The sequence below is a fragment of the Ornithorhynchus anatinus genome, chromosome 1 (genome assembly GCF_004115215.2).
Source record: "Ornithorhynchus anatinus isolate Pmale09 chromosome 1, mOrnAna1.pri.v4, whole genome shotgun sequence".
In the NCBI taxonomy this organism is placed as follows: domain Eukaryota; kingdom Metazoa; phylum Chordata; class Mammalia; order Monotremata; family Ornithorhynchidae; genus Ornithorhynchus; species Ornithorhynchus anatinus.
The window spans coordinates 92536600-92680778 of record NC_041728.1 but is presented as its reverse complement, the minus strand read 5'-3'; positions in this window follow the sequence as shown (position 1 = coordinate 92680778).

The window sequence follows — 144179 nt, the reverse complement described above, 5'->3', positions numbered from 1 at the left end:
TTCCCCTCAGTATTGCACTAAAAATATTTCCAAGCTGCAGTTTCTAGGTGTGTCATGTGGTGTTACCATTCAACTTTCTTGATCAGTTAGGAAAAGGAAACATGTATCCTTGTACTGGATTTGATTAGTAGTGGAGCAGAAGGATAACCAAAACAAATTACGGGCATGCCGAAATACTTTGCAAAGTCATTTGAGGAATAGCCTCTTCTCATTATATTAGCATAGCAGGATCTTGATCTGTCAAGCCAAAAATGTTATACCTGAATGGGTTGGCAGAAATCTCCTTGCTGGAACTACTGTGAGGAATTTGTTAAAAGATTAGTAGTCTGGTGCATGCCTTGGTAATTTACCTGGAAACAGCCTGGCTTGGAGAACATGATCTTTGTTTTGATAACTGGGCGTCTTCTGAAATACAATAATGAAGAGACATTCTGGACTGACTCGCTGAGATGTATAACCCAAAGTTCTGCCAGTGCTGTATTACTAAACTTGTCTTTAGTCACGAACTAAAATCCTCCAGTGTAGCCTTAAATGACCCCTGAATAGAACCTTCATTAATATTTAAGGTTTTCCAGATTGTTTTTCCAGATTGTAAAATGCTGCTTAAAGGGTGAATAAAATATCTTTTTTATGTTATTTGTTAAGCACTTACTGTGTGCCAAATGCTGTTCTAAGTGCTGGGCTAGATACAAGCTAATCAGGTTGGACAGAATCTGTCCCACAGCCTTAATCCCCTTTTATAGATGAGGTAACTGAGGCACAGAGAAGTGAAGTGACTTGTCCAAGATCACACAGCAGTCCAGTGGTGGAGCTGAGTTAAGAACCTAGGTCCTAGGTCCTTCTGATTCCTGGCCTATGCTCTATCCTTAAGGCTATACTTCTTACATTTAATTCTAATTAACAGAATTTGTCACTGGACTGGAAATCAGTCAATTAATGGGTATTTATTGAGCACTTTCTGCTTGCAGAGCACTGTACTGCACACTTGGGAGAGTACAATATAATCGTGTTGAGGAAAAAAAAAACAGACAAGGTTTAAATTTGGCACCCAATCTAGGACAGTGTGATCCTTTACAGCAGTGTCACAAGAGGAGAATCCCCATCTCCTCTTAAATCTATCACATGCACATCATCCCTCCATTACTATAAACACTTGCCCACTCCCTTCTCCCCTTCCTGACCATCATTTTCAACTACACACACAATCTAAATAGGAGGGAGAACATGTATTTCATCCCCATTTTGTAGTTGAGGAAACTAAGGCACGGATAAGTTAAGTGACCTGCCCAAGTTCACACACAGACAAATGGTGGAGCCAGGATTAGAACCCAGGTCTTTTGACTCCTAGACCCATGCTGCTATCCATGTGTTTTTCCCCCTATTTCTCTGGTGGTTCCCTTTCTGGTGGTTCCCTTTCTATCTCCTTCTCCCTAACTGTGGAATCTCTCAGGGGTCAGTTCTGGGGCCCCTCTAATCTCCATCCATACCTTACTTCCTTGGAAAACTTATTCACTCACATGCCCATGTCTCCCTCATCCTAAAAAAGCCGTCTCTTGAGCCCAGTTCCCCTTCCAGTTATTGTCCTATCTCCATCCTGCCCTTCCTTTCCAAAGTCCTACAATGAGTCATCTACACTTGCTGCCTTGAATTCCTCATCTCCAGCTCTCTCTTGGACCCCCTCCAATCTGGCTTCCGTCCCCTCCACTCCACCGAAACTGCCCTCTCAAAGGTCACCAATGACCTCCTTCTTGCCAAATCCAATGGCTCCTACTCTATCCTAATCCTCCTCGACCCCTCAGCTGCCTTTGACACCGTTGACCATCCGCTTCTCCTCCACACTTTATCTCACCTTGGCTTCACAGACTCCGTCCTCTTCTGGTTCTCCTCTTCTCTTTCTGGCCATTCATTCTCAGTCTCCTTCACAGGCTCCTACTCCCCCTCCCATCCTCTAACTTTAGGGGTTCCTCAAGGGGTCAGTTCTTGGCCCTCTTCTGTTCTCCATCTTTACTCACTCCCTTGGTGAACTCATTTACTCCCTCAGCTTCAACTATCATCTCTACGCAGATGACACCCAAATATACATCTCCTTCTCTGTTCTCTCCCCCTCCCTCCAGGCTCATATCTCCTCCTGTCTTCAGGACATCTCCACCTGATGTCTGCCTGCCTCTTAAAACTCAACATATCCAAGACTGAGCTCCTTATCCTCCCTCCCAAACCCTGTCCTCTCCCTGACTTCCCTGTCACTGTGCATGACACTACCATCCTTCCCGTCTCACTGGCCCACAACTTTGTTTTCATCCTTGACTCTGCTCTTTCATTCACCCCACACATCCAATCTGTCACCAAAACCTGCCGGTCTCACCTTTACAATATCGCCAAGATCTGCCCTTTCCTCTCCATCCAAACTGCTACCATGCTGGTTCAAACTCTCATAATATCTCAACCGGATTATTGTGTTCTCTCTGATCTCCCATCCTGTTGTCTCTCCCCACACCAGTCTATTCTTCATTCTGCTGCCCAGATTATCTTTCTACAGAAACTCTCTGGGCATGTCACTGCCCTCCTCAAAAACCTCCAGTGGTTGCCCATTAACCTTCACATGAAACAAAAACTCCTCACTCTTGACTTCAAAGCTCTTCATCACCTTGCCCCTTCCTACCTCACCTTCCTTCTCTCCTTCTACAGCCCACCCTGTACACTCAAGTTATTCTGCCGCTCACCTCCTCACGGTCCCTCACTCGTGCCTGTCCTGCCATCGACCCCTGGCCACCATCCTACCACTGACCTGGAATGCCCTCCCTCCTCACATCCACCAAACTAACTCTCTTCCCCTCTTCAAAGCCCTACTGAGAGCTCACCTTCTCCAGGAGGCCTTCCCAGTCTGAGCCCTCCCCTTCCCTCTGCTCCTCCTCCCCTCTCCATTCCCCCTGCTCCCTCCCTCTTCTCTTTCCCCTTCCCCTCCCCACAGCATTTGTGCATATTTGTATATATTATTTATTACTCTATTTTATTAATGATATATATCTATGATTCTATTTATCTTGATGGTATTGATGCCTGACTACTTGTTTTTTTTGTCTGTCTCCCCCCGTTTAGCTTGTGAGCCCATTGTTGGGCAGGGATTGTCTCTATCTGTTGCCGAATTGTACATTCCAAGCACTTAGGACAGTGCTCTACACATGGTAAGCGCTCAATAAATACGATTGAATGAATGAATGAATGTCTTCACTAGTATCCCAATGCAAATTATTCCCAAATCTATATTTCCAGCTACCACCTCTTTCCTTCTCTGCAGTTTCACATTTCATCCTGCCTTCAGAATATCTCTACTTGGATATCCCATGAGTACCTCAATCTTAACATGTTCGAAACGGAACTCATCCTCTCACCTAGATACTGTACTCCACCAGACTTACACAGAACTGTAGACAAACAACTACCCTCCCTGTCTCACGAGCTTGTAACGTTGGTATTAGCTCATCTTTCTCATTTTACCCACGTTTACTCTCTATCCAAGCTGCTACCTTGCTGATCCCACCTTGATTATTACATCCTTGCGGACCTCCCTGCTTCCTGTCTCTCCCCTCTCCAGTGAATACTTCATTCTGCTGCCCAGATCATTTTTCAGCCAATCAATCATATTAATTGAACACTTATTGTATGCAAAGCACTTTACTAAGCACTTAGAAGAGTACAGTATAACAGAGTTGTTAGACACATTCGCTGCCTGCAATGTGCTTATGGTCTAGAAGGGGAGGCAGACACTAATATGAATAAATTACAGATAAGTACATAAGTGTTATGGGGCTGAGAGAAGCATGAATAAAGGGTGGAATTCCGTGTGTTTTGCTAAAACACCGTTCGGATCCACTTTTCCCCTCTTGTCCAAAACTTCCAGTGGCTGCCCATCCATCTCCACATAAAGCAGAAACTCCTTACTATTGACTTTAAGGTACTAAATCAGCTCTCACATTCCAACGTTACCTCATTGATCTCCTACTATTTCCCAACTTGCACTTTGCTCCTCTAATACCAACATACTCAGTGTATCTTAATTTTACCTTTCTTGCCTCCAACCCCTTGCCCACGTAAGCACTTAGTACAATGCTTTGCCCACACTAAGCGCTCAATAAATACAACTGAATGAATCCTCCTTCTGGCCTGGTACTCCCTCCCCAATCATATAATTCGTTCAAACAATTAATAAATTATGGTATTTCTTAAGTGCATACTGTGTGCCAAGCACTCTACCAAGTGCTAGGTAGATGCAAGATTGGTATAGGATGGACACAGTCCCTACCCTACATAGGGCTCACAGTCTAAATAGGAGGGAGTAGGATTTAATCTCTATTTTACAGGTGAGGAAATTGAGGCACAGAGAAATTAAGCAAGTTGCCCAAGATCACAAAGCAACAAGTGGAAGACCTGGGATTAGAACCAAGTTTCTTCGACTCCCAGGACCGTGCTCTTTCCTCTAGGCCACTCTGCTTCATATTCAACAGAACACCACTCCCCCATCTTCAAAACCCTTCTTAAATCTCATTTCCTCCAAGTGGCCTTCTCTGACTAAGCCCTCACTTCTCTTATTTGCCTTTGCTTTCTGTGCACTTTGCTCTGTAACCTTTAAGCATTGTGTTTTTTTACTCCACTCACACAGCATTTGTGTACAATATCCCTCTGTAATATATTTTAATATCTGGCTCCCCCTTAAGTCTGTAACCTCCTCACGGACAGGGATTGTATTATGATAGTGTAGTAGTAATAGTATTTATTAGATGCTTACTGTGTGCAGAGCACTGTATTAAGCATGTGTAACGAGCACACAGTTGGGAATTAGATATGGACCCTGTCTCTCGAAGGGCTCACACCTTTGAATATAGAAGCTCAGGGAGGCCTGGAGACAGACACATCAGGAACAAAAACTCCTCACCATTGATTTTAGAGCACTCAATCACCTTGCCTCCTCCTATCTCACCTCACTACTCTCTTACTACAACCCAGCCCACACACTTCTATAATGCTAAATTTCTCACTTTGCTCAATCTTGCCTGTCTTGCCACCAACCCCTTGCCTATGTCCTCCCTCTGGCCTTGAATGCCCTCCCTCCTCAGATCAACAATTACTCTGCCCCTTTCAAAGCCTTAATGAAGGCACACCTCCTCCAAGAGGGCTTCCCTGTCTAAGTCCCCCTTTCCTCTTCTCCCACTCCCTTCTGCGTCACCCTGACTTGCTCCCTTTATTCATCCTCCCTCCCAGCCCCACAGCACTTATGTACATATTTGTAATTTATTCATATTATTCATTCATTCGATTGTATTTATTGAGCACTAACTTTATACAGAGCACTGTACTAAGTGCTTATACTAATTGTCTCTTCCTCTAGACTGTAAGCTTTTTGTGAGCAGGGAATGTCTGTTTATGGTTATATTGTACTCTCCCAGGTGCTTAGTACAGTGCTCTGCACACAGTAAGCACTTAGTAAATATGACTAAATGAATGAATGAGCAATAAAACACTAGAACATTAAAACAACTTAAAGGACAAAGACAAATATGTAGTAGCCAAACTGAAAACAAAAGATGTTGCAGATGGCTGAGGAAGTCTCGTGTAAAGGAGGACTTGGAGACTCTGGGCCTAAACACAATAATTGTTTCCTGGGGTCCCTGTTGTTTTAACGCTGGGCCCACATGGATGACCCTGTGTTGCCCAAACCAACCAATGTCTCACGTTTCCAACCTCAATTGATTGGGGCAGCCTGCTGCACCTGTCCCCAATTTGTTCCATGTTCTGCCTTTTATACTGTGTTTGCCTGTCCCTGGATGACACAGCATCTCTAACCCTCCCTTTCTCCACTGCCAGGAGCAGTCCCGACTCCCTCTTTTTTTTCTCCTGTATCATTTGTTTGTTTGTTTGCTTTACTGTACTTGTTCAGTGTTTGCCATGTGTCAAACATTGTTCTAAATGCTGGAGTAGGCAGAAGTTATCTTGGTCAGACACAACGTCTGTCCCACATGGTGCTCTCAGTCTATGTAGGAGGAAGAAGAGTTAGACCCCTTTTTACAGTTGAGGGAACTGAGGCACAGAGAAGTTAATTGACTTGCCCAAGGTCATGCAGCATGCAACTGGCAGAGCTGGGGTTAGAAACCAGGTCCTCTGACTCCTAGCCCCATGCTCTTTCCACTGGGTCACATTTTTTCTCAGGTAGAAACAGAGGACTGTACCAGGCTCCTGGAAGAGTACAACAGAATTCATAGATGTGACCCCTGTTCTCAAGTTAATAAAAATATATACATAAGTGCAACAGAGAAAGGTAGAGGCATGTGTACAAGGTCCTTAAGTAGGGCAGATGTGCTGAAGTGGTAGTTGTGAAGATGCATGCTGGGGAAATGAAAAATTAATCGGGGAAAACCTCCTGGAGGTGATGTGATTTCAACCTTAATTTAGAAGGGCTTTTCAAATGGGGAAGCAGTGTTCTGTCAAATATAATTGAGGGGGAGCTCTAATAATTATAATGATTGTGGTATTTAAGTATTGCTATGTGACAAGCACTATATGAAACACTGTGGGAGATACAAGATTATGCGGCTCAGTGAAAAAAAAGAGCCCAGGCTTGGAAGTCAGAGGTTATGGGTTCCAATCCTGGCTCCGCCGCTTGTCAGCTGTGTGACTTTAGGCAAGTCACTTCACTTCTCTGTGCCTCAGTTACTTCATCTGTAAAAGGGCAAGGGCACCATCAAAGGGCAGGGACTGTCTCTGTTACCGATTTGTACATTCCAAGCGCTTAGTACAGTGTTGTGCACATAGTAAGCGCTCAATAAATACTATTGAATGAATGAATGAATCAGACAATGATAGCTCCAGAGCTCCTGGTCTTAAAGGGGCCCTGGTCTTCGATCAGAGGAGGAAGACCTCTCCAGAAGAAGGCATTGCCTATATTTCTTCCCTTGAGCCATCCTTCATATGGAGTCTTATTTTTTGCTCAGTCTGATTTCACTCCCTAGCTGGGTAGCAAATGTATGACTTGCATAACGTAGTTCTACTTACATAAGCGTTTAGTACAGTGCTATGCACAAGGTAAGTGCTCAATAAATAAGATTGAATGAAATATGATTGAATGAATAATCAATCAATCATATTTATTGAGCACTGACTATTTGTAAAACACTGTACTAAGTGCTTGGGAGAGTACAATTCAACAAAAAAGTACCCTGCCTATAATGAGTTTACGATCTAGAGGTGGTCGACAATGTGAATAAATAAGTGATTTATAATATATAATTCAAAGATATGTACATAAATGCTGTGGGGTTGGGATAGGGAGTATAGCATGTGTCCAAAGGTCACAGAATGAAGTGCATAGACGATGTAGAAAGGAAAGTGAATTGGGGAAAACAGGGCTTAATTGGAGAAGGCCTCTTGGAGATGTGACCTTAGTAATGCTTTGAAGTTGAAAAGAGTGGTGGTTCGGTGTATATGGTGGGGGGAAGAAGTTCCAGGCTAAGGGGAGGACATGCAAAAGGGGTAAGTGGCAAGATAGACAAGATCGGGACATAGTAAGTAAGCTGGCGCTAGAGGAGCAGAGTGTGCAGAGTGGACTGTAGTAGGAGACTAGTGAGGTGAGGTAGGGTGGGTTGAGTTGATTGCTTTAAAGCCAATGGAAAGGAGTTTCTGTTTGAAGCAGTGGTGGATGGGCAGGCATTGGAGGTTGATGAGGAGTAGGAAGACATGAACTGAACATTTTTGTTGATCAGTGATTCGTGCAGCAGAGCAAAGTATGGATTGGAGTGGGGTGAGACAGGAGGCAGGGAGGTCAGCGAGGAAGCAGATGTAGTAATCAAGGCAAGATAGGGTAAGTAGGCAAAACTGTAAGCTCTTTGTGGGCAGGGAATGTGTCTACATATTATATTGCACTCTCCCAAATGCTTGGTAAAGTGCCCTGCACACTGTAAGTACTCATTAAATACAATTGAATGAATAAATAAGTGCTTGGATCAGCATGGTAGCAATTTGGATGGAGCAGAAAAGGTGGATCTTAGCAATGTTTTGAATGTAGAAGTGAAAGGATTTGGTGACAGTTTGAATATGTGGGTAGAATGAGAGAGATAGGTCAAGAAGGACCTAATAATAATGATAGTGGTATTTATTTAGTGCTTATTATAGGTTATTCAAAGGACTATGTATGTGTGCCTGTTTAAATTCATTTTAGATTGGCTCATGTGTTCGTCGTTTAGCTTGTTGCCTAGGGCTTTTCTTGTCTCTCTGAAGCCCACCTATCAGAAAGGTCAAGGCCCCAGCTTGGATTGCCCCAGAGACCTGAATTTTATTGAACAAGTGGGTACAGATCTTCCCATTAGAGTCAGGAATCCTTAAGAAGCCAATTGTCCCCACAAACCTCTGGGCCCCATGTTCCTTACCTTACTTTTGGTTAGAGCAGCAGAATTCTTCCTTGTCATTCATTCATTCAGTCAGTCAGTCATATTTATTGAGCGCTTGGAAGAGTACAATATAACAATAAACAGACACATTCCCTGCCTACGACGAGCTTACAGTCTAGAGGATTGAGAGTCCACTGCAATGGCTACGCAGTGACTAGCCTTTCCAAGGTTATATGAGGTCTCATGCTGCAGATGGTCTTCTCATTCCTGCTGGGGATAATAATTAATAATGACTATGGTGTTTGTTTAGCACTTATTATGTGCCAGGGACTGTACGAAGCGCTGGGGTGGATACAAGCAAATCAGGTTGGCCCCCCTGTCCCAAGTGAGCCTCACACTCTCAACCCCCATTTTACAGATGAGGTGACTGAGATACAGAAAAATGAAGTGATTTGCCTAAGGTCTCACAGAGGACAAGTTTGAGATCTGGATTAGAACCCAAGACCTTGTGACCCTTAGGTCCATGCTCTATCTACTACACCTTGCTGTTTCTAACATAGGAAGAGTTGTGGTCACCCCATAGGTGCATTTGGGGAGCTAATGTCTATTGACCATGGGTGACAGGAAAGGAATCACTGAGAGAGGGGTTAAGAGCATGCTGGGAGGTGAGGCGGCAAATCTCAGATTCATTCATTCATTCATTCATTCATTCATTCAATCATATTTATTTAGTGCTTACTGTGTGCAGAGCACTGTACTAAGCACTTGGGAAGTACAATTCAGCAACAAAGACAATCTCTGCCCACAAAGGGCTCACAATCTAGAGGGGAGGAGACAGACATCAAAACTAATAGGCATCAGGCTACTGCATTATTATAAATAATAGAATTATAGATATATATACACATTAATAAAAACTAAAAGAATTGTAATTATAAATATGTACATATATACACAAGTGCGGTGGGGCGGGGATGGGGGTAGAGCAAAGGGAGCAAGTCGGGGTGATGAGGAGGGAAGGGGGAGCAGAAGAAAAGGGAGACTTAGTCCGGGAAGGCCTCTAGAGGAGGTGAGCTTTCAGTGGGGCTTTGAAGGGGGGACGTATGCTAGGTTGGTGGATTTGAGGAGGGACGGCATTCCAGACCAGAGGTAGGATGTGGGCCAGGGTTCAGGTGTTCCCTTGGGTTCTGGAGGTGAAGTAGGTGTCACCTACTTTGTGGTATTATATTCCTCCAGATTCTTAGTGCAGTGTTCTGCACATTGTAAGCTCTCAATAAATTCCACTGATGATTCGATTGATTGGTCCTGAAATACTATGCAAGTAGTTAAAAACTTCCTTTTTTCTTCAGTGGTATTTGTTAAGCATTTACTATGTGCCAGGCACTGTATTAAACTCTGGGGTAGATACAAGCTAATAGATTGCACACAGTTCATATCCCACGTGGAGCTCATAGTCTTAATCCCCATTTTACAGATGAGGTAACTAGGGCACAGAGAAGTCAGTCATATTTACTGAGCGCTTACCCCGTGCAGATCACTGTACTATGTGTTTGGGAGAGTACAATATAATACACATATTCCTTGAAGTGAATTGCCCAAAGTTGCCCAGCAGTTGTGGCAGAACTAGGATTTGAACCCAGATCCTTCTGATTCCCAGGCCTGGGCTCTATCCACTAGACTTTTGTGTGTCAGCTGAAATCTGGGTGATCTTTTTCTAAATTTTTTTAAATTGTTACTGAAAGACATTCCAAGCTTAAATATTTAGGGGGAAATGGCTTGCTGCTATCATTTTGGTGTCATTCTGTCTCTTTAGGACAATTATTTTGACCTAAATCAGCTCTAAAGACCTCCACACATGGGGAAAAGCTGGCATTTTAATTCACATATTTGTAATATGTCATAATGACACCAAAAGTCCCTACCTACTCGGTTGCTGTCCACACAGATTATTGAGACTTTAGTCATACATGACAGGTTGAAGCTAATCACTTGACAATTAACTGAAATTTCTCTTAAGCTAAGGAAAATTCTTGGGTTTCTGAGGTGCCAGAGAAGCAGCGTGGCCTAATGGAAAAATCCCTGCCTGTGAGTTAAAGAATCTCCCTGGGTTCTAATCTTTGCTCTGCTCTTTGCCTGCTGTGTGACCTTGACAAGTCAAAATTTCTCAGTGTCTGTTTCCTCATCTGTAAAATGAGGATGCAGCACCTATTCTTCTTCTCAGTTACCTCACATTCCCTTTAAAGAACTCTATCACCTTGTCTCATCCTCCCTCACCTCCCCTATTTCCTACTATTCCTATTCCATACACTTGGTTCCTCTAATATCAACCTACTTACTTTAACTCCATCTTGTCTACACCCTAGAGTAAGAATATTAACAGTCAGATAAAGTACCCATGCCCTTCCCCTTCATATCTGATATACAAACACTTACCCAACTTTCTAGTCTTATTAAAATCACATCTTCAAAAGGCCTTCCCCTTGCTTTTGAGTACTTACTATTCACCCTACCCTCAGCCACACAGCACTTGTATATATTTCCATAATTCACCTAAATATCTTTCCCTCTTTTTATTCTGTAAGGTTGTTGTAGGCAGGGAATCTTTCTCTGTTGTATTCTCCCAAGCCCTTATTACAGTGTTCTGCATACAGTAAATACCAAATAAATACAACTGATTTATTGATTAATAATAATAATGTTGGTATTTGTTAAGCGCTTACTATGTGCAGAGCACTGTTCTAAGCGCTGGGATAAACACAGGGGAATCAGGTTGTCCCACGTGGGGCTCACAGTCTTAATCCCCATTTTACAGATGAGGGAACTGAGGCACAGAGAAGTTAAGTGACTTGCCCACAGTCACACAGCTGACAAGTGGCAGAGCTGGGATTCGAACTCATGAGCCCTGACTCCAAAGCCCGTGCTCTTTCCACTGCGCCACGGTTGATTGGACTGTGAGCCCCATGTGGAACAGGGACTGTGTCCAATCTGATTATGTTGTATATACCCCAGGATTTAGTACAGAGGTTGGCCTATAGTAAGCACTCAACAAATACCACTATTATTATTATTTTAAAATATTCTTATTAGCCATTTTTTTTTCATTTATCAATCTTTTAAATTAAGGAATTTAATTTTTGTAGCTTTTGAATTTTATTCTCTTTTAAGTAGGGATGTTCTTTGGGTAAAATAATTGTGATTAGTACCAAAATATATTATTACAAGTGGAAAGAGCATGAGCTTGGGAGTCAGAGGATGTGAGTTCTAATCCCAGCTCCTCCATTTGTGTGCTGTGTGTCCTTGGGTAAGCCACTTAACTTCTCTTTGCCTACTTACCTCACCAGTAAAATGGGGATTAAGACTGTGAGCCCCACATGGGGCAACTTGATGACCTGTGCTTAGAACAGTGCTTGGCACATAGAAAATACCATAATTATTATTATACAAATGCCTTAAAGTCCACATTATTTGAACTTCAATTGAGCTACTGAATCCAAGTGCAATTTCAGAATGCATTTCTCTTGGAAAAATGACAAATCTTTTGAGTTGCGCCAAATAGTCTTCAAGAGGAATTATTTGTGCAAATGTAATTATATATTGAAATCATAAATAGTGAGTCTATATGATTGTTAATATTCTCAGTCTCTGTCTTTCAATTGTCTCTTCCATATCACCGTTTCTTTACCATTGGAATACTGACATCCTGGAAATATGTAAATATTTTACTATGACCTTCAATTTATACAATAATTGGTGCTATATTTCAATAGTTATCAAATATTTGGCAGTAGTATATCAATTCCATTTATACATTCAGTATTCTCATTTTCTGTATTAGTGATTCAATGAAAATCAATTTTAATTGAATTGTGATTACATATTCAGGGTACAGTTTAAAAAAACTAATTATTGCCCAATTCATATAGAATGATTCTGATATGGTTAAGTACTCCAAGAAAGTTATTTACTTTTAATTGCATTTTCATGGTTATAATGAGCATTTCTCCTTACACTGGAAAAGTTTAAGTGATAGTGGAAAACTGCATTTGTTAAAACTCTATATAGGAAGTTTTTCTTCTTACTCAATTTAAAAATGAAAGATTCATTGCATTTTCAAATTGAAATTTGAACATATTATTAGAATATAGGGACCCTTCAGTCTTCTAATAATAGTTCCTCACCAGTTAATTTTAGTAAGCAAAGATTTCTTTTGGCTCAGGGAAAACTATTATATAATTGACAATAATTGAGGCTAACTGACATTACAAAAATATGAAGCAGAAATTACAATAATGAGTCCCAGTTCAGTTGGTGAATAATTGAAATGGAGTTAGCAAATTGTATACGGAAAGGTTTAACCCAAAAAGAAACAAAATCGTATTTATTTTATTGAATATCTCTGTTATTACAACATCTAATGCACCTTAGATTTGAGTCTTAAATTTTAGTTCATTAAATTGTAGAGGAAAATTATATTTTCCATATTTTGATAAGGAAAATGTGAAGGGATTTCTGGGTTTTCATAAACAATAATTTGGTGTTATGTAATCCTTCTCTAAGGAACTTCAAGTGCATGAGTCCATAACTTTGTAAGTCAAAACTGAGTTATATGTTTCTAGATAATTTCCCTTGCCATCTTATATATAATCAGAGGAATCTGAAAATAGTAGATTACTACACGTGTGCATCAAAATGTAATATCAGTATTGAATAACTTTTGTTCACCTACTTTTTTTTTCCTGGTCCAGGGTGCATTCTCTTGACTGCCATGGGCTATTTATCAAAACTGTGGATTATCAAGTCTTTTAGTCATAACTCTTTTCCCTTTTCCTGTATGCTTTTGATCACTTTTTGGACACAAAATGGAGGGAAGGGGAAAGGGAGAGGAGAAGCAGAGAGGCCTAGTAGAACACAGACCTGGGAGTGAGAAGGACCTGGGATCTGATCCCAGTTCCTGCACTTTTCTGCTGTATGACATTGGACAAGTCACTTAACTTCTCGCTGCCTAAGTTACCTCATCTGTAAAAAGGGGATGTTCTAAGAGCTGGGGGAGATACAAGGTAATCAGGTTGTCCCATATGGGGCTCAAAGTCTTAATCCCCATTTTACAAATGAGGTAACTGAGGCCCAGATAAATTGCGTGACTTGCCCAAAGTCACACAGCTTTCACATAGTGATGGAACTGGGATTAGAACCCACAGCCTCTGACTCCCGAGCCTAAGCTCTTTCCACTAAGCCATGCCGCATGTCTCCCCAAAGAGGTCTTCCCCAACTAGCCCCTCAAATCCTCTTCTCCATTTTCTCATCTTCTGCATCACAGTTGCACTTGCATTTCTACTCTTTATTCAGCTCTCTCAGTCCTACAGCCCTTATATGCATATCTATATTTATATTAATGTCTGTCCTCCCCTTTAGATTGTGAGCTCACTGTGGGCAGGGAACATTTCTACCAACTCTTTGGTATTGTGCTCTCTCAAGAGCTTAGTACAGTGTTCTGCCCACAGTAATTGCTCAATAATTATGATTAATTTACTGATCAATATGCATAACACAAAAGCCACAAAGCACCCCACTCACCCGCTCAATTCATTCATTTAATAACTATATAAAAAGAGACTAAGGGCTTACAAAGAGAGTTTTGTGCCTTTGGCACAAATTTATTATAATAATGGTATTTGTTAAGTGCTTACTATGTGCCAAGCACTGTTCTAAACACTGGGGTAGTTACAAGGTAACTAGGGCTCACAGTCTTAATCCCCATTTCACCAATGAGGTAACTAAGACTCAGAGAAGTGAAGTGACTTGCCCAAGGTCACATAGCAGACTTGTGGCAGAGCTGGGATTAGAACCCATGTCCTCAGCCTCCCAGGCCCATGCTTTTTGCAGGAGCCCACGCTGCTTCTCAGGTTCTATGTAGGGTCTGTCATTCCCCACCCTAAAATCTATTCAGTGGCAAGTGGAGACATCTCTCCAGGGAGAACAAAGAGTAAGAAGAACTGAGGCTTGAGAGGGTCTTCTCCCCAACAAGTTATTCAGATGTTAACTCTCTGCTGCTTTTTCTTTCCTATCTCTTTGTTCCCTCAGATAACCAGAGTTCATAGCAGTGTTTTGAAGGGTAGGTAACGACGGTCTCTGTTGCCTTGAAAATGTTACTCACTAGACCGAATTCCCAACCAACCCTTTCTGAGACAGCGAAAGGAATTGGAGTATTGGGTGAGCCAAGTTTTATTGCCAAACAGAGTCCACCAGCAGACTCATTTAATAATTATGATAATCGTGGTATTTCTTAGGCGCTTACTATGTGTCTAGCACTGCTCTAAGTGCTGGGTAAAATACAGGTTAATCAAGCCAGATGAACCCCTGTCCCACATGGGTCTCACAGTCAGAGTAGGTGGATGAACACATTTGAATCCTCATTTTGCAGTTGAGGGAACTGAGGCACAGAGAAGCTAAGTGACTTGCCCAGGGTCACACAGCAGACAAGTGGCAGGGCTGGGATTAGTACCCAGGTTCTCTGACCTCCAGGCCCAGGCTCTTCCCACAGGCACTTATCCTAAGGGACATGCCTTACAGACACACAATACCAAAGTTTCAGATCCTCCCTCACCCCTCCATCTACTTCTTGGCCCCATCTGGTCTGATTATCATCAGTAGTATTTTCTGAGTGCTTACTATGTGCAGAGCTCTATACTATGCACTTGGGAGACTACAGCACTCCACCTCCATCATTCCATCTGCTCTTCTTTCATCCCTCCTCTGGACTTCCCTTGGATGGTTCACACATTAGTCCACGTTCTCTGTCTTGTCAGGGCTATGACTTGTGGGTGGAGGAATGAGTGACCCTTGTCCTATTTTTTTCCACTGTGCTTCTGCTAATTCTCATATCTTCCCCTTGATACGCATGTGCTTGCTGTATGTTCCCACTGTATTCTGTCTCTGCCTTCACTTGTACCTTCACAGCCTAGCCTAACTCCTTTATCTGGTTTTGTGGACATAAATCTGTCACATCCTCTTCTCCACAGACTCTGCTTCCCTTCATCAGTGTTAACCCTTTTGTTCCCCAAAACATCTGATTCATCCCACTTAGTTCATGCTCTGCCAATATCCCCCTTAAGATTTAGGAATGAATCTATCAGTGTACTCTATCCATTCATTCAATTATTTATTTCCTTCTCTATCCTTCCTTAATTCTACTATCCCAGTCGTATCTCTATCTTTCCTCCTTCCACTCAAACTCACTTGAAACATTCATTCATTCATCCATTCTGTCATATTTATTGAGCCCTTACTGTGTGCGGAGCACTGTACTAAGTGTTTTGAAAATACAACACAACAATGAACAGTAACACTCCCAACCCGCAATGAGTTTATAATCTAATGGGAGGGAGACAGACATCAATACAAATAAATAAAATTACAGATGTACTGTACATAAGTGCAGTGGGGCTGGGAGGGGGCAAGAGCAAAGGGAGCAAGTCAGGGTGTCACAGAAGGGAGTGGGAGATGAGGTTAAAGTTAGTGCAGAAGTTTAGAGTATATTTTGATGATAGTTGAGTCAACTCTCTGTATGTCCATGATTAAATATTTGCTGATTAGAGGTGTAATGCCTAAGCATTAGTTGTTGGTTATCTATCATTCTTCCTACTTCTGTCCTGGAAAACCCTCCCTCCTCATATCCCATAGACAATTACTGTCCCCTCCTTCAAAGCATTACTGAAGGGACATCTCCTCCAAGAAGCCTCCCTATGTCTTCTTTTCCTTTTCTTCAACTGCCTTGCACATTGCCCTGATTTGCTCCCTTTATTCACCTCCCCATGAAGCCGCACAGCACTTACGTACATATCTGTGATTTATTTATATTACTGTCTGTCTCCTCTAAACTGTAAGCTCGTTGTGGGTGGGGATTGTTTCTGTTATATGGTTGTATTGTATTCTCCCAAGCGCCTAGTACATTGCTTTGCACACAGTAAGTGTTCAGTAAATATGACTGACTGGCTGACTAATAATAATAATAATGTTGGTATTTCTTAAGCGCTTACTATGTGCAGAGCACTGTTCTAAGCGCTGGGGTAGACACAGGGGAATCAGGTTGTCCCACGTGGGGCTCACAGTCTTAATCCCCATTTTACAGATGAGGTAACTGAGGCCCAGAGAAGTGAAATGACTTGCCCACAGTCACACAGCTGACAAGCGGCAGAGCTGGGATTTGAACTCATGACCTTTGACTCCAAAGCCTGTGCTCTTCCCACTGAGCCATGCTGCTTCTTATATACCATCAATGTTATTTATTGAGTGCTGATTCTCTGCAGAGCCCTGCACTACACTCTGGGAAAATTAAGCAGAGCAAGCAGACATAATCCCTGACTTCAAGGTGCTTACAGTCTATAGGAGGAGACAGTAAAATAAATTACAGATAAGGGAAACAAGTTCAAAATCTGTACCTAACTGTTGTGGGGGTGTGGGATGGAGTGAGTATTTAAGTACATACTCATGTACACTGCAAAGCAGACATGCTTTCGAGGTGCTTGAATATTTTTAAAGATAAGTATGACTCCTGAGTGGATTTCTTCATATTGAAACAGCCTTTGCGTAGGCCATTCTATCCCTGAACTTTCCCCCTTTCCACATCTTTAGATGACACATTGCCAACTCAAAAAACAGTGGACAACCTTCCCTTATGCCTTGTTTTCTGATCACAACTCATAATGTCATTATATAAACCTTCCAAGCCAGAACCCTGGAGTAAGTTCCAGTGATGAATTCCAATTCATCATTGCCTTTAAGTTTGCACAGCAAAGCTTTGAACTTATCTTGTCTTTTCCCTAGGCAATTCATATATCTGGCCTTAAAGTTGCAGTGTTAGGCCAGACTCTTTTCAATTTTGTATGAGGTACTAAATTCTCCTCTACACTGGATTCTCCATCTCACTCTTCTCCAGTCATGCAGAGAGGCCACATGGCCTAGTGGAAAGAGCATGGGTCTGGGAGTCAGAGTACGTGGATTTTAATCCTGGTTCTACCAATTGCTCTCTGTTTGACCTTGGGCAAATCACTTAACTTCTCTGTGCCTCAATTCCCTCAACTGTAAAGTGCAGGACAGGAAGTGTGTCCAACCAAATTAACTTGTACCTACCCCAGTACATAGAACAGTGTTTGACACATAGTAAGTGCTTAACAAATACCATAAAAAAAAAAATCACTCCTCCTCCAAAGAGGGAAATTCCAGTCTATGGTAGTATGAAATAAATGCAGGGAATAAATTTTGCATTCAATTCATTACTAAAGTCCAGAATGTACTATTAGAATAGTTTTTGATTATGATATGAAAGATGGTAATGGCATATTGGAATGTAAGCTCCTTTAAACCAAGTTCTTAGATATTAAAATTAGAGACTATATCTTATTTTCTCCTCCATAATTCCTTCACAGTGTATAAATACATTACTTTGCTCATTGTAGATGTCCACCATAGTGTAGACATATATATATATATATATATAATCTGCTATACAATGAGTTAGAGATTTGCCCTTATGGAAGGAAACTTGGTTGCCTGATCCCTTGTGGGTAATATAGCAGGACCACTCTTCCCCTGAAAATTTACATGGAAATAAAATGATAAAATTCAATACATTCATAAAAAAAATCATTTTTCTGTTTTACCTGAGCATCCATATTTAAATGCCTTAGACCAATAGCACAATACATGATGACCTTCTATAATTGAATCTGAATTTTAAAGTAGAGTTTGGACTGAATGCTAGTTTGATCAATCAATAAAGATTAAAAATGGATTTGAATAAATACAGTCGAGCTTTCAGATGTGCTAATGTTGATCAGGAAGCAAAGATGTGATGCAGTCTTCTTATTCTTGGATTATCTGGGGCTAGGACAAAAATAGCCATCAATATAATAGGTCCAGATTAATATTTAAAGTGTTTGTGAATGTGTGGGCTTTTGCAGATACATGTAAAGGACAAGTAGGAGAGATTCATTTGATTGATTTAGCACCCCTAATTTATTTAAGACTATGCTTCAATGATCAGAAAGGGAACCAGATGCTGCTAAATCTAACATAATCACTCCCTACATTTAATATTCCTGTAGGCACCTGGTAGAATAGGAGTCATAGACCTTTGATGCTTTATTTTATTTAATAAAGTGAACGAGGATAACAACTTCGGGCTGATCTACATGAGGCAAAGAACAATTTACAAAAGACAAGCTCAGTTTTCCGTACTAAACTTAATATTTGAGAGAATTGCAATTCAAGGATAAAAAGAATGTTTTAAGAACCACATATCAAAACACCTCCCTGCTTGGGAAATCCCTCATACTGTATGGGCCCTGGAATTCAGGCTTGTCTACCCTTTTCCCATGTTAAGCCCCTAACTTCACTGCCACCCTGAATAATAACGATAATAATAATAATGTTATTATTAACATTAGTATTCATTAAGCCCTTACTGTGTACAGAGCATTGTTCTAAGCATTTGGTAGAGCACAATAATATAATGAAGAATGACATTACCTGCCCTCAACGAGCTCACAGCCTAGGGGGCAGGAGAGACAGTCATCAATACAAATAAATAAAATTACAGATATATACATAAATGCTGTGGAGCGGGGGATTTGGGAGAAAGAGCAAAGGGAGCAAGTCAGTGTGATGCAGAAGGGAGTAGCAGAGAAAAGAGGGGCTTAGTTTGGGAAGGCCTCTTGGAGAAGATGTGCCTTCAATAAGGCTTTGAAGTTGGGGAGATAAATTGTCTGGCAGATTTGAGGAGGGAGGGCGTTCCAGGCCAGAAGCAGAACATGGGCCAGGGGTTGGCGGCGAGATTGAGGCACAGTGAGAAGGTTAGCACCAGAGGAGCAAAGAGTGAGGGCTTGGTTGTAGAGGGAGAGAAGTGAGGTGAGGCAGGAGGGGCCAAGGTGATGGAATACTTTAAAGCCAATGGTGAGAAGTTTTTGTTTGATACGGAAGTGGATAGGCAGCTACTGGAGATTTTTGAGGAGAGTAGTGACATGTCCTGAATGTTTTTATAGAAAGATGATTAGGGCAGCTGTGTGAAGTATGGACTGGAGTGGGGAAAGACAGGAGGTTGGGAGGTCAGCAAGGAGGTTGATGCAGTAATCTAGGTGGGATAGGATGAGGGATTGCACTGACATGGTAGCAGTTTAGATGGAGAGGAAAGGGCAGATTTTATTGATGTTGTGAAGGTAGGACCGACCGTATTTGGTGACTCATTGAATATGTGGATTGAGTGAAAGATAAGAGTTAAGGATAATGCCAAGGTTATGGGCTTGTGAGACGGGAAGGATGGTGGTTCCATCTACTGTGATGCAAAAGTCAGGGAGAGGACAGGGTTTGGGAGGGAAGATAAGGAACTCTTTTGTATCATTATTATCATTGTAACAATAATAATAGTAGTAGAGGTACTTGTTAAGTGCCTGTTATTGGCCATGCAGCTTGATTTAGTGGAAAGAGCCCTGGCTTGGGAGTCAGAGGTCATGGGTTTGAATCCCAGCTCTGCCACTTGTCAGCTGTGTGACTGTGGGCAAGTCACTTAACTTCTCTGTGCCTCAGTTACCTCATCTGTAAAATTGGGATTAACTGTGAGCCTCGCATGGGACAACCTGATTACCCTGTGTCTACCCCAGCGCTTAGAACAGTGCTCTGCACATAGTAAGCGCTTAACAAATACCAATATTATCATTATTATTATTATTATTATTACTAAGTGCTGGGGTAGATACAAGATAATCAGGTTGAACACAGTCTTTGTCTCACTTGATTCTCATGATCTAAATAGGATATAATCCCCATTTAACAGATGAGGGAACTGAGGCAGAGATCAGTTAAGTGACTTGACCAAAGTTAATAATAATAATAAGGTTGGTATTTGTTAAGCACTTAAGTGCTCTGCACTGTTCTAAGTGTTGAGGTAGATACAAGGTAATCAGGTTGTCCCACGTGAGGCTCACAATTAATCCCCATTTTACAGATGAGGTAACTGAGGCACAGAGAAGTTAAGTGACTTCCCCACAGTCACACAGCTGACAAGGGGCAAAGTTAGCAGGCAAGTGGCTGAACCGGCATTAGAAACCAGGTTCTCAGACTCCTGGCCCTGTGTTCTTTCCACTAGGCCATAATGCTTTTTAATTGCCTCCACTAGCGCCCAGAGGAGACATAGGGTGGATGGAGGTAAGACTCACTCCGGGCCACCATGATCAAGAGTGTTCAGGCAGTCTTCTAGGCTGTAAACTCATTGTGTACGGGGAATATGCCTGCCAACTCTGTTAATAATGTTGGTATTTGTTAAGCGCTTACTATGTGCCGAGCACTGTTCTAAGCGCTGGGGTAGACACAGGGAATCAGGTTGTCCCACTTGGGGCTCACAGTCTTAATCCCCATTTTACAGATGAGGTAACTGAGGCACTGAGAAGTTAAGTGACTTGCCCAAAGTCACACAGCTGACAAATGGCTGAGCCAGGATTTGAACCCATGACCTCTGACTCCAAAGCTCGCGCTCTTTCCACTGAGCCACGCTGCTTCTGTTGTACTCTATCTTGTAAGCATTTACAATGGGGATGAAGACTATAAGCCCTACGTGGGACAATTTGATTAACCTGTATCTACCCCAGTGCTTAGAACAGTGCTCTGCACATAATAAGCGCTTAACAAATACCAACATTATTATTTAGTATAGTGCTGTGCCCACAACAGATGCTCAATATATGAATACCATTAATTGATTGATAGGTGTAGTGCTATAAGAAGCAACGTAGGCTAGTAGATAGAGCACAGGTCTGGCAATCTGAAGGACCTGGGTTCTAATCCCAGCTCTGCCATTTGTCTGCTGTGTGTACTTGGATAAATCACTTCACTTCTCTGTGCCTTAATTACCTCATTTGTAAAGTGAGGATTAAGAATGTGAGCTCCATCTGGGACAGGGACTGTATCCATCTCATTTGCTAGTATCCACCCCAACACTAGTGCTTGGCACTTGGCCCAGGCCCATTGACAGACTATTCAGAACCAGAGCTGCTGAGGATGTAGAGAGCAGAGGGGTGGAGCACATGGTAAGCACTTAACAAATACCATAGTCATTATTAGGACTGGCATCAGGAGATACCACTGCTATTGGTTTGAACTTTTCCTATGGTGGGAAAAATAAGCCCCAATACCTGGTATACTAAATTACATGAATGCAAGATGACACTGGATTTTTCACAAATACACTGTTTTCTTGATGGCCCTGAGGATAACCCACATATTGGCCAGTTAATGTTAAGGAGATGTGCCACTACTGTTGTTCTCTATGTCACAATTCAGCTCAGAAAGGCTAAAAAGAGAGTGAGTTTGTATAGACTGGAAATTTTTCCATAAGATCACATACCTGAATGTGCCACCTAAGTTTTGTTAACTCAAGCTGCCTACCACAGGTCTTTGCACTCAATAGAGACTCAATGAAGTACTTTGTGCACAATAAGCACTCAATAAATGTCGTCGATTGAATAAAGAACATTGTTGATCATAATGCCCTGGGAGAAGAGGGAAGGATGGGCTGGCAGTGTTACATGTCTTTTGCAGCCTCTGCACCACTATTGTACTTTTCTCTTATAATAGAGATGATATTGCAAAACAAAACATTTGTACTGTTTTTTCTCCACTTAGAATGTAATGGTTCTGTTGCTTTAAGACCCAGAGATGTCCATCATTGGCACTGAAGCACTAAACAGTTCTCTTCCCACTGGTATTTATTCTTAATAGCATTAATAGTAATAATAATGATAGTAGTGGTGTTTCTTCAGCACTTATTTGGTGCTAGGCATTGTACTAAGTGTCAGGGCAGATGCAAGGGTGTCAATTTGGACACAGTCCCTGTCCCACGTGGGGCTCAAAGGGTCATGGGGGATAGGGACTGTGTTCAACCTTACTGACTTGTATCTACCCCAACACTTAGAAGAGTGCTTGGCATGTAGAAAGCATTTAAGTACCATGAGTATTATTATTATGATTATTTATCCCCATTTTAAAGATGAGGTAACTGAGGCACAGACAGGTTAAGTGACTTGCCCAAGGTCACACAGCAGACCCATCTCAGAGTCAGGATTAGAACACAGGTCCTCTGACTTCCAAGCCCCTGCTCTTTCAATTAGGCCATACTACTGCTCATTCATTCTTTCAGTCATATTTATTGAGCGCTTACTGTGTGCAGAGCACTGTACCAAGGTCTTGGAAAAGTACAATAAAACAATAAACAGTGACATTCCCTTCCCACAACGAGCTTACCGTCTAGAGACTCATTTATCTCTCATTCATTTGCAAAAAGATTGCAAGCTCCTTATGGGCAAGGAATTGTGTCTACTAACTCAACTGTAGTGTACTCTCTCAAACACTTAATAATGAGCTACAAACCCAGTAAACACTCAATAAATACCACTGAAAGGCACTTTCATGGTCTCCCCAATTTCAGGATCCTTTCAACCCTCAGCCCTCTTTCCATGCTTGGACCCTTTTACAACCTTCTCTATTGCCCCACCACCCTGGCAGCTTCTGAAGTCCTGATTGCATTTCCCCCCTTCCTACACCTAAGCTCTGTGCAGCTGCGTTTACTTCTTCCCAAAGGGCTTGAGGCAGTCCTCAGCACAGTAGATGTTTATTCAAGATGGCAGAATTAAAGCAGCAGCAACATTTATTGAGCACACACTTGGTGAGTGTTCTGTATTAGGTGCTTGGTAAGCACAGAACAATGAAGGGGCAGCTTTCTGGCTCGTAAGGAATTTACACTCTAGCAGCGGAGACAAACATAAAATATTTATAACACTGTGGATATAAATAAATTGAGTAGATATACATTCATGAGTACTAAGGAGGGTATACATAATTTCAAGAGAGCAGCGTGGCCTAGTGGATAGAACACAGACCTGTGAGACTGGACCTGGGTTCTAATCCCAGCTCCACCACTTATCTGCTGGGTGACCTAGAGGAAGACACAGCAGCGTGGTTCAGTGGAATGAGCCCGGGCTTGGGATTCAGAGGTCATGGGTTCTACTTCCGGCTCCACCACTTGTCAGCAGTATGACTTTGGGCAATTCACTTGACTTCTCTGTGCCTCAGTTACCTCATCTGTAAAATGGGGATGAAAACTGTGAACCCCCTCTGGGACAACCTGATGTTGTATCCTCTCCAGCACTTAGAACAGTGCTTTGCACATAGTAAGCACTTAACAAATGCCATCATTATTATTCTCTGTGCCTCAGTTTCCTCATCTGTAAAATCGGGGTTAAATTCTACTCCCTCCCTCCTAGACTGTGAGCCCCATGCTACTTCAGTGCTATGCACATAATAAGTGCTCAATAAATACTATTGAATTAATGTTCATGGACTGTGTCCAACCTGATTACCTACTTTTACCTACTCCAGTGTTTACTACAATGCCTGGACATAGTAACTGCTTAACAAATATCATAAAAAAGAAAGTTCATAGGAGCTAAAGGTGGTCAAGAACATAATATATGGCTCAGGGTGCTGGAAAATTAATCAAGGAAAGCTTGTTGGAGAAAGTGGGATTTTAGGATAAATGGGACATTGCCATCCTTCATAAGTGTCTAGTGTGTGGCAGGCTGCCTTATCCCTTTAGGCAAAGAGCAGCAGCAGTAGCTTCAGTAACCTGCCCCTGAACTCTCCCGCATGAAGACAGTCAGAAATCAGTCTTCCTCTCCACATCCTTACATTATGCCTGCCTGGGCTCTAGGGACAATCAGTGATCACTGGAGCAGCTGTGGGGTAGGAGACCAGGGCTGAGAGTGAAAGCCTGGAATTCATTCATTGACTCATTTTTTGAGCAGCACACTACACTAAGCACTTGAGAAAGAATACAATAATAGTGACATTCTGTGCCCACAATGGTGGAATCATTTCTCTTCTTCTGACAGGCAAAATGCTGTTGGGATTCCCAGTCAATCAATCAATGGTAATTATTAGTGCTTACTGGGATTCCCAGTCAATCAATCAATGGTATTTATTAGTGCTTACTGTATGCAAAGGACTTTACTAAGTACTTAGATCTTGTCTTAGGCTGAGTTACCCATAGAGACTCCAAGGACACATCTCTCTCAGAATGCCCCACTCTCCATCTGCAATTGTTCTGGTAGTGTATCCATAGAGTTTTCTTGGTAAAAATACAGAAATGGTTTACCTTCTTCTACAGAGTCCACTTGAATCTCCGCCTCTCTCCCGTGCTGCTGCTGCCCAGCACAGGTGAGTTTTGACTTGTGACAGATTGCCTTCCACTCGTTAACTGCCCGAGGAAGAATGGAATGGGTAGGTCTCTGCTTGACTTTCTCTCCCATAGCCAAGACTAGTAGGGTACTGGAGACTCCCCAGGTGTCATCCTAAGAGGGGAAAGGACTTGGGAGAGTACAATATAACAGAGTTGGTAGACATGTTCCATAGCCACAACGAGACTGTAACCTAGAGGATTTAGAGTTTAGATCCCAAAGCAAGCTCTTTGGGATAAGGTTCCACAAAAGGCTAGAGGATCTACAGTTTAGATCCTAAAGCAAGCTTTTTGGGATAAAGTTCCAAAAATTGGTTTCACGTGGCCTAGCTCTTTGCCTGCTGTGTGACCTGGGGTAAGTCCCTTAACTTTTCTGTGCTTCAGTTTTTTCAGCTATAAAATGAGGATTAAATTCTTGTTGTCTGGCTTCCTTAGCTGTGAGCCTTTTGTAGGAAAGGGACTGTGACAGATACTATTCGATTGAGTCCACACCAGGGTGTGTCTGTCACTCTCTCAGTACAGTGAACTGCACACAGCAAGTGCTCAAGAAACACCATTGATTGATTGCTTTACAGCAGATTTTAGTGCATAGTAAGGACAAAACAAATAACTACAATTATTATGAGATAGTTCCTGCTAACATTAGCTGGTGTTTAAATTTGACTTGTCCTATGTGGATATAGTGGCAAGTTCCTTTCACATATCATGTTTGTCCTATATAGCCTCAGCCTCTATGTCCTCTTATGTAGAATTAAGGAGGCTCTGAATGATAGTCTGAAGTAGCTCACAGGAACAGCCTTGCCTTATATTTATTGTGAAGAACATGGGTGTTTATTACCAAACTGAATGGCCATCATTATTTCCCCATTTCAGGACAACTGTTGCCAAATGGGTTGGAATACCTGCCTGCAGATTTTTCATGCCTAAATGCTTTTCTTCAATACACATGACTGTGGAAGACACAGGAGTCAGGAAATCTGGTGAGTTTTGCTAATTGCTGCATATTTGAACTTACGATGTTGGGAAGGAATCAGAATTTTCTTCTTTACTTGGGTCCATGAAATCAGTGAAATGACAACAGACTGACATTCTGTCGACTGACTGACGGAGGGACTCTGATCTATCAGGTCTAGCCCTCAGATAACAGGTATCTCATTGTTAAAGCTATTCTGTTTCAATTTTAGAAAACAAAGTACTTTGCATGTTCACAGTCTGATTCCAGGCCTCTCTGTCATGTGTGGAAAAATAAAACTGTTTATATCCAAGACGCTTTTTCGATAGTTTTATTTTGAATAGAGTAAAATTTCCAGGTCTCTCCATCGTAAGAAATAAAACTGTTTATATCTAAGAGGCTTTTTCAAAGGTTTTATATTGAATAGAGTGAAATTTTAGCTGAATATACCAAAAAGAAAGACAAAAGTGATAGGGGACAATGAAGGAAGTAAAGAATTGGTTTGGGAAGTTCGCTTTAGCAATGCAAAGATCAGATTAAAGCTTGTGTCTCTTTATTCTATCATCCAAACTAAGTTCTACCCTCTGTCGTCGGTCTGATTTTTAACATTTACCTCCAAGAACATTTATTTCCTAGGCTTGTATCTATGGCAACTGAAATGAATGCGTTCTGACTCATAAATGTGATCATCCTAGAAAGTTATGGGACTTACATTAGGGAAAATTTGCATATTAAGGATTTTTCCTGCCCTCTACACTGATAAAATTAACTGTGGCTTCAGTTGGGAATCAATGACTGCTCTCAGTCATTTGTATTTATTTCCTGCTGTATTCACCCTCACCACCCAATGGTGGTTGAAGTGCAGCAATATTTCCTTTCCCTGATCTAAGCTACATTCAACCACCTCAAAGCCCTGTTCTGATATTAAGATGAAATTCTGTTATAGGATACACTGTGAACTAAATCACCTTTCTTTAAATGCACTAGTTTGGTGGGTGCTTGTGATTGTTATTAACTGGATTATAGTCAATTATTATTAGCTTACATTATGGTAACTGACCACGCTTGAAGGAAACCTGCAGAACGTTTTTTTCAGCAAATCGGAACTGGGCTATTGTGTTATATAAGAGTGTTTTGAACGCCCCCTGCTGGTCAGTCTTCAGAGTCAATGAACTGTATTCGAAGCCCTGCTGTTCAATCACTGACTGCCAATTGTTTGTGTGTTTGTCGTCCCCTCTCTTAAATGTGAGTTCTATAAAGGAAGAGGCAAGAGTATCTGCTGGGCATTGAAAGGGTCAAGCATCTGAGAACACATTATAAAAAAACACATTAAACATGCAAGACCCACAAGAAATACCATTTTACAAGCCACCGACTGTACTTTCCCCTGTACTGTTATTATTTCTACTATTTGGAATGCGCACTGTATTAGGCTCTGGGACAGTTATGACAAAATCAATTAAACACTGCTCCTGGCATATAAGGAGCTCACGATATAATAATAATAATGTTGGTATTTGTTAAGTGCTTACTATGTGCAGAGCACTCTTCTAAGCGTTGGGGTAGACACAGGGGAATCAGGTTGTCCCACGTGGGGCTCACAGTCTTAATCCCCATTTTACAGATGAGGTAACTGAGGCACAGAGAAGTTAAGTGACTTGTCCACAGTCACTCAGCTGACAAGTGGCAGAGACGGAATTCGAACCCACGACCTCTGACTCCAAAGCCTATGCTCTTTCCACTGAGCCATGCTACTTCTCTAACTGGATATAACTGGATCTAACTGGAGGAGGAATTATTACAAAAGAATATCATGCAAGCACAGTGAAAGTAAGGCAACATAGAACAATAAAAATACCTGTAGTAGAGCTCAGGAAAGGAAATCTTCAGTCTCCTCACTATTCCAGGCATGAAGTACTTGCCTTTTGGACTACCACAATAATAATGATTCATTCATTCAATAGTATTTATTGAGTGCTTACTATGTGCAGAGCACTGTATTAAGCACTTGGAATTTACAATTTGGCAACAGATAGAGACAATCCCTGCCCAATGACGGGCTCACAGTCTAATCGGGCCAGACACTTATACAAAACACTGGGTTGGATACAAGCTAATAGGGTTCCTGTCCCACATGGGACTCAGGTTCTCAATCCCCATTTTACAGATGAGGTAACTGAAGCACAGAGAAATGAGGTGATTTGCCCGTGGTCACATAGCAAAGTGGAAGAGCTGGAATTAGAACTCTTGGCCTTCTGACTCTCAGGCCCGCCAATATTTGAAAACTGTACAGGGGTTTTTCCACACCAGATGGTCAGGAGTCAATGACTTTCCAGGATTGGTGGTTGAGAAGGGGGAATGGTTTCACCTGCCATCAGGTGGTTCCTTGTGGATCCTGAGGTGCTGACGGTGCCCCTGTCTGCCCCCATATCTGGGCCAGATGGTCCTATTGGAAAAAAGACCTCATATTTCCCAAGAGAAAAAATGAAGCAAAATAAGTCAAAGTTTCAGCGGGGAATTAGAATATCAATATGTAAAATCAAATTCAAATGATCAATCCCTGTTATTTCTTTTCCAAAACAATCAAACTAAACTCCAAATGTAAATATTTGAATTATTTGGTTAATATCTTGTTGAGCTACTGAGAAGGAAATTATTTGGTGAATGACTTGTTTGTACTACTAAGAAACAGCACAGGCATAGCCTGGGAGTCAGAAGGACCTAGGTTCTAATCCCAGCTCTGCCGTTTGTCTGCTATTTGACTTTGAGCAGGTCACTTAACTTCTCTGAGCTTCAGTTCCCCTATCTGTAAGATGGAAATTACTACTGTGAGCCCCATGTAGGACACAGACTTTGTCCAATCTGATTAGCTGGTGTCTAGCCCAGGGCTTAGTACAGTACCTGGCACAGAGTAAGCACTTAACAGATACAGTTAAAAACAAAAAGGTTGTTCTGGTTTTCTTTTGCTTTTTTTTTTTTTTGACGAGTGCTGTGCTTATCTGTAAAACTATGATAAAATATTATAAAATTGTCAGTTAGTATTAAATGTTTATTCCATTCAGAGCACTATACTGAGCACTTGTCAGAATACAATAGATGTGGTAGATTGAATCCCTGTAGGAGAGACATGTGTTGAAATTAATTATAGTACTTGAGAAGCAACAAAGTCTAGGCTAAGTACATAACTAAAATAAGCATATGAGTACTTGGGCGATACAGAATTGCAGGAGTGAAAATAGAACCGGGGGAAATATGTTTGGGGGATCAGAGATTAATCAAGGATGGCCTCCTGGAGGAGATGCCATTTTATAAGGCCTATGAAGACATTAAGAACAGCGATCTGTCAGATATGAAGGCAGAGGAAGATACAAGTAAGAATAATAATAATGTTGGTATTTGTTAAGCACTTACTATGTGCAGAGTAGTGTTCTAAGCACTGGGGGAGATATAGGGTAATCAGGTTGTCTCACGTGGGGCTCACAGTTAATCCCCATTTTACATATGAGGTGACTGAGGCACAGAGAAGTTAAGTGAGTTGCCCACAGTCACACAGCTGACAAGTGGCAGAGCCGGGTTTCGAACCCATTACCTCTGACTCCCAAGCCCGGGCTCTTTCCACTGAGCCATGCCAAGGGTCAAATCTTGGCACCCTTGTGTTCTAATTCTGGCTCTGCCACATACCTGCTATGTGACCTTGGGCAAGTCATCTAAATTCTCTGTGCCTCAGTTCCCTCATCTGAAAAATGGGGACTCAATACTTGTTCTCCCTCCTGCTTAGATTTTGAGCCCTGTGTGGAACTTTATCCTGCATCTACCTACCTCAGCACTTAGTACAGTGCTTGGTACACAGTAAGCCATTAAATGTAGTAATAATAATAATAATTAAAAATAATATAACAATAAATGAGTACTTTAATGTAGTTTCCCAAATTGAATCATCTAGAAAATGGCTTTGAAAGGTTAAATGAAGATTTTTCAAATCTGAGTTGTAAGTTGTAGAAACAAATTGAAGTGCAGCTAATGAATCCCATGGCAACGTGAAAGTTACATTCTGTCTGATATGGTTCGAACAAAAAATGTAAGTTGTCCAGAGGGAATGTTGTCCTCTGATATGAGGAAAAGCCTGCGCACACAATGTAATGATATTGCAAAGTCTCTGAAAATTCTTCATCCTATACAGCAAAGAAGAGCACCAAAGAAGAGGGAAAGTCATCCTTGAAAGAGTTGAACATGTTGCGAAAGGATTCCAAAACTTAAGAGCCCTTTTTCCTGCTAAGAATTATCTCTTCCTTTCAGTTAGCATAGTTCCTCATTTTCCATTTATTTCAAGATTCCATCTTCTATAGTCCTCTTTCTTCTTTTTCTCCTTTGACTTTCTATTCAAATTAAATATAATTTTAATACCTTGCCCCCGCAATCACCTTACCTTCTCCTGCTAAACTTCACTCCTCTAAAGCCAACCTACTCACTGCACCTCAATCTTGTCTGTCTCGCCACTGACCTATCACTCATGTCCTGCCTTGGGCTTGGAATGTCCTCCCTCTTCATTTGGGAGACGATTACTGTCCCTCTTTGGATAATGCATCTTACTCTAGGTAGGAACTTCTTAACATCACTAGAATTCACCCCTTTCCTTCCACACAAACTGATATAAAGCTGATCAAAACTGCATTATCCTCCTTGCTGACCTCCCTGCCTCATGTCTCCCCTCGCCAGTCTATACTTCACTCTGCTGCCCTGATCATTTTTCTAAAAACTTGCTCAATTCACATTTTCCTTTCCCTCTCCTCAAGAGCCTCCAATGGTTACCCATCCACCTTCACTTCAAACCTAAACTCCTTAACACTGGCTTGGAGCCACTCATTTGGCTCTCTGTTCTATCTTACACTGCTGATCTCCTACTTCGACCCAACCAGCATACTTCTCACTTCTAACACCAACCTTCTTGGTGTACCTAGAGTTCATCTTTCTCGCCACCAATCTCCTGCCCACATTCTCTCCATCTTCAAAGTCCTACTATAAATCATATCTCCTCCCTCCAACTAAAGCCCTCACTTCCCGGTCTAAACCCTCCCTACTGTATTGCCTATGCACTTGGGTCTGTTCCCCTTAAGAATGTTGACATTTGCTTTTCCCGTAGGCGCACAGCACTTATGTATATATCTAGCTGTGATTCGTGTTAATATCAGTCTTCCCTACTAGTCCGTAAACTCATCTACACCTACTCCCAATCATAACATCTTACCTGATGACCTTGTATCTGCCTCAGTGCTTAGTACAGTGCTTGGCACTTGTAACCATCTAAGAAACACCACAATTATTCCAAGCACTTAGTACAGTGCTCTGCACATAGTAAATGCTCAATAAATACTATTGAATGAATGAATGATAATGTGTACTCTCCTAAGAAGTGCCTCCAGGACTATTTTTAGAATGGGACCATGAGCGACACTGAACTGTGGGGTGTTAGTGCTGGTGGCAGAGTTGTTGTTGTTATTGACAGTAGTGTTGACAATTGCTGCCATACCTTTTCTCCAGCTCCTCTAGTCTATAAGCTTGTTATAGGCAGGGAATGTGTCTTTTCATTATTATATTGTACACTTCCTAGTGCTTTGTATAGTGCTCTGCACACAGTCAATACTATAAATAAGATTGAGTGCATGTCACCCCGTTCCTCAAAAGAATCCATCCACCTCTGCATCAACCAAAAACTCCTTACCATTGGCTTTAAAGCATCCACCACCTTACCACCTCCTACCTCATCTTGCTACTCTCCTTCTACCACTTGTCAGCTGTGTGACTTTGGGCAAGTCACTTAACTTCTCTGTGCCTCAGTTACCTCATCTGTAAAATGGGGATTAAGACTGTGAGCCCCACGTGGGACAACCTGATTCCCCTGTGTCTACCCCAGCGCTTAGAACAGTGCTCGGCCCATAGTAAGCGCTTAACAAATACCAACATTATTATTATTCTACAACCCAGTCTGCACACTTCACTCCTCTAGTGCTTTCTCACTGTGTCCTGGTCTTACCTGTCTCACCGCCGACTCCTGGCCCACATCCTGCCTCTGGCCTGGAACGCTTTCCCTCCTCAAGTCTGACAGACAATTACTTTTCCCTGCTTCAAAGCTGCATTGAGGCACATCTCCTCCAAGAAGGCTTCCCAGACTAACACCCCCCTTTCCTCTTCTCCCACTCCCTTCTGTGTCTCCCTCACTTGCTCCCTTTGTTCATTCATTCATTCATTCAATAGTATTTATTGAGCGCTTACTATGTGCAGAGCACTGTATTAAGCGCTTGGGATGAACAAGTCGGCAACAGTTAGAGACAGTCCCTGCCGTTTGACGGGCTTACAGTCTAATCGGGGGAGATGGACAGACAAGAACAATGGCAATAAATAGAGTCAAGAGGAAGAACATCTCGTAAAAACAATGGCAACTAAATAGAATCAAGGTGATGTACAATTCATTAACAAAATAAATAGGGTAATGAAAATATATACAGTTGAGCGGACGAGTACAGTGCTATGGGGATGGGAAGGGAGAGGTGGAGGAGCAGAGGGAAAAGGGGAAAAAGAGGGTTTAGCTGCGGAGAGGTAAAGGGGGGGTGGCAGAGGGAGTAGAGGGAGAAGAGGAGCTCAGTCTGGGAAGGCCTCTTGGAGGAGGTGAGTTTTAAGTAGGGTTTTGAAGAGGGAAAGAGAATCAGTTTGGCGGAGGTGAGGAGGGAGGGCGTTCCAGGACCGCGGGAGGACGTGGCCCAGGGGTCGACAGCGGGACAGGCCCACAGCACTTATAATAACAATGTTGGTTTTTGTTAAGCACTTACTATGTGCCAAGCACTGTTCTAAGAACTGGGGTAGATACAAGATAATCAGGTCATCCCACGTAGGGCACACAGTCTTAATCCCCATTTTACAGGTGAGGTAACTGAGGCACAGAGAAGTTGTGATTTGCCCAAGGTCACATAGCTGACAAGTGGCGGAGCCGGGATTGGAACCCATGACCTCTGACTCCCAAGCCCGTGTTCTTTCCACTGAGCCACGCTGCTTATGTACATGTCTGTAATTTATTTATTTATATTGATGTCTGTTTTCCACCTTCAGACCTTGAGCTCATTGTGGGCAGGGAATGTGTCCATTGGTTGTAGTTTCCCAAGTGCTTAGTACACTGCTCTGCACACAGTAAGCGCTCACTAAATATGATTGAATGAATGAACGATTGACTGACTGACTCCCTCCCCACAGGTCCAGGCCCTCTTCCTAAAGATGCTCATTTAATATTACTGGAATCAAAGGAGAGAGGATTATCCTCAAAAATATTTTGGAATGGCAAAGGAATATGTTTTTCCATTTTGTAAATTTGATCATTTTAGTCTTACTATTGCATTCTCCTATGTATGAGTCACTGCATTTTCACATTTGAATAGTAATGAATTGAAGTGGCCTGTGAGGAGATGATTTGTCCTTTTGAAGTTTGAAACAGTCTTTGAGTTTGCTATTGGGTTGGTAAGTGATGGATTTGGAAGTTGAGCCCTTTTGTTAGTCCCATATTGGCTATGGATTAGCCCATGATTAAAGGCTCTTTCTCTTATGCAGAATGGGCTAGCGAAAATAGCACAGACATGACTAAGCTCTCCTTTCCTCTTCTCCCACTCCCTTCTGTGCCACCTAGACTTGCTCCATTTATTCATCCCCCGCTCCCAGCCCCACAGTGCTTATATTCAAATCTGTAATTGTATTTATTTATATTCATGTCTGTCCCACCCTCTAAACTATTAGCTTGTAGCAGCATGGCCTAGTGGCAAGAGCACAGGTTTAGGAGTCAGAGGTCATGGGTTCTAATCCCAGCTCTGCTACTTGTCTGCTATGTGACCTTGGGCAAATCACTTAGCTTCAATGTTACTTGGTTACTTCACCTTTAAAATGGGGATTGAGACTGTGAGCCCCATGTAGGACAGGGACTGTATCCAACCTGATTACCTTGTATCTACCCTAGTGCTTAGAGCAGTGCTTGGCATATAGTAAGAAGCAGCAGAGAAGCAGCGTGGCTCAGTGAAAAGAGCACGGGCTTGGGAGTCAGAGGTCATGGGTTTGAATCCAGGCTCTGCCACTTGACACCTGTATGACTGTGGGCGTCACTTAATAATAATATTGGTATTTGTTAGGCGCTTACTATGTGCAGAGCAATTAGGTAATCAGGTTGTCCCACATGAGGTTCACAGTCTTAATCCCCATTTTACAGATGAGGGAAGTGAGGCACAGAGAAGTTAAGTGACTTGCCCACAGTCACACAGCAGACAAGTTGCAGAGCCAGGATTTGAACTCATGACCTCTGACTCCCAAGACCGTGCTCTTTCCACTGAGCAACGCTGCTTCTCTAAACTCCTCTTCACTTAACTTCTCTGTGCCTCAGTTAGCTCATCTCTAAAATGGGGATTAAGACTGTGAGCCTCACGTGGGACAACCTGATTACCCTGTATCTACCCAAGTGCTCAGAACAGTGCTCTGCACATAGTAAGTCCTTAACAAATAACAACAACATTATTATTATTATTATTATTACTACTTAACAAGTACCATCATTATTATTATTGTTGTGGGTAGGAAATGTGCCTGTTATACTGTGTTATTGTACTCTCCCAAGCACTTAGTACTGTGCTCTGCAGTCAGTAAGCACTCAATAAATACAGTTGACTGACTGAGTCAGAAGACTCAGATTCTAATCCCACCTCCCTCATTTGCCAGCTGTGTGACCTTGGGCAATTATTTACCTTCTCTGTGCTTCACTTTCCTCATCTGTACAAAAGGGATTGAATACCTGTTCTCCCTTCTACTTAGACTGTGGATCCCATGTGAGACAGGGATTGTTTCTAAAGTGATTATCTTTTATCTACTCCAGTGCTTGATGCCGGGCTTGGCACATTATGTGCACTGAGCAAGTATTCTGATGTCCTTATTGCCTTTAAGCTATTAGCCCTTCTGTGGCCAGGTTCTCCTTCTATTAAGATTGGAGGAAACAGGTTCTGCCCTCTACTGACCTCAAAAGAATTAGATCTATAAAGGGAACTTGAGGCTCTTGAAGTGAAACAAAATATGGATACTGTTTTTATTCTTAATCCTGATGAATAGAATGGACTCATTCCTTTTCCCCCTTGAATAACAGCAACTTCGGATCACATATGCCCTCTCTGTCCTTTTCATTTCAAAACCAGTTTTCCTTCATCCCATAACAGCCTTAGTTCTATCTACCCAGTTCTGGAGGATTAATTCCAAAGCTAATCGGTAATGGAAGAAAGTCCTTAAAGTTCATAGTTTTCTCCTCCTCCTTCTTTCAGGTAATATTAATGCAATCCTAGGGTTGTAATACATCTTGTGTCTTCAGACAAGAGTGTTTCCAGTGGAGGAGCTGGCAAGAATACTGTTCATATATCAGTGCCAAGACTTTGGTCCTTGAAATTGATATTGCTAAACCCTGGTTTTCTGAAATGAATTCATGTACTGTTGTTCTAGCTGAGTGTTGGCTAGGCTCAGCCAATCCAGGCAGTGAAATTGCTAACCCAACTATATTAGCTTTAGAAATGACCAGCACTGCATTGTCGTAATTGCAATGTAAAGGAAATGATTCTGCTTTATCACTTTTTTCTTGCCTTCTCTGAACTGTAAAGATTTAATTACACTTCCATATTCATTGCAGCTTGCCATGAAAATTCCTGCCTCCTGCATTGATTCCTAAAGTATTATTGGAGTCTCGAAAAAATTCATTCCAGTGATCTGTAACAATGAGTATTTTTCTAGACTCTGCAGTGTTTCTGCCTCACACTATAAGTAGTCCCTAAAAAATTCCAGAATTCATGGTTTTGATTCAAGTTTTGGATTTCACTGCATTTTGATGACTGAAGTTATCCTTCACTGTTTTTCTCTCTTTAGGAAGAAAAGAACCCTGGCAATGAGAGTGATTAGCCACAATTATTACTGTCATTATAATCCTGGCATTACAGTAGAACTGGATGTACCTAGGTAGGATAGTGGAACTTGTTCTTCCTAGGTATCCTACTCAGGCAAAACCAGTTCTTGTTGAATGCCAGGATAATAATGACAGTAATGATGGTCATATTTGTTAAGCGCTTACTATGTGACAAATATTGTACTAAATTCTGGGGGGGAAGCAAGATAGTCAAATCAATAGTACAGTCTCTGTTTCATATGGAACTCACAATCTAGGCAGGGAGGAAGAACAGGTATTGCATCCCAGTTTTACAAATAAGGACGCTGAGGTACAGAGAGAGGTTAGTTTGATTTGACCAAAGTCACACAGCCAGCAAGTGGCAGAGTTGTTATTAGAACTCAGATCCCTTGACCCCCGGTGACCTTTTCATTTGTCCATGCTGTTTCCCACATTCTTTAATTAGAGAAAACCCATGCTGTAGTACTCACCCATCCTGACACAGAAGTAGTTTGAATACGACACACCCCATTGGATTTATGTTGTCAAAATGACAATCTCTATTTCCCTAATTGCATCCCAGCCAAAATGCATATTGAAAAGACATGCTGTGGCAGAACTGAGTACACAGCAATCCTGTATCACATTTCAAATGGTTACGCTATAATGCAGAGCTCTTTATTGAATTTAGACCTTTTCAGAGGTTTGGGAGGAGAAATTAGCAAATGCCCTTGGTGATCCTCATCTGCTATCTAATCTTCCTACTACTACATGAGAGGCAGCATGGCCTAGTGGAAAGAACATGGCCCTGGGTTCTAATCTTGGCTTTGCCAGTTGCCTGCTGAGTCATCTTGGGCAAGTCACTTTGCTTCTCTGGGCCACAATTGCCTCATCTGTAAAATGAAGATTCAATGCTTATTATCTTCCCTTACTTACTGTGAGCACCATGTGAGATAGGGACTGTGTCCAACCTGATTATCTTGTTTCTATCCCAGAACTTAGTAGAGTGTTTGGCATATAGTAAGCACTTAACAAATACCATAATTATTATTATGAGGGGTAAAATTTGCTTGAATGCAAAGAGCTGATAGCTGATAGTGGGGTCTGGTTCATTCTAGTTCCTATGTGATTTTTTAAAATGGTATTTAAGCACTTAATATGTGCCAGGCACTGTACTAAGTGCTGGGATAGATACAAGATGATCAGGTTGGGCACAGTCCATGTCCCACAAGTAGCTCACATTCTTAATCCTCATTTTACAGATGAGTTAACTGAGGCATGGAGAAGTGAAGTGGTCACACAGAAGATGAGTGGCAGAGCCAGGATTACAATCCATGACCTTCTGTCCACAAGTCCATGATGCTTATCAGTGTGATGCAGTGAGAAATGACTGAAGTCCCATGCCTGCTGTGCAACCTTGGCCAAGTCACTTAACTTCTCTGTGCCTCAGTTAACTCATCTGTAAAATGGGGATTAAATCCTACTCCCTCCTACTTAGATTGTGTCCAACCTGATTAACACATATATACTCCAGTGGTTAGAATAATACTTGACACATAGTAAGCACTTAACTAGGAAGTGCATGAGAAGCAGCATGGCCTAGTTGAAAGAGCAAAGGCCCAGGAGTCAGAGGACCTGGGTTCTAATCCTGATCCACCACTTGTCTGCTGTGTGAATTTGGGCAAGTCACTTAACTTCTCTGTGCCTCAGTTACCTCATCTGTAAAATGGGGTTTAAATCCTATTTTATCCTATTTTGACTGTGTTCAACCTGATTACCTTTTATCTAATCCCATGCTTAGAACAGTGCTTGCCACATAGCAAGTGCTTAACAAGAGAAGCATAAGAGAAGCAGTGTGGCCTAGTGGATTGAGGCTGGGCCTGGAAGTCAGAGGACCTGGATTCTAATCATGGCTCTGCCACATCTGCTGTTTGATCTTGGGCAAGTCCCTTAGTTTCTCTTTGAGTTAGTTTCCTTATCTGTAAAATGAGGGTTAAATACTACTTCCCCCTACTTAGACTATTTGGCCCATCTGGGACAGTGACTGTGTCCAACCTGATTTTTTAAAAATCTACCCCAGGGCATAATAAAGTACTTGGCAGATAGTAAGGGATTAACAAATACATTAATGATAATGATAATAACGTAAACAAGTAGTATTATTAATAATATACAATAATACAACACTATAATATGATATATTTAATATATTTGATTCTATTAAATAATAATAATAATAAAGTCCTGGTTAAAGTAAGATATGCTACTGCTGCCAATGTAATTCTGATTTGAATCAAGGGATTTGTTTCAATGAATACTTGGACTCCACTTGAATTCTGCCTTGGGGAATCTCCTGTCCAAAGTCAGTTTGCACAGTCACAATAGATTTTAAAATAACTGAATTTGTGGAATCCTACTTGCTTTGAGTTGAACCTGCCGTTGTGATTACCCATTGAATTCCATCTGTAAAGGCCTGGTCTGGCCACACTCTGAGGATTCCTGTTTAAGCTTGCTTCGACGTACTCCCACACTAAGCTTAAACTCCTAGTTGATCAGCAATTATGCCAACAGGCTTTTAGTATAGACCTGTATGTGTCAATAGTTTTTGAGCTATCTGCCTCCACATGAGAGACTCTGCATCCTGATGGTGGCATGTTAATTATGATAATAATTGTGCAATTTATTTGTTTTTTTTTAATGGAATTTATTTCATGCTTACTATGTTGCAGGAACTGTATTAAACACTGGGGTACATACAAGATAATTGGATGGAGCACAGTCCCTGCCCCACTTAAGGCTCATAGTCTTAATCCCCATTTTACAGATAAGCTTAACTGAGGCACAGAAGAGTTTGTTGTTCTTTTTTTTAATGGTGCTTTTTAAGTCTTTAAGTGCTTACTTAAAGTAATAATAATAATGTTGATATTTGTTAAGCGCTTACTATGTGCTGAGCACTGTTCTAAGCGCTGGGATAGACACAGGGAATCAGGTTGTCCCACATGGGGCTCACAGTCTTAATCCCCATTTTACAGATGAGGTAACTGAGGCACCGAGAAGTTAAGTGACTTTAAGTGCATTGTATTAGAACAGTACAATACCAGGTATTGTTGTAAAGCACTGTAGTAGGTACAAGGTAATCAGATGGGATACAGTCCATGTCCCACATGGAGCGCTCAGTATTCAAAGATGGGGTAACTAAGGCACAGAGAAGTGAAGGAATTTGCCCAAGGTCACACAGATGCAGAAATAGGATTCGAACCCAGGTCCTCTGACTATCAGGCCATGCTGCTTCTCTGCCAAGCACTATGCTAAGCAGAATGGCCTAGTACAGTGCATGGTACATAGAAGATGCTTAACAAATACCACTGGAATAAAAGTACTAGAGTAGATAAACTACAATAGCATCAGATGCAGTTCCTGTTCCATGAGAGCCCTCACCGTCTAAGGGGAAGATGGAACAGGTATTTTTTTTCCATTTTCCATATGAGGAAACTGAGGCACAAAGAAGTGGTGACTTGCACCAGTTCACATAGCAAGGAAGTGGCAGAGCTAGAATTTGAACCTAGGCCTCTGTCTCCCTGCCCATAACCCCTTACTATATGCCAAGCCCTCCACTAAGCTTGTTGTAAAGTATAAGATAATCAGAACAGACACAGTTCCTGTGCCACATGGGGTTCATTGTTTTAATGGGAAAAGTCAAGTACAAAGAACATGGTGAATTACATAAAGCAAGTCTAAAATGTAATGTGAAAATAACTAAGACCGGATACTTGAAAGGATCAGTGGTCAGAATCTTACCACTCTGTTTGATGGTACTTGTCTCTAAAGCTGATGGCCAGTCACCTCTTCAGAACAAGTGATACCCCTGGGATGTTTTCTTTCCTACCTTCCAGTCCACACTGTCAGACTAAGTGGCCTCAGGCAATTGTCAAAGACAAGACAGGTTTTCTGTATTTAAACATGCAAATAGGAAATACAATAAGTTTCGAACAATTCAAATTAATCATTTATCAGGTTTTCATTTCTTTCAGAGTGATGACTTTTTTTCTCATTCTCAAATTTTAGATAATACAGTTAAATAATGCATTTTCATTCCCTCTAGACTGCACGCTCCTGCAGAGAACTGTACTAAGCACTTGGGAGAGGACAATTCAACAGAGTTGGTAGGTATGTTCCCTGCCTCCATTGAGCTTACAGTCTAGAGGGGGAGACAGACATTAATGGAAATTAATAAATTAAGGCTGTGTACACAAGTGCCTGGCACATAATAAGCATTTAACAAATACCATCATCATTATTATTAAGTGTGGTGGGTCAAGGGTGGAGAATGCCAAGTACCCAAAGGGTAGAGAACCTACTGGAGAGGATATGAGTTCAGAAGGGCCTTGAAGATTGGGAGGGCAGTGGTCTGAAGGATGTGAAGGAGGAAGGGGTTCCAAGCAGAAGGGAGAAAATGAATAAGAGGTTGGCAATATGAGACAAGAATGAGGCACAGTGAGTAGGTTTGCTTGAGAGGAGCCAAGTGGGCAGTCTGGGTTGTAGTGGGAGAGGAATGAGGTTAAGTAGGAGAGAGAGAGCAGGCAAATGCAACCAGTTCAAAGAATTTGGACAGAAATGATAGAAAGAGATGGGGTAATAACTGGTGGGAACAGTGGGGTCAAGAGAGGTTTTTATTTAAAATAGGGGAGACATGGGTGTGTTTGGAAGTGGAGAGGAAGCAACCATCAGATTACTCATTCAATCCTACTTATTGAGAGCTTACAGTGTCCAGAGCACTGTAGTAACCACTTGGGAGAGTACAATACAACATTAAACAGACACATTCCCTGCCCACAACAAACTTACAGTCTAGAAGTCTGCAGTCGAAGATGGTGTTCAGCGACGGAAGTTTCTGTTATTAGTCAATTGGTTAGCTTATTATCCCATCCTCACTATTCCTCTAATGCTAACCTCTTCGCTGCATCTCAGTTTCGTCTATCTCTCTGCTGTCCTCTTGTCCATATCCTATCTCTGGCCTGGAACACCCTTCCTCCCCGAATCTGACAATTACTCTCTCCACCTTCAAAGCCATATTGAAAACACGTCTCCTTCAAGAAGTCTTCCCTGGCTAAGCCCTCCTCTCCTCTTTTCCCACTGCCTTCTGTGCCGCTCTTTCTTGCTCTTTCATTCATGCTCCCTCCCATCCCCACAAACCATATGTATATATCCGTAATCTATGCATTTATTTATCTTAATGTCTGTCTCCCCCTCTAGATTGTGAACTCGTTGTGGCCAGGAATGTGTCTGTTTATTGTTATATTGTACTCTCCCAAGCGCTTAATACAGTCCTTTGAACATAGTAAGCACTCAGTAATAAGATTAAATGAATGAATGAAGGGGATGGGTTCCTGGGTTTGTAAAACTTTCTATTTGAAGAACGAGTCACTTTATTGGATTCCTTTGTGTTCTGACTGGTCTTTCCATTGGTCCTTTTAGTGGATGGGTAAGTGATGTAAAAGGGACAAAACCTATTGGCTATAGATGTTAGAAGTATTGCAGAGGCTAAAACCCAGAGTTTCTGCCCTCCAAAATCTATTTTTTAGAACAGAATGATTATCTGGAGACTTACCTGTTATTGCCTGCCTAGTTTACACCAACTGTAGAATGCTGTCCTGAGTTAAAAATAATCCTTATATTCCAACCTACTGATGAGGTTAAGCATTTTATGCAGTTAATCCAGTTAAGCATTTTGGAGAATAACATTGGTCAGGTGAAAATCCATACAGCATATTTTAAGAAAGCATTTTGGATGGACCTCTTTTTCATTTAAAATTAACAGATAAATATCCTCCTGTATGGAATTTATATTAAATAACATTCTACATTATCAATCCTCCCCAAATATCAAGGATTTAAATGTTTGAATGGTCACGTAAAGTGTGAAATGCCCCTTGCATTGTAAAGACGCAACAAGAGCAGAAATAGAGTTAATAAATATTCAGGTTCACCCAGTACTGACCATTTTATCTACTCTGTTGGATAGTTACAAGATCATAGGAACCTCATAAAATCCACAAACGATTTAATCTTCTGGTATCATGGAGGAAACAGGCAGTAAATTTAGTAGTCATAATCATCTGTCTGTACCTTTGGATAATAATAATTACTTATTGTTATGGCATTCATTAGGCACTTACATGCTAGGTGCTGGGGTAGGTACAAGGTAATCATATGAGTCAGACACACTCTCTGCTCCATAAAAGACTCACACGTAAGCTTACAGTGATGCTGATACTTTAATCCAGCTATATTAGTCATCAACTGTAGTTTATAAAATTACTTCCTGAATCCCTTAGAAATATTTCAAATATTTAATAAAGAGCATGGGCCTGTGGGAGTCAGAAGGCCTGGGTTCTAATCCTAGACCCACCTTTTTAACCAATCAATGGTATTTACGGAGGGCTTGCTTTGTGCAGGGCACTGCAATGAGTGATTGAGAGAGTACAACACAAAATCGTTGGTAGACAAGTTCCCTGCCCACACCGAGCTTACAATCTAGAGGGGGAGACAGACATTAATATAAATCAATGATTTGCAGTTATGCACCTAATTGCTGTGGGCTGAGGATGAGGTCAATACCAAATGTCCAAAGGGAATATCTCTGACTCAGAAGGGAGAGGGAGAGAGGGAAAAGAAGGCTGTCAGGGAAGCTTCTAAAAGTAGATGTGACCTTAATAAGGTTTTAGAGGGGAAGAGAAGGGTGGTCTGGCATGTACAGAGAGGGAGGGAGATCCAGGCCTGAGGGAGTATATGGAAAAGGGGCTGGTGGTGAGGTAAGTGAGCAAGCTGGTGATAGAGGAGCAAAGAGTGTGGCTGGGCTAAAATAGGAGATCAATGAGGTAAGCTAGGATGGGTGATTGAGTGCTTTAAAGCCACTAGTAATGAGTTTCTGTTTGACATGGAGGTGGAAGAGCAACAACCACTGGAGGCTCTTGAGGAATGGGGAAACATGGACTGAACAGTTTTATATCCAAAATCCAAAAATGATCCAAGCAGCAGAATGAAGTATGGATTGGAAGGGAGAAGACAGGAGGTAGGGAGATCAGTGAGGAGGCAGATGCAGTAGTTAAGATGGGCTAGAATAAGGGCTTGGATCAGCAGAGTAGCAGTTTGGATGGAGATGAAAGGTTGGAATTTTAGTGTAGTTGTGAAGGTAGAACTGCTGCAATATGACTTTGGGAAAATCATGTACCCGGTGACTTAATTACCATATATGTAAAATGCGGATTAAATTCTTCTCCTTCCAACTTAGACTGTGAGCCTCATGTGGGACAGGGACTGTCTCCAATCTCTTTATTTTGTATCTACCCCTGCACTTGAAGAAGCATCATGGCGTAGTGGATAGAGCATGGCCTGGGAGTCAGAAGGTTATGGGTTCTAATTCTGATCCACCACTTGTCTGCTGTGTGGCCTTGGGCAAGTCATTTCACTTCTCTTTGCCTCCGTTACCTGATCTGTAAAATGGGGATTAAGACTGTGAGTCCCATGTGGGACGGGGACTGTTCAACCTAATTTGCTTGTACCCACCACAGTGCTTCATACAGTGCCTGGAACATACCACAATTATTATCATTATTATAGTACCTGGCACAAACTAGGCACTTTACAAGTACCATTAGAAAAAAAAAAATCATGTAACAAAGTTTCCAAGCAGATAACGCATTGGTGGGTACTATTTCTATTCTTAAGTGGTTTACTTTTATGAAGTCCAGAGATTTGGTTAGCAATAAGAAAGTGGTGTATTTCAGTAAGGCAAATATTCCGGATAGCCAGTAGATGAATGCAAGAATGCAACAATTCTGATTAAATATAAAAAAAACCAAAAACCACTTCTTTTCATTTAAGAACACTTTTTCCATGAGAAATAGAAAATTAAATATTTTAATTATCCATCCTATCTGCCCTCCCATTTTATATCAACTATGCACTTAATCACTTTCATACTTCTCCCAGCCCCACAGTACTTATGTGATTAGCCATATATGCTACTATTTCCCCTATCTATAATCTATTTTAATGTCTGCCTCCCACTGTAAACTGAAAGCTCCTTATGGGCAGGGATGGTGTCTGCCCACTGTTGAATTGTATTTTTCCAAGCACTTAATAGAGTACTCCGTTCATAGTTCTCAGTGCATTCACTGATTGAGTGAATGTAATGATTTTACATTTCTTCTTACAGTACAGTAAGATTAGTTAGCTATTAGCTTTGCTGAAATAGTGAGGAATGAAAATGATTTAATGTGACTATAACTGTCCAGAATACTTAAAAACCTGAGAAATATTATTAATGGCAATGACTTCTACTGCATTGCAGAACCTAAGTAACTACTTTATGAGAAACAATAGGCTACTAGGGACAGTACAAAGACAAGCAGAGACCCAGTATTTTCCAACGTTCTGTAAATTAGATTTTGAAAAGGGCTTGACTCTCTGCTTCTACAAAAAAACCTCATAATGGTGCATTGAATTCTATTTTTAGTTTTTCAAGCATGATCACTACCATAAAAAGTAAAGAAAATGCTGGAAAAAAAAATAAGACTGATGACATAATTGCTGAAATTGTAATAAAATGTAGGTAGAGATAGTATGGAAAGCCTCAAGCTGAAACAAATCTTTGACAGCTCCATAGATCAAACTAGAATTGGCAGAGAGATTATTTGAAAATAACACTTTAGAAGTTTTGAAAATACTTGTTGTCTCAAAACAAAAAATGCCTTTATTTCTCAAAGAAAATAGTTTCATAAGAACAATTATGTTCTGATGATTTCTGAGAACCTGCAGTATGTAATTTATTTCAAGTGAGTAATTTATCTGCATTAAATTTTAATTTAATATATTTAATAGACTAATAGCATTTCTCAATATTTTCCAATATAAAAGGAGGAAAATGCATTTTAATACTTGTAAAAATTAAATACCATGGAATATAATATCCTCATATCAATGGACACCTACCTTTAAAAATTGCTTATATTTGTTACCTTGGGTGAAACAAGAAAGTATTACTGTGGCTACAGCAACCAAATAATCAATTAAGGAAACATAGTATTTACTCTTGGGTGGTTTATGATAATCTTGCATGAAAATAACTTCTAGGTAGTTTATGATATGCTTGCATGAAAATATTATCTAACATCCTCCTGGAACTATTATCTAACCTTGGCTTCACTGACACTGTCCTCTCCTGGTTCTCCTTCTATTTCTGGTTGCTCCTTCTTAATCTCTTTCACAGGCTCCTCTTCTGCTTCTGACCCTCTAATTGTGGGAGTCCCTCAAGGCTCAGTTCTGGGTCCCCTTCTAGTCTTCATCTGCACCCACTTCTTTGGAGAACTCATTCACCCTTGGCTTCCAATATCATCTTTATGTGGGCGATTCCCAAATTGACTTCTCCAGTCCTGATCTCCCCAATTATCTGCAGTCCCGCATTTCCTCCTGCCTTCAGGACATTTTGACTTAGATGTCCTACTGATACCTCAAACCTAACATGTTCAAAACAGAATTTAGTGAGAGTGGAACAGAAAGAGATGGAGCCAAGAGAAAATTTGTTTTACCCAATCCTCTGACTAGCCAATCAATCGATTAATCCTATTTACTGAGCACTTACCATGTGCAGAGCATTTTACTACGCACTTGGGAAAGTACAATATAATAGAGATGGTAGACATGATCTCTGCCCCAAAAGAGCTACAGTCTACTGGGGGAGATTTACAATTAAATTACAGATAGGAGAAGGAGTAGAGAATATAAAGATATGTGCTCAAGCTCTCATAATATCCCGACTGGATTATTGTGTCAGCCTTCTCTCTCATCTCCCTTCCTCCTGTCTCTCTCCGCTCCAGTCTATTCTTCATTCCGCTGCCCGGCTCATCTTCCTGCAGAAACTCTCTGGGCATGTCACTCCCCTCCTTAAAATCCTCCAGTGGTTGCCTATCAACCTCCACAGGAAAAAAAAAAATCTCACTTTGGGCTTCAAGGCTCTCCATCCCCTTGCCCCCTCCTACCTCACCTCCCTTTTCTCTTTCTACTGCCCTCCCCCACGCTCCACTCCTCTGCCGCTCACCTCCTCACTGTCCCCCATTCTCACCTATCCCACCATCGGTCTCTGGCCCATGTCCTACCGTTGCCTTGGAATGCCCTCCCTCCACATGTCTGCCAAACTAACCCTCTTCCTCTCTTCAAAGTTCTACTGAGAGCTCACCTCCTCCAAGAGGCCTTCCCAGACTGAGCTTCTCCTTTTCCCTCTGCTCCCTCTGCTGCCTCTCTATCCCCCCCTTCACCTCCCCTCAGCTAAGCCCCCTTTCCCCCCTTTCCCTCTGCTCCTCCCCTTCTCCCTTACCCTCCCCTCAGCATTGTGCTCATTTATATATATTTTTATTGCCGTACTTATTTTGTTAATGAGGTGTATGTCCCCTTGATTCTATTTATCATGATTATCTTGTTTTTGTCCGTCTGTCTCCCCCGATTAGACTGTAAGCCCATCAGTGGGCAGGTATTGTCTCTCTCTGTTGCCCAATTGTACATTCCAAATGCTTAGTACAGTGCTCTGCACTTAGTAAGCGCTCAATAAATACTATTGACTGAATGAATGCTGCCTGTGATCCCCCTGTCTTTCCCATCATCTCAAAATCATCCTTGACTCACCTCTTTCATTCACCCGACACATTCAGTCTGTCACAAAATCATGTTGGTTCTACCTTCCACCCTGTCTTCTTTATCTAAACTGCTACCACACTGATCCAAACCCCTACGTATCCCACCTTGACTACTGCTTCAACCTCATCCCTGACCTCTGTTCCTCTTGTCTCTCCCCTTTCCAGTCCATACTTCACTCTGCTGTCCAGATGATTTTTTTCTAAAGCATATGTTCAGTCCATATGAATCTCCCCATTCTTCAAATACTTCCAAGCGTCGCCCATCCACCTCCATATCAAAGAGAATCCCTTTACCTTTGGCTTTAATAATAATGTCGGTATTTGTTAAGTGCTTACTACATGCCGAGCACTGTTCTAAGCACTGGGGTAGATACAGGGTAATCAGATTGTCCCATGTAAGGCTCACAGTTAATCCCCATTTTACAAATGAGGTAACTGAGGCACAGAGAAGTTAAGTGACTTGCCCACAGTCACACAGCTGACAAGTGGCAGAGCTGGGAGTCGAACCCATGACCTCTGACTCCGAAGCCCAGGCTCTTTCCACTAAGCCATGCTTTAAAGCACTCAATCAGCTCTCTCTCTTCTACCTAACCTAACTGATGTCCTGTTATGACCCAACCCTCACACTCCACTCCTCTAACACCTACTTACTCTGTGTACCTTGATCTTATCTATCCTACTGCCTACCCCTTGCCCACACCTTCCACCTTCTCTTGGGCCTGGAACTCCCCTCCCTTTCATATCCAATAGTCCAACACTCTGCCCATCTTCAAAGTCCTCCTAAAAATACAACTCTCCAAGAGGCCTTCCTTCCCTGACTAAGCCATCGTTTCCACTCTCTGCGCTCTCCCCCTGCAACTGTTGACTATGGACTTGGCTGTGTGCCCCTTAAGCACAATGATAGTCAACCCATCCCCACAGGGCCATATACATATCTTTATACTTTCTACTCCTTCCCCTATCTGTAATTTATTTTAATGTAAATCTCCCTCAGTAGACTGTAGCTCTTTTGGGGCAGAGGTCATGTCTACCATCTCTATTATATTGTACTTTCCCAAGCGTATAGTAAAATGCTCTGCACATGGTAAGTGTTCAGTAAATAGGATTAATTGATTGACTAGTCAGAGGATTGGGTAAAACAAATTTTCTCTTAGTCCCATTTCTGTTCCATTCTCACTAATTTTCCTGCCTCCCTGAACTTGGTCACTATTCCGTACTGCTGCCCAGATCAGCTTTCTTCAGTGTCATTTAACACGTCTCCAATCTCTAAAATCTTCCAGTGGCTTCCCATCACTCTCCTTATCAAACCCAAATGCCTTATCTCTGTGATAAAATCTGCCAACTCTCATTTCTCCCCATTTTAAAAACACCCCATAATCTTACCTCCTTCAGGAAGCACTCCCTGGTTAATCAATCAATCGTACTTACTGAGTGCTTACTATATGCAGAACACTATACTAAGTGCTTGTAAGAGTACAACACAACAATATGAAAGGCACACTCCCTTCCTACAATGAGCTTACAGTGTAGAAGGGGAAACAGGCTTTAATATAAATGAATGAATTATGGATATATATAGAAATGCTGTGGGATTGGGGTGGCAGTTTTGAGTAACGGGGCAAGTCAGGACAATGCAGAAGTGAGTAAGAAAAGAGGAAAGAAGGGCTTAGTGAGGGAAGGCCTCTTGGAGAAGATGTACCTTTAATAAGGCTTTGATGGTGAGAAGAATAATTGTTTATCAAATATGAAAATGGAGGGTGTTCCGGGCCATAGGCAGGACGTGGGCTTAAGGTTGGTGGGGAAATAGATGAGACTGAGGTACAGTAAGTAGGTTGGTATTAGAGAAGTGAAGTGTGTGGGCTGTGTTGTAGTAGGAGAGTAGCGAGGTAAGGTCGGAGGGGGCGAGGTGACTGAATAAGCCGATGGTAAGGAGTTTCTGTTTGATGCGAAGGTGGATGGAAAACCACTGGAGTTTCTTGAGGAGTGGGTAAATATAGACTGAATATTTTTGTAGAAAAATGATCTGGGAAGAAGACAGAAATATGGACTAGAGTGGGGAGAGACAAGGTAGGCAGGTCAGCAAGGAGTCTGATACAGTAATCAAGGTGGGATAAGATAAGTGCTTGGATTAATGTGATAGCAGTTTGGATGGAAGGAATATAAGATTTTAGTGATATTGTGAAGGTGGAACTCACAGGATTTAGTGATAGATTGAATATTGGGGCTGAATGAGAGAGAGATGTCAAGGATAACAGCAAGTTTATTGGCTTATGAGACAGGAAGGATGGTGATGCTGTCTACAGTGATGGAAACGTCAGGGGGAGGACAGGGTTTGGGGTGACAAGATAAGGGGTTCTAATTTAGGCATGTTAAGTTTTAGGTGATGACGGGACATCCAAGTGGAGATGTTTTGAAGGCAGAAGGAAATATGAGCCTGCAGAGCGGGAAAGAGATCAGGGCTGAAGACATAGATTTCAGAATCATCCACATAGAGATGGTAGTTGAAGCCATGTGAGCGAATGAGTTCTCCAAGGGAATGGGAATAGATGGAGCATAGAAGGAGACTCAGACCTGAACCTTGAGGGACATCCACAGTTAGTGGGTGGGAGGCAGAGGAGGAGCCCACAGAATGAGCAGCCAGAGAGATAGGAGGAGAACCAGGAGAGGACAGTGTCAGTGAAGCTGAAATTGGATAATGGAAGTGGGTGGTTCTGCAGTGTTGAAGGCAGTTGAGAGGTCGGGGAGTAGAGTAGGATGGAGTAGGAGAGAATAGGATGGAGTAGAAGCCTTTGGATTGGCAAGAAAGGAGATCATAGTCCTAAAGCCATTCCTTTAGGAATGGCAGTATGCAGATGACCTCGCCTCAGAGGCACACATCCAAGAAGACATGCAAATGATTATGTAATGCTTCACCAAATCAACCAGGTATTAAGGGCTGACAACAAGTCCACAGAAACCCGAGGTGATGGACAAACCATACATAAATCCAAAAATTTATATTAGCTCAGAAGAGAACCTTGGGCAGCACTAGGAACCACAATGTGGTAATAGAAAAGGAAGTAGAAAACTGAATCTAGAAGGCCAGCATATCCTTGGGGAGATTGTTCTGTAGACTGTGGGAGGCGCATGGCTTTGGATTTGCCCCAAAGTTTAATGTATTTGAAGTCTTACCATGCTCCGATAGCTAATTCAGAGAGTGGCTAATTTTTTTTGCCACATGCTCCCGACCAGGTTAGAGATTTACAGAGCTGTTGTTCTGCCCAGACTTCTTCTCGGCTGTAAAACCAAGACCTCACCCAGTTATCATATCCAGCTTATTGAGCAGTTCCAGCAGGATCACCTAAGACCCATAGTGAATGGGAATGGCAATACAGGATCACAAACAATGAAGTTCTGGAACAAAATCAGTCTCCTAACCCTGGAGATGCAGCAAGTCCTAGTGGAAAGAGGCTAGGAGACAGAAGACCTGGTTTCTAATCCCCACTCTGCTACTTGTCTGCTGTGTGACCTTGGGCAAGTCACTTAAACTTCTCTCTATCTCAGTTACCTCGTCTGTAAAATGGAGATTAAGACTGTGAGCCTTGTGTGAGATAGGGACTGTGACCGACCCAATTATCTTGTTTCTATCCCAGCACTCAATTCAGCTCCTGGCACATAGAAAGTGCTTAACAAAAACCTCAACAGAACTACATGGGAGGGACACTTGAATAGCAGGATACTTGGCCAGTAGCTGAAAGGAAAGTTGAATCTGGGAAAGTGAAAGTAAGGAGGGCAGAGATAATGAAGTATATGCAAAACAAAGCTTCAGCAAAGGTGCATCCCAGATTAAAACTCAGAGACAGTTGCCAAGGGCAGACTAGCACGGCATACTGCTATCAAGAAAGAATTGGCTATTTTTGATCAAAGCATCTTTAGGAACGAGAGGCAGGGAGGAAAAACAGAAAATAAGACAAGGTGCTGCAAAAATCAAATACAACTGCACTCTTCAGACTTTTCTGCGTGAATTATATGGCCTGGGCTGTGAGTCCCATATTGGTCTTTCCAGCCTCACGCATACTGAAAGGTGAATTTTGAACAATAATAATAATAATGGTGATGATATTAAGTGCTTAGTATGTGCCAAGCACTGTATTAAGGGCTGCGGTGGATACGAGCAAATCAGGTTGGACACAGTCTCTGTCCCACATGGGGCTCACAGTCTCAATCCCCATTTTAAAGATGGGGTAACTGAGGCATAGAGAAGCAAAGTGACTTGCCCAAAGTTACACAGCGGACAAGTGGCATAGCTCGGATACCAGTGTCTATTTTATATACTCATGCATATTAGAGACACACACTCACACACAAACAAGCAGCGTGGCTCAGTGGAAAGAGCACGGGCTTGGAAGTCAGAGGTCATGGGTTCAAATGCCAGCTCTGCCACTTGTCAGCTGTGTGACTGTGGGCAAGTCACTTAACTTCTCTGTGCCTCAGTTACCTCATCTGTAAAATGGGGATTAAGACTGTGAGCCTCACGTAGGACAACCTGATGGCCCTCTATCTCCCCCAGCACTTAGAACAGTGCTCTGCACATAGTAAGCGCTTAACAAATACCAACATTATTATTATTATTATTATTAAAATGAGCATTATAAACCTCCATGAAAATTCATTATTTCCACAGTGGCAAAGAGTAATATTTGCAAAATCTTTTTCATCTTAAATTGCTATGAGGTAGATTAATGACCAACATAAGGTTGTATTTTATTACATTTTGTCCCTAACATCTTGGCCAACATATAAATATTGTATTGTTTGATCTTGCCTGGATATGAAATGTAGCTGGGGGTTTTTTGTTGTTGTTGGTTTTTCTACCCAGTAAGGAAAAGTCTTCAAATTGCTACAGCAAAGTACATTCCTGATTCATCCAGGTTCATTGGACTTAATTAGGGGACTCTTACAGATTTTTGATTCCATTATCTATGTTTAATAGATTTGGAAAGAAAGGACAGCAATTTGGCATCGGAGTTCTAATTATTAAATGCTTCTTACTCTTTTATGATGTGCATTTAAAAGTCTCACTGAGGTGCTCCATTTCTTATCTATTGTTGGGACAGCAGTTGTTGGTAACACTATTCAAAAAGGAAGTGAAAAATGTAAATACTCTTAGTTTTTTGTTCGTTTTCTTTTTTATGGTATTTCTTAATCACTTACTATGTGCCAGAGATTGCATTAAATGCTGGGGTAGATAAAAGATATTAGGATGGACACAGTCCCTGCCCCTCATAAGGTTCATATTACTAATGAACTTTACAGATGAGGTAAGTGAGGCACAAACAAGTAAAGTGATTTGCCCAAGGTTACACAACAGACAAGTTGTTTTGATGTCTGTCTTCCCCCTTCTAGATGTAAACCCAGTGTGGGCAGGGATTGTCTCTATTGCTGCCTTGTACTTTCCAAGTGCTTAGAACAGTGCTCTGCACACCATAAGTGCTCAATAAATATGACTCAGTGAAAGAATGAATGAAAATTGTGGAGTAGGAATTAGTACCCAGGTCCTCTGGCTCCCAGGCCCATGCTCTTTTCAGAAGAACACACTGTTTCCCCTATACTAGATATGTTAGCAATCATCTTCTTTAATAATATGCAAATAGTCATAGTAGCCATAGTAATCAGCTGCAACCAGAGATAGTCTGGAGCAAATGAAGAACTCAGAATAAACGACTTTCCATGTGAGGTGATTTAACTGTTTGGAACAGCAGGTTATTTTTACCGATTCCCTTTTCTAAAGCACTAAATGAGGTCCAACTTGGTTGAGTAGTTTACGTTGATGCATGTATTATGAACAAGTATAAAATATGCTCTTCACCGACCATGTTTTTCATCCTAATATTTTGATGTAAAATCTAATTGTATAATCAGTCAAGGTAGGGGAGACTTTCAATTCTGAATGTCAGCAAAATATCACTCTATGTGCTTGATCTCATCTCCATCCCTGTTGTCACCATCAATTATTATTTATTGACTGCCTTCTAGATGCACAATTCAAGTGCAAGTGATCTGCCTCATAAACAAAATGTTGGCCCTATTGGCAATTCTTCTCCCCACTGGAGACATTTGAAGGCTTAATGATTAAATGATACCAGACCAGGTATAGACAGTGAGAGCTTGGTGTTACTAGTCTTTATTTATGACAATAGTTTAATCCGGGAAAGGTACTTTTTTAAAAATATTTTCTCCTCTATGAAAATGTGGGAGAAAATCATCACAGGTCAGAATTATATTAATTTGACAATCTATATCAGTCATTTGCATATATTTCAGGGAAGCATTTTATAGCTATTGGATGGGTAACACACCGAGGTTATTTAAAGGGCCCAAGAACAAAGGCTGCAGAACTGGGATTGTTAAATTAGAAAGGAGAAACAGGAAGAATGATGTAATGGTTTCCAAATATGTTACCAGCTATCCTGAAAGATGGCAAATCCCCTAATGATGCAACAAATGTAAATTGATTTGAGGCAGAACACTTGGGATTAAGGTTGACATTAAAGAAGAATTTGACTTACCATCAGTGGTATTTATTAAGTACCGTCTTTGTACCTATACAATACCAAGCAATTGGAAGACCACAATATGGACTTATGTCCATATCTGTAATTTATTTATTTGTTTTCATGCCTGTCTTCCCCTCAAGACTGTAAACTCATTGTGGTCAGGGCATATTGTACTCTCCCAAGTGTTAAGCACAGTGATCCACACACAGTAAGCACTCAATAACTGTGAATGAATACAATACAGTTGGTAGACATAATTCCTGTCCAGAAGCATCTTACATTCTAAGGTAGGAGACAGACGCTAAGATAAATAACAGGTACGGGAAGAAATGGAGTATAAAGATGTATACATAATGCTGTGGAGGTAAGAATGTGGTGACTACTTAGTGCTTAGTGGGAGGGACAGAGTGTATGAGTGAGACAGTAGAGAGGGAAATAGGATTGAGGGGATAAGACTTTAGTCAGGGAAGACTTTCTTGAGGAGGTATGATTTTACCAGGGCTCTGAAGATTGGGAGAGAGCTGGTTTGTCAGGAGTTCCAGGACTGGAAGGAGGGTTGAGCAAATGGTTGATGGTGAGGTAGATGAGAGAGAAGATTGCTGAGTGGAAGCAGCATGGCCTAGTGGAAGGAGCACAGGACTTGGACTCAGAGGACCTGGGTTCTAATCCTGGCTCCACCGCTTGTCTTCTCTGTGACCTTGGGCAAGTCACTTCACTTCTCTTTGCCTCCATTACTTCATCTGTAAAATGAGGATTAAGACCATGAGTCCTATGTGGGACAGGAACTGTGTTCAACCCAATTACCTTATATTTACCCCAGGGTTTAGTACAGTGCCAGGCACATAGTAAATACTTAATCGACACCACAATTATTATTATTATCATTAGAGGAGTGAAGTGTGTTGGCTAGGATGTAGTGAGGATAATTAAATAGGAGAGGGCTGAATGAGTGTCTTGAATCTGATAGTGAGGAGATTCTGATGGATGCAAGGAAGGATGGGTGTCTATTAAGACACTTGAGGAGTTGGGAGAACATGTGAAGAACGTTTTTTTTAGAAAAAGCATCCAGCCAGCAGAACAAAATATGGAATAGAGAGGAGAAAGGTTGGAGTCAGGGAAGGTAGAAAAGAGGGTGTGCTGTAGTCATGTGGAATATGACAAGCACTTGACTCAGTGGAGTGGCAGTGTCAAAGCTGTGTGGGCCTGTGAAATGGGAAGATTGGGAGTTTTGCCAATAGTGATGGAAATAGAAGGAGAGAGCTAAAGAAGGAAAATGAAAAGTTCCATTCTGAACGTGTTGAGATTAAGGTGATGGTGGGCCATCCAGGTAGGAGATTAAATATTGGAATATGTCCTAGACAAAGTTGACAAATCTCTTGCTCTAAAAGTCTTTATACATCGAGTAAACATTTATTTGGAGGTATTCAAACAGGATGATGGCCTAAATGAGGGGTTAAATTTACTTCCAGACTTTTGTGTCAATAAATTCTGCCATCTTAATTAGCTATATTATCCAGAAAATAAGGTACCCTTAATTGCTACTTTTCATTTATTCAGTACTATTTATTGAACACCTACTGTGTGCAGAATATTGTACTGCAAACTTAGGTGTGTAAAGTGAAAGTCAGACATGATTCATGTCCTCAAGGATCGTTCGCTCTAATTCTATTTAGACTATGCAGTGCTGCTGCACTCTTGAGTTTATAAGGGCCAACATAAACTTGGTAAAGGGCAGGTGATGAAAAGTAAGCACAGGAACTGTAACTACAGCAAGATATGTCCCCTCGCTGTGAGCCAATTAAGAAAAAACAGATGCTATTTCAATTAACAATGTCAGTCATAAAGGGAAAGAGATGAACATGAAGATAGCTCATTCACTCATAATATGTTGCAGGTAGCGTTTTGACATTTCAAAATGTAATTACTAGATCACCTGATGGACAGGTCTAAAGTCTGGGCATAATGTTCATTAGACAAAGCCCTGACCTTCAGACCAGATGCTTAATTACCTGAAATTCCATTGGGTTCTTATGTTCCATTATTTGACTGCTCAATAGAAAGGAGACAGTTTAACACAGTGGGCAAAGAAACCACAAGGCTGTAAGCTCTAACCTAGATTGCAAGCTCCTTTTTAGGGCACTTGTTAAGCACTTACTATGTACCAGGCACTGTAGTAAACGCTGGGATAGATATAAATAAATCAGATTGGCACATTCCATGTCCCACATGAGGCTGATATCGTCATCTTCACCCTCCTCGTGAATATTATTTTGTGCCTACTGAACTGCATACTTTTCTAGGTTGCTCTGAACTTAAACTAGAAATACAAGATGTGACACCCATGATAAAATTGCAGGTTTCCTGAGTACTACCACCATTAATAATAATAATAATAATAATAATGATTTTGGTATTTGTAAAACACTTACTATGTGCCAAGCACTGTTCTAAGCACTGTGTAGATACAAGTAATCAAGTTGTCCCACATGGAACTCACTGTCTTAATTCCCATTTTCCAGATGAGGGAACTGAGGCACAGAGGAGTTGTGACTTGCCCAAAGTCAAATAACTGAAGAGTGGCAGAGCCGGGATTAGAACCCTCGACCTCTGACCCACAAGCCCATGCTCTTTCCACTGAGCCCATAAGCTCTTTTTCAACTCCACTGTAGCCAGCTCTGAGTTAAAAGTAGTCCCTCCAGGAAGGTGAAGCACATGCAGAGATGTGTGACAGTGTACGTGCAAATATACTATCCCAATCCTGTTGAACTATAATGTGACCCTACTCAGTAGTGGGGCAAACATTTTCTAGCAAGGGAACACTCAATCAATCAGTAGTATTTCAAAAAAAAATGATGACATTTGTTAAGCACTTACTATGTGACAGGCACTGAACTAAGTGCTGGGGTGGATATAGCAAATCTGGTTGGACACAGTCCCTTGTCCCACATGGGGCTCACAGTGTTAATACCCATTTTACAGAGGAGATCACTTAGGCACAGATAAGTGAAGTGACTTGTCCAGGGTCACACAGCAGAAAAGTGGAGTCAGGATTAGAACCCATGGCCTTCTGACTCTGAAGCCCTATCTTCTATGCCACGCTGCTTCTCATTTATTGAACACATACTCTAAGCAAAGAAGTGTACTAAGCTCTTGGGAGCGTAAGTATGATTAATAGATGTGATACTGGCTCTGCCATTAGTCTGCTGTGTGACCTCGGACTAGACACTTTGCTTCTCTGTGCCTCAGTTCTCTCATCTCCAGAATGGGGATTCAATACCTGTTCTCCTTCCTACTTAAAATGTGAGCCCCCACCTTGGTCCTGGCTATCTTGTATTTACTCCAGCCTTTAGTGCAGGCCTTAGCACTGAGTGAGCACTTAACACAGTTACATTAGTAATTATTATACCTGCCCTCAGAAGTTTACAATCTAATGGGAGAGACAAGTACAAACGTACGAGGGATTTTTAAGGTGTATTTTTACGGTATTTGTTGAGCACTTATTACGTGCCAGGCACTGTACTGAGCTCTGGGGTAGTTACAAGCTAATCATCTTGGACACAATCCATGTCCCATCTGTGGCTCACAGAGATTAACCAGGGAGAAATGTTTTGGAGGAGGTGTGATCTCAGAAGAGCTTTGAAGATGGGGAGAGTCAGAAGTGGTCTGTCAGACGTGAAGGAGGAGGATGTTCTTACACTAGACTATAAACGGGAATCAGGAGTACTAAGTTTATTATATTGTTCTCTCCAAGCAATCAATCAAATTTATTGAGTGCTTACTATGTGCATAACACTGTGTACCTAGCGTTTGGGAAAGTAAAATACAATAGAGTTGGTAGACACAATCCCTGCCCTCAAGGAACATACTCTCTATAGAGAGAAATAGAGGAAATGAGGAATAGAGAATAAGAAAATGTATATAAGTGCTCCGGCCTTATAAAGGTACACAACCGAGTACATTGTTGACACAAAAGGGAAGGTATATACGGGAAATGACAACTTAGTTGGTCAAGACCTGATTTTCAGAGGGTTTTAAAGGTGGGGAGAGTGGTGGTCTGTCAGATATGAAGTGTGGTGGGGGGGTGGGTTGCTCTAAGCCCTAAGGATGATATGGGCAAGGGGTCATGGTAGGATAGATGATCTAGAAATGCGGAGTGTATGGACTGAGTTGAAGTAGGAGAGCAGTGGGATAAGGTCGGAGAGAGAGAGATAATTTGAATGCCCTAAAGCCAATGGTAAGGCATTTCTGTTTAATGTGGAGGTGGATGGGCAACCACTGGAGTTTTTGAGGAGTAAGGAAACATGGACGGGACTGCTTTTCAGGAATATGATCCAGTTAGCGAAGTGAAGTATGGACTATAAAGGGGAGAGACAAAAGGCATTTAGCTGAGTAGAAGGTTGATGCAGTAGTCAAGGTGGGAAAAGACAAATTCTTAGAGCAGCATGGGAGTAGTTCGGATGGAGAGGAAAGTGTGGATATAAAAAATATTGTGATGGTAGAAAGGACAGAATTTGGTAAGAGATTGAATATGTAAGCACCCTCTAGACTGTAAGCTGGTTTTGGACAGGATACATGTCTACCAACTCTATTATATCAAACTCTCCCAAGAGCTTAGTACAGTGCTCTGCGCACAGTAAACACTCAATAGATGATGGATGAGAGAGCTGAATCGAGGATATTGTCTGGGTTACTATGGCTTTTGAGACAGGGAGTATATGGCGCTGCCTAGAGTGATGGGAAAGTTGGGGGAGTTTAGGGTTTGGTTGGAAAAATGAGGAGGTCTCTTTTTGATATGTGAAGTTTCAGTTCGAGATGTTCTTGGAAAAGTCAAGTAAGCATGCCCTGAAAGCAGAAGGAAATAGACTACAGAGAAGGAGAGAGGTTAAGGGTGGAGAGATAGATTTGGGAATCATCTGTGTAGAAATGGTAGTTTGAAACCAAGGAAGCCAAATGCATTCTCCACGGGAGTGGGTGGAGATGGAGAATGGAAAGGGACCCAAAACTGAACGTTGAGGGATGCCCACAGTTGGAGGGAGGGAGACAGAGGAGGAGCCTGTAAGCTTATTATGGGCAGGTTATGTGCCTACCAACTATGTTATATTGTTATATAGTAGTCTTCCAAGTACTCACTCAGATTGCACCATCCTACAGCATGGCTCAGTGGAAAAAGCACGGGCTTGGGAGTCAGAGGTCATGGGTTCGATTCCAGGCTCTGCCACTTGTCAGCTGTGTGACTGTGGGCAAGTCACTTAACTTCTCTGTGCCTCAGTCCCCTAATCTGTAAAATTGGGATTAAGACTCTGAGCCTCACGTGGGACAACCTGATTACCCAGTATCTACTCCAGCACTTAGAACAGTGCTCTGCACATAGTAAGCACTTAACAAATACCAACATTATTATTACCTCACTTCACTAATCTCCTACACAGCCCAGCCTGCACACTCCCCTCCTTTAGAGCTGCTTACTCACTGTCTCTCTGCTGACCCCTTTCCCAAGTCCTCCACCTGGCCTGGAACTATCTCTCCCTCAGTATATGACAGACCCCTGCTCTCGCCACCTTTAAGTAATTTCCAAGGTCACATATTCTCCAAGAGTCCTTCACCAATTAGGCCCTCTTCTCTTCCCTCTTCCTTCTATGTCATCAATGCAATTGGATCTGTGACCTTTAGACATTTGATATTCACCTCACCCCCAACCCCACAGCATTTATGTACATATCATTAAATTATATATAATAAAATATTCACATTAATCTCTGCACCTAATAAGCAATCAATAAATACAGTTGATTGAATTTGATGGATTAGCACAATGCTCTGCACATAGTAAGCACTCAATAAATATGATTGACTGATTGATTGATTAAACCTACAAAGGAGACTGAGAAGGAAGAGGTGAAGTCAAGGTTAGATAATGTTTCCAAGCACTTGTAGAGTGCTCAGCACACGGTAGGCTCACAAAAAAAATACCTTTGATTGATTGATTCCAGAAAAGAAAGAGCAAGAGTCTGGCAAGAGGAGAGATGAGTGTGAATCACAATAAGTAGGTTGGCTTGTGAGGAGGAAAATGTGTGAACTGGATTACTGTGAATTACTGTAATCCAGTGAAATACTGAGGATGAATACGGCAGAAAGAGTTGAATGAGAGTTGATTGAAGCTGATGGTCAGGAGTTTTTGCTTGATGCAGAGAGGAATGGTTAATCGTAGGTTTTTGAGGAATGTGAAGATATGCACAGAACCCACGGACTCTTTACAAGACACTCCAAAACTGCTGCTCCACTCACAATCTGTGCAAACACTGACACAAAATACAAAACTTGTCCTCTTGATTATAGAAAGAAAATGTAGATAATTAGCTGGCAAGAAAGCATTGTAAGAACAAATGGAAATGATTATCATTTTAATTTGCACATGTTCAAGTGAGGCAATGCCTGTAATAATTCCAAAAATATTGCAGCAGCGTGGCTCAGTGGAAAGAGCCTGGGCTTCAGAGTCAGAGGTCATGGGTTCGACTCCCGACTCTGCCACTTGTCAGCTGTGTGACTGTGGGCAAGTCACTTCACTTCTCTGTGCCTCAGTTACCTCATCCGTAAAATGGGGATTAACTGTGAGCCTCATGTGGGACAACCTGGTTACCCTGTATCTACCCTAGTGCTTAGAACAGTGCTCTGCACATAGTAAGCGCTTAACAAATACCAACATTAAAAATAAGATTTTTCTGTCTTCTCCTCACCCAAATACATCTTTTTTAAAAAAAAATATGAGGATGAGACTACTTCAGGCTGAACCTGGAGATGGATTTGGAAATCCATGTCTAACAAAGTCATTCAGTATAAGGTTAGGGCTATGATACCACTGTGTCCAGATATCTGCAATCATATGAATTAATGTGGAAGCTTGGGACAGAGATTACCTGTCCAGTGTATCAACGATTGACCAAAATAGCCTTTCTGTGTAAGGGTATACCTGGAGCAGTGGACAACTTTGGCCTTGAGGTTGAAGGACCTTTGGGCAAAGCGTGCAAGGGAGCATTTATTCAAATATATTCTTCAGTAGCTGGCCGAAGGGTACTGTGAGTAGGAGCTTGCTGGCAGTGGAAAATGGTAAGATGAGTTGGGCAGGTAAAATCTTTGTGCTCAAATGCAAAGCTGATTAAGCAACTAAACAAAATGAGCCCATTATTGTGGAACTTGATATGCACAGTAGGCTATACATCAATAAATCAATCAGTGGTATTTATTGAGCACTTACTTTGTGCACAGCACTGTACTAAATGCTTGGGAGAATGAAATGATTAGAATTGGTAGAAATGTTCCCTGTCCACAATGAGCATACCATTAGATGCATATTTGTCTCTTCAGTCCTCTTCAAAACAGGCATGCTGCTGATTTGGTACAATTCTGAGCAAATGCTCTTATGTTCAAATCAAGTTAAATACCTAAAAGTGATGTCAAGTAGAACAAAGACTCCATTACCGCAACACTCTCAATTGTTGTGAGTTGGATTCCTGGAATGCATTGGTTGAAAAATATTCAGTGAATTGAAGAATAGAATTAATCCTGATGAAACAAGAGATTGAAAGCTTGGTTGAAAGAGCAATTAAAAAAAAAAAGATTTCAATCACAGACTTGCTGTACTTAGATTATTATTGAATCATCCATCTAATTTGCCATTTAAAATTGCAATTTGCATTCAATTTACTGCTATAAAGCAAAATATTAAAGTCATCAGTTAGTTTCAGCCTTAACCAGAAATTCAGTGTTTTCCCACTGATAATATTCTTCCTGTCATTAGTTTGGCACAATTTACATAGCCACCTTTTAGACTTTTGTTTTTTTCTAATTGCTCAGAGGGCAGCTGAGGCCACATAACTCAGGATCCAGAAAGGCTCTTTATTTGGATCTGTTTCTTTTGGACTAGAATTAGATGAAGGGGATGGGGGAGGGGAGGAAAAGCAGAAGGAAATAGAATTGGAAGGTTCTTCCCGTAGGGAAAAGGACTTGAGATACATACACACTCTATACATAGATAACCATATATCTATATGTTAATCAATTAGTGCTATTTACTGACCATTTACTGTGTGCACCACACTATACTAAACGTTTGGGAGAGTATGATAGACTTGGTAGACACAATTCCTGCCTTCAGGGAGTTTACAGTCTTAAATAGATTTAAATTTTCCAAAGAGATGGTGTCGATGTTCCTCTATACCATAAGTTTGTTGTGGTAGTATTGATTAATTGCTTGATTGATGGTGAGCTCTGTACTCCGTGCAAGTGTGGCAGAAAAGACTGCATATAATTTTAGTACAGGGTGGGAAAAGGAGAGAAGAAATTGGGAAAGAAAATGGGATTGAGGAGGCCTGTCCTCTCAAAGTCCTATTCCCCTGAACCTTGGTTCACTTGAAACTTTCTTTCTGAACTGCCATTTTGATTGTCTTTCCAATGTGTTCCAATGTGGACAGTTAGGCTGACCTAACTGTCAAGTAAGTACAGAGGAACAGTTCAGCCAGTCTTCAGAAGAATAGAGGCTTTATGAGGTTTGTCTTTTCAATATTCAAGACACATTACAGTCAATCACCAAGGTGAATTTCGCTAAAGTAGTAACAATTTCACAAGTAGCTTTGAGTATTGAAGAAGTGTGATCTATTCTTGGCTTCATCTGGAAAAGTGTTGCAATTTCTACTTCGGTAAGTCAAACGGTAGTAGTTATTGAGCATTTAGTCTGGGCAGATCATTGTTCTATGTAAAATAGGGATAATCACAACTCAGAAGTATTTCTGAGACCAATAAACCCAATGTAGTTGAAGAGCTTTTCTCCACAGTACTGACACATTTGGTTGAGATCTGTCAGAAGTGTCATTTCTAAACATGAAGGACACAATATATAAATTACATACATTCATCCATGAAAGAATTTTAAGCTCTTTTGAAGAAGGCTACTCTATAAATCCAAATTATTTTAAAAATTTGAATGCATCAGTGTAATTCAAGAAGGACAAATTATTCTCTTGTAGAGTATGCTATCTGCACCTGAATTTTGCAGCTGTTTTTCGAGAACTCTAATTGTATGCACGGACATTCAGATAAATGGATAACTGAACCAAACTCTACTTAGGAATCTATTTGATGTGTTATTTGCATAGCAATTAGATCATCCTCTCCCCAAAACAGTCCAGTGGGTATTTCAAGTTGAGTGAGTGTATGTGTGCTGCTGAAGGACAAGCTTCTTGAAGAGTTTTCTAACATGGAGCCTAGAGGACGGTAGTCCCTTTAAGGACTTTTTTTGGAATGGAAAGAGCAGGGAGAAAAGCAACAATTTCAACAGAAGGAGAATGTAAAGTTGTCTAGATTTTAGGGAGAATAGCAGAAGGATGGCTAGAGCAGAGTCTGAAGACAGAGTAGGGTTACTCCTAATTCACTGGAGCAGAGCTCTGAGTCTGCAGCCTCAGGGCTCCCAGTGGGAACATGCTGGATTGAACCAGCAGCGTGGTGCAATTGGAGAAGCAACATGGCCTAGTGGAAAGAGTACAGGCCTGGGAATTAGAAGGTCCTGGGTTCTAATCCTGGATCCGCCCCTTGTCTGTCGTGTGACCTCGGGCAAGTCACTTCACTTTTTTGGGCCTCAGTCCTTTTGTACAGTGGTGATTAAGACTGTGAACCCCATGCGGGAGAGGGACTGTGTCCAAACCAATTTTCTTGTATTCACCCCAACACTTACTACTGTAAATTGCACATAGTAAGCACTTAACAAATATCATTATTATTACTATTACCAGTGTGGACCACATGGCGCTGACAGGCTCCCAGTAATTCCTTTATACACCATGTCACCCTCCTAAGTGGTGCCATGCCAGGGCCACTCTTTCCTAAATAGCTCAGAGAATGTCTCTTGTCTCAGAATCAGGTAGTAAAGCCATATGGAACGTAGCAGCCATATGGAACTCAAACCCTCCTTCTTGGCCTTTCTAGTTGAGTACTGGGTAGTGATTAGAGCTGATACAAGGTCAAGTACTCTTTCCATAAAATCTCCAGGGAGTTTGGGATGCAGCTGAGCTCCAGATAAAACCTGACTGAAAGAGCAACTCTAAGGAGAGAGTGGATAGAGACAAGGAGAAAAGGAACTCAGGCAAAGGAAAAAAAGTTGAGAACAAACTGCAGGAAGCAGATACATGATACGTTTGACACTTTTTATGGTATTTGTTAAGCACTTACTATGTGCCAGGCACTGTACTAAGGGCTGGGGTAGATACAAGCTAATCGGGTTGCTAATCCATTTGCTAATCTATGACTCCCATGACAAATGAAAGGCTTCTGGGATATTTTCATTGTTGGGATTCCTCCAGTTAAAACATTGCCTCTACCACCCATCTTCTGGTTCCCCCAGCAGGATCTAATTGCTGGGCAAATAATAATAATAATGGTATTTGTTAAGCACTTAACTATGTGCCAGGCACTGTACTAAGCACTGGGGTGGATACAAGCAAATTGGGTTGGATACAGTCCCTGTCCCGCACAGGGTTCACAGTCTTATTCCCCATTTTACAGATGAGGTAACTGAGGCCCAGTGAAGGAATTTGCCTAAGGTCACATAGCACACAAGTAATGGAGCCGGGATTAGAATTTATGACCTTCTGACTCCCTGGCCCATGCTCTATCCACTATGCTGTGCTGCTTCCCTAAAACTTTCCCTGCAAATCTACATGTTGAGTAAGTCCATGCCCAGTCTAGATCTGTTTGGTAGGAAAATCTGCCTGTTGAGTCTCCAGCACCAGTGACACAATCTCCTCTGATAGGGTGATGGAGTGGGGCGTATGGGGACACCTTTTTCAGTTCCTCAGCTGTCCATGGAACCCCTTTTTCTCATGTCTACTCTCACAGAGGGTCCCTCCAAATCCCCAGGACCCACAAATTCCCCAGGAAATGTCTGGCTGCCACTGTTTCTCATAGCTATGGCACAAGTCTGAGCTGAGTCACACTTATTTAGAACCCATGAATCCCCTGTGAAATGCCAGCAGGCCGGCTGGCTGCCGTTGGGAATTTTTTTCCTTCCTAGAGAGCTGTGGGGAGAAGCAAGAAGTCTGGGACCCAGCTCCAGGAAAATAGGTGGACCATGTTCCCACAAAAATTGGGAGTAAATGGATGGTCCCCAAAGAATTTAGTACAGTGCTCTGCACATATTAAGCACTCAATAAATACTTATGATTGCCTAAATTCTCTGAACAGGAGGATCTCTGTATAGTCAGAATCTAGGAAGCTTCTGTTTTCAGTAATGAAGACGGTAGTGGGAGGACTATCCTTCAAACATGATAGATATACCACCTGAGTTTTATTAGGTGATTCCAGAGCTGTGTCTTTCCAAGGACCTCACAAACTCCATTGGAGCATATGCAAATAATTGCATATCTCTTCGCCTCCACTTATTTTAATAATAATTTGGTATTTGTTAAGCACTGTTCTAAGCGCTAGGCAGATACAAGGTAATTAGGTTGTCCCACGTGGGGCTCACACTCTTAATCCTCGTTTTACAGATGAGGTAACTGAGGCACAGAGAACTTAAATGATTTGCCCAAAGTCACACAGCTGATAAGTGGCAGAGCCGGGATTAGAACCCATGCCCTTTGACTCCCAAGCTCGGGCTCTTTCCACTGAGCCATGCTGCTTCTCCTGTCTACTACTACTTTGCTGTCTTCAGCCACTACTTTATTGCTACTATTGAGAAGCAGCATGGCCTAATGGCAAGAACCCGTGCTTGGGAATTAGAGGACGTGGGTTCTAATCCCAGCTCCACTGCTTGTCTGCCGTGTGACATTGGGCAAGTCACTTCACTTATCTATGCCTCAGTTACCTCATCTATCTAATGGGGTTTAAGACTGTGAACTCCACGTGGGACAACCTGATTACCCCAGTGCTTAGAACAGTGCTTGGCACATAGTAAGTGCTTAACAAATACCATAATTATTATTACTAAAGAGTAACCTCTTTCTTTATGTGCCTGCTGACACATTCTGTAGGCTAGGGAACCACTGTCCAATGATGCGCAGACAAGGAAGTTCAAAATCAACCTCCCCAACCTTCTAGACTGTAAGATCATCTCCAGACTGTAAGCTCAGTGTGGGCATAGACTGTGTCTCCCAACGCTGTTATGTCATTCTACCGAATTCCCCCAAGTGACCACAGTAATACATATAATACATACGATAGATTAACAGGCTAACAGTATGTTCTAATGAAAACAGCATACACATATTGGTATCAGGAACATAAATTCTAGTCCTAGCTCTGCCCCTGGCTTGTTATGTGACTCTAGAGAGGTCACTTAAACTTTTTATACCTCAGTTGCCTCATTTGTAAAATGGGGATAATAATGTCTGTCTTTTCTTATCTCACAGGGATATTTTATGGTATTTGTTAAGCACTTTCTATGTGTCAAACACTGTTATAAACGAGGGGTATGGACAAGTTAATTAGGTCGGACAAGTCTCCCTGTCCCATATGGATCTTATAGTCTAAGTAGGAGGGAAAATAGATATTTTAATCCCCATTTTACAAATGAGGCAACTAAGGCACAGAGAAGTTAAGTGACTTTGCCCAAGGTCACATAGGAAGCAGTTGGCAGAGCAGGGATTCTCCGGCCCATGCTCTTTCCACTAGGCCATGCTGCTAACGTGGAAAAATGAAAGCACAGTAAAAATCCATATGCATTTTACTATCAAAAACAGTGTGGCAACACCACAGAATTAGGTTTCTGACCAGGCGAAAGGCCTACTATTCATTCATTCATTCATTCATTCATATTTATGAGCACTTACTGTGCATAAATCACTGTACTAAACTCTTGGGAGAGTACAATACAACGATAGATAGACACATTCTGGCTCACAACAAGGTCACAGTCTAGCGCTATTTTTCCCTACATTGGAATAACTGTTTGAGCCACACACAGGGCTTGAGTTATTCTGTGGTTGATTTGCAGATGTTTCTCCAGTAAAATAGAAGTAGCATTCTAGCAAATCCTCATGTTATCCAAAGATTATATTGTGTCAACAACCGTTTCAGTGGAGAAGCAGCGTGATTTAGTAGAAAGAACATGGGCTTGGGAGTCAGACGACACGGGTTCTAATCCCCGCTGTGCCACTTGTCTGCTGTGTGACCCTGTACAAGCCATTTAACTTCTCTGTGCCTCAGTGTCCTCATCTGTAAAGTGGGAATTAAGACTATGAGCCCCAGACAGAACAACCTGATTACTTTGTATCTACTTGAGCACTTAGAACAATGCTTGGCACATAATAAGCGCTTAATAGATACCATTATTATAATTATTATTTTGAGGAAGAGAGTTCAGAATTGAAATAGTACAGACTGGATGAAATTTCAGATTTTGGAGGCTCTGAAAGGATCAAATTTGAAATGAACTTTTAATACTTGTTTCTCTGAAATTTTGCTGACACATTTCAGGGGTCATTAGCACCTTCCAGGGAGCCAATTTAAAAAGCTTAAAAGCATTTTCCAGTAAATACTGAATTTTAAGTAGGTAAAATTGTTTCCCTTTGTAATGCTAATGAAGGATTTATAAGAAGGGCTCCACTAGTATTGGCTTGGAACATAATTTCTGATAGAGCCTCATCCCTTCATAACATTTTCAAAGCTGCATTATGCTCTAATTTTCCAACGTGTTCTATCCAAATTTTATAACAATATGCTTTATATGAGAAATTACTGTACAGAGTTTATGAAATTGTTCTAGTTGGAGAATGGATTGTCCATCTCCATTAGCAAATACCCACAGTAGTTGGAGATGCAATGATATGTCAAACCTCAGTTCAATCTCACAAATTTCATCTTCACAAAAAATGGTTCCATGAGTATAGGAAAAGAGATATTCAGTATCCTTTCAATAGCTGTGTTTTAGAGATGTATACGTTTGCAAAATTTACAGTCCTGTGGGTGAAACAGAAACACTGAAACTACAAAATTTGGGCAATCGCTAACGTAGGCCAGTTACCCTTGAAAAGCACTTTTAAGGAATTCGTAAGGCAAAATGTGTGCAATGGCAAATCTTTTTCACAGGCCAAATAGATCTGATATTTCCTTTTTCGAGAACACAGCAGACAAGTGGCAGAGTTGGGATTGGAACCCATTACCTTGTCTTAGTGGAAAGAGCATGGGTTTGGGAACCAGAGGTCATGGGTTTTAATCCCAGCTCTGCTACTTGTCATCTGTGTGACTTTGGGCAAATCACTTCACTTCTCTGGGCCTCAGTTACCTCATCTGTAAAATGGGGATTTGAAACTGTGAGCCTCACGTGGGACAACCTGCTTACCTTGTATTTACCCCAGTGCTTAGAACAGTGCTTGACACATAGCAAGCGCTTAACAAATTCCATTATTATTATTACCTTCTGACTCCCAGCCCTTGCACTATCCACTACACCATGCTATTTCTCTAATGCAAGGGACGCAACACATACTTTGTTCTACTGATGCTAACCTTCTCACTGTACCTCGATCTCATCTATGTTTCCACTGACTTCTCGCCCACATCCTACCTCTGGCCTGGAATGCCCTCCCTCCTCCAATCAGACACATAATTGCTCTCCCCTATTTCAAACCCTCCTCCAGGAAGCCTTGCCTGACTGAGATCTCCTCTCCTCTTCTCCCACTCTCTTCTGCACAACTCATACTTGCTCCTTTATTCGTCCTTCCTCCCTTCCCCACAAGACATATTCAAATATCTGTATATATTTGTAATTTATTTATATATTTATTATTTTAATCTCTGTGTCCCCCCTTCGGACTGCGAACTCATTGTGGGCAGGGAATGTATCCCATGTTATACTGTACTCTCCCAAATGCTTAGTACAGTGCTTTGCTCACAGTAAGTGCTCAATAAATCAAATTGAATGACTGAATGAATGCAGTTAGCTGGAAAATACTTACATTTACCCTTTGCTCCTGCTCCTTGTAAAGCAAATCTCTGGCATTCCAGTGGTACAGTATATTCTGAAGCTTGTAAACATGATTGATCTTTTTTTTAATGGTATTTGTTAAGCACTTACTGCTGCCAGTTACTGAACTTAAGCAGTGGTGAAGATGCAAGGTTGGACACAGTCCATGTCCCATATGGGGCTTCCAGTCTTAATACACATTTTACTGGTGAGGTAACTGAGGTACAGAGAAGTTAAGTGACTTGCCCAAGGTCACACAACATGGCAGTGGCAGACCGGAATTAGAACCCAGGTCCTCTGACTCCCAGGCCCATGATCTTTCCACTAGGCCACGCTGACTTCCATCTCCAACCATGCTGGGCAAATTAAATCAGCTTCCCCCCTGACTCCCATGTTTTCTGTTTCTCCCAACTCCAATCCATAGTTCACTCTCCTTCCTAGATCATTTTTCTAAAAATCTGTTCAATTCACATATCCCTATTCCTCAAAAAACCCCAATGGTTGCCATGTGTATGTGTGTGTGTGTGTGTGTGTGTACACATATACACACACAGAGAGCAGTGTGGGCTAGTGGAACGAGCATGGGCCTGGAAGAGAGAGGACCTGGGTTCTAATCCTGCCTCTGCCACATGTCCACTGTGTAACCTTAGGCAACTCACTTAAATTCTCTGTTCCTCAGCTATCCCTTCTGTAAAATGGGGATTAAGCTAAATTTGCTCTAATCTGATGGACAGTTCTCTCCATCTTGCACATCCTCCCCACATACCCTCCTCTAGGAAGTCTTCATGGATTACTTCCCAAACCTTCATATTATTTCTATTTTCCAAATCTGATTTGCTTGCATCCACCCCAAGCACTGTACTAAACGTGGAGTGGATACAAGCAAATCAAGTTGGACACAGTCCCTGTTCCACATGGGGTTTACAGGCTTAATCCCCATTTTACAGATGAGGTGACTTGACCAAGGTCCCACAGCAGTCGAGCAGAGTCAGGATTAGAACTCATGATCTTTCATTCATTCATTCAATCATATTTATTGAGCACTTACCGTGTGCAGAGCACTGTAATAAGTGCTTGGGAAGTACAATTCAGCAACAAATAGAGACAATCCCTGCCCAAGCCAAAGCTCTATCCACTGGTGGAAAGAGAGGCCAGTGGAGGCCCTCTGGTGGGCCTCACAAACTCTAAAACTGAACTTCCCATATTATTTTTTAAACCAATTCCTCTCCATTTTCCTATCTCTGTCAATAAGACTACCATCCTTCCACCACCAGGATCTTTCTTCACTCCTCACTGTCTTTATGCTCTCATATTCAATCTACTGTTAAATCTTGCCAGCTTTTCTTTTTCTCCACAATTCCCAGGTCTTCCCTGTCCTCTCAATCTTAGACTGTGAAGCCCAGGTGGAATAGGGACCGTGTCTGTTCAGATTAAATCGTATCTACCCTGGTGTTGGGCACAGGTGCCTGGCAAACAGTAAGTGTTCAGTAAATATCATACCTATTATAATCCAAGCAGTCATTTACCCTTGTTTAAGCTCTTGTTTTATCATGATTGGATTACTGTATCAGCCTTCTCACTGGTCCCCCAGCCTCTAGAATTTCCCTTCCTTCAATCTTGATCCACGGTGCTGCCAGTATTATCATCCAGTATTATTATTATTAGAGAAGTAGCATGGCTTAGTGGGTATAACATGGGCCTGGGAGTCAGAAGAATGTGAGTTCTAATCCTGGCTGCGTCACTTGTCTGCTGTGTGACCTTGGGCAAGTCGCTTCCTTCTCTGGGCCTCAGTTACCTTATTTGTAAATTGAGGTTTGAGTATAAGCCCCATGTGAGACAGGGATTGTGTCCAACCTAATTAGCTTATATGTACTTTAGTGCTTAAAAAAGTACTTGGCCCATAGTAAATGGTTATAATAATATTATTATTATCCTGACTGTCATCTAGAATTTGTCCTTATTTTTATAATAATAATAATGTTGGTATTTGTTAAGCACTTACTATGTGACGAGCACTGTTCTAAGCGCTGGGGTAGACACAGGGGAATCAAGTTGTCCCACGTGGGGCTCACAGTCTTCATCCCCATTTTACAGATGAGGTAACTGAGGCACCGAGAAGTTAAGTGACTTGCCCAAAGTCACACAGCTGATAGGTTTTATTATTGTTAAGTGCTGTCGAGTCGTTTCCAATTCATAGCGACTCCATGGATTTACTTTCATTCATTCAACTGTATTTATTGAGCACTTACTGTGTGCAGAGCACTCATCCTGTCCTCTGCCCTAATCCACAATCTTTTGAATGGCTCTTCCATTATCATTGTTATGATCTCTATCAATCTAGCTGCTGGTCTGCCTCTTACACATTTCCCTGGACTTTTCCTAGAATTAGTGTATTTATACCTTCTCAAATACTTCCAGAGTCTACCCATCTTCCTCTTCATCTAGGACAAACTTCTTATCATTGATTTCAATGCTCTCACCACCCTTCCTATCTTTATATGCACTTTTCATTTGCTATTTTCCAAGACACACTTTTGGTTCTTTACAAGCAAACCTACTAACTGTACCTTGCTCCCGACTCTCCTGCCTCTGATCCTTCACTCATGACGTTCCCTGGCCTGAAACAGCCCCTGCCCCAAATCTGATGGACAGCTCTCTCCATCTTGCAAATCCTCTCCAACGCCCTCCTCTAGGAAGCCTTCATGGATTACTTCCCAAACCCTCATACTATTTCTGTTTTCCAACAACCACTAGTCCTTATATATTTATAACCATCCTCAGCAATTATGCATACATGGATATTTCCTTGATTATTTAGCTATTTCATCCTGAAATATTCATTTGCACTATGGGGTAGTTTACTGTTCTTCCTTTTGCTCCCACTATTTGTAAATCATACCCATCTGTTCCCTCATTAGAAACAGCATGGCCTAGTGTATAGAGCGTGGGCCTGGGAGTCAGAAAGACCTGAGTTCTAATCCCAGCTCTATGACTTGTTAGCTGTGTGACCTTGGTCAAGTCACTTAACTTCTTTGTCCTTCAGTTCTCATTTGCAAAATGGGGGTTGACTGTGAGTCCCATGTGGGACATGGACAGTGTCCTTCCTTCCTTCCTTCATTCATTCAATTGTATTTATTGAGTGCTTACTGTGTACAGAGCACTGTACTAAGTGCTTGGAAAGTACAATTCAGCAACAGATAGAGATAATCCCTACCCAACAATGGGCTCACGGTCTAGAAGGGGAAACAGACAACAAAACAAATAGACAGGCATCACTACCATCAAAATTGATAAATAGAACCATAGATAAATGCACATCATTAATAAAATAAATAGAGCAATAATTATGTACAAATATATACAAGTGCTGTGGGGAGGGGAAGGGGGTAGAGCAGAGGGAGGGAATAAGGGTAATGGGGAGGGGAAGAGGAGCAGAGTGAAAGGGAGGGCTCAGTTTGGGAAGGCCTCCTGGAGGAGGTGTGCTCTCAGGGCTTTGAAGAGGGGAAGAGAGTTAGCTTGGTGGATGTGAGGAGGGAGGGCAGTCCAGGCCAGAGGTAGGACGTTGGCCAGGGGCCGAAGGCAGAACAGGCGGGAACGAGGCACAGTGAGGAGGTAAGCGGCAGAGGAAATGAGTGTATGGGGTGGGCAGTAGAAAGAGAGAAGAGAGGTGAGGTAGGAGGGGACAAGGGGATGGAGAGCTCTGAAGCCAAGAGTGAGGAGTTTCTGCTTCATATGAAGGTTGATAGGCAACCACTGGAGATTTTTGAGGAGGGGAGTGACATGCCTAGAGTGTCCAACCTGATTATTCTTGTATGTACCCCTGTACTTAGTACAGTGCCATGCACATAGTAAGCACTTAACACATACCATAAAAAATATATTGGAAGATCCCTAAGGGAAAGAAACATAGTTTTCCTTGTGCTGTACTTTCCCAAGAACTTAGTTCACTCCCCTTCACTAAGCAGGGGTTTAAAAATGCTGTCACTTATATCCATCAAGGAGGCATCTAGTTTTGATGCCAACTTAGTTAATTATGTCCTCAGAAATAACACTGCCAGTGCATGTGATTTAATTGTTGAATTTCAGGATAGACTTTTATAGAATAAAATTATATTAAAAATCGTTTAATAGTAACAATAAACATTTATCGTATTCTAAAAATGAACAGAAAATCCTGGATTTATGATCTGTCCATTACTGAATTTTCTATAATAGAAAACACATAAACTTTTCTGTCTCCAAGAGTTATGGCAGAGGATTCTAGAATTTTAAAAATATCTCCTAAGATTCTGGAGAGCATGGCGCTAAAGCCCCATACTTGTTAAATTAATACAGAGACAAATGAAAAAAAACCAAAACAGGTGGCATATCTAAACATTGGCAATCAGTGGCATTTACTGAGTGCTTAATAGTGCAAAGCCATGTATTAAGCATTTGGGAGGGTACAAGAGCTTGTTGTCCGATTGCCTGCCCACCAGGAGCTTACAGTCTAGAGGGAGAGAAAGGCAATAAAATAATAATGTTGGTATTTGTTAAGTGCTCACTATATGCAGAGCACTGTTCTAAGCGCTGGGGTAGATACAGGGTAATCAGGTTGTCCCACATGAGGCTCACAGTTAATCCCCATTTTACAGATGAGGTAACTGAGGCACAGAGAAGTTAAGTGACTTGCCCACAGTCACACAGCTGACAAGTGGCAGAGCCGGGATTCAATAGACTACGGATATATATGTAAGAACTGGGGAGCTGAGGGGTGGGGTGAATATAAAGTTATCAAGTGATTAAAGGGTACAAATCCCAGTGCAGAGACCACACAGAAGGTACAGGGAATGGGGGGAATAGGGCTTAGTCAAGAGTGTAACTTCCTCCGATAGACTGTAAACTCCTTCTGGGCAGGGAATGTGTCTGCCAAGTCTGTTGTATTGTACTCTCCCACCTGCTTAGTACAGTGCTGTGCACAGAGTAAGTGCTCAATAAATACTATTGATTAATTAGAGGATTCCCATGTTGCATTAAAAACTATAAAATACCATCTTTGTAACTACTTGTTGCAATGTTAGTAATTTTAACCTACATTCGATCACTTATAATAACAGATCATTAGCTTCTCTTTGGGGGAAAAAAATGTAGACAGAAACTCCTAGGAAAAATGATTTGGTCTTCTGATGAAACCTTCTCATTTTGAAAAATGTTATGTCCTATACACTCATGAGATAACCTAGTGGATAGAACATGGACATGTGAGTCAGAAGGACCTAGGTTCAAAACCTAGGTCCTCCACTTCTCTGCTGTGTGACTTTGGGCAAATTGCTTAAGTTCTCTGTGGTCGCACCTGTAAAATAGGAATTAAAATTGTGAGGCCTTTATGGGACATGGACCGTGTCCAACCCGATTAGTTGGTATCTGCCCCACTGCTTAGTACAATTCCTGGCACAAAGTAAACATTTAATAAATACCATTAAATGCCCTTGACCTTAAAGGCAACCAAGGGAGCTTTATATCCTGGAATTCCCATCCCTTTCATATCAGACAATCACTCTCCCCACCTTCATAGCTTTACTAACAGAACATCTCCAAGAACCCTTCTCTGACTAAACCCTCATTTCTTCTTCTCCCACTCCCTCCTACATTGCTCTTGCACTTGAATTTGTACCCTGTATTCACCCCACCCTGAGCCCCACAGCCCCATTTCTGTAATGTAATTATTTATATTAATGTCTGTCTCCCCCTCTAAACTCGTCGTGGTCAGGGAACATGTCTACCAACTCTGTTACACTGTACTCTCCCAAGAGCTATAATGCTCTGCATACAGTAGGTGCTCAATAAGTACCTTGATTGATTGATCAATTAATTGATACTACAACATTTTCCTTTTCACACCTTGTTAGGTAGATAAAACGTGAGCTCGACAGTAGTGCTGGGACTAGATGAGACATTTGTTGCCTCTTTCTTGCAAAACTCTTCAGCCTGAATAGTGAATTAGATACATATGGGTGAAGAAAATACTTTTCTGCTGATAAGTAAATGTGTAAGTAAAAAATGATTGAATGTCTAGATGTTCATTTGGAATGCATCAGAAAGAGAACTCTCCCCCTTCCCTTTGATTTTCTAAGGGTCATTATGTTTTCTAGTCATCCACATCTATAATTGGGTTTTATTTTCAGATTCTCTGGCCATATATTGTGTTGTTAAAATCATTCACCAAACAAGTTTAGTCCTGTTATGGATTTCTTTCTGTGACAAAGATACAGTCAATACAACAGGGTAGCTCTATTTGGGCTCAACCTCACAGTACTCATTTACATAACTTTGAATTATATATTATAAATGATTTATTCATATTTATACCTGTCTCCCCCTCTAGATTGTAAGATCATTTTGGGCAGGGAATAGCAACTCTGTTGTATTTTACTCTCCGAAGTGCTTAGTACAGTGCTGTGCATATAGTTTGTGGTCAATAAATACAATTGATTGATCGAGTTAGTCCAATATTCATGCAAAACCTCCCATTACTGATAGAATTAAATGCCTTCTAAGTGAAGCAGTTTATATAGTACAAATAAGATCGGTGAAAACATTCAATTTGGGTCAAATTCAGCAAAAGTACCAATACATAGAAATATGTATATTTTTCTTTAAAGAGGAGCCATTTCTCCCAGAAGCCAATCCATTTTATAACATCCCTGGGGAAGCAATTTGGCTAACACTTGTGTAAAACAGAGATGAGAAAATGTTTTAAAATAGGCCATTCCAATTATCCTTTGGTTAAGCCAATGCTAATGGTAGCAAAAATGCAAATGTATTGCATATGGGGAGAAAATGAATTTAATCTTTCATGATCAAAGGATTTATACTGAGTGTAGGTCATTTAAATCAGGAAACCAAATCATGAATCCTGCTAGTGATCCTACAAGGAGACAGCTTTGAAAATAGCTTATTATTTGAATGTGTTCAGATTGTACTCTCCCAACCGCTTTAGTACAATGCTTGGCACAAAGTAAGTGCTCAGTAAATATAATGATTGATTTCACTAATATTCAATTCTAAAGAACTATTTACAAATGAGAGAGTGTAATTTCCTTCAGGATTGGCATTCTTCCGAAGTTGGTGTTGAAATTTTCCTTAATAAAAAAAGCATTGTATTGTATTTTCTCTCTCTGAACCTAAATGAGCACCTTCCTCATTCACTTTCCACACCATAGTGCCCTTACCACCGCACCCCAAAATCATGGTCCACAGACATTCAGTTCCTTTCCCATGCATTTGCCCCCCGTGTCGGAAACATAACGATAGCAGTTTCTGATTCACCTCTGCAGTGTGTACGAAAAACATTCAGATAATGGGGACCTTGGTGCCAGGAAAAGAAGGCATGCCCGCTCAGCATGCATCCCTTGGGCATCCATCATTTGGCAGACTCTGGTCTTTATCTCTACTGGCAGAAGATCCTTGCTGGGTCCATCTGCCACAAGAGCACACAGAGGCTTGATACGAGAAAAGCCTTAGGGAATCCACAGTGCCACTTTCCAGGCTGGCTCTCAACTGACATTTGCTCAAGGTGGCTGCTTTACGTGATCGATCAATCAATCAATCAATCAGTCAGTGATGCTTATTGGGAGTTTACTATGTGCCAAGACCTGTACTAGGCACTCGGAAGAATTAGTAGACACATCCCAGCCCACAGGGAGCTCGCTATCTAGAGGGGGAGACACACATCAAAATGCATTCCTGACAGGGGAATGGGAGTGAATGGGAGGCCTCCCTCCATTCTTCAAGGGTCGACTCCCTTGAAAAGCAAAGACTTTGTGAAACTCTGATTCCAGCAAGGACAACTGCAGGTTTGTGATCTGTTCCCTCTGATGAGGCCCCACCCTATCATATGATTGATCATTCCAGACAGATCTGATTGGTGGCTAAATCTGTTTGTTTTCATTTGAGCCCTTGTCTATAACCCCTCTCCCCTCAATTTCCTCCCCCTCTTGCCTCCTCCCCTCTTTCCCCTAATGCTCTCCTCCCCCTTTTTGCCTCTGATTGACTTTCTCTCTCTTTCTCTCTCCCCCCCGCCTCTCTCTCCCCTTCCCCTCACCTCAAGACCTTTATCTCCATCCCTATCACCTGAGTCTTTTTTGCAAGTGTGGCCTTTCCTTCCTCTTTCTTCTTTAATTCCTATTCCTCTCTTCCAGTACACACTTGAACAATTGACCTACCCCTGAAAATCTCATTTCTTTGAAATCCCCTTTCAAAGAGTGTATGCTAGTGCTCCTTTGCCCTAACTTGACCTCAAGATTACTTCCCCATTTTCCTGAGATCTCCTTTGGGGGAATCATTCTACATCTAAAATCCAGTGGCTTGCCTATTACATTTTCAGCATATTCTAAGACCTAGTGAAATCTCTAAGTCATTCATTTTACAGTGAGGTGGTCTAGAGAGAAATGTAATGCCCATTAGAATGGACTTGCTTTTCTCTGTATTTTTACATGGTATTTGTTAAGTGCTTACTATTTGTCATGGGGTAATCCTGGGGTAGATAAAAGTTAATCGGGCTGGACACAGTCCCTGTCCTACATGGAGCTCACAGTCTGAGTAGGAGGGAATATGATTTATCCCCATTTTACAGTTACAGAGGAAACTGAGGCACCAAGAAGTTAAGTGAGTTGTCCAAGATCACATAGCAGCAATTGGCAGAGCTGGGATTAGAACCCAGCCCACTAGACTCCCCAGCCCCATGCTCCTTCCATGCTGCTTTGGCAGTAGGGAAATGCTATTTTTATAAGGGGAGAAAACAAACCCTTGAATTACAAAGCAGGACAGTTAGATGTTCAGACCAATTGCATCCCAAGTGGAATGGAGTCCAGGTTGCTTCAGAAGATGTTTGAGAGTAAGCTAGTTTTGCTCAGGGAATGTGTCTGTTATATTGTTGCATTGTACTCTCCCAAGAGCTTAGTACAGTGCTCTGCACACAGTAAGTGCTCTATAAATATGATTGATTGATAGTAGAGACTTCTTCTGCCAGACTAGGAAGCCAAGAAACTTGCAGAGGAAGAGTCCAGGAGGATCTACCTCAGTCTTGCCTGAAAGAAATTAAAAGGTGGTGGTACTAAACAGCATAGCCTAATGGAAAGATCAGGGGCCAGGGAATCAGAGGATCCAGATTCTACTCCCCCCTCTGCCACTTGTCAGCTGTGTGACCTCTGTGCCTCAGTTCCCTCATCTGGAAAATGGGGAGTCATTACCTGTTCTCCCTAGGCTGTGAGCCCCATGCGGGACCTAATTATCTGGTATCTACCCCAGCAAGCATTGTAAACGTTTAACGGTAGCACTTAATAAATACCAGTAATAGTAGTATGAATGCCTACTGAGAACCAAACTCTATATTAAGCATATGGGAAATTCAAAACAGGTAATTGGCCTGTACCCACTTCACAAGAAGCTTTTACTCTAATGGAGACAGAAATATTTACAAAGGTAATAAAAGAATGTACAATTAAATAACATACACTGAAAAGGACTGAGAATTGGGATTACAAAAGTTTTTAAATCCTGAACATTATTCTTACATTGGTACAGCTTGGGGTACTGGAATCTTATTGGGAATGGCTTGTTGGAGGAAGTAGGATTTGATGAGGTATGTATTATTTATTACCCTATTTATTTTGTTATTGAGGTGTATATCTCCTTGATTCTATTTATCTTGATGATGTTGTCTTGTTTTTGTTTTGTTCTGTTTTGCTTTGCTTCCTGTCTCCCCCGTTTAGACTGTGAGCCCGTCTTTGGGCAGGGATTGCCTCTATCTATTCCCGAATTGTACATTCCCAGCACTTAGTACAGTGCTTTGCACATAGTAAGCACTCAATAAATACTAATGAATGAATGAATGAATGAATGAGGTATTGAGTGTGGGGAGGAGGAAGTTTCAGGCTGGGGGAACGGCATTGAAGAGGGGATGTACTTTATATAACTACAGACTGTAAGCTCCTCATGGGCAGGGATCATGTCTACCAGCTTTACTTAGTACAGTGCTCCACACACAGTACGTGCTCAATATATACCATTGATTGATTGATTGTTGAAGGATGAAGAAGTGAGAGCCGTTACGAAGTTAGTTTGAAAAAAAACAAAGCAAGCTGGGGAGTAACAACTGAATAGATCAAATGTGTAATAATAATAGTGTTTATTAAGCACCTACTACATACCAAGCATTGTACTAAGCTTTTAGGTTGATACAATATAATCAGGTTAGACACAGTCTCTATCCCACATGGGGCTGACAGTCTAAGTAGGGGGGTGTAGAATTGAATCCCCATTTGATAGATGAAGAAACAGAGGGCCAGAAAACCTAAGTGACTGGCCCAAGTTCTTACAGCAGACAACGGGCCTAGGAGTCAGAAGGAATTGCGTTCTAATCCCGGCTCTGCCACATGTTGCTGTGTGACCTTGGCAATCTCTTATCTTCTCTGTGCCTCAGTTACCTCATCTGTAAAATGGGGATGAAGACTGTGAGCCCCATGTGGGACAACCTTATCACCTTGTATCCCCCCATTCCCAGTGCTTAGAACAGTGCTGTGCACGTAGTAAGTGTTTAACAAATGCCATCATTATTATTAGTAGTAGATAGAATGTTAAAATTGAAAGAATGTGAGTCCTTGAAAATACAAATCTTGCAGATCTCTGGGACCAGGAGGATGGTGGTGGTGGTAATGAGTGTGATAGGAAAGTTAGGAGGAGGTATGGGGTCAGAGGAGATAAGCAGTTCTGTTTAGACATACTGAGTTTGGGGTGCTGGTGGGACATTTAGGTAGTTGTGTCCTGGAGGCAAGTGGAGATGTCGTAGGTTAGATGAGAGATCAAGGTAATATTGTTTATGCTGGAGCCAGGAAAGACATCCAAATAGAATAAAACCTTTAAGGGGAGATCTTTCTTTAGCATTCCGGCAACCTGGAGTGTTCTTGTCTCTCCCCACTCCAGTCCATACTTCACTCTGCTGTCCAGATCATTTTTCTACAAAAATGTTAAGTCCATGTTTCCCCACTCCTCAAGAACCTCCAGTGGTTGCCCATCCACCTCTTCATCAAACAGAAACTCCTTACCATCAGCTTTAAAGCACTTAATCACCTTGCCCCCTCCTGCCTTACCTCACGGTTCTCCTACTGCAACCCAGCCCACACACTTCTCTCCTCTAACGTTAACCTACTCACTTCGTACAGTGCCTGGCACATAGTAAGCATTTTATTAAGTGCTATTAAGTCATTTCTGATTCATAGCAACTCCTCAGATATACTTTCTCCAGAAAGTCCTGTCCTCTACCATAATCTACAACCTTTGTAACGGTTCTTCCGTTATCGCTGTTATGGTCTCTAGTGGAAACTGCCCAGGCTTGGGAGCCCAAGGATGAGGGTTCTAATCCAGGCTCTCCCACTTGTTTGCTATGTGACCTTGGGCAAGTCACTTAACTTCTCTCTGCCTCAGTTCCCTCATTTGTAAAATGGAGATGAAGACTTTGAGGCCCAAGTGGGACAACCCGATTAACTTTTATCTCCTTTCATTCATTCAATAGTATTTATTGAGCGCTTACTATGTGCAGAGCACTGTACTAAGCACTTGGAATGAACAAGTCGGCAACAGATAGAGACAGTCCCTGCCGTTTGACGGGCTTACAGTCTAATCGGGGGAGATGGACAGACAAGAACAATGGCAATAAATAGAGTCAAGGGGAAGAACACCTCGTAAAAACAATGGCAACTAAATAGAATCAAGGCGATGTACATTTCATTAACAAATACCCTAGCACTTAGTGCTTGGCACATAGTAAGCACTTAATAGTATATTTATTATTATTATTATTTAGCTGCTGGTTGGCTCTCCCTCGTTTTCCCTGGACTTTTCCTAGCATTAGTGTCTTCTCCAGACAATTAGTCCTCCTGATTATGTGTCCAAATTATGCCAATCTAGATCGAGTTATTTGGCATTCCAAAGACCACTTTGGCTTAATTTTTCAGGCAGTCCATGATATTCACAAAAGCCTTCTCCAACACCACATTTCAAAAGAATCGATGGTCTTTCTATCCTGCTTTTTCACAGTCTAGCTTTTGGATCCATACATTGTCATTAGAAACACCGTAGAATTGACAATTTGTATTTTTGTGGCAATTGTATCAACAGCATATTTCATGACTTTTTCCAGGCTCTTCACAGCAAGTCTAATAAGTGTTTTACAAATGCCATAATTATTATCTCACCATCAACCTCTTGTCCACATCCTGCCTCTGGCCTGGAACACCCTCTCCGTTCATATCCCACAGACAATTACTGGGTCCAACTTGATTTGCTTGTACTAAGCACTTAGTTACAGTTCCTGGCACATAGTAAGTGGTTCACAAATACCACAATTATTACCCAGTGCTTAGTACAGTGCCTGGCAGATAGTAAGCGCTTAGCAAATACCATCATCATCATCCCCACTTTCAAAGCCTTATTGAAGGTACATCTCCTCCAAGAGGTCTTTCCTGACTAAGCCCCCATTTCCTTTTCTCCCACTCCCTTCTGCAGCACCTTTACATTCAGATTTGCTCCCTTTATTCATCCCTCCTTCAGTCGCACAGCATTTATGTACGCATCCATAATTTATTTATTTATATTAATGTCTGTCTCCACATCTGGACTGTAAGCTCATTGTGAGCAGGGAACATGTTTACCAACTCTTATATTATATTATACTCTGCCAAGCGCTTAGTACATAGAGTCTTCTGCACACAGTAAACACTCACTAAATATGATTAATTTATTGACTGATTTACCTGGGGGAAGCCAGGTAAATGGGTCATTCTTATTTGCTTCCCCATCTGATGATCATGCTTAGACCCAGAAGGTAGGATTTCTAGAACTTTTTTGATATTCACAAGACACCTCACAAAAGACAAGTGCAATAACAGGCAAGCAAACACAAGAAATCCAGAAATAAATTTCTAACAGTATTTTGAGTAAGTGCAAGAGGTGTTGGGTGAGATTATGGGATGATGGAGTAAATTCAGAGACATGAGTGGAGGAGAGAGTTTTGGAAGAGATTTGAAAGTGGGTAAAGGAGCCTTTCAGATAGATGGGGATGCTCAGACTGTGGTCCAGAGGTGGAAAATGATTTTCAGCAACCATCAGCCACTCTTGGCAAATCAAACTTTCAGCCACTCTTGGCAAATCAGGCTACTCTTCGGATTGTGAGTCACAGGGACCCACTCCATCTTCTGCCACTCTGGACTCTGAAATGGCCATTAAATTGTTCATTTTTGCAACACAACCAAACAATAGCCAATTGGAGCTTGTTGCATATCAAAACTTGAGAAGAACATGGTTGCAAATGAGAAGCAGCATGGCCTAGTGGATAGAGCATGACCCTGGGAGTCGGAAGGACCTGGACTCAATCCCAGCTTCTTCATTTGTCTGCACTGTAATCTTGGACAAAACACTTAACTTCCCTGAACCTCAGTTCCCTCATCTGTAAAATGGGGATTGAGGCTGTGAGCCCCATGTGGGAAAGAGCTGTGTCCAATCCACTTTGCTTGTATAATAATAATAATAATTCTGGTATTTGTTAAGTGCTTACTGTGTGTCAAGAACTGTTTTCAGCACTGGGGTAGATATGAGGTAATCAGGTTGTCCCACATGGGGCTCACAGTCTTAATCCCCATTTTACAGATGAGGTAACTGAGGCACAGAGAAGTTAAGTGACTTGCCCATGGTCACACAGCTGATAAGCGGTGGAGTCGGGATTAGAACCCATGACCTCTGACTCCCAAGCCTGGGCTCTTTCCACTAAGCCACGCTGCTTCAATCTACCTCAGCACTTAGTACAGTGCCTGGTACATAGTAAGTGCATAACAAATATGACAGTTATTATTATTATTGTTATTATTACAATTCCTGCCTCATAGTGAGCACTGAACAAATATAATAAAAACAAAACTAAATAAGAAACACCCAATCAAATCTTCTGTTGAGATGGGAAAGGGAACTGCACTCATTCAATAGTATTTATTTACTTACTATGTTCAGAGCACTGTACTAAGCGCTTGGAATGTACAATTCGGCAACAGATAGAAACAATCCCTGCTCAATGACGGGCTTACAGTCTAATCGGGCGAGACAGATGGACAAAAACAAGACAACATACTCATGATAAATCAAATCAAGGGGATGTACACCTCATTAACAAAACAAATAGGGTAATAAAAATGTATAGAAATGAGCACAGTGCTGAGGAGAGGGGAAGGGAGCAGAGGGAAAGGGGGTTTAGCTGAGGGGAGGTGAAGGGGGGGAGGAGCAGGGGGCAGAGGGGGAGCAGAGGGAAAAGGGGTAGCTCAGTGTGGGAAGGAGAAAAGGAAGATGACAACTGCATTTCCCGAAAGCATAGGGAGCTAACTTTGTATTCCCTGGCAGTAAATGAGGTGGTTGGTTCTGGGTGGAGTCAAGTTCCCAGGATTCTCTTGGAGAGCCTCTGTAGAAACTTGAGTTTCTTTTCTTTCTGAACCTGTGGCTGGTAACTGGAACCTATTTTTCCTCCAAGTCTTGGCCTGAGAGTACTTCAAGACTCTTCTTATTTATGTTTAATTAACTTTAATCCCTCCTACATAGATTCTAAACCCAAAGCGGGACAGGGACTGTGTCCAACCTGATTAATTTGCATCTACTTCAATGCTTAGAACCGTGCTTGGCACATAGTAAGTGTTATACGTGTATTATGTATATGTATATTCATTAATTCATTCAGTCATATTTATTGAGTGCTTACTGTGTGCCCAGCACTGTACTAAGTGCTTGGAAAGTACAATTCAACAACAGAGACAATTCCTAACCAACAGTGGGCTCACAGTCTAGAATGGGGGAGACAGACTACAAAGCAAAACAAGTAGACAGGAATCACTATCATCAAAATAGAGAAATACAACCATAGATAAATGCACATCATTAATAAAATAAATAGAGCAATAAATATGTACAAATATATACAAAGTGCTGTGGGGAGGAGAAGGGGGTAGAGCAGAGGGAGGGAGTAGGGGCAATGGGGAGAGGAGGAGGAGCAGAGTGAAAGGGAGGACTCAGTCTGGGAAGACCTCCTGGAAGAGGTGAGCTCTCATTGTACACACATATTTACTATATACAAATTATATTAACATATATGTATGGGTGTGTGTATATATATATATATCTTGTGGTTAAGGTAAGTACAATAAGAGACTGGAATTCTGGATGTGGATTAAATGGTACCTTTTCCCTTTTTAATTTGCTATCTTTCTTGAAGCATTGTTTCCTTATGTACATATTTTCTGAGTAAAGTATTATTTGCCTGACAATAAGTGTGCTTGGGAATGTCATCTCAAATATGTTCACCTGAAGACCTTGAAGCTCTGCCAAAAGTCCATGAATTTTTTAATGTGAATCCCAGACAGATTCCTTACCTCCCCTATTTCTTTGGAATGTCTTGATTGAGAAAGAGATGTTAATTTTGCTCCTCATCCAGGTACTTTAATAAGGTTCTTTGAGAAGCAGCATGGCTCAGTGGAAAGAGCCAGGGCTTGGGAGTCAGAGGTCATGGGTTCGAATCCCAGTTCTGCCACTTGTCAGCTGGGTGACTGTGGGCAAGTCACTTAACTTCTCTGTGCCTCAGTTACCTCATCTGTAAAATCGGGATTAACTGTGAACCTCACGTGGGACAACCTGATTACCCTGTATCTACCCCAGCGCTTAGAACAGTGGTCTGCACATAGTAAGTGCTTAACAAATACCAACATTATTATTATTTAAGACAGTTTGAGCCTCATAGGGTCTTCTGAGGACTTCCACCTCCTCTAGTAAGCTCACTGTAGGCAGAGAGTGTGTCTACCAACTGTGTTATATTGTACTCTCCCAAGTGCTTAGTACAGTGGCCTGCGCACAGTAAGTGCTCAATAAATAGCACTGATGGATTGATTGATTCCAAACCCCTACAGCCATCCCATTGCTCTCTTCTCTCCTCTGCTGCCTCTGCTCAGTGGCAAAGGACCTGGGGGGCAGTATCATGGGAAGCATTCATTCATTTAATCGTATTGACTGAGCCTTGGGAAAGTACAACAATAAACAGATACATTCCCTGCCCACAACGAGCTTACAGTCTAAAGGGGGAGACAGACATTAATAAAAATAAATTTCTCCACATTTCCCAGGAGAAGACATCAGCAAACGTTCCCTACGTTCCTGCTGCTGTAGAAGTCCAGGTGGTACAGAAACATCTCCTGGTTCCTGATGACTTTCATTGCTGGGGCTGCTGGCTCCTCCTCGTCCTCGGCCAAGGTGAGGTCTCTGCTTGGTTGCTAAGGGTGAAACAGCAGTGAGGCTCATGGGAGAAGCTGTAATTGCGGTATTTAAGTGCTTACTCTGTGCCAGGCACTGTTGTGAGCGCTGGGGTAAATAGAAGATAATCAGGTTGGACACAGTTGCTGTCCCACAATAGCATTCTTAATCCCCATTTTACAGATGAGGAAACTGAGGCACAAAGACGTTAAGTGACTTGCCGTAGGTCACAGAGCAGACAAGTGGTGTAAGTGCAGCGTGGCTCAGTGGAAAGAACCCGGGCTTGGGAGTCAGAGGTTGTGGGTTCTAATTCCGGCTCCGCCGCTTGCCAGTTGTGTGACTTTGGGCAAGTCCCTTCACTTCTCTTTGCCTCAGTTACCTCATCTGTAAAATGAGGATTAAAACTGTGAGCCCCACGTGGGACAACCTGATCACCTTGTCTCCCCCCCCAGCACTTAGAACAGTGCTTGACACGTAGTAAGCGCTTAACAAATACCACCATTATTATTAGACCCAGGGCCTCCTGATTCCTGGGCCCTTGCCCTCTGCACTAGGCAACTCTGCTTCTCATGCTGTATGTTTTTCAAGCTATATGGAAGTCAGATGCCAAGAGACGGCCACCAGTGGCAGTTCACTTCCTACTCAAGAAGGGTTAGTGGTCCCGTCCTGCACTTCACCTATGCACATAGTTTGATAGAGGCCCGTCTGAATAAAGGCTCTATTTTTCCCAGAATGCTCTGGAGTTGAGTCTCATTCCCACACCACTGTCATCTTTTCAGCAGCTCTGAGTAAAGATGCCATCATCAATTGGGTACTTATATCCCATATGTTCACCACCTCTCTTTTAGGACCAAATGCACAGTGTTTTCATTTATAACAGGTTCCACTGCAGATCCAAAACTTGTTATTTCTCCTGAAAAAAGCATTCTGAGTTCCCGTGGGAGAGAGCTGAGCCTTACCGATAAAGCCAGAATGCCAGGGAAGTTAGGTGCTGGCATTTTCTAAATTGCTTTCTTTCTAAATTCCTCTTTCTCTTTCCTTTTGTGCTATTTTAGGAGACAGGGTGATTTAAATTATTTCAGCAAGAATTGGTTTGCTCTAAAACATTTCAAAAAGATTGATGCCCATATTAATTATGGACAGGTTCTAAATTTCTTTATCCACTGCTCTATTATGGGCCTTGCATTCCAAACATCTTTATTAATTTTGCAGTCTTATGCTCATCAAGTTACCAGCTCTGTAATTGTTTAAAGGAGGCAGCAAAAGCATTGTGGAGATCATAATAACTATTATTTAATGGGTTTTACATGTCTGTTTCAATCTAGATATAATTACCACAGCTTTTCAGCCATCCCATCCTTCATATGGTATTTACCATCTTAAAGGTCAAATAAAAATATCTTATTATATATGGTTTGTGAGAAGTGCACACTGCTTGGATAATCAGAGAGCGAGATTAAATATTCCAAGCAACAGCCATAATTTTGGCATTGTGTTATTATTATTCAAACGGATATCATACTTGGATAGAATGACAATCCAAAAAGGTTCATCTTTTTCACAGGATAAGGTCAGGAGAAGGCCTCCCTACTGCAAATTCTCTTCCGTTGCTGGTTTTTGTTCAAACTGTACCACTGTCACCGAAGACGAGTAGGTAATATAACATCTCTATTCAACCTTTGTTTTCGTGGTTTGGAGATGAATTGGCTTGCACTACTGACATCTGTTTTGTACAAGTTTCAAGCAGTGAACACTTTTCATAAGAAAAAGAGCCTCGATCTGCAAAAACTTATGTAGCTCTAAAATGGATTAGACATCGAAGGGCCTGAAGATATCTCTCTAAGGACTGCTGTTACCGTGAGACGGTGAGTAAGCTTTCCCTGACAGTCTCAATTTTAGATAAGAGAAATTGGAATCTGCTCAAATCTTCTTATGGAAAAGTAAGCTGTGGAGAGAATGGAGACTGTCTTTGGGGGTGCTTGACAGTGAGGATTAAAGGGGGAATTCCTAAATGTTCTTCCTTCATGAGCCTTAACCTTATTTGTCATTTTAAAATTCTGTACTAATAGCATTTGATCCCATAGATGGAGCACTGCTCTGGGATGCAGGAGACCTGGGTTCTGTCCCAATTTTGCCTACTGGGGTTCTGCTATCAGTAGTGAAGTTTTCTAATCAAGCAACTATCTCAGCCATTTCATGAACTGGACAGGTCCTACAGAAATTTGGAGAAAGAGCTGGCTAATGTGGGAAACCAAGTCTGCAGTGGTTACCAAGATGGTCCTCTGCTGGATTAGGTTGAGCTCCAGGGGTTGTGCCAAGGCAGATTGGCCTCCTATGTTAACCTGTTCTTTTTCAGAGTTCTTTGTCAGGGGGCTAACAGTACATTGTGAAGTGTGTTTTGATATGGAATTTTCAGCTAGAAGTAGATCCGGGAGGGAGGGAGTGAGGGAGTGAGGGAGGGAGTGAGGGAGGGAGGGAGGAAGGAAGGAAGGAAGGAAGGAAGGAAGGAAGGAAGGAAGGAAGGAAGGAAGGAAGGAAGGAAGGAAGGAAGGAAGGAAGGAAGGAAGGAAGGAAGGAAGGAAGGAAGGAAGGAAGGAAGGAAAAAAGAGATGCAGCTCAATCATGGCACTTGGCCTGGGAGTCAAAAGGTCATGGCTTGAGAAACAGTGAGGCTCAGTGGAAAGCGCCCGGGGCTCGGGAGTCAGAGGTCATGGGTTCTAATCCCGACTCCGCCACTTGTCAGCTGTGTGACTTTGGGCAAGACACTTTACTCCTCTGTGCCTCAGTTCCCTCATTTGTAAAATGGGGATTAAGACTGTGAGCCCCACATGAGACAACCTGATTACCTTATATCTACCCCAATGTTTAGAACAGTGCTTGGCAAATAGTAAGTGCTTAACAAATGCCATCATCATCATCGTGGGTTCTAATCCTGGCTCCACCACTTGTCTGTGTAACCTAAAACTCAACATGAGCAAGACTGAGCTCCTCATCTTCCCTCCCAAGCCCGGTCCTCTCCCAGACTTCCCTATCACCGTGGATGGCACGACCATCCTTCCCACCTTTCAGGCCCGCAATCTCGGTGTCATCTTTGACTTGTCTCTATCGTTCACCCCACACATCCTATCCATTACCAAGACCTGCAGGTCTGACCTTTACAATATCGCCAAGATCCGCCCTTTCCTCTCCACCCAAATGGCTACCTTACTGCTACAGGCTCTTGTAATATCCCGGCTAGACTACTGTGTCAGCCTTCTCTCTGATCTCCCTTCCTCCTCTCTCACCCCGCTCCAGTCTATTCTTCACTCCGCTGCCCGGCTCATCTTCCTGCAGAAACGCTCTGGGCATGTCACTCCCCTTCTTAAACACCTCCAGTGGTTGCCTATCAATCTCCGCTCCAAACAAAAACTCACTCTAGGCTTCAAGTCTGTACATCACCGTGCCACTTCCTACCTCTCCTCCCTTCTCTCTTTCTACTGCCCACCCCGCACGCTCCGCTCCTCTGCCTCCCACCTCCTCACCATCCTTCGGTCTCGCCTATCCTGCCGTCGACCTCTGGGCCACATCCTCCCCGCGGTCCTGGAATGCCCTCCCTCCTCACCTCTGCCAAACTAATTCTCTTCCCCTCTTCAAAACCCTACTTAAAACTCACCTCCTCCAAGAGACCTTCCCAGACTGAGCTCCCCTTCTCCCTCTACTCCCTCTACCACCCCCCCTTCACCTCTCCGCAGCTTAAACCTCTTTTCTCCCCATTTCCCTCTGCTCCTTCCCCCTCCCTTCCCATCCCCTCAGCACTGTACTTGTCTGCTCAACTGTATAGATTTTCATTACCCTATTTATTTTGTTAATGAATTGTACATTGCCTTGATTCTATTTAGTTGCCATTGTTTTTACGAGATGTTCTTCCCCTTGACTCTATTTATTACCATTGTTCTTGTCTGTCCGTCTCCCCCGATTAGACTGTAAGCCCATCAAACGGCAGGGACTGTCTCTGTCTGTTGCCGACTTGTTCATTCCAAGCGCTTAGTACAGTGCTCTGCACATAGTAAGCGCTCAATAAATACTATTGAATGAATGAATGAACCTTGGGAAAGTTACTTCATTTCTTTGTGCCTCAATTACCTTAACTGTAAAATGGGATTGATACCATGAGTCCCACGTGGGATAGGGACTATGTCCAACCTGATTTGCTTGTATCCAACTCAGCCCTTAGTACTGTGCCTGGCACATAGTCAGTCCTTAACAAATACCATAATTATTATTATTATTATGGCTAGTTGGAAACTATAGACTCTAAGCTCCTTGTGGGAGGGATTGGGTCTAGCAAAACTATTATATTGTACACTATGAAACACTTAGAACAGTGCTCGGATGATAAACTCATTATGCAGAGGGAACGTATCTGCAGATTCTGTTGGACCATACTCTCTCAAGTGCTTAGTAATAATAATGGCATTTTTTTAAGCATTTATGCGAAGCACTGTTCTAAGCACTGGGGAGATACAAGGTGATCAGGTTGTCCCACATGGGGCTCATACTCTTAATCCCCATTTAACAGATAAGGTAACTGAGTCACAGAGAAGTGAAGTGACTTGCCCAAAGTCACACAGCTGACAAGTGGCAGAGCAGGGATTAGAACCCATGACCTCTGAGTGCCAAGCCCAGGCCCTTTCCACTGAGCCATGCTGCTTTCTCTTAGTATTGTGATCTTCACATAGTAAGTGCTCAATAAATACTATGGATTAATGTCACAGAGAAAGTGCTCAATGAATATTGATGATTGATGGAAAGAGAGCATGAGAATGGCACTGTGCCAGCCACTACCATCAAAATCAGTACCTCCAGACAAGTTCATGACTCTGAAGCCTCAGGACTGAAGCTCAGCAGTTGTTCTCAGCAGGAGTCTCCATCTGATTTTCATTGTACAGAATGCAAATTCACTTTATCTGAAAGCATGGATTCATAATAATAATAATAATTACGGCAATTGTTAAGCACTTACTATGTGCCAGGCACTGTAATAAGCACTGGGGTAGATACAAGCAAATCGGGTTGGATGCAATCCCTGTCCCATATGTGGCTCACGGTCTCAATCCCCATTTTACAGATGAGGGTACTGAGGCCCAGAGAAGTAAAGTGATTTGCCCAAGGTCACACACAGCAGACAAGTGGCAGAGCCAGGATTAGAACCCATAACCTTCTGACTCCCAGGCTTGTGCTCTATCCATTACACCAGCAGAGCATTGTATAATAATTCTGGTGTTTGTTAAATGCTTACTATGTGCCAGGCACCATACTAAGTGCTGGGATGGATACAAGCAAATTGGGTTGGGCACAGTCCCTCTCCCACTTAGGGCTCACAGTCTTGATCCCCATTTTACAGATGAGGTTACTGTAGTCCACAGAAGTTGTGACTTGTCTAAGGTCACACAGCAGACAAGTGGCGGAACCGACTGTAAGCCCGTCTTTGGGCAGGGATTGTCTCTGTTGCCAAATTGTACATTCCAAGCACTTAGTACAGTGCTCTGCACATAGTAAGCACTCAATAAATACTATTGAATGAACTCATGACCTTCTGACTCCCAGGCCTGTACTCTATCTACTACGACATGCTCCTTCTCAATAGGCTACAACTGCTCAAATCAGGTAACTGCAGTCAGGGCAATAGTTCCATGTTATATGTTTAGGTAAGACCATTTTCTCAGGACAGACTGGGCCAATGTTTCCTCTAAGGGCTAGAGCTGGTTGGTGGATGGAGTTTCTGGAGAGGGCAGTACCAAAATATGCAGGTGTGCTAATATTTAAAACCTGGAAAGATGGATGGGTTGGGCAAGAATCTAGACTATAAAAGTAAAATAATATGTAGTATTTGTTAAGTGCTTACTATGTGCCAGGCACTCTTCCAAGCACTGGGTTAGAGATAAGCAAATTAGGTTGGACACAGTCCCTGCCCCAAATAGTGCTCACAGTCTTAATACCCATTTTACAGATGAGGTAACTGAGTCACAGTGACATGAAGTGACTTGCCCAAGGTCATACAGCCCTCACATGGAGGAGCGAGGATTAGAACCTAGGGATTTCAGACTCCCAAGCCTTTGTTCTATCCACCTGGCCATGCAGTTCGCATTCCTGGAATGTCACAGTAGTTGTAGTCTTGCAATTTCTTGTGTATTCCAAAAATCCATATTAGCATATTATTTTTCAATCATATTATGTTTCAAAGGTAAATCTGGGTTGGGGGGAAGATGGTTCAAAAATAACTGAAAATGAAACACCATGTGAAAATTCAAGAAAGTTTTGGAAAACGAAAAAGCCTTCTTAAGCTTGTTTTAAAAAGTTGGCATTGTCTCACCCTTTCCCTGAGACTTGTCATTCATAACAAAGACTCACTGAGTCTTAACCAAATCATAGACAGGTTTCAGTAACCATGTCTCCCTAATTTTTTTATCACATTCTATCCAAGTTAAGCTCAAAATGTCAGGTTCTGGCAGGAATGCCCACTTACCACTTGAACCTGTAACAAATCAGTTCAGCACAGCGTGTTTACCTTGTTTCATTCATTTCTAAATAGTTAGAAAAGGAGAAATTGTGCAAAGAAAATATTTCTGCTCTCACTTGAAAGTGAAAGGCTTAAATAACAAAATTCAGTTTGAAATTGATTTGAAAGGCTAAGAGGTTTAGATGCAGTTCAAAATGCAGGTTTGCAAACTTACTGGGGGGGAAAAAGTAGGAAATGGCCCCATTTCACTCATAAATATGCAGATTTTATGCAGTTTAAAATTCTGATGGTTGTGCACTGATGGGATGCTAATGATGCAACTGCAGTTAGAGTTGCTCAAAGCTTAATATAGGATAAAAATGAATGTGCTATTCAAGCCAGAAAGAGAACCACTTCTTTTTCTACTGATGTGGTGTTTTAACTTTAAAAATGTTTGTGATTACCATTTTAAGGCAATTATTGCATCTTATGGGCTATTCTAAAATAAATCAACATCACGCAGTAGTAGTCATACTATTTATTAAGTGCCTAGTCTGTGCTATTCTAAGTTCTGGGAAAAGGACTGTAGATAAGAAATAGCCATGATCCCTGACTCTCAAAAGGCTCAAAATCTAAGAATGAGGTTGGGAAGCTCAGAAATGGAAATATAAGGAAAGGTGAAACGATAAAAGCAGAACAGTATAAAAAGACAGGACCAGAATAAACGCAATAAAAACTGCAGTACATTTTGGCTAGAGGAGCAATTTTATGCTTCTCCACTCCCAAGCAGGGCTATTTGGGGTTCAGCAGTCACACCACAACTACTCGACCTAAATATTCTAAGAGTTCTGAAAGAACTAATGTTGCCACATCTTCACTCTGCCACAGTAAAGCATAGTGAAGATGATTATAATAATAACTGTGGTACTTGTTGAGTGTTTACTATGTGTCAGTCACTGTTCTAAGATACAAAATAATTTGATTGGACACAGTCCCTGTCCCACATTGGGCTCATAATCTTAATCTCCATTTTACTTATGAGATAAGGGAGACATAGAAAAGTAAAGTGATTTGCCCAAGGTCACAAAGCAGACAAGTAGCAGAGCCTGGATAAAAGCTCAGGTCCTTCTGACTTCCAGCCTATACTCTATTCATAATAGTATAACAAAAGAAAAGAAACAATCTCTGCCCTCAAGGCACTTACGTTCAAAGAGAGCCAAGGAAGTCACCCCTGTAATTGAGGAGTAAAGGCAGAGATCAATAACTGGCAAGAATAAAACATCCCCAATTTTCCTTTCATTACCCCACCATTCTAGAGTTTATCAAAACTGTCTTGAAGCAGTGACATTTTTGGCCTGCCCAACTTGCCGTGTTAATGAATTCCACTTACTTGCATCTGCTTCTGTTTGTTTCCTCATGTTGGTTTGGAATCTAACACCTTCAAGCTTGAATGGGTGCTCCCTCATCCAGGAATCATGGGGTTTCATCTACAATAATTCACTTTTTGTCCTGTTCACACCCTTTGTAATTTTTGTAACACCTTTACCAGCTTATGCAAAAATGGGCAAAATGAAGGACCCAGAAATAGAAGAAGGGTAAAGAGAGGTGTCTCTCTGAATAGATGAACCATAATGAATTTATTCAGATTACATTAACACTTGCAAGATACAGTCTGTGAACACAAATGGGGCATGTCTAGTCTAGATTATATATCACGGTTCCACTACTCAAAGTGGAATCTATTTTTGGTCATTTGGAAACATAATTGTGTGGTCAAATTGAATGCAGTTGAGTGGGGATCGATGCAAAATTCATTAATGCCCTCTTTGGAATGAATGAATTTACTACATATAGAATCCATTTCATTTCGCAAATCTTGTTTTTTTAAAGAAAATCCTGTTCAAAAAAGTCTTCAAACGTTTTTTATATGTTGACTGAAATGAATGATAAAGCAACAGAAAAGACCAGATCTGGCAAAGATGCAGTGAGGTCCTAACTCTATTCTCAAAATAAAGACTGTCTTTTTGGTTTCTAAGCATTACTTAAAACTCCAAAAGACAAATTCTGCATGTCTGTGGAATAAATAATTTCTAGCCCAATTGGAAGTGAAAATGGCAGAGGGGAAAGCTGGAATCCATAAAGACAAAGTAAGTTAAGTTAGATAATTTAGTCCTCTAGACTGTAAGCTCATTGTGGGCACAAAATGTGTATGTGTATTGTTACATTGTACTCTCCCAAGTGCTTAGTACAGTGCTCTGTTCAGAGTAACTGCTCAATAAATACTATTGACTGACTAGTTTATGACTTACATTCTGCTCCATAAAAGACTTCTTCTGATAGAAGATAGGCAAATAACAGGTGGCCTGAAATCTCAATGTTCAGCAGCAGCCAAGGACTCTTTTTTTTCCTCAAAACTCCCTTAGTTCCTGACAAATGTTCAAAAACCTTGACCCTGGAAGGATGTTCTGCAGGTGGAATCTATTGCATTATAAACCCCACCACCACCTGGCCTGCACAGATCTGCCTCAGAGGGAAGAATACTTCTCCACATGTGTGAGCCCCTGAGATAGGTGCAGGTTGTGCATTCTGCGATAGGGATAGTGATAATATTTAGACTGGAAGCTCGTAGTGGGCAGGGAACATATCTGTATATTGTTACTGTACTCTTCCAAGTGCTTAGGAGCTCTGCACACAGTAATCACTCAATACATATGATTGAAAGAGTGAATAATAATTGTGGTATTTGTTAAGCGCTTACTGTGGGCACCAGACACCTTACTAAGCACTGTGTGGATACAAGCAAATGAGGTTGGACACAGTCTGTGTCCCACATGGGCTCACTGTCTCAATCCCCATTTTACAGATGAGGTAACTGAGGCACATAAAAGTGAAGCAACATGCCCAAGATCACACAGCAGACAAGTGGCTGAGTCAGGATTAGAACCCATGACCTTCTGACTCCTAAGACCGTGCTCTACCCACTACACCATGCCCAACTCATTGGGATCTACTATTGACCTAATAGCAACAACAATAATGATAATGGTATACTAAGCAATTGCTATGTGCCAAGTAAGTGCCAGATACAAGATAATCAGGCTGGACATATTCCCTGTCCCACTTGAGGCTCATAATCTAAGTCGGAGGGAGAACACATATTGAATCTTCAGTTTACAGATAGGGACAAGAGGCACTGAGGTGTGACTTGCCTAAATTCACACAGCAGGCAAGTGTCAGAGTCAGGATTAAAATCCGGTTCTCTGACTTGAAGGCCTATGTTCTTTACACTAGACCACACTGCTTCCCAGGGTTCTGACACGGTCTCTGTCTAACACTATGACAAATTCATTCATTCAATCATATTTACTGAGCACTTACTGTGTGCAGAACACTGTACTAAGTGCTTGTAAAGTACAATTTGGCAACAGATAGAGGCAATCTCTACCCAACATTGGGGTCACAGTCTAGAAGGGGGAGACAGACAACAAAACAAAACAAGTAGACAGGCATAAAAAGAATAAAAATAAATATAATTATAAATATATACAAATCATTAATAAAATAAATAGAATAATAAATATGTACAATAAATATGTGCTATGGGACAGGGAGAGGGGTAGGGCAGAAGAAAGGAGTATGGGCGATGGGGAGGGGAGGAGGAGCAGAGGAAAAGGGAGGTTCAATCTGGGAAGGCCTCCTGGAGGAGGTGAGCTCTCAGTAGGGCTTTGAAGAGGGGAAGAGAGTTGGTTTGGCGGATGTGAGGAGGGAGGACATTCCAAGACAGTGGTAGGACGTGAGAAAAGGGTCGATGGTGGGACAGGTGAGAACGAGGCACCATGAGGAGGTTAGTGGCAGAGGAGAGGAGTGTGCAGGCTGGGCTGTAGAGGAAAGAAGGGAGAAGGGAGGAATGGAAAATAAATATTCAATCCCCATTTTTCAGATGAGGAAATGGGCCACAGAAGAGTTAAGTGATTTATCCAAAGTCACACAGCAGGCCAGTGGTAGAGCTGGGATTAGAACTCAGGATTCCTGATTCCCAGTCCTGTCCTCTTTCTACTAGGGCATCTTACTTCTCAAAGAATGGTGGTGGTGGTGACCATAATGCAAAAATTAGGTGAAGGAGAGAATTTGGGTAGGAAGAGGGGAAATTGGCTTCCTCACAATTTGAGATGGTGGTGGCACACCTTTGCTATGAAACAGGAAGCTAATAACAGCCTCCTTCCTTTGACTTTGAGACAATCTTCTGCGGATACCACAGTCCAGATGATCTATCATTTGTTCAGTCAGTCAGTGATCCTCATCAAGCTCCTTCTGGGCCATCAACATATGCTAAAGATTTGGGAGAAATTTAACCTGGTCTAAAACTCCAATTGTTGACAAGTAGCAACTTTAATGAGTCCAAAAATTATAAGATCAATCATTCACAAATCCTCATTATTTAATCAAGTCCCTCTTTTATTGTTATTATTATTTTTATTATTATTATATTTGTTAAGCACCTATTATATGTCAAGCACCTTTCTATATGCTGGGGTAGATACGGTTACTCAGGTTAGACACAGTCCCTCTCCCACTTGAGGCTCACAGTTTAATTAGGAGGGATAACCTGTATTTAATCCCCATTTTCTAGTTGAGGAAATTGAGGCACAGAGAAGTTAAGTGACTTTCCCAAGGTCACACAACAAGCCACTGACAGAGCTCTTTTCTAAAGGCTGCAGCTCTGCAGGCTGCAGAGACGCATCTGGCCATTATAGGTAGAAACCTTCCAATCTTTGTTCCTGCCTGCTTCCTGACAATTTATCCTTTTTTGCTGGAGTCCCTGACAGTACAGAAAATTAAGGGATTGTATGTTAATCTATCCATTGCATTTAATAAGAGCTTACTTTCTAAACCCATTGTGGGCAGGGAATGTGTCTGTTTATTTTTATTTTGCACTTTCCCAAGTGCTCAGTAAAGTGCTCTGCACACAGTAAGTGCTCATAAATGCGATTGAATAAATGAACAACTGTGCAAAACATCCAATTGATCAATTAATCTGTGTTATTTATTGAGTTCTAACTGAGTACTAAGAGCATGGGAGACTCCAATATGAAAGAATTAGTGGACAAGATTCTTACTCTAAAGGAGCATATAGTCTAGTGAATCACTGTGCTTTCAAACATGTTCATGTCTCCCTTATCCTAAAAACCTCTCCCTTGACTGCATGGATCCTTCCAGTTATTGCCTCATCTCTGTCCCACCATTCCTCTCCACACTCCTTTAGTGAGTGGTCTACCTACACCTGCTGTCTCTGCTTCCTCTCCTCCAATTTTCTTCTTTTTCCCCTCATCTGTCTTTTGCCCCCTTCGTTCCATGGAAACCATCCTACAGTTCACCAGTGACCTTCCTCTTGCCAAATCAAGTGGTTTGTCCTCCATCCTGATCTCCCTCTACCTCTTAGCTTCCTTTGACACTGGACCACCCCATTATCCTTGAACATTATCTAACCCTGGCTTCTCCATCACTATCCTCCCCTGGTTCTCCTCCAGTTTCTCTGGTCACTCATTCTCAGTCTCTTTCACAGGCTGCTCCTCTACCTCCCACCCTCAACTATGGGAGTTCTGAAGGCCCAGTTCTGGGCCTCCTTCAAATCCCCATCACACCAGCTCCTTTGGAGAACTCATTCGCTCCCATGGCTTCAACAATTATCTCGACATGGACGATTTCCAAATCTACATCTCTAGCCCTGGCCTCTCTCTCTTTTTCTACAGTTTTACTTTTCCTCCTGCCTTCAGAATATCTCTACTTGGATGTCCTGTCAACGTCTCAAACTAAATATGTCCAAAACAGTACTCCTGATCTACCCACCCAAACCTAGTCCTCCCCCTGCCTTTCCTATCACCGCCGAAAACACCACTATACTCTCTGTCCACAAGCCCATAACCTTGGCATTATCTTCAACTCATCCCTCTTATTCAATCCACATATTCTGTCATCAAATCCTGTTAGTTCTACCTTCACAACACCTCTAAAATCTGCCGTTACTGCTCAATCCAAACTGGCTATCATGCTGATCCAAGCACTTATCCCATTCCACAAGCATGACTACTGTATCAGCCTCCTAACTGACCTCATTTCCCCCGTCTCTCCCTACTCTAGTCCTTACTTCTTTTTGCTGCCCAAATAATTTTTCTAAAATATACAAGTTTAGTCCACTCCTAAAGAACCTCCATCGGTTGCCCATCCACCTCTGAATCAAACAGGACCACCTTACCATCAGCTTTACCCCTCATACCTTACCTCTCTGATTTCCTTCTACAATCCAGTCCACATACTTCTCTCCTCTATTGCTAGCCCACTCCTGCACTTCTATGCCATCTATCTTGCCACCGAGCCCTTGCCTATCCCCTCTCTCTGGCTTGGAACTTCCTCCCCATCATAAATGACAGATTGTCACTTTCTCCACTTTCAAAGCCTTACTAACATCACATCTCTTCCAAGAGAACTTCGCCAATTAAGCCCTCATTTCCCCTACTCCTTCTCCGTTCTGTGTCACCTGTGCGCTTGTATCTGGACATTTTAAGAATTTGATATCGATAAGAATTAGATATTCACCTCACCCACAGCCCTGCAGCATTTAACCACATATTCCTAATGTATTTTTAATTTACCTTAATATCTGTCTTCCTCAATAGATTGTAAGCTCCTTGAGGGCAAGGATTGTGTCTATGTACTCCATTGAAGAGAAGCAGCGTGGCTCAGTGGAAGGAGTCAGAGGTCATGGGTTCTAATCCCGGCTCTGCCACCTGTCAGCTGTGTGACTTTGGGCAAGTAACTTAACTTCTCGGTGCCTCAGTTACTTAATCTGTAAAATGGGGATTAAGACTGTGAGCTTCATGTGGGAGAATCTGATTACCCTGTATCTATCCCAGCACTTAGAACAGTACTGGTCACATAGTAAGCACTTAACAAATACCAACATTATTATTATTATTACTCTCCCAGTGCTTAGTACAGTGCTTTACACACCATAAATGCTCAATAAATAGAGAGGCAGTGTGGCTTAGGGGATAAACCATTGACTTGGGAGTCAAAAGGATGTGAGTTCTAATTCAGGTTCCACCACTTGTCTGCTGTGTGACCTTGGGCAAGTCACTTCACTTCTCTGTGCCTCAAAGTCCTCATCTGTAAAATGAGAATTAAGACTGTGAGCCCTATGTGGGACAGAGACTGCATCCAACCTGATTTGCTTGTATCTACACCAGCGTTTAGAACAGTGTCTGGAACAGAGTAAGTGCTTAACAAATAACATTAAAATTATTATCATTATTAATAAATGCCATTGATTGGACAATCAATCATATTTATTGAATGCTTACTGTGTGCAGAACACTGTTCTAAGCATTTGGGAAAGTACAACACAATACAGTTGGTAGACATATCTTTTGTCCTCAACAACAGCCTAGAGGGTGAGATATACATGACTATAAATGAATAAATTAGGATTATGTATATAAGTGCCATGGAGCTAAGGGAAGGCTGAATAAAAGATGCAAATCCAAGGGCTAGTATAACTCAGAGGGCAGTGAAAGGAAAGGAAGTGATGGCTTAGGAAAGGCCTCTTGGAAGAGAGGTACTTTGAATAATGTTAGGAAGGTGGGGAGAATGATCATCTGTTGGATATGAAGAGAGAGGGCATTCCAGGCCAGACAGGATGTGGGCAAGAGATTGGTATTGAGATAGATAAGATTGAGGTACAGAGAGAAGGATAGCATTAGAGGAATGAAATGAGAGGGCCGCGTTGAAATAGGAAAACATCGAGATAAAATAGGAGGAGACAAGGTGAATGAGTGCTTTAAAGCCAATGGTAAGGAGTTTCTGTTTGATGTGAAGGTGAATGGGCAACCACTAGAAGCCCTTGAGGAATGTGGAGACATAGAATGGCTTTGGTGAAAAATGATCCCGGCTACAGAGTGAAGGACATCCTGGAGTGGGGAGAGATAGCAGTCAAGGAGGTCAGGAAAGAGGCTGATAAAGTAATCAAGGTGGGATAGGATAAATGCTTGGAATAACATAGTAGCAGTTTGGATGGAGAGGATAGGGCAGTTTAGTGCCGTTATGAAACTTGAATCAACAGGATTTAGTGTCAGATGAATATGTGGGCATAGTGAGAGAGATGAGTCAAGGATAAAGCCAAGGTTAAGGGCACGAGAGACAGGGAAGATGGTGTTGCTGCCTACAGTGCCAGGAAAGTCAGGGAGTATAGGGTTTTGGTGGGAAGGTAAGGAGTTCTGTTTTGGATATGTTTAGTTTTAGATGTTAGCAGGACATCCAAGTAGAGATGTCTTGAAGGCAGGAGAAATGCAGTTTCTTTGAAACTGCAGAGAAGTAGAGAGTTCAGGACTGGAGATGTAGATTTAGGAATCATACTCATAGAAATGGTAGTTGAAGCTATGGGAGTGAATGAGTTCTCCAATGGACTGGGTGTAGTTGGAGGATAGAAGGACACCCAGGACTGTACTAAGCACTTGGGAGATTACAGAATAGAAGAAAATGTCTGCCTTCACTGTAACTGAGGAGACAGACAAATTATAGAGTAATGGAGTATATAAAATGTAAACATAAGCGCTACAGGGGTTGTGTTGACAATAATGCTTAGGTGATATAGAAGGGTTGAAAATACAGGTGGGAGGAATGAAAGACTAATCAGGGAAGGCCACCTGGGGGAGATGCCATCTTCAAAGTCCTTCTGAAAGCATATCTCCAGAAGGCCATCTCCAATTAATTTCTAATCTCTTCCCTTTAGGTAACTCAACTAACTCTTCTGAGGCACTAAACACATATAAACTTCCATAGCCCTCATTTACAAAGCATAATAGAATCTTTCTCCCGTGCTAGATTTTCAGGACCTTCTGGACTGGGATCATTTCCACTAATTCCACTAATGTACTCCCCCAAGTGCTTAGTACAGTGTTCTGCACATGTAGATGTTCAATAAATATAGATGTTCAATAAATACTATTGATTGCTTGATTGGGAGAGGGAAAGTTGTATGGACACAGGAGGTTTTACATTGTGATCTATTTCAGAATTACTATTATCCAGTTTTTCACTTATATTTGGTGGTAACAAATTTGCTTAGTTTTTTACAAGAGGATTATTCTGATCCTTTGTCTTTCTAAATATCTAATTCCTCTAGCTGTATCCTTTCTGACTTCAATTTACAACATCACCTGCTTTAAAATGGTCTACAGATTTAATCAATATGTGATTTTTCTTCCAGAAGATTAATGAAGTGAGGTAAGAACAGATGCAATGCTCAACTCTCTGGTACCACAAACTTGAAATATTGATGATTAACATTATTCTTTTTGGAAAACAGGCTGTTCGTGTGATTCTTCTTTGAGCCAGTCTGAATTTAATTTTCAGGTCTGATTTCTAGAGGCAATGTGTCCTATGTTTTATTTTATCTGTGTTATATAGTATCCATTCTGCTCCCAGGAGGGAATAATAAATTTTCTGAGAGTCAACTCATCACATTCCTTATTAAAACAGAAATTAAGGTAGCTGTCAGTAAATTATAAAATTAAAGGAGGTGAAGAGAGATCCTATCATTTTTCCAAAACTCAATCTGGTTCCTTTGGTTCAGGAATTTGAGCTGCATGAGGCCATGAGGGTTTGTTTTTTGTTTTTTTGTGTGGTATGTGTATGTATGTAGTAATAGTAGCATTTATGGATTGCCTACCAGGCACTTGGGAAGTACAGAATATGGAAGTGACCCAATCCCTGTCCACATGGGGATTATATGATTATACTCTAAATTGGGAGAAAAGCATGGGCTGAGGGTGGGGTGAATAACAAATGCCCAAAGAGCAAAATATTATATTGACAAAATATATTATTTTTAAATCCATACTAAATTGTGACAACTAAAATCACATTCTCCAAGTAATAACTGTGTAATTAGTTCTCATTCAGCATGTCTGTTTATTGTTATATTGTATTCTCCTAAGCACTTAGTACAGTGGTCTGCACATAGTAAGCAGTCAATAAATGAGTGAATGAATTAACATTTACTACTATTATGGTGTAAGCGAATTTGCTAAAATATTTTTAACTACTCGTTACTTTGCTCTGTGAGTCAGCCAATGTGTTCTCAACTGGTTTCTTCATTGGCTGCTTGACCTCCAGACTGCAGTTTGGCAGTATTAAGATGTTTCTTTCTTTGAGGGCTACAGGAGTGAGATTCAGGGTCTATATCCTAGGATATCTTTCTGGGAATTTGGTACTCACCCCATTCTCAGCCCAAGGGCACTTAGGTACATATCTATAAATTGTTCATTTATAATGTCTGTCTCCCCTACTAGACTGTAACTTTGTTGTGGACAGGAAATGTGTTTACCAACTCTCAGCTGCCTTAACACTGTAGAACACCCCTTTCTCCTGGAATCATTATTGAAATAAAATAAAATAAATAAATTGTGGTATTTATTAAGCACTTACTATGTGCAAAGCACTGTTCTAAGCGCTGGGGGATACAAGGTGATCAGGTTGTCCCATGTGGGGCTCACAATTTTAATCCCCATTTGATAGATGAGGGAACTGAGGCACAGAGAAGTTAAGTGACTTGCCCAAGGTCACACAGCTGACTAGCAGCAGAGCCAGGATTAGAACCCGTGGCCTCTGACTCCCAAGCCCGCGCTCTTTCCACTGAGCCACGCTGCTTCTCTGACACTATCCTCTCCTGGTTCTCCTATCTCTCTGGCTGTTCATTCTCAGTCTCTTCTGTGGACTCCTCTGCCTCCCACCCAAATAAGGTTCAGATCTGGGTCCCCTTCCATTCTCCATCTACATCCACTCCCTCAGAGAACTCATTCTCTCATAGGGCTTCAACTATCACCTCCATTCATTCATTCATTTGTATTTATTGAGTGCTTACTGTGTGCAGAGCACTGTACTAAGCACTTAGAAAATACAATTCGGCAACAGAGACAAGTGGCAAGTGGCATAGTGGCTTGGGAGTCAGAGGTTGTGGGTTCTAATTCTGGCTCCACCACTTATCAGCTGTGCAGCTCTGTCACTTTGGGCAAGTCACTTAACTTCTCTGTGCCTCAGTTACCTTATCTGTAAAATGGGGATTAAGACTGTTAGCCCAGTGTGGGACAACCTGATTACCTTGTATCTTTCCCAGCACTTAGAACAGTGCTTGGCACATAGTACACACTTAACAAATATCATTATTATTATTACTATTATCTTTCAGAGGAAATACATATGAAATGAATTTAACATAGGTACATATAGATATTAAACCAAATCACAGATCTTGTAGTCAAAAAGGAAATAACTGGATTAGGAGATTCAGAAATTTAGTACATTTCATACATTCTAAGTGAAATAACCTGGAATGATATTCCAGGAATAAAGTAAAGTATTTGTTTTGATTCAATTTTTGTTCAACATAAGCTGACATGCTGGAAACAGGATGCTCTTATGCAAAAATATTACCACTGGACTCTAAACTCATTATAGGTAATAATAATAATAATGGTGGCATTTGTTAAGTGCTTACTATGTTAGTTAGTGGAGAACCTTGAAAACTTGAAACCAAACCTAAATATGCTTTAGCATGATGAGGAGGGAAATAGGAATCTGTTGGATTCTGTTCTGAAGGGACTGGAGAGCTCCTTGTGAGCAGGGAACATATCTACCAACTCTATTGTATTGTGCTCTCCCAAGAGCTTAGTATGGTGCTCTGCACATAGTAAGTACTCCGTAAATTTGACTGATTGATTGGAAATGAGGTGAGTGATGCTTGAAAAAGAAGAACTGTGCAGCAATATGAAATTCAGATTGGAATGAGGAGAGACTGGAAGCAGTGAGGAGCCTGATACAACAGCCTAACCACAGTATGAAAAGACCATGGACCGGAGTGGTTGCATTCTGCGTGGAGAGAAATGGGCAGTTCATGGAATGCTGTGTAGAAAGAAGTACTAACATGTAGGTGACACTGAATGTGAAAGTTGAAAGATAGCAAGTGGTCCCAAGTGCTTAGTACAGTGCTCTGTGCAGACTAAATGTTCAAGAAATAAATCATATTAATGATGATAGCAGTGAAGAATGACACCACAGTTGTGGGTTCCTGGGTCAGAGAGCTTGTTGGTATCATCAACCGAGATGAGAAAGTTGGGAGGGGGATTGGGTTTGGATGAAAGATAGGTAATTTGGTTTTGGATAAATTTTGTCTGAAGTGCTGGTGGGAAAATCTAGTAGGGATGACTTCAAGTCAACAAGAAATGCAGATTTACAAGATAGTTGAGAGTTGGAGATGGTAGAGCTAGATTTGGGAACCATCTCTATGAGAAGTGGTAATTGAAAACATGTGAGGAGATGAGGTCCTCCAGAGAGTGTAGAGTAAAATTACTCAGAACAGGGCTTTGAAGAACACCTACGGATTAGGGGTTGCAAGCTGAAAAGTGAGCCAGCAAAAGGGCCTGAGGGGGAGTTGGCATTGAGAGAAGAAAGAGGTTAATGATGTATCATAAAAACTAAGACCTGATTGAGTTTCAAAAAGGAGAGAGTGATCTGCAGTGTTAAAGACAAGTAAAATGTAACCAGAAGAATTGGGATGTAGTAGATTTCATTGCACTTGAAGGTCATCAATAACTTTAGAGGTAGCAGTTTTAGTGGAATGAAAAGATGAGAAACCTGATTCAAGTGGATCAAAATGAGAGTGAGTGAAAAGGAAAATAAAGACAAGCACTCATCTAATGCTAACATTCTCACTGTGCCTCGGTCTCGCCTATGTTGCTGCGGACCCTTAGCCCCCATCCTGTCTCTGGCCTTGAACACCCTCCCTTCTCAAATCCGACAGGCAGTGACTCTCCCCACCCTTCAAAGCCTTGCACAGATTAAGTCCCTCCTTTCCTCTTCTCCATCACTCTTTCTGCCTTAGTTCTTTTCTCTCCCAGCCCACAGAACCTATGTACATATCTGTAATTTGTATTGATGTCTGTCTCCCTCCCTCTAGACCGTAAGCTTGTTGTGGACAGGGAATGTGTCTGTTTATTGTTGTATTGCACTCTCCCAAGAGCTTAGTACAGTGCTCTGCACACAGTGAGCGCTCAATAAGTATGATTGAATGAAGGAAAGAACCATGTGTTCCAGGGGTTTGGATGGGAATGGAAGCAGGAGACTGGGATAGAGAGAGAAAGAACTTTCTTAGGCAGAAGGGAAGAGGGTATTTGAAAGTGGGTGTTTGAGGCAGCGGCAAGAAAGGCTTGCATAAAGGAAGTTTTTGTTTTTTAATGGTCAGAGGAGATAGAGGCCCAGGTGGAGAAATACTCTTGAGAAATATCAGGAAAGTATTGAAGAAGTGCTTGGAGGGAATTAGTGGCGCTGTGAGGAGGAGTGGAGGAGACCATGGGGATTCCACTCCTGATGGATTCAGTTTTACCAACAATTTAGTTGTTAAGGATGATTTTGATGGGAGAACTAGGAGTTTCAGGAGGAGGTTAAAAGTTTGGGAATGCTATTGGGGGTTGTGAGCTTGGGGGACAATAGGGGTTGATGAAAAAACTTGTCTGAAGAAGAGAATTGAATTGTATAAGGGCAGGATGAATTTTTGAAGATAGAAGTCAGACTGGCACCGGCTGTCCTCATTCATTTGCATGGGTGCAGTACCAGAGAAAACAGACATGAAAGAGAGATACGGGCTGGTCGGTGGTGTGAGAATGAAAGAATGGGGGCAAGGGAGTTGAGATTATCGGAAAGGGCTGAGTTGCAAGCATGTACATTCATATTAAAGGAAAAAGTCCAGGAAGGATGTGGAAGCCTGGGATGAGTCTTGTGAGTCCCAAAGGCGGTTCGGTAGTGGGTCAGGACCAGTTTTTTGGAAGAAAGGATGTGGATGAGGAGGCAGGTTAAAAGACTGTGGTAGATGTTACTTAGTGAATATGAATAGGTAACAATAATGAATTAAAGCCAATCCAAACCTCCTATCCCTTTTTCTCTGATACGTCATCTCCTCCTGCATGATCTTCCTACTTTCCTGAAAGGAGCCCTGGACCATTTTCCTCTGGTCTATTCTCCTCAGCCTCTCTTGGACAACACCAGGTTCAAAGTCTCCCATCTCAGGATATTTCCTTCAGGATTTCTGGATACTAGGATGAGACTTCTGCTAATCGATATTGACTCTGGAGAAGAAACCTCGCTAATGTAATAGTAACAATGGTAATGTTTAGTTCTTACTTTATGCTAAGCACTGGGGTAGATGCAAGATAATCAGGTTGGTCTCAGTTCCTAGCCTACATGGGGCTCAGTTTTAATCCCCATTTTACAGATGAGGTAACAGGCACAGAGAAGTCAAATGATTTGCCCATGGTCAAACAGCAGATATTTGGCAGAGCTGGGATTAGAACCAGTGTCCTCTGACTCCCAGGCCTGCACTCTTTCCACTAGGCCCTGCTTCTTTTGTAGAAAAATGATAATAACAATAATAATAATAGTAATAAACCATGCACTGGTTTAGATACAAGGTAATAAGATAGAAAACAGTCCCTCTCCCAACTAGGGCTCACAGTCTAAATGAGTGGGAGAACACATATTAAATCCCCATTTTACAATTGAAGAAACAGAGAAGCTAATTGACTTGCCCAAGGTCACATTGCACAGATAAGTGTTGGAGCTTGAATTAGAACTCAGGTTCTCTGACTCCCTAGTTGTGCTGTTTCCACTAGCCCATGCAGCTTATCTCGCTTTTAAGATATTCTATCTTTTGGACCCCCAACATGGTACCTCTTCTTCTTGTCTCATGCCACAAATATCTCTGTCTGAGCTCTAATGTAAAAATGGCTTAGGGGCTTCACTCCCTCCCAATTAAGTAATTCCTTCCTATTTTCTCAGTCCTTCTCTGTGAATGGCTACGTTGCAAGCAGGATAACCAGGGAAATTCTCCTCTAACTCATTCCACTCCACAAATCTTCTCTCTCTGCTTTCTACTCCCCAACTTGCTCTCTCCCTAACTTCCAAACTAACCTTCTAATTCTATCATGTTCTCAACTATCTCACATTTATAACTCTAGCTATCACTGTTCCCCTAGCTTGAAATTCCCTCCCTTTTCAAATACAACACATCACAGGCTTCACCATATTTCCAGCTCTCCTAATGTTCTCCTATGACCCTTCCTATTTAACTACCAGAACCCCAAATTGTATAAATCTCTCATCTTTCCATCAAAAGCATTTCTTCCTGATCTCTCTTCCTCTTTACAGTCTCTCATTTCCTCCTGCCTTCAAGACATCTCAACTTGTTTGTCTTCCCATCATCTCAACCTTAATACATCTAAAATGGAACTTATTTTCCCACCCTAACACTGTCCTCCCCTTCATTTTCCCATCACAGTGGAGACCACCACCATCCTTCCTGTCTCACAAGCCCATAACCTTGGCATTATCCTTGACTCCTCTCTCCTTCAACCCACATAGTCAATCCCTCATTAAATCCTGTTGGTTCCATCTTCACCAAAATCTCTAAAATCTGCCCTTTCCCCTCTATCCAAACAGGTACCATGCTGATCATTCATTCATTCAGTCATATTTACTGAGATTTTACTATGTACAGAACACTGTATTAAGTGCTTAGGACAGTACAATAAAGCAATAGACATATTCCCTGCTCCCTACGAGTTTACAGCCAAAGCACTTATAATAATAATAATAATAATTAAGGTATCTATTACTATGTACCAGGCACTATACTAAGTGATAGGAGAGCACAAGAAAATTGTGTTGGACACAGTCCTTGTCCCACACTGGGATCACCGTTTTAATCCCCATTTTCCAGATGAAATAAGTGAGGCACGGAGAAGTGAAATGACTTGTCCAAGGTCACACATCAGACAAGTGGCAGAGCTGGGATTAGAACCCATGACTTTCTGACTTCCAGGTCCATGCTCTATCCACTATACCATGCTGCTTCCATAATTACAGTATTTGTTAAGTGCTTACTATGTGCCAGGCACTAACCTGAGCACTAGGATGAATACAAGCAAATCGGGTTAGACACAGTTCCTGTTCTGCATGGGACTCACACAGAGAAGTAGCATGGCTCAGTGGAAAGAGCCCGGGCTTGGGAGTCAGAGGTCATGGGTTTGAATCCCGGCTCTGCTGTTTGCTAGCTGTGTGACTTTGGGCAAGTCACTTAACTTCTCTATGCCTCAGTTACCTCATTGTAAAATGGGGATTAAAAACTGTGAGCCCCATGGGGGACAACCTGATCACCTTGTATCACCCCAGAACTTAGAACAGTGCTTGCACATAGTAAGCACTTAACAAATACCACATTATTATTATCATTATTATTATTATTATTATTATTAATCCCCATTAAGGCACAGAGAAGTGACTTGCCCAGGGTCACACAGCAAATAAGTGGGGGAGCCAAGATTAGAACCCATGGCATTCTGACTCCCAGGCCCATGCTCTATCCACTATGCCATGGTGATTCCTCCAATTCCACCTTGATTACTCTATCAGCCTCCTTGCTGACTTCCATGCTTCCTGTCTCTAACCACTCCAGTCTGTACTGTAATCATTTTCCCGGATCATTTTCCTACAGAAAACGTTCAGGCCATATTTCCCACTCCTCAAGAAGCAAAATGGTTGTTCATCAACCTCCACATCAAACAGAAACTCCTCATCACTGCAAGGAGCATGATGTAGTGATTAGAGCACGGGCCTGGGAATTAGAAGGTCATGGGTTCTAATCCCAGCTCCACCACTTATCTGTTGGGTGACTTTGGGCAAGTCACTTCACTTCTCTGGGCCTCAGTTACCTCATCTGTAAGATGGGGATTGAGACTGTTGAGCCCTACAGGGGACAGGGACTGTATCTAACTTAATTTGCTTGTAACCACCCCAGCATTTAATACAGTGCCTGGCACACAGTGATTGCTTAACAAATACCATTATTATTATTATTATTACTATTCAAAGCACTCAATCATCTTGCCCCAAATCACTTTGCCCCCTCCTACATCACCTTGCTATTGTCCTACTACAACCCAGCCTGCACACTTCACTCCTCTAATGCTAATCTTCTCAATGTACCTTGATTTCATCTATCTCGCCACTGACCTCTCGCCCACATCCCACCTCTTGCCTGAAACATGATGTTGGTATTTGTTAAGCGCTTACTATGTGTAGAGCACTGTTCTAAGCGCTGGAGTAGACACAGGGGAATCAGGTTGTCCCACGTGGGGCTCACAGTCTTAATCCCCATTTTACAGATGAGGTAACTGAGGCACAGAGAAGTTAAGCGACTTGCCCACAGCCACACAGCTGACAAGTGGCAGAGCCAGGATTTGAACCTATGACCTCGGACTCCAAAGCCCATGCTGTTTCCACTAAGCTACACTGCTTCTCAACATCCTCCCTCATCGTATCTGACAATTACTCTTCCCACCCTTCAAAGCCTATTGAAGGCCCATCTCCTCCAAGAAACCATCCCTGACTAAGCCCTCCTTATCTCCCACACCCTTCTGCATCACACTGACTTGCTCCCTTTATTCAACCCCACTCCAAGCCCCACAGCACTTATGTATTTATCTGTAATTTATTTATTTCTATTAATGCCTGTCTCCTGCTCTAGACTGTAATGTCATTGTGGGCAGGGAATGTGTCTGTTTAATGTACTCTCCCAAGTATTTAGTACAGTTCTCTGCATATGGTAAGTGCTCAATAAATACAATTGAATGAATTAATGAATAGCATCTAAGTACTGTCCTATAACCTCCCTTCTCCCTTTCTACTACCCACCCTGTACACTCGGCTTCTCTGCCACTCACCTCCTCATAGTCCCTCGTTCGTGCCTGTCCCACCGTCGACCACTGGTCCACGTCCTACCACTGTCCTAAAATGCCCTCCCTCCTCATATCCACCAAACTAACTCTCTTCCCCTCTTCAAAGCCCTACTGAGAGCTCACCTCCTCCAGGAGACCTTCCCAATATCAGCTCCCCCTTTCCCTCTGCTCCTCCTCCTCTCCCCATTCCCCCTTCTCCCGCCCTCTGCTTTTCCCCCTTCCCCTCCCCACAGCACTATCCATATTTGTATATATTAATTACTCTATTTATTTTGTTAATGATGTGTATATATCTATGATTCTATTTATCTTGATGATATCTATGCCAGGCTAATTGTTTTGTTTTGTTTTGCTTTGCTGTCTGTCTTCCCCGTTTAGACTGTTAGCCCATTATTGGGCAGGGATTGTCTCTATCTGTTGACAAATTGTACATTCCAAGCACTTAATACAGTGCTCTGCACATAGTAAGCTCTCAATAAATATGATTGACTGAATGAATGAATTTTCTAGATTCTAAAGGCTATGTCACATAGCCATACAAAATCTGTTTGTTTCTTGAATTGCTGTTACTTCCTCATATCCAAAAGTGATATCTAGCAACTCTTTTGAACACAACTCTCCATGGAGGAGAATTATTTGTTATTATCTTTGAGTGATTCAAAAATATTTGCTGGATAAAAAGCCTTTCTGCCTGAGTAACAAGTGTGCTCTCCATGAAAAATGCTTGACATAGTAGAAATTTATGTGAGGCCCCCTACATTTGAGACAGTGGGCATCTGGAGTCTCTGCGAATGCACCTTGGCTCCTGATCAGCAGCCTATAGAAAGGATATTTTAAAAATCATAGTTGTTTGTTATTTTGAAAAAAAAATAAAATATTTAACCCTGTTCCACTGGGACCCTTTGGGAATTTCACCAAGTGGAAAAATTATAACTTTAAATGGGAAGGCATTTGTAAGCTCAAATGGGTCTTTACCAATAAATACCATTGATTAATTGATTGATTAATAATAATACAGAGAGATAGCACTTACACTATTTGCATACTTGTTTGAATGATTTCAGTGGATTATAATGAATATCAGCAGGGCTCCCTCAGATAATCAAAATGGCATAGTGGATAGAGCTCAGGCCTGGGAGTCAGAAGGTTGTGGGTTCTAATCACAGCTCTGCCACTTGCCTGCTATGTGGCCTCGGGCATGTCACTCCACTTCTCTGTGCCTCAGTTATCTCATCTGTAAAATGGGGATTGAGACTGGAAACCCCATGTGGGACAGGGACTGTGGTGAACTTGGTTTGCTTGAATCCACCCTAGCACTTGGTGCAGTTCCAGGCATTTAAATACCACAATTATTATTACTTCTCTGACTCCCTCCCTGGTATTTTGTACTTATCTGATATTTCTTTTTCAAAATCAAAATCAAGACAATAAAAGGCATACTTTTTGTTTACTCTTAAATTTCTCCAATGCTATAGAAAAATACAGGTAAGTAGAATTATTGCACTAAGGGACATTTGTGGAAGGAGAAATATGTTAACACACAGGGTTTAAGAGATGGTGGAAAGGGAATTTCAGTGGACAATGAGAAAGCGAGTAGGTTGAGAGTGAAATAATTGAATTAGTCGTACATTAAAATGTCAGAGGCTCCACCACCCACTAGAATCAATTCTCTGAAAAATTGTGGTTTTAGTAGTTCTGTACAAAGAGGATTAGGGAGAGACTGCACATTGATTCTGGGAGTGAATCCATTGGAGACTTGCAAGCTGTCTTACAGAAAGTTAATATTTCTGTACTTTAAAAATGGTATATGTGCTATAAATTGGTAATGTAATGTGATCAGACAGGCATGGCTGTGCTCAAGGCGGCTACTTTTATTGAACAGACTGCTCAATTTATTTGGCTATCATGTGATGTGCTTTAAAGCATCATGTTGCAGTACCTTAGACTTTGGAAAGTTTCAGTCTGCTTATATAATGTCTTATCGCCCCATTTTAAATATAGAACACAAATGTAATGAATACTATTTCAAACCTATAGCAGTAAATACAGAGTCTCTCTCACTTTTATCCATAGAACAGGGCAAAAATCTCTTTTTGGCTATGTTTAGAGGGTATGAACTCGGGACATGATTCTGAATCTTGAGTTAGAGTTCCATAAAGTACATTATTATTGTACACAGCTTCAAATTATGCATTTTGTTTTTAGATTCAGTGGAAATCTATTCAAAACTCACAGCTCCTTTTGGATCTATTCATGAAACAGATCGATAATTAACATGTATTCAGAACTAAGTGAATATAGAGCATGCTTTTTTGTTACTAATAATTATGATATTCATTAAGGACTGTAATAATAATATTGGTATTTGTTAAGCGCTTTCTATGTGCAGAGCACTGTTCTAAGTGCTGGGGTAAATACAGGGTAATCAGGTTATCCCACGTGAGGCTCACAGTTAACCCCCATTTTACAGATTAGGTAACTGAGGCACAGAGAAGTGAAGTGACTTGCCCACAGTCACACAGCTGACAAGTGGCAGAGCCGGGAGTCGAACTCATGACCTCTGACTCCGAAGCCCAGGCTCTTTTCCACTGAGCCACGCTGCTTCCCAACTGTGCAAAGTTGTCCCGACTGTACAAAGTACTGGAATAGATACAAGATAATCAGGTGCCACATAGGGCTCACTAAGTAGGAAGGAGAACAGGTATTGAATCCCGTTTTGCAGATGAGGAACTGAGGCACAGGTAAGTTAATGACTTGCCTAAGGTCACGCAACAGGTTCATGGCAGACCTGGGTTTAGAACTCAGATCCTCTGGCTCCCAGTCACATTCTCTTTCTATTATGCCTCACTTTTATTCTTACTTTTGAGGAATTTGAAATACAGAAGCTAGGTCCTAAAGGTTTAATTAGAAAGTTTTTTAGATGTCCAAAACAATATAGGTAGATGCTGGAAAGAAGCAAATTTACCTTGAGAATTCTTGAGGCATAGATTTTGGGGTTAATGAGAACAGACTCTGATAATTGTGCTGCATAATTCAAAGTACTTGGTGGGCTATAAAGTGGCACCAGGGAATCTTTAGTTTACTGTTTAGCAATTGCTTAGGAAAAATGCATCAATGTGTGTTCCATTTTGGGGCTACCAAGGGACAATTTGATATAATCTGAAAATAAATTTAATTTAGTTCAGCAGAGCTAAAGCCTCACATAACTTACCCAGCCATAGCCATTTTTGCTTGCCTTTAATGGAAGAATTGAAGTATGTCTGGCACCTCTTCCAAGATGCTATTAAGGGTTAAGATAATATATGAATTCCATGTGTTAATAATAATTTTTGTGATATTTGTTAAGCACTTACTATGTGCTAGGAATTGTACTAAGTGCTGGAGTGAATACAAGCAGAGAGGGTTGAACACAGTCCCTAACCCACATGGGGCTCACAGTCTCAATCTCCATTTTACTGATGAGGGAACTGAGGCACAGAGAGGTGAAGTGACTTGCCCAAGGTCACCCAGCAGACAAGTGGTGGAGTCAGAAATAGAACCCTGATTTTTTGATTTCCAGGCCTGTGCTCCATCCAGTATGGCATGCTGCTTCAGAGAGAAAAGAATATGGAATTAAGATTTAGTTATTACATCACTTACCTGACTCAGTATTGCTTCTGATGACAATTTAGTGTTTATTAGAGCTTTCATAGGTGTTTACCAAACACAGGCTGGCCAGTATCCTCTGACATATGGAAGCCAAGCAGTTGCTTATAGGTCAGATTCTGCTTATGCAGCTTATGTCCTTATTGATGGTAGAGTTAGAAGCAGCATGGCCTAGTGGGAAGACATGGGCTTAGGAGTCATTCATTCATTCAATCGTATGCAATTTTGAGCACCTACTGTGTACTTGGGCAAGTACAATACAGTAATAAAGAGTGATAATCCCTGCTCACAGTGAGCTCATAATCTAGAGCAGGGAGAGCTAGACATCAATACAAGTAAACAGACAAGACCTGAGTTCTAATTCTGGCTCTGTCAAGTACTTATTGCATGACCTTGGGTAAGTCAATTAAGTTTTCTGTGCCTCAGTTCACCTGTTCTCTTTCCTACTTGGACTGTGAGCCCCATGTGGAACAGGAACTGTGTCCAACGTAATTAACTTTTGTCTTCCCCAGTGTTTAGAACAGTGTTTGACACATAGTAAGTGCTTAACAAGTATCATAAAAATTAGACATATTTATCTTTTAGGCCTGATAATAATAATAACAATAATAATGATGATGGTGTTTGTTACATGCTTCCTGTATGCCAAGCTCTATACCAAAGCATTCACATTCTAAGTAAGAGGGAGAACATATATTTAATCCCCATTTAACTCATGAAGAAACTGTCACTATAGTAATCATTGTTATCATCATGTGCATTCTGTCTACACTGCACTGTACTAAGCAGTGGAGTAATTTCATGATGATGTCCACCCACAGTGGACATAATCTAAGGGTGGGGGAAAGATGCATAGAACAACAACAAAATATCCATCCAATAATTAAGAACAATGAGTTGGAATTCAACAATTCAAAAATATCCACAATTAAATGTGAGAACTAATAGGGTAAAATGTAAATTAGTATCTGGATGGGGTGGCCTTTAGCACCTCACCACTTCTGGGCCAACCAGGCTGTTTTCTGGGAGAAATTACCTAAAATCTTAATGGCTTTAGTGTTGGATTAGGATTAGGGATGCCCCAAACATTGTCAACCTCTTCCCATTTGAGGACCCCAGAGTTTTAGTGGCAAGAGTTTGGGTCCACATTTGGGGTGCTTTCCCATAAAAATGTGATAGTCGATTTAGTAACCATCAGAACAGTCATTTCAGTGAAAAGCTAGGGGAGTGATAGTGGTTGGGGCTCTTGGATAGAGTCTGGAAGTCAATTTGATTCTATTCGTAGCCTGTTGATTTACGTCAGATGGTTGACTTTTAAAAATTCTTTTATACTCTGTGTCCAGTTTTCTATGATTTACTTTACTTTACTGACAACAGCATGTGAATCAAGAATGTAGTAAAAAGCCAGAGCCAGAACTGGGCTTCCATCTCCTGAGAAGTGCTCCTACCTTTCCTCTCCCATCCAACACTTCAGGAGAACATTCTCCAGGGGTCGTGTGTGTGTGGGTTGAAGGGAGGGCAATTCTAGACCCAGGTCTGGGTAACTGAGCCTCTGCAAATTCTGGGTCTCTTGGGGACCACCAAAGCCCAGAATCTCCTTCTCACTCCTATCCAACACTGCGGGAACACAGCCTCCATCTCCCAAGGAGCGGGTGTGTGCGGAGACTGTCTAAACTGTCAAAAGTGTTAGAACACTGGGGAGGACATGGGGATTTGGCACCAAAGACCACGTGTGGCCTAGAGTAAGGGAGAACATCCATAACTTCATTGCCTATCTTTATCCATAATTTTTGTTTCTTGTATTTTAAATGCCCTAATTTGTTGTCTCCCACCAGATTGTGAGTCCTGGTGTGGGATATGGATTTTGATTGGCTCATTTTAATAATAATAATAATAATGGTACTTATTAAGCCCTTACTATGTGCCGAGCACTATTCTAAGTTCTGGGGTAGATACAAGTTAATCAGGTTGAACACATTTCCTGTCCCAAAAGAGGTTCTTAGTCAATCCACATTTACAGATGAGGTAACTGAGACCCAAAGAAGGTAAGTGAGTTGCCCAAGGTCACACAGTAGACAGGTCGCAGAGCCGGGATTAGAACCCATGACCTTCTAACTCCCAGGCTCGGACTCTAGCCACTAAGCCATGCTCACAGTTATGCTCTGGCCCTGCAGAAACTCTCTGGACACGTCACTCCCCTTCTTAAAAACCTCCAGTGGTTGCCTATCAACCTCCGCACAAAACACAAACTTCTCACTCTCGGCTTCAAGGCTCTCCATCACCTTGCCCCTCCTATCTCTCCTCCCTTCTCTCTTTCTACTGCCCACCCCGCATGCTCCGCTCCTCTGCCGCCCACCTCCTCACCGTCCCCCGTTCTCGCCTATCCCGCCGTCGACCCCTGGACCACGTCCTCCCACGGTCCTGGAATGCCCTTCCTCCTCACCTCCGCCAAACTAATTCTCTTCCCCTCTTCAAAACCCTACTTAAAGCTCACCTCCTCCAAGAGGCCTTCCCAGACTGAGCTCCCCTTTTCCCTCTGCTCCCTCTGCTCCCCCTCTACTCCCCCTTCACCTCTCCTCAGCTAAGCCCTCTTTTCCCCTTTCCCTCTGCTCCTCCCCCTCTCCCTTCCCCTCCCCTCAGCACTGTACTCATCCTCTCAACTGTATATATTTTCATTACCCTATTTATTTTGTTAATGAGATGTACATCACCTTGATTCTATTTATTTGCTATTGTTTTAATGAGATGTTCATCCCCTTGATTCTATTTATTGCTATTGTTTTTGTCTTTCTGTCTCCCCCAATTAGACTGTAAGCCCATCAAAGGGCAGGGACTGTCTCTATCTGTTACTGATTTGTACATTCCAAGCACTTAGTGCTCTGCACATAGTAAGTGCTCAATAAATACTATTGAATGAATACTGTTTGACATAGAGTGAGTGCTTAATGAATGCCATTGTTATTCTTAAGATCTAAAGAGGCTTTTAGACTTCAACTTTAGGTAAGAATTAAGTTTCTAAAATATGAGGTTATTGTTCATATAAATCATCATATATCACATTAAGAGTGAGAAAATCACTGTACCAGGCACTTGAGAAACCTGATTCCCTGACCTTGAAGAGCTCTCAATTTAATTGAAAGATGAGGACCCTAGTTATCCAGTTCACAAGAGGTAGAAACCTAAGAGGAGAGCAAAGCAAATGGTACAAAACACATGTCTACTTGGATGTCCCGCCAACACCTCAAACTTAATTTGTCCAAAACAGAACTCCTTATCTTCCCACCCAAAGCCTGTCCTTTCCCTGATTTTCCCATCACTGTAGACAAGCACCACCATCCTTCCCCTCTGAGAAGCCTGTAACCTTGATGTTATCTTTGTCTCACCTCTCTCATTCAACCCACATATTCATTTTATCAATAATTCCTGTCAGTTCAACCTTCACTTGTTCTGCACAGTAAGTGCTCAATAAATATGATTGACTGACTGGAAAGAGCCCAGGCCTGTGAGACGCAGGGCCTGGATTTTAATCCCAGCTCCTCCATCTGTCTACTGTGTGATATATAATGTTGTCCAATATTCATGTTATAAATGAGAATGAAAATTGAGAAAATGTCCACATAATTGTGATTTTACAAATGCAAGTTCTCCATTTTTTCCACCCCTCAGAAGTCCCACTAAGAAAGCTGTATTGTTCTACCATAAAATAAAATTCTGTTACATCACTGAGGCATATATGTATTTATATATATACACATACTGTAGCAATAAGTATATATGAGCCCCTAAAAGCACAGTTAAAGCCTATTCATCTCTTTAACATTATTCAAAGGCCTCCTGCTTCTGAGGAATTCAACCCTCTACATAATCATTGGAACCAGAACAACAACAGTAACTGCTAAAATACACAGTAAGTTCCATAAGTCATGGTAAGTTCCAGAAAATATTCTTGTTGGTGTTATGCTAACAAACACAGTTTTTTTTTTCCTTAAAGATCACTGAGAATTGAAGTTTGTTGTTCTCTCTGTCTTCTAAGATTGTTATCATTACTGAGACCAGAAATAAACTTGTCAGTTTCTTTCTCTCAGAAAAAGTGGAATATTGCTACAATTCCCATCAGAATATTGCTGGTACACATTCTTCATTAGCAAATCAGTGGGGCAGTGGAAATATTTGAACTTTGTTGGGTATGAATTGACAGATTCCTAGAAAAAAACAGAAATTAAAATGTTTGATTTTAAAAGGGTGATCTCAAGTCATGAGAGGACAAAAAGGGCGATTTCAAGTCATGAGAGGACAAAAACTAGCTGAAATGCTTATGCAGCCAGCATACTCCCTGTGACAAAACACAAATTACCAAGTTTTTTGTTCCCCTTATTGCTCTTTTTTTATTGACTTTTTTTCCGAACCTTGAATTATTTAGTTGAACAAGATCCACTTTCTCTAAGGACTTCAGACACATTATTAAGAAGAAAACAAGAACAAATGCCATAGATAAGAGGGCTTGATTATTGAGAGAGAAGCTATGGTGCAAAGATTATTTGCTGGATTTCTAACATTGTGCTTTTATAGAAATGAATTCTACACATGGAGGGCAGTTCTTAAGAAACACCCAACTGTTCTTCCACTTATAGGTCAAGTTATGATTAGAATGTGAGTTCAAAATGATGGTAACTCCCAGAAAGACATGATCAGACTTCTTCTCTGAAGCTACAGAAATTGTAATGATGAATCTCCTGAAGGACGCGGGAGAGAAGAGAACCATCTCTAACACCTCCCATTTTATATGAATCTGGACCTCTATCTGGTCTGAATGAAGAATTGATGACTTCCAAGCTATGTGGACGTTACAGAAGAGAATGGAGCAACTGACCATAGTTGAGTTGATGGAGTGTACAACTACAGTGCTCCTTCAGGACATCTTTAGCTGTGGATGGTATTCTGTGGTTTTATCTATCAATGTTATATATTGAGCACTTCTTGAATGCAAAGCACTGTACTGAGCACTTGGATGGGTACAATACAATAGAGTTGGAAGACACAATCCCTGCCATTTAACCTTCTATAGTCATGGGATCATATTTATTGAGCACTTACTGTTTGCAGAGTACTTTACTGAGCTCTTGGGAGAATACAAAATAATGAACAGACATATTCCCTGCCCATGATGAGCTCACAGTCTAGAGGGGGAGAGATGGTCTATGCACACTAACTATGTAGGATTTCCTGAAGATTCTGGCAGAGATAGATTAGAGTTAGGTTTTTGAAGCAGCATGGAGTAGTGGAAAGAATAGAATATTGCTCTTCAGAAGACCTGGGTTTTAATCCCAGCTCATTCACTTGTCTCTCTAGTTTGGCACAAGTGTGGACTAGTTGTGATTGTAGTAATGTTATTATTCTGTGCCTCCATTGGATGCAGTGAACTGTAGTAGGTGCCTGGTGAAGTACAAGAAAACAAAACCCCCAAAACCAAAGGACATGTTCTATATCCACAAGGTGGTTACATCCTAATAGGATATACAGCTAGATTTTATTAGAATAAATAAATGACTGTACCATTGATTTTATCTAGATAGACAACACACACAAGTGTAAATAAATCCATAATTTCCCCAAAGTAGCTGTTGGTAGGTATGCCTTAGTGTTTATTTGATGAGGTCTGGGGGGCCTAGCATAATTTTGGTTACGTGAATGTGATCAAGTGTTATACTTCTTACAAAACATATTTATTTCTTAAACTATGCTATTTTCCCTGCAACTTTCAATTTTTAACTCTCGTATTCATTTTGAAATATATACTTGTAGGTTAAATCTAAGTGAAATGTTGCCTGCATTACTGATTTACTTATTTAAGCATATACATTTGGGTGACGTTGCAAAGTAACTCTTAGTTGATACAGTTAATATTGGTGACATAACCTTAATATTAACATAATATTGGTGACATAACACTGGTTTTGAGTGCATTTCAGGGAAGCAGAGTGCTAGTTGTGTTTATGCTGAATGTGTGATGTCTCCTTGGAAAAAAGGTGATTTAAATTACAAACTTTTATACACAAATTGAATTCTTTCAGAAACCATTTTACACTGGGTGGGAACATATATAGCAATGGGTTTTTTCAGTATTGTGACATTGTTATAATTTTGTTCAGTTTTTCCTTCTATGGAACATTGTCACAACTGTCCTGGAGTTCTATTCTGGAAGCCTTAGAAATATGTGATGTTCCAGTAAAAAGCAGCCACATTTAGCAATCTCTGTTCTAGAAGGATCAGAGAAAGAGCTCTGGGGATGATTGGGCTTCTTGTCTTCCCACCCATATCCTGTCCTCTTCTGAACTCTCCCATAAATGTAGACAATACTACTATCCTCCCTATCTCATAAGCTTGTTTGCTTGGCATTGTCGTCCTCTCATCTCTTTCATTCAAATAGCAAAATTTGGCGTGGCACTTAATCCTGTCAGTTCTACCTTCACAACATCTCAAGAATCTTCCCCTTCCTCTCCATCCGAACAGCCACCACACTGAGCCAAGTTCTAATGGCCTGCTTGCCTACTGTATAATCCTTCTTGCGCATCTCCCTACCTCCTGTCTCCCCCCATTTCTGTCCTTACTTCCTGATGCTGCCTGCACCATTTTTCTACAAAAACATTCAGTATACATCTTCTCACCCTTCAAAAACCTCCAAGGGTTGCTCATCAACCACTCCACATCAAACAGCAACTCCTGACCATATACTTCAAAGCACTCATTCAGCTTTCTACCTCCTATCTTACCTCACTGATTTCCTACTACAACCCAGCCCAGTCACAATGAAATTACAGTCTAGAGGTAGAAAGAGATATTAATATGAATAAATAAGTGCTATGGGGCTGATGGAAGGGTGAATCAAGGGAAGAAATCCAAATGCAAGGGCAACACAAATTATGGGGGGAGAAGAGGAAATGAGGGCTTAGTTGGGAATGGCCTCTTGGAGGAATTTTGTTTTTGTGTGCAGGCTTGGTTGTAGCCAGAGAACAAAGGAAAGGTAGGAGAGGGCAAGGTGATTGAGTGCTTAAAAGCTGATGGAAAGCAGTTTCTGTTTGATGCAAAGGTGAATAGGCAACCACTGAGGGGCTTGAGGAGTGGGGAGACAAGGACTAAATGTTCTGTAGAAAAATTAACCAGGAAGCAGAGTGAAGTATGGACTGGAGTGGGGACAGACAGAAGGCAGAGTTCAGCAATAAACAAGGCAGGATATGATAACTGCTTGGATCGTTGTGGTAGCAGTTTGGATGGAGAGGAAAGGACAGATTTTAGTGATGTTGTGAAGGTTGAACTGACATGACTTGGTGACAGATTGAATATGCGAATTGAATGAAAGTGATTAATTGAGGAAAACACCAAGGTTACAGGCTTATGAGACAGGGAAGATGGTGGTGTTCTGTACATTGATGGGAAAGTCAAGGGGAGGGCTGGTTTTGGGTAGAAAGATAAGGAGTTCTGTTTTGCACATCAGTAAATCAATCATATTTATTGAGTGCTTACTGAGTCAGAGCACTATACTAAGTCCTGGGAGAGTATAATGTTAAGTTTGAGATATCAGTGGGACATCCAAGTAGAGATGTCCTCTAGGAAATGTGAGACTGATAAAGAAAGACAGAGATCAGGGCTGAAAATTTGGATTTGGGAATCATCCACATAGAGATGGTAGTTGAAGCCATGGGAACAAATGAGTTCTCTAAGGGAGTTGATGTAGATGGAGAAAAGAAGGGTACCCGAACTGAGCCTTGAGAGACTCCCACAGTTAAGGGGTGGGAAGCAGATGAGGAGCCTGCTAAAGTGATTGAGAAGGAGCAGCCAGAGAGATAAGAGTAGAATTAGGAGAGTTGCCATTGTTTTTATGAGATGTTCTTCCCCTTGACTCTATTTATTGCCATTGTTCTTGTCTGTCTGTCTCCCCCGATTAGACTGTAAGCCCGTCAAATGGCAGGGACTGTCTCTATTTGTTGCCGACTTGTTCATTCCAAGCGCTTAGTACAGTGCTCTGCACATAGTAAGCGCTCAATAAATACTATTGAATGAATGAGAGGAGAGTGTCAGTGAAGCCAAGGTTGGTAATGTTTTTGGGGTTTTTTTTTTTAATAGTAATTTTTAAGCACTTACTATGTGTCAAAAACTGTTCAAAAACTGTTCTAAGCCCTGGGATAGGTACAAGTTAATTAGACCGCATGGGGCTCCCAGTTTAAAAAAGGAATGAGAACAGGTATCCTCATTTTACAGTTGAGGAAACTGAGGCACAGAGAAGTGAAGGGACTTGCCCAAGGTTATACAACAAGTAATTTGCAGTGCTGGGTTTAGAACCCAGGTCCTCTGATTCCCAGCCCATGCTCTTTCTATTAGGTCACACTGCTTCTAGGAGAAAGGAGCGATCGAGGTCGAGAAAAATTAGGATGGAGTAGAGGCTACTGGATTTGGCAAAGAGATCATTTGAGACCTTTGAGAGGGTAGTTTCTGTGGAGTGATGGGGGTAGAACCCAGATTGGATGTGGGGTCAAGGAGAACTGGAGACAGCAGCATAGACAACTTGCTCAAGGAGTTTGGAGAGGAACAATAGGAGAGAGATGGGTAAATAACTGAAGGAGGTTTTAAGGAGGTTTTTTTTTTAGGATGGGGGAGAAGTGAACATGTTTGAAAACAGTGAGGAAAAAGGCATTGGAGAGTAAACAGTTGAAAGGAGCAGTCAGGGAGGAAAGAAAGGAGGGGACAATTGCTTTGATAGGTATGAAGGGATGGGATCAGAGATGCAGGTGGAGAGGGTAATAGGAGGCAGGAGATCTCCTCTTGAGATAATGCTGAAAGATGGGAGATTTGAAGAAGGAGCAGGAGAAAGGAGGGATCGGAGAGGAGCAGGGGTAATTTTCGGGAGATCATGCCTGATGGTTTCGATTTTCTCAATAAAGTAGGTGGCCAGGTCATTAAGGGCAAGGAATTATACAAGAAGTGGGATCATGGGGTTTGAGGAGAGAGTTAAATATCTAAAAATAACTGGTGAGGGCAATGGGTATGGGAGTCAAAAGGGATGGAGAAATAATGTTGTCGGGGAGAGGAGAAGGTGGAATAAAACAGGCAAGAATGATCTTGAGGTGGATGAGGTCGACCTGATATCTTGGTTTACTCCAGATTGTCTGTGGTTCATGCACAGGAGAGAGGAAAATGGAGCTTGGAGGTGATGCAGAGCTGTGGGTAAGCAATATGAGATCAGTAAAGGGACCTACCCCCTAGGAATGAGTAAGTTGAGTTCGGAATTGAAGGTGGTTAAGGTGTCAATTTGATTGTCAAGGTAAGGCAGTATGGGGATGAAGACTAAATGGGGCATGATGATTTGAGAAAATTTGATAGGATTAATGAGGTAATGATTATGATTTGTTATCACTTGAATGGAAGGAGTAAGACTGTTTTATTTCCCAGCAGAGGTATTAATAATGTTGATATGTGTTAAGCGTTTACTATGTGCAGAGCACTGTTCTAAGCGCTGGAGTAGATATAGGGTCATCAGGTTGTCCCATGTGAGGCTCACAGTTAATCCCCATTTAACAGATGAGGTAACTGAGGCACAGAGAAATAAAGTGACTTGCCCACAGTCACACAGCTGAGCCAGAATTCGAACCCATGATCTCTGACTCCCAAGCCCGCGCTCTTTCCACTGAGCCACGCTGCTTCTCTGCGTGGCTCAGTTCTTATTAGAGAACGGCTTCTCTATTAGTAGGCATAAAGAATGCATGCTGAGAAGACCGGCTCAGTAAGACTCCTGAACCATTGTTTTTGAGCCAACATGCTTTCTCTGGTTGTTCTGGCACCTCAGTACTAATGAAGAAATCTGGGATGTCTCAAGCCTTTCAGGAGAGCAAGGGTATGGGTATCTGAGCCACAAGTAGTCAATCCACATGGCTTGGATCAAGTGTCCTCAGAGCAGAACCTTGGAGCACAGGTGAGTTGCAAAAGGGGATCCATTGAAAAATTTTCCTTTAACACAATGTAAGTCTGTAATACAATCACGTACCACAATCTTAGATGTTCCAGTTTGTACTTTTCATGTGGATGACTTGAATCTCCTCCTCCTGAGACTTTCCCAAGGCCAAATGATTTTTTTTCTCATGAAAGGCGCAGTCCTATGATTGATAATAAAGTTTGTAAACACCCAAGCCAAAATGCTTTCTGATGAAAAGTAAAATGCCCAAATAATTTGAGCAAAAGCCAAAGTGCAACAAGATCAAAGAGAAAGATTTAAAGCAATAGGAGAGATTCATCAAAGGGATAAAGAAATTTTGTTTGGATTTTAAAATAAATTGAATTCTTGTGGTTTTTGAAAATGATGGTGGCAAAATGACATTCATGGACTGATTTATTTAAAATGCCGCACTTTTCCTAGGACATTCAGACCAAAGGCAAATTTAACCTTTAAGTTGAATGTATCTGCTTAAACTCCCCATCAAATAGAGAATGCCAGGATATAATAACAGATGTTTGCAATGGGTACTGAATATCAACAAACTTAGGCAAATAGCCCAAGGATCTAATTTTGGGGCTGTTAAGCAGATCTTGAATGTCATGATGTAGGATAAAGGGAAGGGTGAGTTTAAGTGCATAGATATCTGATAGGGATTTGTAGAGTATTTCTGCATTGCACAATTTTCTTATGTCATAGAAATGGTTTCAATGTTGTTCCCTGAAGCAGTGAAGAATAATTAGGAAGGAAAATTAGAGGTCAGCTAGTCCTGCCCCTGCATTAATGCAACACAATGCTTACGGCATTCACGCAAAACGTCTTTCTTGGTCAAAGTAAAAATTAGGCACGTAGATTGAGTAAATTATTCCTTTCTATTTTTTAGAATAGTTTGGCAAGACATCCTGAGTGTTAGTGATATCCAAATCATAAAAGCACCAAGTCTAGTCTTACCATTTTTTAGTAATAGATGGACTTCATAGGAGTTGGTACCCAGATGGGATTTACTTGGAGGTAGGTTGTATGATATTGGAAAGATATGGGTATATATGATTGTCCTGTTTAATCAAATATAATACCACTAACAGTGAAATTTATCTGTGGTTAAATGAAAATACAGTGCAGGACTATAGTCCTGGGCTAATTGGACACCTAAACAGGCTGTTCCCCCTCAACTCCCCCTGCAACTTTAAAGCCTTATTGAAGGCTCATCTTCTCCAAGGGGCCTTTCCTGACTAAGCCCTCCTTTCCTCTTCTCCCATACCCTTCTGTGTCTCCCTGACTTGCTCCCTTCATTCATGCCCCCAGCTCCTTATGTACATATTTGTAATTTATTTATATTAATACATAAAAATGTTTAATAATTGATACTAATAATTTGTATTAATCTCTGTCTCCCTCTCTAGACTAGTTTTGGGTGGGGAATGTGTCTGTGTATTGTAATTGTACTCTCACAAGAGCTTAGTATGGTGCTCTGCACAGAGTGAGAACTCAGTAAATATGATTGGCTGGTTGACTTGGTTGGCCTTGATTTAGTTTTCTACTTCTTTGTCTATCCTTGCCCCATTAGGCATTGTTCTCCCTAGGTTACAGAATCTAGGTTACAGTTAAACTCTGTCATGACCTATCTAACACATATCTTGGAGGCACGAGGGAATGAGGATGAGGGTTTGGGCCAAGAGCAGTAGATTTGTCAAACAACTGTGTAGAGGTGGTAGTTAAAGCTATGAGATCATATGAGCTTCCTGAGTCAGTCTAAAGAGAAAGTTAGGAGGCCAGAGGAAAATTTTGTAGGACAATTACATGTAAGGGGATGAGCAAGGGAACACAGACCACTACTCTCTCCCTCTCAAAGCCCTACTAAAATCACCCTCTAGATTGTAGACTTGTAGGTAGGGAATGTGTTTGTTTATTGTTGTGTTGTATTCTCCCAAGCGCTTAGTTCAGTGCTCTGCACAAGGTAAGTGATCAGTAAATGCGACTGAATGAATATCTCCCCCAAGAGGTTTCCCTGACTAACCACTCATTTTCCCAACTTATATTCCCTCTCTTCTGGGTTACCTATGCATGTGTCTCTACCCCTTAAGCTCTCTGTTACTCACCCCATTCCCAAAGCCCTTAGGTACATATCCTTATTCCCTGCTGCTTCCCATATCTGAAATCTGTTTAATGTTGGTCTCTCCCATTAGATTGTAAACTCCTTTAGGGCAGGGGTAGTGGCTGTGAAGTCTACTGTACTGTACTTTCTCAAGTGCTTTTTAAGTGCTAGCCATACAATAAACACTCAAATACCATTGATTAACTGAAGAATAGCCATCAAACAAAAATAAGTTACAGTGGTAAGTAGTAGTTGAACTGGGTATTTTTTAGTGAGAAGCAGCTTGGCCTAATGGTAAGAGCACTGACTTGGGAGTCAGAGGACATGGGTTCTAATCCTGCCTCTGTCACTTGCCTGCTGTGTGACCTTGGGCAAGTCACTTCACTTCTCTAGGCCTCAGTTATCTCATCTGAAAAATGGGGATTGAGATTGTGAATATCAAGTAGGACAACCTGATTAGCTTGTATCTACCCCAGTGCTTAGAACAGTGTTTGGCACATAATAAGCACTTAAATACCATAATTATAATCGCTTAGTACAGTGCTCTGCACATAGTAAGCACTCAATAAATACTATTGATTGAATGAAAACCAGGTCTGATGTTCCAAAGAAGAAGGGATGGTCCATAGCGTTAAGTGTAGCAGAAAGAGGTGAAGGAAGATTAAGACAGAGTGGGAGGAAGGGGAATCAGGACAGAGGGACCCCTATGGCCAGGTTATCCTACCTCCCCTTGTCCAATCCTCAGGAGAAAAGTCTTCCTTCTTGCTCCTTGTGGGCAGCGAACATGTCTATCAACATAATCAACTCAAGTCAATGATACATATCGAGTGATTACTATAGGCGGAGTATGGTATAAGCACCTGGGAAAGCACAGTAAAAACAGAGCTGGTCTATGTGATCTCTGCCCACAAGGAGCTTAGAGCCTAAAGGAGGAATAAAATATTAAAATGGATTCCTGAGAGGAGACATGGTAGAATATAAAGGATATTTACATATGTACAGTTGGGTTGGGGTAACTAAGTGCTCAAGGGGTATGCAGCCAAGTGCACAGTTAAAACGAAGGGGAAGGCAGATAGGAGAAATAAAAAGCTTGGTCTGGGAAGGTGTCTTGAAGGAGATGTGATTTTAGAATGGTTTTGAAGGTGGAGAAAGTGGTGGATTTTCCGATATGAAGGGGAAGGAGTTCTAGGTCCGAGGGGGATTGGTGGCAGGATAGATGAGATCTAGGTACAGAGAGTAGATTGGTGATAGAAGAGCAGAGTGTGTGAGTTGGAATCAGTGAGGTCAGGTAGAAGAGAAAGAGCTGATTGAGTTCCTTAAAGACAGATTGTTCTCTCCCAGTTCCCTACTCCTAGTGCTAGGCCCACAGCACTAGGAGTAGTGCTAGGTAGTGCTAGGTGCTAGGTACTAGGTGCTAGTGCTAGGTACTCAGTAAAAAAACATTGACTGATTGAGACCACAGCAGTTTTAACAGAGAAGCAGCATGGCCTAGTAGAAAGAGTGCCTGTGGGAGTCAGAGGACCTGGGTTCTAATCCTACTCTACCATTTGTCTGCTGTGTGACCTTGGGCAAGTCATTTAACTTTTCTTTGCTTCAGTTATCTCCTCTGTAAAATGGGGGTTAAGACTGCGAGTCCCATGTGGATCAGGACTGTGTCCAACCTGATAATCTACTCCAGCACTGAATGGATTAAGTTTCCAATTCCTTTAAATGACTAGCTTAGGTGGATGTATATAAATATGTGCATGTTCTGGATGCTAGTATAAATAGAGATCTCTAAGAATAGATATATCATATTATTGATTCATAAGGCTAAAATAGATGTCATGGGGTTAAAATAACACTTAAATCATTTATTTCCAGATGTGAATTTGTCAAACATCCCTTGATTTCCCCATCTGTAAAATGGAAACCAAATGTGTGGTAATGATTGTTTTGTAGAAGAGTGTAAAGGAAGGCGATACTACTAAATTACAGGTTTTGGAAGAAGGTGCTTGTGTCTATCATTGGAATAATAGGAATAAGAAGAATGGTATTTGTGGTATAAATTGTAAGGCTTGTCTTTTCCCTGACTCACCATCTCTTCTGCATTGGCTTTGCATGTGGATCTGTGACCTTTGGACATTTGCTGTTCTCCCCACCCCCAACCCTACAACATTTATGTAAATATCTTTGAACTATGTATTATAAATTACTTGTTTGTTCATATTAAGATATGTCTCCCACTCTTGACAGAGAGCTCGTTATGGGCAGGGAACATGTCTGCTAATGCTGTTGTATTGTTCTCTCCCAGTTGTACAGTGCTTGTCCAGTGCTCTGCAAATGTTCAGTAAATACCATTGATTGATATATGTTAAGTGCTTATTATGTGTCAGGCACTGTTCTAAGCTCTGGGGAAGATACAAAATGGCCAGGTCATGGGGAGATGAGAGCAGGGTGACTACACCAGCCTGGGTTCAAGCTTCCCAAAAGAACAGGGACAGCCCAAGGCAACAAGGGGAGTTGTGGAACAGGCCCAGCTAAGGTTGTGTCCCAAGTCTTGTGGCATGGTGGGCCCACGTGAGGCTGTGTCCTAGTTAGGTAGTTGTCGTGGACTTGTTGATGCTGTCCCACATTTTAACTGGGTAACCTCCCAGAGGCAGCCTAGCTAATAGGTGAGTCTCCTAACAGTGCCTTGCTTTCATCTTCCACATTGCCCCACATCCTCTCAGCTGCCTTTGACACTGTCGACCATCCCCTTCTCCTCCACACCTTATCTCACCTTGGCTTCACAGACTCCGTCCTCTCCTGGTTCTCCTCTTACCTCTCTGGCCGGTCATTCTCAGTCTCCTTCGCAGGCGCCTCCTCCCCCTCCCATCCTTTAACTGTTGGAGTTCCTCAAGGGTCAGTTCTTGGCCCTCTTCTGTTCTCCATTTACACTCACTCCCTTGCTGAACTCATTCGCTCACACGACTCCCTTCAGGCTTGCATCTCCTCCTGCCTCCAGCACGTCTCCACCTGGATGTCTGCCCACCACCTAAAACTCAACATGACCAAAACTGAGCTCCTCATCTTCTCTCCCAAGCCCGGTCCTCTCCGAGACTTCCCTATCACCTTGGATGGTATGACCATCCTTCCCATCTCTCAGGTCCGCAACCTCGGTGTCATCTTTGACTCATCTCTCTCATTCACCCCACACATCCGATCCGTTACCGAGACCTGCCGGTCTCACCTTTATAATATCGCCAAGATCCACCCTTTCCTCTCCAGCCAAACGGCTACCTTACTGCTACAGGCTCTCATAATATCCCGGCTAGACTACTGTGTCAGACTTCTCTCTGATCTCCCTTCCTCCTGTCTCTCCCCGCTCCAGTCTATTCTTCACTCCGGTGCCCGGCTCATCTTCCTGCAGAAACGCTCTGGGCATGTCACTCCCCTTCTTAAACACCTCCAGTGGTTGCCTATCAACCTCCGCTCCAAACAAAAACTCCTCACTCTAGGCTTCAAGGCTCTCCATCACCTTGCCCCTTCCTACCTCTCCTCCCTTCTCTCTTTCCACTGCCCACCCCGCACTCTCCGCTCCTCTGCCGCCCACCTCCTCACCGTCCCTCGGTCTCGCCTATCCTGCCGTCGACCCCTGGGCCACGCCCTCCCGCGGTCCTGGAATGCCCTCCCTCCTTACCTCCGACAATCTAATTCTCTTGCCCTCTTCAAATCCCTACTTAAAGCTCACCTCCTCCAAGACGCTTTCCCAGACTGAGCTCCCCCCTTTTTCCCTCTGCTCCCTCTAGCCCCCCTTCACCTCTTCGCAGCTAAACCCTCTTCTCCCCCCTCCTGTCCCACCCCCTCAGCACTGTACTCATCTGCTCAACTGTATATATCTTCATCACCCTATTTATTTTGTTTAACGATATGTACATCACCCTGATTCTATTTGCCATTGTTTTCATGAGATGTTCTTCCCCTTGACTCTATTCATTGCCATTGTTCTTGTCCGTCTGTCTCCCCCGATTAGACTGTAAGCCCATCAAAGGGCAGGGACTGTATCTGTTGGCGATTTGTACATTCCAAGCGCTTAGTACAGTGCTCTGCACATAGTAAGCGCTCAATAAATACTATTGAATGAATGAATGAATCTTCAGTGCAGCTGATCAGATTCTGACATTCTCACTGTTGTGTTCCTCACCCACATGAGTCTGACCGAATTATTAAATACCAGAGTACTACTTCCTCATGCTGCTGTTGAGTAGTGGATAGAGCAGGGGCCTAGGCATCGGAAGGTCATGTGTTCTAATCCTGGCTCCATCATTTATCTGCTCTGTGACCTTGGGCAAGTTACTTCACTTCTCTGGGCCTCAGTTCCCTTATCTGTAAAATGGGGATTGAAACTGTGAGCCCCATGGGGGAACAGGGACTGTGTCCAACCTGATTTGCCTGTATCCATCCCAGTGCTTTGTACAGTACCTGGCACATAGTAGGCCCTTAGCAAATACCACCAGTATTACTATAGTATATATGGAATTGTAGTTGCTCTTGACCTCCCTTATGCCCTCCTGCCCCACCATTCTGCCACCCCTCTCCCCCCGCCCCAACACACACACTCAAGACTATACTCATATTTCAGGAAGTGCTGAGATGGTAGTTTAGAAGATGTGCCTTGGGGAGAAGAAAAATAAATCAAGGAGAGGCTTCAAATGGGATTTCAGAAGGCTTTGAAAATGGGGAGAACTGTGGCCTGCTGCATTTGGAGGGAGATGGAGTTCTAGCCAAAGGGCAGGGAATCAGCAAAATGTAGACCAGACAGATGAAAACAAGATACCATGAGTCGGTTAGCTTGCAAGGAATAGAGTGTGAGCTGGGGTGCAGTGGAAGAAGAGTGCGTAAGAAAGAGAAAGATACTTGAGTGCCTTAAGTAAGTGAGCAAGAGTTTCTATTTGATACTACTATTGCTAATAATAATAATGTTATGCACACATTCACATAATTACTGAAGGCACATCTCCTTCAAGAGGCCTTCCCAGACTAAACCCCACTTTTACTCATTTGCCACTCCCTTCTGTGTTGCCCTGACTTGCTCCCTTTGCTCTTTCCCCATTCCCAGCCCCAAAGCACTTATGTACATATCTGTAATTAAATTTATCCCTTTGCTCTTCCCCTCTCACAGTCCAAAGCACATATGTACATATCTGTAACTTTATTTACTAATACTGATGTCTGTCTCCCTGACTCTAGAATGTGAGCTCTTTATGGGCAGGGAATGTCACTGTTCATTGTTGTATTGTACTTTCCCAAGCACTTAGTACAGTGCTCTGCACAGAGTAAGTGCTCAATAAATACAACTGACTAAATAAACTTACTTTACGGCTATAGATACAATACACTAAGACCCAATCCCTGTCCCATATGGAGTTCAAAGTCCAAGAGAGAGGGCAAACAGGTTATTGATCCCCATTTTACAGATGAGGACACAGACACAAATAAGTTGGCACACGTCCAAGGTCACAGAGCCGAGGAATGGGGGGGGTTAGGATTCGAACCCAGGTCTTGATGCAGAGAAGAATAGTCAACAATTGAAGGCTTTTGGAGAGAGGGAAGATGTAGGCAGAATGAAGTTTTAGAAAATAATTTGGGCAATGGAGTGAAATATGGACTTTTCAAGAGAAGAAACAGAGTGACTAGTAAGGCATGTGAGAGACTATTCTATTTAGTGCCTGGAGCAGGTTGTGGAAATTTGGATGAAAAGAAAAGGTAGAGACCCAGGAGTCTACTGGGTCAATAGAACCAAGGTTATATAAATGTTTTCAGATAAAGGAGTGGTCCACCATGTCAAAGTCAACCAAGAGGTCAAAGAGGATTAAAATAGAGAAGAACCTGGTAGATTTGGCTAGGGGGCAGGTCACTGTTGATCTTGAAGAATAGAGCCTCATTGTCTTTAGTCGTGACAGGAGTTGGAAGAAAGAAGTGGAAGCAGTCAGTGGATGTAGAAAATTCATTCAAGAAGTTTGAACAGGAATGGGTTCAGTGATTTGGAGGTAGTATTAAATGGCACACAAACTATGGTCTAATTTTGGTGATGTATTGTGGTAATAATATTGTTAGCATACTGAAAGGACTCTATGAAATTGGTAAACTAAAACCAGTCATATTTTGATCTTAAAATAATCATCAGTAATATCATTAAAGTGGTTATACCAGGAAACATGGGTGAATTACTTAGGCCTGCCACCTGCCTTTTATGAAGTAGTCCTAACCTAAGGTTGCACTTGATATTATGGTGGAATTGTACCCTCTGTATTTGCTATTTCTGTTTATCGGTGCAGAAACATAAATCCTCAGTTGCTATCTCTAATGAAAAAAGTAGTATTACTTAGACTACAGATTTAAAGTTGATTATCTTTACCACTCCCATTATTTGCTGTTGCCAATCTCTTATAAAATTACCCAGGATGAGATTTGTCACCATATACTCGAGACAGAATAAAATGGTGCTATGTTGACTTGTATTTGTGGGGAAATGAGTGAGGTTAAGTCAGAAAAAGGGATACATAACAGTGATGATCGTAAATTTTAGAGGAGATTAGTTCTCACCTTCTACTTTGGCAATATTAGAGTCATTTCTGGTATATACTCGAGTATATACTCGAGATAGAATAAATTGTATATGTATATGGTATATACATATGGTATATATGTATATGTATACATAGTATACATGTTTATGATATATGGCATTCATTTCTCCCCCGTTTAGACTGTGAGCCCGTCATTGGGCAGGGTTTGTCTCTATCTGCTGCCGAACTATACATTCCAAGCCCCTAGTACAGTGCTCTGCACATAGTAAGTGCTCAAGAAATACTACTGAATGAATTGAATTTCTGAGTTGAGTTTTGCCACTGCAGAAGATTCTTGGGGTTCTATCTGATGTAATGTCTCAAAGTGACTCCTACTCCCTCTAGACTGTGGGCAGGGATCATTTCTACCAACTCTATCATATTGTATTCACCTAACCACTTACTACAGTGGTCTGCACACAGTAAGTGCTCAATAAATATCACTGATTGATTTTTTGATGGTTCTCTTCATTTTTCTTGGTACTACTTTATACCACATCTCTGCCACTTAAATGCTTCTGAATTTTGTTACTTTTTGAAATATGTTCCTCTAGACTGTAAGTTTGTCATGGGCAGGGAAAATATCTACCAATTTGTTATATTGTATTTTCACAACTCTTTAGTACAGTGCCCTCTTCACAGTAAACACTCAATAAATTCAATTGATTGCATAGCATTTCTTTTTTGGGTTACAGCCATTGTCTCTTCTCCAGTGCAAAAGGCATGTTTAAATCTTCCAAATTTCCTTTTAGGCCTGTTCCAGATTTGCTCTTGGCTGAATACAACTCACTATGACTTTGGAAGAGGTCGCTGTAGAATTGAACAAATCTCATCTATCCTGATTCTGTCTGTTGTCCTCTCTCAAATTTTGTCTTTCAGGGCACTGAAATAACCAGCTTGTCTTCAATTACTTTCAAATCTCTTTAAGATCTTTTTCACTGCTTTGGCTCATCTCTTTCTAAACTTTTTGAAGTAATTTTAAATTGTTTCTCAGACTCTTGTGGAGAGTCCCACATCTTGCCATTTCCCTTCTTAATCTTCATACATCCCCTTCTCCCCACCATTTCAGCATTCCTTCTGAATTTGTTTCCTTTCATTGCCCTATTGTTGTGGTGAAATTACCTGGGAAGAAGTACATGGGAACCATGTTCTCTCCTTCTAGCAGAATTATATTTGAAGATAATGTGCATAATTCTTCCTCAGACTTTTCTCCACTAAATTGGGATTCTTCCATTGGCTTTTGAATCCTTTTAATTTGCTCTTCTTGGGCAATAAATGGACTTTACCCATGGCATTTCTGGCAATCTGAGTGTGGATTGAACTTGCCATTAAAACATCCTTGGTAACTCTATATTATGCCAGCAAAACGTACCCTTGATCCAAGGTGTTTGTGAACCTCAGTCAGTTGTATTTATTAGCACTTACTATGTGCACATCATTATACTAAGCTCATGACATCAACTATCACCTCTATGCAGATGATTCCCAAATATACATCTCCAGCACTGACCTCTCTCCCTCTCTGCAATCTGTCATTTCCTTCAAAACATCTGTACTTGGATATCCTCCTGTCACCTCAAATCTAACATGTCTAAAACAGAACTTCTTATCTTCCCACCCAAAACCTGTTCTCCCCCTGACTTTCCTCCACAGCACCACTATTCTTCCTGTCTCACAAGTCCATAACCTTGGTGTTATGTTTGACTCCTCCCACTGATTCAATCCAATATACAATCCATCACTAAATCCTGTTAGTTTGACCTTCACAACACTGCTAAAATCTGTCCTTTCTTCTCCATCCAAACTGCTACCATGTTAATCCAATCACTTATCCTATCATGCCTTGATTATTGTATCAACCTCCTTTCTGAACTCCCAGCCTCCTATCTGTCTCCACTCTATACTTCACTCTGCTGCCCAGATCATTTTTCTACAAAAAATGTTCATGTCATGTTTCCCCAGTTAAGAACCTCCAGTGGTTGCCTATCTACCTCTGCATCAAAAAGAAACTCCTCACTACTGGCTTTAAAGCACTGAATTACCTCGTCCATTCAAACCTCACCTTGCTACTCTCCTAACTATAACCCAGCCTGCACACTTTGCTCTTGTAATACTAACCTTCTTACTGTACCTCGATCTCATCTATCTCACTGCTGACCTCTCTCCCACATCCTCCTTCTGGCCTGAAATACCCTCCATTCTCATATCTGATGGATAATTACTCTATCCCCACTTCAAAGCCTTATTAAAGGCACATCCCCAAGAGGTCTTTCCAGACTAAGACCCCATTTTCTCCCACTCCCTTATTCATCATTTTTGCTCCCTTTATTCATCCCCCCTTCCAGGCCCACAGTACTTATGCACATATCTGCAAGTTATTTATTTATTTATTTATTTATTTATTTATTTATTTATTTATTTATTTATATTAATGTCTGTCTCCCTCTCTAGACTGTAAGGTCATTGTGGACAAGGAGTGTTTCTGCTTATTGTTATATTGAACTCTCCCAGATGCTTAGTTCGGTGCTCTGCACACGATAAATTCTCAATAAATATGGTTGACTGATTGACTAAGAATTAATAGACATGTTCCATGCCCCAAATGAATTTAGAGTCTAGAGAGGGAGACAGACATTAAAATAAATATATAAGTGCTGAGTGTAGGTTAATGTCAAGTGATTAAAAGGTATAGATCCAGGTGCATAGGCAGTGCATAAGGAAGAAGTAAGGAAATGAAGAATTTGTCAGGATGGCCTCATAATAATAATAGTAATAATAATTATAGTACTAGTTAAGCTCTTACTATGTGCCAAGCACTGTTCCAAGCACTGGGGTAAGTACAAGGTAATAAAGTTGTCCCAAGTGGGGCTCAAAGTCTTCATCCCTATTTTACAGATGAGGTAACTGAGGCACAGAGAAGTTAAGTGGCTTGCCCAAGGTCACACTGCAGACAAGTGGCAGAGCCGGAATTAGAACCCATGTCCTCTGACTCTCAAGTCCATGGTCGGTGATGTGCTTTTCATAAGACTGTGAAGGTGGGCCATATGGTGATCTGTCCTATATGGGGAAGGGGAGAGAAGGGGGTGGTTCCAGGACAGACGGAGGATGTGGGCAAGGGATTGGTGGTGAGATAGATGGGATTGAGGTACAATGAGTAGGTTGGCGTTAGAGGAGCAAAGCAGGCTGGCTGGGTTGTAGTGGAAAATCAGCAAGACAAAGTATGAGGAGGTAAGCTGGGCAAGTGCCTTAAAGCTAATGATATTCCCTGTCCTGGTATGGAGTTTGTTTGACATTGTAGTGTTTGAGCAACCAGTGGAGGCTTTTGAGAAGTGAGGAGACATAGCCTGATCATTTTGTAGAAAAGTGAGTAAAGCAGCAGAGAGAGGTATAGACTGTATGGGAGAGATAGGAGGCAGGGAGGGGACTGAGGAGGCTGATGCCATAGTTAAGGCAGAATAAGTACTTGGATTCATATTATGGATGGAGAGGTTAAAGAGAATTTTAGTGATATTGTGAATGTAGAACTGGCAGGATGTGGTGACAGATTGAGTATGTGGGTTGAATGAGAGAGATGACTTCAGGATAGTGCCAAGTTTATGGGCTTGTGAACTGGGGACAATAATGAGGTTGTGAAGGGAAAGACCAGGGGAGGACAGGGTTTGGATGGAAAGATGAGGACACTTCTGTTTTAGACACAACTGTCAGCCCCTCATTGCATTGGGTTACACCATAGCCTATATATGAGATATCCCACCATACAAAAAATAGTACAAGTGTCATTTATCTTGGAGAAAAGTTGTCAGAGTTATCTACCATCCTTGCTATATAACCAACCCCACTGTTTCTGGCCTAGTTGTCCTGGATCTTACTTAGTTGCCCAGTGAACCAAAATTTGTACTCAATCCTCTTTGGGTCTCCTAGTTTCACAAATTCCAATGCTGTCTGCTTTATTCTTTTCTGCTCTTTTTATATATAGACATCTGAGAACTTGATAGAATTTGTGCATGGTAGTCCTAATTTCTTGTTGTAAACAATTCAAGTATTCTATGGTCTTTATCCCTTTTATTTTGGGTTCTCAAGGTGCTGTTTGTGCTGAGAGAAGTCCTGGGAATTATGTGGACTTTGGGCGGTGTTGTTTTCACAAATACTTGTGTTTCCAGTCCTCAGTTCAGGTCTGATTTCACTCATTCTCTGATCCTCTAGGGCAGTGGGACTACGTCTCTCAAATAAGGGACAATCCGGCCCTTATTTTTGACCTTCCTGTTTTGACCTTCCTGTTCGGGAAGGTAAGTAAAGGAACTGAAAAAGGGGATAATCCTGCCCAGATATTTATCATGCTAGTGTCCTCAGTCTCCCACATTAGATGGCATTTTTCCATGGATTGGGATATGTATTGTTGATGAAAGGAGGATTTTTAACTAAGGAATCCATTTACCCACTTAAATGTGTATCCTTGGCCACTTCCTACAGCATGGCCAAGAGGAAAGGCCCAGGAGCCAGAGGAGCTGCATTCTAATTCTGTCTTCACCTCTTAATACTAATTACATATTATCATTATAATTATTACATTATCAAATATCATATCAATATATAATGATAATAATAAATATGGCATTTGTTAAATGTTTACTATGGTCCAACACTATTTAAAGTTGATCAGGTCAGACACTGTCTTCACTTGCCTGCTCTATGGCTTGGACAACTCACTTCACTTCTCAGTGCATCAGTTTCCTCAACTATAAAATGGGGAATCGATAGCTGTTCTCCCTTCCCTTTAGATTGTGAGCTAAGAATCTTAGAATTTGAAAGCAAAAAGTATTATTTATTAACACTGTCATCTATGGGCATTTCTAGCTGAGAAAATGACTTGGTGCCGATGTTGCTCAATTCTTACCAGTTCACTATTCAGTGAAGTTGGATGATTTATCGTGGAACTAAATTCCACCCTCCATATGTTTTTTCATGGATTATATGATTAAAATGAATATTTTTCTTGTTCAATTTAATGGTTATAAGCTAGGGAAGTAGTGTGGCTTAGTGGAAAGGGCATGTGCTTGGGAGTCAGAGGTCATGGGTTCAAATTCTGGCTCCGTTACTTGTCAGCTGTGACTTTGGGCAAGTCACTTAACTTCTCTGTGCCTCAGGGACCCCATTTGTAAAATGGGGATTAAGACTGTGAGCCCCACCTGGAGCAGCCTGATAACCTTGTATCTACCCCAGCACTTAGAACAATACTTGGCACATAATAAGGGCTTAACAAATACCATCATCATTATTATGAAATGTAAAATTAATTCATATTTATTATCTCCTCTATGTAGAACCACGTATGAGGTATTAGAGTGCATGAAATGACAGGGCAAAACCCAGTCCCTCTCACTGTGGAGTTCATGATTTAAAGGAAGAGAGACAGACACAGATAGTAAGCACTTAGAATGAGATCAAAAGGGAAAACAAACACAGTTAACAAAAGCAAGCAGCATGGCCTAGTGAAAAGAGCATGGGCTTGTAAACTCTAATCCTGGCTGTGTCATGCACCCTCTGTTTGACCTTGGCTAAATCACTTAACTTCTCTTTGCCTCAGTTTCCTCATCTGCAAAATGGGGATTCAATACCTGTTCTCCCTCTTAGTTTGTGAGTCCCATATGTGACCTGATTATTTTGTATCTACCCAAGCACTTAGTAATGATAATAATAATAATAATTCTGGTATTTGTTAAGCACTTATTATGATCCAAGCACTGTACTATGTCCTGGGGTTGGTACAAGCAAATCGGGTTGGACATCCCTGTCCCAAGTGGGGCTCATGGTTTCAATCCCCATTTTATACCTGAAGTAACTGAGGCATAGAAAAGTTAAGTGACTTGCCCAAGGTTGCGCAGCAGACAAGTAGCAGAGGTAGGATTAGAACCCATGACTATCTGACTCCACTGCACCATACTGCTTCTCTGTACAGTGCTTGACACACAGTAAGTGCTTAACAAATGCCAAAATCATTATCATTTATTATCATTACTATTAAGCCAAAAATGTGTAGGTGAAGTAAACAGTAACATATTTAAGAGGGCTGGCTATGGGTAAGGCTAAAATAAACTCTCAAATTTTGAAATGAAAAATAGAAGTGCTATTTATCCCAACTTTAAAAAGAAAAATTAACCTGACAATTACCCCCATATTATGTAATTTTAAAAACTGAGAAATCTATGCCCTGTATGTGAGCACTATTTAATGATCATTAATTACCCTAGTACAAATTTTAAAGCACCTTTAAAGTATATACAAATTGCCAAGATAATATGGCTATCATCCAATTTAAACAAAATATAGTAAAACAGGGGTTAGAGTTTAGAAAACTACAGACATTCTATATACACAGATAAAGTTTATATAAACAGTTATTGAACATGTAATGTGAGATTGGAAGGGTTATTTTTTAATAAACCACATTTCAAATTTTCTTAAATTGTTTTATAGAATGTATGCAGTCATCATAATTCAGGATAGCCTCCACTGTTAAAATATTTGCAAGATTGAATTCTTTCGAAAATGGCAGATAATAATAAGCTTTTTGGTAAATATTTAAATATACATATATTTATTGAATACATATTACATGCCAAAAACTGTATTGAGTATAGGGTAGATGTAAAATACAGTGCCTATTCCACATATGGTTCACATTCTAAGGGAGAGGGAGAACAGTTATTGAATCCCCATTTCACAGATGGGAAAACTAAGGCCCAGAAAAGTGACTTGCGTAATATCACACAGCAGTCAAGTAGTGGAGTGGATAATGCTTTTCACATGGATTTTCATTAAAAGTGAATAGATAACTTGTGACTTTTGTATCACTGTAGACCACACCACTATCCTTCCTGTATGTATCATAAGACAGTAATCTTGGCATTATTCTTTACTCACCTTTCTATTCAACTTGTACATTCAATTTGTCAAAAAAACCTCTTGGTTCTACTTTCACAATATCTCTAGAATCCATCTTTTTCTCTTGATCCAAACTGCTTCCATGCTGATCCTAACACTTATATCCCTTCATGATTACTGCATCAGTCTCCTCAATGACTCCCCTATACTTAACTAAGCTACCTGGGTCATTTTTCAGAAAAACTGTTCAGTCCATAGCCATCCACTCCTCAAGAACCCCCCAGTGGTTGCCCATCTACCTCCACATCAAACAGAGACCCTTAACCATCGACTTTAACATTCAATCAGCTCTCTCCCTCTCACCTAACATAGCTGATCTCCTACTACAACTCAGTCCACACACTCTAATCCTTTAATGACAACCTACTTTCTGTACTTCACTCTCGTCTGTCTCACCACCAACTCCTTGTTCATGTCCTTCTTCTGGTCTGGAACTGGAGAAGCAGCATGGTCTACTGGATAGAGCAGGGCCTGGGGATCAGAAGGACTTGGATTCTAATCCTACTCCGCCAATTGTGTGCTCTGTGACCTTGGGCAAGTCTTTTCACCTCTCTGTACCTCAGTTACCTCATCTGTAAAATGGGGATTAAGAATGTGAGCCCCATGTAGGATATGGACTCTGTCCAACCTTGTATCCAACCCAGAACTTATTATAGTACATGGCACAAAGTAAGCACTTAACAAATACCATTGAAAAACAAAAAAACGCCTCCCTCTCCCTTCATATTTGGCATTCTACCATTCTTCCCCACTTCAAAACCCTTCTAAAATCATATCTCATCCAAGAAGCCTTTCCACTATTTACCCAACCTTCTGCATCTTCAATGCACTTGGCTTTAAAACCCTTAGATACTTTGCTACTCATCCCAGCCACACAGAACTTACATACCTATGTGGACTGTAAGCTTGCTGTGGGCAGGGAATATGTTTGCCAACTCTATTGTAATTTACTCTCCCAAGTGCTGAGGATAGTCCATATAGTAAACGCCTGTAATTTAGTTAGTTATATTAAAGTTTGTGTCTCCCTCTAGACTGTAAACTTGTTATGGGCAGGGACAGTGTCTGTTCATGGTTATAATGAACAGAGCACCTTATAAAAACTATTGTCCCTTCCCTCCTCCCCTCCTTAACTTCTATGTTTAACCACTCACTCTCCAATGGCTTCTTCCCTTGTGCCTTCAAACATGCCCATGTCTTTCCCATCCTAAAAAAACCCTCTCTCGACCCCACTTCCCCTTCTGGTTATTGCCTATCTCCCTCCTACCTTTCCTTTCCAAACTCCTAGAATGAGTCGTCTACACTCGCTGTCTTGAATTTCTCAATTCCAACTCTCTCCTGGACCCCCTCCAATCTGGCTTCCGAGACTGCTCTCTCAAAGGTCACCCATGACCACCTTCTTGCCAAATCCAATGTCTCCTACTCTATCCTAATCCCCCTTGACCTCTCAGCTGCTTTTGACAATGTTGACCATGCCCTTCTCCTCCACACCTTATCTCACCTTGGCTTCACAGATTCCTTCCTCTCCGGTTCTTCTCTTATCTCTCTGGCCGTTCATTCTCGGTCTCCTTCACAGGCTCCTCCTCCCCCTCCCAACCTCTAACTGTAAGGGTTCCTCAAGGGTCAGTTCTTGGTCTCTTCTATTCTCCATCTATAGTCACTCCCTTGGGGAACTCATTCGCTCCCATGGCTTCAGCTATCACCTCTGTGCAGATGACACACAAATCTGCATCTCTTCTCTCCTCCTCCCTTCAGGCTCGTCTCTCCTGCCTCCAGGACATCTCCATCTGGATAATAATAATAATGATAATGTTGGTATTTGTTAAGTGCCTACTATGTGCAGAGCACTGTTCTAAGCACTGAGGTAGATACAGGGTCATCAGGTTGTCCCACATGAGACTCACAGTCTTTAATCTCCATTTTAGAGATGAGGTAACTGAGGCACAGGGAAGTTAAGTGACTTTCCCACAGTCACACAGCTGCAAGTGGTGGAGCTGGGATTCGAACCCATGACCATTGACTCCCAACCCCACGCTCTTTCCACTGAGCCGTGCTGCTTCTGCCCACCACCTAAAACTCAACATGTCCAAAACTGAGCTCCTTATCTTCCCTCCCAAACCCTGTTCTCTTCCTGACTTCCCTGTCACTGTGGATGGTACGACCATCTTTCCCCTCTCACAAGCCCGCAACCTTGGTGTCATCATCATTCACTCCACACATCCAATCCGTCACCATTGCCTGCCGGTCCCACCTTTACAATATCACCAAGATCTGCCCTTTCCTCTCCATCCAAACAGCTATCGTGCTGGTACAAGCTCTAATAATATCCCGGCTAGATTACTGTGTCAGCCTTCTCTCAGATCTCCCTTCCTCCTGTCTCTCCCCGCTCCAGTCTATTCTTCATTCTGCTGCCTGGATCATCTTTCTGCAGAAACGCTCTGGGCATGTCACTCCCATCCTTAAAAACCTCAATGGTTGCCTATCAACCTCCATAGAAAACAAAACTCCTCACTCTGGGCTTCAAAGCTCTCCATCACCTTGCCCCCTCCTACCTCACCTCCCTTCTCTTTCTACTGCCCACCCTGCACACTCCGCTTCTCTGCCGCTCACCTCCTCACGGTCCCCCATTTGCAACTGTCCCGCCGTCGACCCCTGGCCCACATCTTACCGCTGTCCTGGGATACCCTCCCTCCTCACATCTGCCAAACTAACTCTCTTCCCCTCTTCAAAGCCCTAATGAGAGCTCACCTTCTCCAAGAGGCCTTCCCAGACTGACCTTCCCCCTTTTCCCTCTGCTTCCCCTCCACCCTCTGCTCCTCCTCCTCCTCCCTTACCTGCCCTCAGCTGAGCCCCCTTTCCCTCTGCTCCTCCCCCCTTCCCCTCCCCTCAGCACTGTGTTCATTTATATATATTATTTATTACCCTATTATTTTTTTAATGAGATGTACATCCCCTTGATTCTATTTATTGTAATAATGTTGTCTTGTTTTTGTTTTGTTGTGGTTTGCTCTGCTGTCTTTCTCACCCGATTAGACTGTGAGCCCATCACTGGGCAAGGATTGTCTCTAACTACTGCCGTATTGTACATTCCAAGCACTTAGTACAGTGCTCTGCACATAGTAAGCGCTCAATAAATACTATTGAATGTTATAGTGTACTTTCCCAAGCATTTATCACAGTGCTCTGCACATAGTAAGCACTCAATAAGTACAACTGACTGACTCAATAAATACCATGTAATCTACTGTTTCCTTTATATGTAATTTATTTTAATGTCTATCTCCCCTGTAGAACTGTAAACTCTTTGTGGGCTGGGATCACATTTACCAACTGTTATATTGCACTTTCCTAAGCACTTAGTATCTGTACTAAATACACTTGATTAATTAAATAAGTAAATGATCGTAGATATTTGTAAGACCGGTCATTTTTTTTTAAATCTCTTGAACCATTTAAATGCCTTTAAATTCATGTAAAACAAAAGTATATATTCAAATAAAAATATTCTCAATGTGTATTAGAGGTAGTATCAAATAGCCAAATTACTCAAGCTTAATTCCAATGCTGCCAGGTAATTTCTTTGTCATTTAAAGACTGTTTAAAAGACCTGTTCATGGCTGCATGGTAGCATTCTGGTGTGAATGTTATATAAGGTGGGGTATATAATATTAGCCTTTTTCCTCAATTTCCTATCTGCAAAGTGGATTTGGTGCCCACAAGGATTTCAGAGAATAGATGTAAAGCATTATTTTAAACTTCTCTGAAGAATGAGTTTAAAGATGTTAGTGCTAAAGGGTTAGATAGCATAAAAACATCCCAAATATAGCATTTAAGTCTATACTGTATACAAAAATCAATCAAGCCCTTTTGTTGACTATAAAACGCAAAGCTTGACAGTTTAGATTCATAAGAACAAATCCTATATGGGGGAAATAAATTGCTAATGTCATATGCGATCCCTTGACTACCAATTGCAAAAATATGAAAACTGGCAACAAATGAAAAGGAAATTACCTTAGCTGAATCAAAACCTCATTTTAGACATGAGTTTGACAGAAAAATTGTAACAAACCATGCCTAATTAAATGTCAAAATGCATTTTGAAACAATTTCTCCAATCGCTGAGCCCACTAAGTTTGATTAATACAAAACTGAATCGAGACATGTCGTTTCAAACAAGGCTATCAGATATTTTTAAAAAAATGTTTCAAGCATTCCAGAAACCAGAAATCATTGTCTATAATCAGTCAGAGACTTTGCCTGCCAAAGTCATTTATCAGTGGTATTTATTGGACACTTACTGTGTTCAGAGCACTGTGCTAAATGCTTGACAGAAAACAACAGAGTTAGTAGACACATTCCCTGTCCAGAAGGGTCTTATAATCGAGAGGGGAGCTCAGTCTATCCTTTTCAATTCCTTAATTTGTTTCACAAATATTGCCAGCTATTTTTGGTGTTTTGCTAAATAACAGCATGCTACCGATTCATAGTCTACTTGTGTTCATCCTTGTAATCATTTATGGGACTTATTGAGCTCCTTCCTTTGTACAGAGCACTTTCCTAGGGTCTGAGGAGAATTTCAAAAGGTACTAAAACCTGGTTCTTACCCTCAAAGAGCTTGTGGGTTAATTTGAGAGCAAGTCAAACCCCAGTATACAAACATTAACAGTCAAATAAACATACAAGTCTATTCAGATAGATTAAGAATCTCAGAAGGCACATTTGTGTGAGAAACTGAAGGTTTTGGCTGGATAATTCATTTCTAAACAGGTGGATAGAATAGTAGGAGGGAAACAGCAGGAAGTCAGCAGATGGACAGGACACCGGGGCAAAATCATTTGTTTTTTTCCCTTTTTCTGAGAAATATATTGTCCTACATACACACTGATATCCATTTTAAGGTGGCTCTGGAGTTTTCATCAGTTCAATAAGGTGAATGTGATCTCTGGTCCTCATTACCAAGTTTTATCTGGAAAAGATGGAGCACAGGAAGAAGTGAAAGTCTGCTTTCTGTCTAATTGTTGTTGGACCAACTGAGCCCTCTACTGAAACACACAAATGCTGATATCATGGGGTGAGGGCCCTTAAGCAAATGGTTTATGATTATTCCACAAATGATAGCTCTGATTAACACAGGCAGCCTTGCGGTCTTGCATTCCCACTCTCAAATCAGCCATCAGTAGGAACCCAGCCCCAGAGACTTTGAAAATGATTCCAGAATCATCAGAAATAGGGGAATGGAGGGAAGAAAGTGTTGAACTTGAAATCAAAATCTAAAACAATCCCTGTATCTAAGTGAGGTGGTAGAGTCATTTTTAAAAAGTCAAATTTTAATAGGCAGCTCTTGCCAAAGATCATTATAAGATTAGCTATTTATTCAGAAAGAGCTATCACAAACATCATGATTGAAAAGATTAAAGCAGTTGGAAATAGTGTTTGCCAAAACCCCATAATCTATAAATGAATAGCATATTATTTTTAAGACAGAATTCTTGAAATATATATGATTGAGGTTTTGCCCACATCTGCAGATCCTGAGGGATACCCTGCATTAATGTTAGACTGGAAAGTATGTGTGAGAATTGGGGTGACCAATATAAGCTAATGATCCCCAAGTATGTATAGTTTGAAATTAGAGTCCACAAAACTCTGGGACTAGGTGTTACAATTCTGCCTTCCTTTGGCTGGGTTCCTGGAAAAAAGAGCCTTGGCAAAACCCAGAGTGAACAGTGAAATCATTCAAACTTCCAATTGCCCTGTCTCACAGGAGTTGCAACTAATTGAAAAAGGAAGCTTATTTTACGTAAGAGATTTTCAACTTGATGGGACCATGATGGGATTATGCTGGAGAAGCAGCGTGCCCTGGTGGATAGAGTCTGTTAGTCAGTCCATTGTATTTATTGAGAGCTTACTGTGTGTGGAGCACTGTACTAAGCACTTGGGAGAGTACAATAAAACAGACATAGTCCCTGCCCAAAACAGGCTTACAAGCTAGAGGGGGAGACACACATTAATGTGAATAGACAAATAATTTGTAATGTATAAATTAAGGATATGTACATAAGTACTTCTCCTCTCAGGGTTGCACCTGGAGAGTTTCCAATATTCTACCAGTCAACTATAGTGGGGGAGAGTCAGGAAGAGGCATATTCATTCCATGACTAGCTTGGGCAGTGGCTAGCAAGTGGAAAGCAATCTGCTACAAGTCAAAGCTCACTTGTGCTGGGCAGCAGTGGCATGGGAGAGAGTCGAGGATGGAGACTCAAGTTAACTCTGCAGAAGGAGGGAATGGTAATCCACTTCCATATTCCTTATCAAGAAAACTCTATGGATACACTACCAGAAAGATTGCAGACAGATGTGGGGTGATTTGGGAGAAATATATCCATGGCATCACTATAGGTAAGAGGCAACTCGACAGCATAAGAAAAGACATAAGTACTGTGCGGTGGGTGGGGACGTGAATATCAAATACCTAAAGGTCACAGATCCAAATGCATTGATGACACAGAAGGGAGAGTGAGCCAGGGAAAAGAAGGTTTAATTGGGGAAGGCTTCTTGGAAGAGATGTAG